Source organism: Cupressus sempervirens, chromosome 5, assembly GCF_028749045.1.
Source record: "Cupressus sempervirens isolate cs-2001-9-10 chromosome 5, ASM2874904v1, whole genome shotgun sequence".
Classification (NCBI taxonomy): domain Eukaryota; kingdom Viridiplantae; phylum Streptophyta; class Pinopsida; order Cupressales; family Cupressaceae; genus Cupressus; species Cupressus sempervirens.
In genome coordinates, this window is record NC_143122.1 from 657,214,819 (window position 1) to 657,358,997 (window position 144,179).

Here is a 144,179-nt window from a genome sequence, read left to right on the forward strand (position 1 = left end):
AAGACATATCTTGCACTATTATATCATCGAGATCTATGGCCAATGCATAATCTCTGTGAGTCAAGAAATGGTTAAGGTTTGAGTTGCAAATTAGAAGTTTCCTTTGTTTTGCTTGATCATAAGGGTCAGATAGTAACATTAGTCTAAGAAGGTGATAGTGTGGATATGATCTAACCTCGACTTTCACAAGGTTACGAAAGTTAGTAAAAAGTGCGAAGTGTAGGTTTAGAGGTACCAATGATTAGTAGATTGTAGTTTCATTAGTAGTAATGATTATTAAGGGAAGGTGATGGTGAGGTTGTGATCATGGGTGATTGAACGCAAGGCATACATAACACTAAGAAATGTTTGGTCCATATAACAAGACTTAATGGTTAACATAAGTTGATAAGGGGTCGTGATCAAATTGTGTCACTGTAAATAATTAATTATTATTACACTTTACTTAGGTTTACTTAGGTTAAATGCATTATTATTTATCATATAGACTCCTACAAGTATGCATAGTTATATGAGTTTTCTTGTTGACAACACAGGATTTTGCATATTCATCTAAGTTGTCATATAGAAAACATAGTTGTTTACACTCCAATTGAGAACATGGTGTCTATAAAATCTCTTTGCAAGATACACCTATGTAAGCTTATCCCCTCATTATCACACTAACTTCTATGCTCAATGGAGGACAATCCACACTTGGTGGACATGTTCTTAGTTGTAAAGCTTATCACTTTACTAACTCCTAGTCATTTTAGATGCCTTTATATATAGGAACTTCTAGTGTGTATTGTACATATGATATTCTCATTATTATTATTCTGATCATCTATTATTGGTTCATATTGTATTAGTGTTTGAGCTTCTTGATCTTAGTGTTATTTTTCTATAAGGAAAATTCTTACAAAAGTTGATGGCAACATAAGTAGTTATTTGAATGATGAATTTGATCTTTTTGATCTCCTCTAACAACTCTCATCTATCCTTGGGCTTGATAATTACGAAGGAGGTAATCCATTTTTGTTGTTTGATCCATTCATTTAGTCAAAGATTAAATAACCATCTCTCCTAACCTCTTAGATATTTGTTTGGTGTGGAAGTGATCCTCTCATGTGTGGAATTACTTAATAGCCAAATATTTTCAGCTTTACAGTAACTATTCTCTGAAGATTTTATTGTAGTGGTTGATTTCTTTACCCTATGAGAGAAGTCACCCAAGTTATGCTTGCACTATAAAGGAAAATATTCTACTCTATCTTACGGTTGGGTCTTCTCTATTTTCTCTAGTAGTACCTTAGCATGCTACTGTAAATTTCCTTTTTGCTTTGAGTTATATGACCTTCTACCTTATCTCTTTCAACCATCATTGTATTGTGTGAGTTTTTTTGCCTCTCTTCGATGTACTATGAATATCTATAATTTTGATTCTCTATATCTCTTTGGCATATAAAAAATAAGAAGTGAAGCATTCTCCTTGTGTCACTCATATGGTTGTTTGATCTTTGTGTAGCTTAAAGATTAAAGAAAAATTTGAATCTTTATATCTTTTGGATTGTCATAATAATAGCATTGTGCATGTATGGGCAGAGACTAGTCTAGACACACTATTTTGGTGCATCACCTCTTTAGAATAGATTAGGTAGTTTCTTTCATGTATTCCTTCTCCCTTTTCTCTTCAAGAATAGTTTAAGGGAATCGTAATAGTAGAGGAAATTGGGCTTCTCCAAAGAGTAAACCTCATAGTTCAAGTCCCATAGGTTGGAGGTTGTTTCCATGTTTCACAAGGTTGTCCTTATGTAAGACTTTAGACAAGGGTGCAAGCTTTTGTGACAGCTATGACTTATTACCCTTCTAGTTGATAGTGTAGTAGGAGAACCATAACTTACTATATCCTTTTTTTTCTCAAGCAATGCTTATACCTCCCTTTGTAATAGATTTTTGGCTATATTTTCCTCTACTTTGGACTTTAGTACTACTACATAACTCTAACCCTCCTCATCATTGAGGTCTATGAGAAATTCTTTACCACTATACAACAAGATGCTAAGAACCTTGGTTTGTGGCTCTTCTCCCTCCAACGAAAATTAGATTTTGAATGTCTTGCCTCCCTTCTTAAATGAGATGGAATTTTTCCTCCCATCATACACTAGTTCTCTATCAAATTGCCAAGGTCTACCAAATAGCAGATGCCAAGAATCATGAGTAGGATGTCACACAAAAAAGTTGTCCTTATAACCTACAATGGAGAATTCCACCCAAGTCTTCTTGTTGACTAGTATACTCTATCCTTTGTTGAGCCAATTCACCTTGTAGGGATTCACATGTGGTACCTTAGGTAGTTTAATCTTTTCCACTACCTCCTTTGATATTATGTTGTCAGTAGATCTAGAGTCTACTACCAGTTTACATACCTTCCCCAAGATCTTACATCTAATCCTAAATAGAGCTCTTCTATTTTTAGGCTCATCAAGAGAATTTTTTTTTAATCAACACCCTTCTAAACATAAGATTCTCTCCCTTTTTGAATCTATATGGTCCACTACATAATTGTTTCTATAGTTGTTCTCTTGAACATATGTTATCCTCTTGTTAGAGTTAGAAGAAGAAGGCTTTTCAAGACAACTATATGTTTGATGGCCTACTTGTCCATAGTTATATTACTTCATACTGGAAAAGTAAGAACTACTCCTACCTGATCCTCTATCTTGATTTGAGCCTTCTTGATTACCCCTACCTCTACTATAACCCCATCTAGGAGTTCATTGGTTTTCTTAGTGAGCTTACTCTCACCTTGATTCCTCTACTCATTACCTCTACCTTGGTAGTATCCTCCTTATCCTCTCTAATTTTTCCCCTTGCATTTTTTCTTTAAAGTTGGAATCCCCTTTCTTCTTGTTATTTTCCTCTACCTTTAGGGCTATTTTATGGCACCTTTGGATAGTGGTAGGTTCCCACAAACTAATCTCCTCTTCGATATTCCACTCTAAACCTCTTAGGTATCTAGCCACCTTTATTGGATCCTCTTATTTCTTTTTGTACCTAAGACACAATCTCAAAGACTCCCCTATATAAGTGGTCACATCTAAGAATATTTTCTTTAGTCCTTGCCCTCTTTTATGGAGTTGGATTTCAAAGTCTTCTAGTAGGAAGTTCTCCTTCAACTTAGTAACCATGGCATTCCAATTAGCTATAGGATTCTTTCACATGTTTATCCTCTCATTTTGTACATATTTCCACCATGTCAAGGCTAAGACTCTAATTCTTGACTTAGCCACTTTGACCTTTTGTGCCTCTGATATCCCTTTAGGCTCAAAATGGTTCTCCATACCATCTAACCAATCCAATATTACATCAATATCCATTTTTCCACTAAATAGTGCCAGACCTTCCAAATATTTCCCTCCTATGGATTTAATAACCTTCAAAAAGGGCTATTCATTTAATACAAGGTTAGGTTTAGGTACAACATCCTCTTCTACTACCTCCTCACCCTTTTCATGATCTTCTTCTTCCTTTATTTTTGTTGCATCAACAAATTATATCAAATTTATTCACCTCTTCCAAGGCTACTTCAATGAGGCTATTCTTCTTCTTCTTTTCATCAACTTCTTTGGCCAATTCTATATTAATCACCATATTGGACTCACCTACTGATTCTCCAATAGCTATAGACATATACCACATTTCCCAAGTCTTTAATTTTCTCTAATGCCACTGTGATGTGATAAAAAATCTTTCTTCTTCCCATGGCTCTCCTTTAGGGTCTCCTTAGGTCATACATTTGACCAAATAGGGCTTCCACACACCCTATCCTCTTTAGAACTCTAACCAAGTAGATCTTAACCTTTCAATTGGTACACATAAATCAATTAGAATAATCTTTCTTACTAACTCTCCCTAAATAGAAATAATCCCAAATGGGTGGTTAGTCATCTATGAATTTATTTGGACTCCCCACAAGACCCTCAACCAAAATCAATCATGAAACCCTAATCAAGTTCCAACTCTTAAATATAAAAACATCCAAATGCTTGGAATAGGGCTACAAAAATTAGCCCTCCAAATGTAGAAAAACCCAATTATCTTGCAAAACTTCTTAACAAGGACTCCAAAAAACCACCATTCCAAGCACACTTTTTAGAGACCTTATGGATTTTGAGGGTCTAGGGTTCCCAAATTGTCCATACTCTTTGGGTACAATTTTAGCCTTAAAATAAGGGTTTCAAGGGTTTGGCATGATGTCTAGTAGAAAGAGTATTTTTCCTTCCTTAAGACTTCCACCAAGGCTTCCCATTTGGTTTGGGGTTACTCCACAACACCTTCTAACATAATCCAATCTCAAGTTGAAGTATCATCAATTCTCGACCACTCCAATTCCAATTGCTCAGCTTTGTGATTCCTAACCAAGTTACCAGGACTTGCCAAGGGAATAACTTCAAATATACCTCCTAAGCTTTCTAAGGCCCCATCTCCATTTTACACAATGTACATGGAGTTATGTTCTAAATCCCAAAAGACCATTTAGATACTATGTTGGGAAGTGGCCTTATGACTACATTTTTGCAAGCAGCTTGATTCAAAATAAATAAACTAATAGGAAAGAAAATATTTATTTCAACCACTCTAAACCTTAAAAAATGAAGAACTAAAGCTATATAGAATCCTAAAACTATCTGCTCTAATAGCTTAACAACAAAAAGTTCCAAATCTTATCCATCTACATGCCAAATCCGCAAAACTCTTAATACTCTTAGAGAAAACTAGTTGCTTAGTTTGTACAATGAAAAAACCAACTTCATCAACCCTTTGAACAAGTTGAGAATGGCCTCATATAGGATTTCCACCTATTTTCCTAACCATTTTAGATAGTTATAACACCTTCTAGAAAAAGTTGCTCAATATGCAAGAAAAGTTGTCAATGTTGCCATTGACAATAATTGAGCAATGTTTACATCTTATGGAGTTAAATCCTAAAACTTGCTCCAAAAGTCATGAAACCTTTTCTAATGTCCAAGTAGGACTTAAGACACATATACATGGTCTTAAAACCTCTATTTGACAATTCTAACCTTCTAGGCCCCAAAACACCTAGTTTAGTTTAGTGAACAACTAGAAGCAATTTGACCTATATGAGTTGTCAAACCTAACACCTTACCTTCTTAGGACTACATGGTCCCTTTTATACACCTAGTGGTGTAGCTAGCACCACTACAAGCCAAAATCCTAAAGGGAGCCCTAGGTCTTTGTTATCCCACCTAAGTGCCCAAACACCAAATACTACTATAGCTATCAAAAATATGGACGTACAACATTTGAATGTAGATTAGAGACAAAACCCTAGTGGAGAAATCAAAGTAAGAAGAATTATGCACCTAACAATACATGTTTCAAATGTTACAAGTCTGTACATCAAAGAAAAAATTGTAAAACTCAAGTACATCCAAAAAAATAGACAAAGGACAATAGAAAAGGAATAGTGGACATTGAAAAAGTGAGGAATGAAATGAAGTAAAAATAGAAAAAGAAAATTGAAGATGGAAATAGTGGAGCTAATGGAGCTGAGGTCACCAATCCAATGGATAAAGTGATCATGTCATCTCTAACTAAGTAAAAGAGGTATGTATGGGATTGAATACCTAAATGATTTAGCATACATCAGTTCCTTACATAAATGTGTACCAAAAGTTCATATATGCATATATAAGATGCTTGAGAATAAAAGTTTGTAAAAGGTTGCCAAGTATTAGTAAATTGTCTATGTTGATCGACTATTGCAACATAGATTGATAACTCCAATAGAGACTAAAGGTTATGGAAGAGACAAAGCTATTTTACTAGGCAGCTTCCACTCAACAAAAGACACAACATTAATGGTAAACCTAATCAATTAAAAGATGAGGTATATAAAAAAATTTGAATAGATTACTTCATACCTTGCATCCATATTTTTGAGGAGCTCTGAGTGACTAAGAAATTAAATGATTAAGTGATTACAAGAAACTAATAGAGATTTCAAGCAGCAAATTGATCAAGAAGGTTGAACAAAGAGTGTGATTGAGTGTCGAGTATCCAAAGAAGGAAGAACATCAAACCCTAATTATGATCATCAAAGCTTCATTGACCACTAGAATGAGTGAAAAGATTAACAAAGTGTAATTGGTGATGAGTGATGCCTATCCTTCACATAAATTTTGTTCAATTCCAAAAATTATTGTTATAGGAGACTTAATCGGTGCTTTATCATTGATACCACCTAAAGTCATCATGATTCATGATGTCTAAAGTTGCTACATGTACAAAATTGGAGAAGTAGGAGACTATGAGATTAATAAAGCTTATAAGAAGTTGTGTGATGAAGGCACTTCGAAGGATGAGTTTTAACATTATTCAAAGGAAAATGTTAACTTGAGCCCTATAATTTATGAGAATTTCATTATAGAATGGAATAAAGTTGTCTTAAGAAGAGTTCATGGCATGAAGTACTTATTACAGGATAGACCAGTTGAAGTTATGAAGATGATAATGCACCAAGTTAAGGTCTATCCAACCCTAAATAGGAATAGAACCATTTGATGCTTGAGCTAAGGATAAATTGAGGCTAATACAGGAGACAAGTGGAATGAATGTGGTCTATCCATTACAAGAATTTCTAATCCACTTATAGAATTTTTAACAAGAGTCCTTTCTCACAAATTCTATCAATCAAGAATATTGAATAGTATGTCATGTATGGTTGTGGACCAATCATGGAAGATTGTGATGAAAGATCATGAGTATGATCTTGTTGAGATGTAAATGTTACAACTAGTAGAAATCCTACCATCTATAAGAAAGGAAATTAGTTCAATGTGCAACTAAGTACATTTTTTTATATCTAGAAGTATTTTCCTAGCATGAGAAATGTTGTATGGGAACAAGATAAACTCATAACAAGGCTAATCAATGATTTTATTACTCAATTGGGAGATAATTTTGATAATGAAATGAATATATATTTTGATGAATTCAAGTTGAGAATGAAATTTCTAGAGGAATTGGTCATCAAATGTTATAGTGACATATGTTTTCTTGTTGATGCAAACAACACATTTGTGCAAGTAGTAAAGTGAAGAAAGGCATGGCTATAAAGTTTTGGGTATGAAAAAAAGAGTGATAATGTTAGTGCAAACATTGATACATTATTAAAAGAAGAGATAGATGTTGAGGTAGAACCATTTGGGAGATATGAAGAAAAAAAGGAAAGGATAATAGTGAACATAAAGATAGCTTCCAAAGAGAAGAAAAGAAAGAATATGATTAAAGACCTAGAAGCCAAATTAGGCACCCTAGGTAAGGGTAAAGAACAATTGCAATTAACTCAAGGTCTTGGTGAAGAGGTAGAACATAACAATACTGACGATGAAAAAGAAGCAAAAGATGAAGAAGATGACAAGGGTAAAGCCCTAATTGTTGTCATACCACTGAGAAAGAAGACTCAAAGATCAAAGAAGAAGAAGGCAGCAACAAATCCACCAAAAATTAAGCCAAGGACCAAGAAAGCTACTATTGGTGAGTAGTTTGTGAAGCAAAAAGTAATAGAGACTACTGAGTCAAGTGAGCCTCAAACTAGGAGAAGGAGATGTATGTGAGAAATGTAGGCCTCTCTATTCACACACACTTCAACATGATCCTTATCTATAGAATCATCCTAGAATGAACATTGGATTGTTCATCCAAAATAATCAATTGGTTTATTTGTTGCCTCCAAACTAGAATGATTATGTTATTTCTCTTAGACTAATAAGTTAGCAACCAAACATCTAGAATTAAGGGTTTTGTATTGCAAAATGAGATGCAAAATTAATCTAGATTGTAGGAGTCGATGAAATCCAACTCCATAATCACCAAGATCACCTACATGCAAAATAACCTATCGAAGGGAAACCCAGAAGGAAGAGGTAGAGCTTGGAAAAACCCTAAACATACATGAGAGAGAAAATAATGCAAACAATGAAATTGTATTTACAATGATAGAGCCTGACTATAAAGGCCTAATGGAAGCTTGTAGAACAAGCTAAAAGGTGGTAGAAGATAAGGTTGACAACCAAGCACTCTTTCACAAAAAGGTGGAACATTGTAGAAGGGAACAAACTCCCATGTTGTCAATAACTCATCACTACATGTATTAAATACTAAATACTAAATGAATGCATTAGCCTAAGTAAGCTTAAGTAAATAGAATAAATAATTATTAATTAATTGATTATTTACTCTAACACTTCCCTCTTAAGTGCAACTTAGGGGAATGCCTTAATCTCACAAAACTAAGATGAAAATGTATAATGGGTCCCGGCAACAAGGCCATGTTAGGTACCCATGTACAATGCAAAGAGATGCAACCTCTAAAAATGGGGAAAGAGAGAAAAACACATGGCAAAAACTCTCCCCCAAAAGGAGGTAAGAACTTAGTGAAGAACTAAAGAAGCCTCCAACTAGGGAGATGTCCCCTAAAACAAGAACAAGGAGTGATAATGAAGACCATCACTGAAGCATGAAGAAGCTACAAAACTCTACCATCAAGAAGAAAACTATTGATCTGAAGAACCTCTAAGGAAGAAGAAGGCATGAACCAAGCATGTCTATATGGTAGATGATCCGTCTCACTGAAATGCATGGGTAGCCAGCCACTACAATCGCCTCATATATAGGGTCAACCATTGAATACATAGCTCACACTATCAAACCATCAAACCAAGGATGCATTAGAACAACAACATAACCCCCCCTTAATGCAAATGGGGTGAGATGATAGGCAACTGAAAAGGTGGGCCAAAAATCACCTACAAACTAACCAAGAACGATGAGAGAGGAAGAGGTACAAACACCTATAAAGACATGGTCACAACAACACTGCATGGGAAAACAAAAGGAATAAAGCCTAAAACAAAAAACAACTATCCCCCCCCCCCATGGTGCTTTATAAAAATAGTGCAAGTACAACTAACTCAAAAATAATGTTCACAAACCCAAAATGCAAAAGTGACACTTTAACTCAGTGCGTACACAAAAGTGCTTACAAATGATGTCTATAATGATCAAAAAAGGAAAAAAACTAACACAAAAGATAGGACAGCCCAAAACAAAAGAAACCATGCCAAGAAAATGATCCTCGAACTTGAAACAGCCAAGATATCCATCATAGAGCAAAAATGCCAAAAATATGATAGAAAGAGCATGGGCTAGAATCTAAGAAAAAAGACCACATTTTTGAAAAGGTGACAAAACTAGCTTTCTAAAAATATAATGTTTTCAAAAAATTGACATAGGATGCAGAAGATATGCATGTCAGAGTCAAAAATAGAACTTTGGACTTCAATAAAAAAATAGGGAACAAAACTGCATCAAAACCTAGAAATACCTATACTAATGTCTCCATCTCTGAACCATCTTTTCGGTGCTTCTTTCAAATTGGAAAAATACCTCCATATGCTCAAGTTATGGCCAAAAAATTGCAAGTAGGTCAAAAAGGACCTTGGAGAGTTGCCAGAGGATGATGCAAGATGACATCATGCTGATGTCAACTGAACATGGGCCTAAATTTGATAGCTCGGCGCCTACCGATGCAAAAAAAAAGGTTCCACATGGAAAAGGAGATGAAGTGGCAGGGGCCACGTGTCACACCCTAACAGTTACTAATGAGGCTGAAAATCCCCACTAGCACTGTATAACCGATTATTTACTGTTGTAGATGAAATGCCATGTGTTAGGAGATTAAATGACCATGTGGCACTAACTGGGCAAACAAGTGATGTAGGTGTTGATGGGCTAGTGGCAGACAAGCTGAAACAGTCAGCAGAGCAGAGGGAGAAGGCAGTGCTATCGGTGATAGGGGAGGCGTAGGCAGAGGTCAGGGCTAGGAGGAGTGCAAGTGGTGCAATCTATCATAGTAGGGTGTAGGTGGATCATAGGAAACCTCGTGGTGGCATGCTCTCCACAAATATTTTTAAAAAATGTTTTGTTCTACGTCTCTATAGTCCATATGGAGGGCCCGTAACTAAAAAAACATTTGCCTCCCAGAGCCCTATCTGCAAAATTGACAAATTTTATATGGATCCTAGCTGAAAAATGCCTTCTAAACCCAATGGCAGCATCTAATTGGGCCAAATGTGATTTGAAAAAATGCTCTTCTCCTAGATTGAAGAAAAATGTGCAAACAAAGTAGGGTTTGTATCTCTGAATTGTGACTTCAAAAAACCTTCAACAAAGCAGTAGCAGGGAGGCTCTAATACCATGTAGGAGTTGATAAAATCCAACTTTGTAGTCACCAAGATCACCTACATGCAAAATAACTTGTTGAAGGGAAACCAAGAAGGAAGAGGTAGAGCTTGGAAAAACCCTAAACGGACATGAGAGAGAAAATAATGCAAAACAATGAAATTGTATTTACAATAAGAATGTGTTGTGAGTTGTGAGATACAATGAGAGAGCCTAACTATAAATGCCTCATGTAAGCTTGTAGAACAAGTTGTAAAGTGGTAGAACATAAGGTTGACAACCAAGCACTCTTTCACAAAAAGGTGGAACATGCTAGAAGGGAAAAAACTCTCATGTTGTTGAAAACTCATCACTACATGCATTAAATACTAAATATTAAATAAATGTATTAGCCTAAGTAAGCTTAAGTAAATAGAATAAATAATTAATAATTAATTGATTGTTTACTCTAACATAGATGAGATGCAAGTATTAATCTATAAATGAGAAAGAACAATTCATCTATATGTATGCATATTAATCTATATGAAAGCAATATGGAAATGTAAGCTAAGAATGTGAGAATGCTTGAGTCAGCAATTTAGCATAAGTTTAATGGAAATCAATTGTTAACCTATGTGATGAGGAATTAAAGGCTTCTTAAATAGAATCCCAAAACTTGATCAATGGTTGAGACCAAATTGAATGAATGGTTTAGATTTGAAGAAGATTTAGTTAGAATGGAAAGTTTCCTTATGAAAAGGGAGTTAATTTATTTAATTCCTTTTCTGATTTTAGTCCACTCAAAGTTTCCATTTTTGAACTGAAGAGAAGATTTGGAGAATATATTTAATTTAACAAAATAGAATATGACCTCATAAATGGATATTCTAATCAATTGAATAATTAAATTCAACAATTAGAATGAGGATTAAATCACATATATTTAATTCTTCATGTATATTAGCTAAAGGGGTGAATTCAATTTAATTAAAGTACTAGGACTTATAACTAAACTAATTCAATTGAAAGGTTGATTTAGCCAATTCAATGAATATTTTTTAATTAATTAAAGTAAGTGGTTAATATAGATTAATGATTTTTTGCATTTGACACTTAGGTTGAGTAGAGATTATCATAATTAGAATTGTCTAGTAAAATAGGACTTAAAATTGATTAAATAGATGTAAATTGTTTTAACATGGCAATGTGCCAATTTTGGGGTATTACATTTGCCCCTCCATTGAATGAATGTGCAAGTAGTACATTGATTCAAAGAAGTTAGAACTATGAAGCATAGATCAAGGAATGAGATTGGTTCTGAAATTGATTATATAGAGACCAATTGATAAGCTTTTTAAGGTTATTTATAGAATGGAGTTTACCCTTAGGAAATCTAGATAGAAAACCTAAATACTAAAATTGATAAGCTTTTCAAGATTATTTCTAGAATGAAGCTTAACCTTAGGGAATCCAAATAGAACACCTAGATACCAAAATTGATAGAAGAAAGATTGTCAAACTTCACAAAATTGTTCCCAAAATGAGACTCAATTCTTAGGGGTCAAGGTTAGAATGTCATGATAACTATCCATTAGAAGATGACAAGATTAATCATGATTCATATAATTATCCCCAAAATGAGGCTTATTCCTAAAGAGTGAAGGTTAGACTATCTTGATACCTATCCATTGAATAATGATCGAAAGCATGAGCTTGGAATTATCTCGAGAATGAGGCTTAATTCTTAGCAAGAGTAGGATTATCTCCAAAATAAAGCTTAACTCTTAGCAAGAATTTGGAATTATCTCTAGAATGAACCTTAATCCCCTACAGTCCAAATAGAACACCTGAATACTAGTCCATGAAAGAGATAACAAGACCTATCATGAGTCATAGAGTCATCCCTAGAATGAGGCTTGATTCCCAGGAGTCAACTTAGACTATCTCGATACCTATCCATCAAATTATAACAAGAACTATTATAAGACTAATCAACAAATAAAAAGATGAGAAAATGAACTACAATGTTAGATAGAGGGGAAAAAGATGCCCCAAGTGATGAGATGGCCCTAGTAATTAGGACATGATGTTTAGATTAAGTTGAAACTAGTTTTGAAAGATTCAATGATATAATCATTCTACCGTATTTAGGAGCGCAATCAAAAGATGACATGGCAAAGTAGTCATGTAGAGTAGTATATTGAGAGATACTAAAGAAATCTAAGGTTTTGAAGAATATAGAAGATATTAGAAGACTTTGAAGAAAATTTGGAGTCAATTCAGAGTGATTTCGAGGTTCAAAAGACCAAGTTTGACCAAATTTGACTAGAGTTTATTGGAATTGACATTTTACAAAAAAATTGGAAAAAGTCAAGAAATGTGATTTGAAAGAATTTGCAAAGATTTGAAAAGTATTAGAAAAAGTAGACTGCACAAGCATTTAATCATGTCAGCCGTAAAATTTTAAAATGCAATTTTGAGTTGACTATGTGTACTAGATCTCGAATTTGATCCTAAAATGAGTTCAGAGCAGCCAAATTATCTAGCAGGTGATTTTCATGCCAATTGGAGCATTTTAAAAAAATAGGTCAAAACCTATATAAGGGCCCAAAGGGTCACCTTCAATTCATTTGTGCTTTTGTCTTGTGAAGAAGAGAGCTCTTAGGAGAAAGATGGTGGTTCTCATGCATACACATTAATTTGAGTGCTCCAGGTGACATAGTTGCCCAATAAACTACAAACCTCTAATGAGTCATCAATAATCTCGCTTTGCATTGAATTTTTTTATGTATTTTGAGTCATTTTAGCACTTTTTAGGGTTTTTTGCAATGTTGACATGTTAGCTCTCACATGAGGATTTTGTTCTTCACACGGCTCCAAATTACCTTTTGCACAAAGAAGTACCATCCTAGTACTTCACCTCACACTTTGGGTTTCTTCATGCAGAAGAGACCCAATTCTCACATGAGAAACCCTACATTTAGTTATTTTTATGCTGAGTGTTTTGAACTTTTTCGCATGAGAATGTGTTTCCTTGTGTGAAAAGGTGAAAACTTGCACAAGATGATAAAATCTCACATGAAAATCTGGTGTAATTTGCAAAAGTGAGTGTTTGAAATTTGATTTTTGGTTGATATTTTGCACTTTTATTCATCATTTTTTGCCTATATGAAACTAATTGTTTGCATTTTTTTTTCATGTTTGCAAGTTAGCTTTTCCAACATTGAGTTTAGCGTTAGAATTCTTTAGAATAACTGAGAGGGGGGGTGAATCAATTATTCAAGGTCCAAATGCCCTATTAATACCTTTTTACTTCTCTTAATGAATCCATACTTAAATCAATCATATAAGTAAGTTACAGTAAATCAGCATGCAAAGATAAAACACTCAAGATCAACACATGACACAATGATTTATGTGGAAACCCAATTTGGGAAAAACCACCAGTAACATGCTACTTGATTCTAACTCTTCTGAAGTGATGCCCTGTTAAAAGCCTGCCATGTTAAAGGCTTACAACACACTGTTAAATGTGACCTTGTTAGAGGATTTCACCAAACTGTTAGGAATGGGCCTGGTTAAAGGTCTTTAGAACATTCACTTGGAATGTCACCCTATTAAAGGATTTTTCTAATGGTTGTTAAACTAACCTAAGTCCATAGGATTTGGACTTACAGTTACAATTGCTAGAAAGTAACAATAATGATTTTTTGATCTGATATAACTTACAACATACTTTGCAAATTTTAGATCACACTTTCAGTTCAATCCTTATGCTTGGCTTTAATCTCTTTAGCTCTGACTTCTTGTCTTCCTCTCAAGCTTCGTCTCCTTGAGTCTTCTCACTCATTTTGCCAATGCAATCATCTTTGTGGTCATCTATACAAATAGAATTTTTGCGCTATCTTCTCCTAGGTGCATTCTTCAGCATTTCATGCTTTTATGCTTGACCACTATCTCTTTTCCTTCTATCCCCTCTCGCTCTCTCTTATTAACTTATGTCTTCTTATATAGAAGTTTGATTTGCCTTTACCGCTCAATTTTCCCTCTTCAATTTTAGGGTTTCAAAATTAATTAGGTAGGATACAATGTATCTACCCCATGATGCAGAGCCACACCTTGGAAAGCTTAGGAGGAATACTCACCTAACTGAGTTACTTCAAGGGGCACAACATCAATCAGCCGGATCGAACTTGAACCAAACTCAAGATTGGATTAATCAGAATATATAAATCTCCATAGTTTATCTTCACCCGTACACCAAGATCTTTAACCCGAAATGTCCTCAAAGAAAATATATTTGCACTTTTATAAGAGAGACCAAGATTGAGTTGCTGCCAAACTCCATAGTCGATTATCTATATCCTTTCTAAGGCAAAAACTAAAACTTTCTCTATTACCCAAATTTGAATACCTCTCTTACATAGCCAACCGACTTATTTAAAACTGACTCTTCTTTTCTAATAAAAGGATGAGAAATTTTTTTTCATCTTCTATCCAAGAAAAGGATAAGAATCTACAACTGCCTACTACCTATTATTGGAATCTGACAATCATGCAGTAGGCCACATTTTAAATATCCACATTTTTTTCGTCTTCTATCCAAGAAAAGGATAAGAATCGAAAACTGCCTACTACCTATTATTGGAATCTGACAATCATTATCTACGAATTAAAACTATTCTAATTTTAAAAACCTATACCTGGTCCTAGGTGGCTATATCTGGAGAGCTCATCGAACTGCTACTCTAGGTATGCCACCACATGTAATCCGTTTATTGAAAACATTAAATTTAAATATTGAAAACATAAAACATTTCTTATTTTATTTCTCGCTTTGCTACTGCAGCATACTCCCCTGTAGAATGAATCTCAAGTACTCTTGAGATGATGTGTTGTAGAAATGAATCTCATTCTTCTTTCAAACTTTCCAATTTCCTTGAACTAGGATGAGCATATCTACAAGAAAAACAAAAATAATATCCAACTTCTCCACCTTGTAGCTTTGATTCTTTAATGCTGTAAATGTCACAAAAAATTCTCCAACATGATTCACTATACATGAAATCTGCATCCCTGCATAAACATTATTAGAAGAAAACATATCATCAGCATTAAGATTATTTGAGTTTTCTTGTTGAATATGAGCTTCCTTATATACCGTGTAATGTGCATCATATCTATCTTCATCAATAGTAACCATAAACTTATCTACTTCTTGACTATCAACCAGTTTCACATCTTGAATCTTAAGAATCGTATTTATCTCTTCTTCCTTTATTAAACATTTGTCATCATCTTGATCTTTTGTAGTAATCTCACTTTCAAATATCTCTTTATTATTACAACTTTGCTCAAGAACAATAACAGTATTGCACTCTTTCCTTTCTTCTTCAAGCTGAGTTTCCGTACTACCACCATTCCTTTGCCATTCTCCCATGATGGCTGTAAACTCTTCCCATAAATCAGATTCTTCTTCAGAACTTGCTGCTACACAATCTTTATCTCCATCCTCATGCCATTGCTCTTGACATTTCACTACACCATGCATTTTGAAGGCTTCATTATTTTCCTCCAAACTCTCTTTCATAGGAGTACCTTTCAGCATTGTACTCATCTCTATTTTCAAAGGACACATTATTGTTCCAACCATAACTTTATCACACTCAAATCCCATAGGACTTTCATCTTTATTCTTCTCATCAACATTTACTTGCTGCATTGCTTCTTGCTGAAATTTATCTTCTTTCTGCTCTTCATGTTCTTTCCCTTCCAAAGGACAACTTATATCTATCATTGTTGAGATTTCTGTACCAACTTCACATACATCTGCACTCTTTATGGCTGCCTTCTTTGTAGTTTCATTTGCCTCTACCAAAACATCTTTCACTTCCTCTTTCACTTCATCATGCATTGGAAATGCTATCCTATCAAAAAGACCTATACTTCTTGATTCCTTCCATGTTGTATCATCCTTCAATGGAAATAAAAGCATCTTCTTCCCATTCTTGTTGACGGTATATGTGTTTTCTCTACAATCATATATGGTTGACCTGTCATATTGCCATGCTCTTCCCAAAATCAAGTGACAATCTTTTAAAGGCATAATATCACATTCAATGGTATCAAAATATGGTCCAATATTAAAAGAAACATATGACTTTTCAAAAACATCAATCCATTGTTCATCTCCTAACCCATATGCCCTGTAAGGTAAATCATGAGGTACTCTTGGAAGATTCAATTTCTCAACCATTTCTACTGAGATTATATTTTCAAAGGAACCATTGTCAACTATAACTTTGCATACCTTATTCTTGCACTTGCACTTTGTTTGGAATATAGAATGTCTTTGGCTATAGCTTTGTCTTTCTGCTTCTTCTTCTTCCATTATTCCTTAGCTAGGTTATTTTCTTCTTATCTAGTCTCTTGGACTTCTTCTCAGACTATTTCTCTCAATCTTTCACAATCACACAAACATATACACAACTACTTTTTCCCAAACCTTTTGCTGAGCTCTGATACCAAAAACGATGCAGAGCCACACCTTGGAAAGCTCAGGAGGAATACTCACTCAACTGAGTTACTTCAAGGGGCACGACATCAATCAGCCGGATCGAACTCAAACCAAACTCAAGATTGGATTAATCAGAATATATAAATCTCCATAGTTTATCTTCACCCACACACCAAGATCTTTAACCCAAAATGTCCTCAAAGAAAATATATTTGCACTTTTATAAGAGAGACCAAGATCGAATTACTGCCAAACTCCATAGTCGATTATCTATATCCTTTCTAAGGCAAAAACTAAAACTTTCTCTATTACCCAAATTCGAATACCTCTCTTACATAGCCAACCAGCTTATTTAAAAATGACTCTCCTTTTCTAATAAAAGGATGAGAAACATTTTTTCGTCTTCTATCCAAGAAAAGGATAAGAATCCGAAATTGCCTACTACCTATTATTGGAATCTGACAATCATGCAGTAGGCCACATTTTAAATATCCACATTTTTTTCGTCTTCTATCCAAGAAAAGGATAAGAATCCGAAACTGCCTACTACTTATTATTGGAATCTAACAATCATTATCTACGAATTAAAACTATTCTAATTTAAAAAACCTATACCTGGTCCTAGGTGGCTATATCTGGAGAGCTCATCGAACTGCTACTCTAGGTATGCCACCACATGTAGGATGTTTATTGAAAACATTAAATTTAAATATTGAAAACATAAAAAATTTCTTATTTTATTTCCTGCTCCGATACCTATGCTGCAGTAGTAGAGCGGGAAATAAAATAAGAAATGTTTTATGTTTTCAATATTTAAATTTAATGTTTTCAATAAACGTCTTACATGTGGTGGCATACCTAGAGTAGCAGTTCGATGAGCTCTCCAGATATAGCCACCTAGGACCAGGTATAGGTTTTTTAAATTAGAATAGTTTTAATTCATAGATAATGATTGTCAGATTCCAATAATAGGTAGTAGGCAGTTTCGGATTCTTATCCTTTTCTTGGATAGAAGACGAAAAAATGTTTCTCATCCTTTTATTAGAAAAGGAGAGTCAGTTTTAAATAAGCCGGTTGGCTGTGTAAGAGAGGTATTCAAATTTGGGTAATAGAGAAAGTTTCTGTTTTTGCCTTAGAAAGGATATAAATAATCAACTATGGAGTTTGGCAGCAATTCGATGTTGGTCTCTCTTATAAAAGTGCAAATATATTTTCTTTGAGGAGATTTCAGGTTAAAGATCTTGGTGTGCGGGTGAAGATAAACTATGGAGATTTATATATTCTGATTAATCCAATCTTGAGTTTGGTTCGAGTTTGATCCGGCTGATTGATGTTGTGCCCCTTGAAGTAACTCAGTTGAGTGAGTATTCCTCCTGAGCTTTCCAAGGTGTGGCTCTACATCACCCCATATCTTGTTTTCTTCTTGAAACTTCGCTAGTTGTATCTTAAAAATGTTCTACATGGTGTTCTGTGCCACCAACTCATCATTCTTATCTTCCTTTTAATTCATAGATTTCTATATAACAACCTTGTCGGCTTAGATCTGGCGAATCTTCAATTTCCTAAATAATGTAGCAACTCGGCATTATTGAGTTACTGGTGCTTGGCACCTCTATGTTACTCAGCACCTATACTAGCTCAGCACTTGAACTTGCTCGGCACTTGAACTTTCTCGGCACTTGAACTTACTCGGCACTTGAACTTACTCAGCACTTGAACTTACTCAACACTTGAACTTACTTGGCACCACTCAGCATCTAAAGTTTACTAGGCATTAACTAGAACTTGCTCGGCTCTTACTAGCTTGCCCAGCTCCTTCTCTCTAATGAACTTAGTTTGAGCTTTACAAAAGACTTAGTTGAAACCTTAAATCTTTGATATGTTTCAGTGTGCCCATTCTTTGTAGTATGTCATCAAATACATTCTTTCATCAATGGCTTAGCTGATCCTTGTACTTCATTTCAACATCATAACTTCAACCTTTCTCTAGGTATTTTAGTTACATCTTATTAATTGCCTCCACCTTGACAGTCAACTAATTGATAGTATTTGGATCACTAAAGCAATTGTCATCCCTACAAGTAGCAAGTTTGACATCAATGACAAAACAATGATTAAGGACATTCTTTACTAGTTCCATATTTTATTCCAGCAATCTCCCTCAACTTTTCTTATAATTATTTCAATCATTTCCAACATTTAGATCACATTATTTTCCTTACAAAGGCTCGATATGACAACTAGATAATGTCAACATGGCACACATCGATGCCCTTTATTGTTCATATCTTTATTTGACTCCCACATTTTTGGTGAATCATGGCCTATTGATAGCTTTGGTTGAGCATTTCCATTTGCAAATAAACACCTTCCACTTTCTCTAGGGAGAGATGACTATCACTCTAGAGGAAACTTATAGGATTTGACAAATCTTGTTCCATGGGCCATGGGTAGTATACAACATAGTGCCATAAATAGGCACAATAGTGCAGAAGACCATATTCTAGGAGGAGCTCATCATGGGAAAAGCCATTACATGGGATGAGCTAGTTCATACATATGGACCCACTCACAAGATAGCATAGTATTTGGCATATTCATCAACTACCTTCTAATGCCTGACAAAGGCCAGCACAGACCTGAGTGTGGGTGGGGTAGGATGTTGCAACAGATGCTAGATGAGCTAGTGCACTATGAATGGGGTCATTGCACTATGGAATGGATGCTTTACAATCAGAGGGAACCTTTGGGAAGAAAAATTCTCCTACTCCAACTTTATCTTTGCAGAGATTTAAAAGTTACAAATTAAATGGCTTGGATAAGAAACAATTTCTTGATACAACATGGAACAAATGGACATTTATGTATAGGGCACCATCAATTATGTGAGTGATGCAGATGTAGCTAAATTTTTTGGTGTCAAAGCCACCAATTAATATAAGGTTTCTAATCTCCACGAGGTTGACATTGTGATTGTAAGGGTTGTGGAGAGGGCACTTCTTCATTGTTTGCTTCATCACTGATTAACTTATACCATAGACCAATGGTTTTCATCTTTGCTATAGGCTCCTACCCCCTATGTGAGTGCTTATGTAGAAGCCAAAGCAGAAAAAATAAGTAAAAGTGTGTTGAATAAGGTTTCTAATCTTGACTTGGTCAACATTGTTGATTTAAGGGCTATGGACTAGGCAATTCTTCAATGTCCAATTATGGGTAGCATTGCATCCTGTTTAACTGTTACATGTACAGCCCTATGAGGAAATAAGTTGTTGGCTACTTCTTCTAGCCATGCACTTTCTTCTTTGCAAGTTTTTCTTAAATACAAATCTACATCCATCCCTAGTTTCAAGTGATTTGGTAATGCATCTATTTGCTGTAAAAAGCAATGCCCATTTCTTGTTTTAGTTTCTAATAGGTCATGCTCAACTCTATCATTTGGAGAGAAGGTTTTCATCATGGTAGTAGTGCATAAAACATCTCAAGGTAAAACTGAATGAGTACAAGAATATGGTTGACTTACCTCAGAAAAGCTTCACCCTTAAAGAAATTTAATAACATGTGAACTAGAAATACAGAAGTTGTGGGATGAAAAATAGATATTAAATAGTGTAAGAAAACTTGGAAACTATGCACATCAAGTAATATGAAAGGTAAACTTGACAACTATGCACAGCAAGTTATATGAAAGCTAAATTAGAAAACTCGGTAACTATGCACAACATGTTATATGAAAGGTAAATATGCATAGCCTGATGATTAGTAATCATCCATATCAAAGCTCGATACTTAAAATATCGGCAGTCATACTAAACCTGATCCCTGATTAGTATGTTGAACTATAGTAGATGTATTCAGCTCAATATGAATTAATAGATAATACAATAGAGATTCTCAATAGAATTGTATGCATATCTATATGTATGTATACCAATTATATATCTAATCGGATATATTTCAAGATTTTAGTTAATACATAGGTCAGGATGAGTTCAATTGATCATTGGACAATTGAGGAATCAATAGTCTAGAATTGGATGGATTGAGAAGAATGATAAAACTAGTCAGCCAACTTATCAAGATGATATACATAATTAATATGATAATAATGGAAATATTGTGTAAGGAGAAAAGACAATCAATATCTATGATTTGTTTATAACAAACAACAATAGTTCATATATTAAGGAAAGCATCCATGATTGTTACTGAAGGAAATATAATTAGTTGACCAAATTAGGAATTTTGATTAAGTTACATGAAGAACTATAATTTCTTGCATGAGACAAAATGGTTTGATGTGACTTCTACCATCATGCCTCCTCAAAACATATTAAAGAAAACTAAATTACTTCTCAAAGGATAGAAATCACATATATTCATATTTACACACCATAATCAAGCCCCTAAGGAGCCTTGTCACAGCCAAGAAGGGTCATATTGATCCACAATTATCAGGATAAAGAAATGCATGTGAATCTAGAATCAAACAGAGATAGTGTCACAACAAGATCATCACATAAACAAGATGGAAAATAATCAGACATGGTGATAATCATATTTGCAGACTCATAAAGAGATTTCTATAAATAGTGATTGCATCAATAACTCATAAATTCTCAAGTTATAACAAACTTCTCTTCAGATCAGCCATCATATTAGGATTACGGTTTGGATCAAAAGTTGTACTCATCCAATCCATATAGGATTGATTTACAAACATATCCAAATATCTATCTTACAAAATCAAATATTGCATTTGCAACTCATTCAATCTATAAGAGATGAATCAAAAGCATATCAAACTTCTTACCACCCTAAATTTGATTATGTTATTCTAAGAGCATTATTGATATTATTGAAATTGACATAACAGATATAATTTTTTATATAAATTTATCTCCATTATTTGAAGTAGTCCAGATATGAGGTTTATATATCTAATATTTGTTTGATCTAGATAACATCCACCAATAGTAAATAGTTAGCCTCTCATGTGGGAGTCTTGGTTTTGAGTCTCCTTGAACTTAACCCATAATAAGAATTAATTTCAACAGATAATAAAATAATGAATAAACTAGACTTCATCCCAAATTGGTCATATTATGACAAGTGAGGATATAAGACAAGTGTTGAAGTTCTTCAATTGTTTTACCTACCTACCTGTCTACCTAAAGTATAAAATAATTGAAAGGATGCATAGTTATGGCTACAGCAAGTTGGCAAGAAAGAAAGTGTATTAATATTTAATGATGTTGAAATTCTTCTTACAAAGGACATGAAGAGGAAGAATCATGAAACTTCATTGGGAGACACTTTAATAAACAACAAAGGGGTCAGATCACAAGGAGGTAATCATACCAAGGAGGAATGTTCAAATGACTGTTGGACTTCACATTCAATAATAGCCATATTATCTATCATTTTGAATCCATTTATAGAGTGTCACAATGTCCATATAAAGTGTCACAATGTATACATAGAATGTCATAATCTCTCTAACCTTACTTGTTTCTGAGCATTTCTTTTTAGCACTATGGACTGTAGAAGCTTCCCATGCTATTCACACTATAAAACTTACAAAATATAATGTTCAATCATAACTAAAAGTATTAAGTACTCACTTTTTCAATTCATAGGCCTTATCCACTAGAAAGTTCTGGTCATGTTCTCCCCACACAATCAAAATGTCCTACAAAACACCCAATCATCAATCCTTGAATACAACTTTGGATAAAAGGCATTTAGGTAGGAGAAAAAAAGACCATGAAAATTAAAACATCATGCATAAGAAACAAGTAAGTAGGAAATGCCTTCTCAAGAACAAGAAGATTTGGGGCAATTTCAATATATTGTTGAGCTCATTTTTCAATTATTTACAAATTATTGTAACTCTATTAATCCAATAGCAATACAATAAAAAAAAATAGTGGCATCACAATTTAGCAGACAAGTAGGGGATTTTCACATTATATTATTGAATTTTTTTGTCACTTTTTTTTGTACTGCTCATGAGTCATAACACGGGGACATGTAGCTAGTAGTATTTGACCAATTCTTGATAGTTTTCTTCTAGTCAATGTGTATTTACAAAACTCAGACAAAAGAATTAAAAATCTTTATGTAAGGTAAAATGTTTAGTTACCTTACACGAGACTAATTTATATGGGAGGGTAAAAGTAAGAACTCAATGAAAATAAAAGAAAGAGTAATCCTCCTACAATAGCAACTGTACCTTGTGAAATTTTGGATGCCAAAAAACTTCCCCTAATGATAGCAAGGCTAGTGCATATTGTGTGTCCTAGTGTTGTGCCAATAGCAACTCCAAGTGCATTCTTATAAATAGCGAACTAAAAGTATAAAAGGAAATTCCACAATAAGTCCAAAGTGTCCAATTCAACTTGGAATTATCCTCATGCATAAAAGTGCTAGTTCTTACAAATATGACAAGATAACAAAAAATTTATGGATCACATGGTTCTTATTTTGTAAGGACACAAAAGCTCCTAATGTAAAAATGATGCCACAATATTCACCTAAGGATCATAAAGCAACTATAAATATAACCCAGGCCTCCAAATGCTTTTGATAAGAAAATTAGGTTTTATAGGGATCATAAAACCCAAGAGTTAAAACACATCATAAGGTTGATAATAAGTAGTAAGAGCACAACCAATAAAAGAAGGCCAACCAAAGGGCCAGTTCAATAGCTAGACAAAAAGCCAAATATTGATAATAAGTAGATAAAGCCTAGCCAAAAAACAAAGACCAATCTAAAGACCAATACAATAGACTAAAAAATCAACTAGACAAAAAAAACTATAGTAATCTTTCATTCCAAAAGACAAGAAAAGAAAAACCATTGTTATTCCTTTATCTTTCTCTCCAACTCCTACATCATTTCAGTTGCTTCATAGGATTTGTTAATCTTGTCTTCCACCTAGTCCTACTTCTTCTAACTTTCCTACTCCATGTTGTTGAAGGTAATGTATGTAGTCACTTCCTCTTCCATCCTATCTCTTTCTCTATCCTTCCCCTCATTTTCATCTAGAAGACCCCTTTTTTTCAGCATTCTAGTAAGGGATGAGATATTATCATTGATAGAGGTCAAAATGGCAAGCAACTGATTTGCTAGATTATGGTTGTAATTTTCCAAATTGTGGATTCTCTTCTCAAATAAATTAAGTTGATCCCCCTGATCATTGAAATTCTCACAATCTGGCATCTTCCTCTTCTATTCTAGCTAGCCTATTTTTCTCTGAACTCCTCCAACTCATGGTAAAACCATTTGATTGACCTAAAATTGTCAATCATGCTTTTCCTAGCATTATTAAGAAAATTTATCCCAGTCTCCCTTGCATTATCCATTATGGCCACCATTTCTAGATCAATGAGATCCTCTAACTAGAGACGACCCTATTTTTCTTCTCAAATTTGTGGTTTCATTGCCTCTCTTACAATACCCATTTTGGAAGTTCTTACATTAAAGTTTCTCTAGTCCAAGTGCATATCCTTAATGACCACCTCTCCTCCCTCACCACTTTTCTTCTCCATATCTAGTTCCTAAGGATGAATAGGGGAAAGAGGAATAGTAGGAAGCTCTAGCCTAGAATCCACAATCCCCTTAACATCCTTCTCTTTTGACCTCCTCTATTTCTTAGCTACTAGCTCCATTGATTTAGTTGTCACCTCCTCTACACCCTCTTCATCAATTTTCATATCATCCCCTCCCACATTATACTCTTCATCTACCTATCCAAATGATTTCAACCCATGGCATCTAGGGCTCTTCCTACCTAAGGTTTTTATTGATGAAGGCAACTTCTTGTCTGAATCCTTGGCTTTTTTTGCAGGTGTAATGTTCTCTTGACCCTTTGAACTAATACTTTGGACATCCTCTAAATCAAATAAGAAACTAGAGCTTCATGTATCTATAGAAGCATCTACACCCTACAAGGGGGTTTTTCTTATGGTCTAAGCCTTGAAATGCTCATAAATTAGAAGTAATAACCCCTCATGTAGGGATAGATTCATTGAGGGTTTCTTATTATGCATAGAAATACTCTTACACATTGAAGTATATAAATAAAAAGGGAACAAAATCTTGACACCATAGCAAAAGTGATTGAGTAAAATGAAGTGATGTGTTCTTACCCTATCAAATCTAGTGTCCAAAGAAATATACTCTATAATGGCTCGTAAGACATACCTCCATAGCTTCTTGATAGAATCCATTTCACAGTAAGCTTCACACTTTACCAGTTCATTTCTCTCCTCCACATTCTTTGCAAATTCCTTCATAGCATTCACTGACATCTTCTTGTCCCTAAAAAACTTCATCACCTCTGCTAGAATTTTAGTTACTAAAGAAATAATTTCCTTAATGACTTGAAACAAAACCCCATCCACTTTCACCCTTCTGTCCATCCATGAATCCACCATACTGTTAGTGACTGCAGGGTCAAAACCATGAAGTTTTGAAATGTAGTTGGCTATACCACACTTCTCCATCTTTTGTCAAACTTTCATCCTGTGCTTCCATTTTTCTGCTTCACCAATAGGTTCCTTCCTAATAATTTCCCCCACCATCTCTAAGTTCTCAACACTCACAATTCTCATAAGCCCCAACTTCTGATAACCCTTCTCCAACCTCTAGAAACCCTAATGGCCACCTCTATGATAATCACCATAATTTCTATCTTTACCCCCAAAATAGTAAAGAAAGAGAGAAATTAACCCAAGAAATGTGTCAAGGTGACACCGATAACCTCATCTAACTACATTTTTCATAAAAACCATTAATATAATACTTAAATCCCAAATCTCATTAAATACCATTATGACAATTAGATATCCATTGTACCACCCTAGATTTTGTCTAGTTCAATTAGGCTTTCTGCCTCTTCTAGAATATTTTTGCCAAAATTCCAAATTATCCCCTTATCTTGCCTGACTGCTTTGTTGGAAAATTAGTCTACCACAAAGTTTGCCTCCCTATATTCATGAGTGATGTGGACACTTTTAAAATTATCAAGAAGGGAGTAGGTCTTATCAATAATATTTTCTATTGACCATGATGGTTGAGTCATCCCTTTAATACACCTTATGATATTATATGAATCCCCCTCCAACCATAATTTTTTAACTCCCATGTCCAAAGCTAATTTCATCATGTGGCATGCAGCACTAGCTTCTACATAATGGTTTGTCTAATATCCCAATGGATGAGAAAAAGTTGCCTCCCCTCCACTATATTTATTTCTACTAATACCTCCACAACCCAAAGGTCTAGGGTTTCCTTTGGCTACACCATCAAAATTTTCTTTAGCCATCGCTTCGAAGGTAGTAGCCATTTCACCTCCTATCTTTTAGCCCTCATATCCTTGTCTTTCTCCTTCTTCGTACCACCAGTTTCAAAATCTCCTCGTTTCTTACTTGATAATTTTTCTTCATGCTTCTATATATCTTGTTCATTAGAACAAAAGCAGGTTCCTCTCTTTCTCTAAAGATTCAATTGTTTCTTTCCTCCCATACTCCCCAAAAGAAATGAGGCAAATTCTAGGTACTTAAATCCTATAAATGAGTTCCTTTATAGAAACTATTCCATTGGAAAAAGAAAGCCAGTACATTTCTTGGCTTGCACCAACTTACCCTAAGATTCTTAGTTAAATTGTCTCAAACCTCCCTAGAATAAAAATAATGGATAGACAAATGATTTGTTGTTTCCATCTAATTTTTACATAGAATGCATCTATTAGGCATATAATTCCCTCTTTTAATTAAATTATCTTGGGTAACAATTTTTTCTAGTAAAGCCAACTAGACAAAGATATTGATCTTTTGGGTAAGATCAGGTATCCAAGCTTTAGCCTAGGGGATCTTCTCATTCAAGCTCCAAAGATAGTTATATCTTGATGCAACTAGCTAACAACCATTTGGTTTGTCTCCCCAAATAACCTCATCCCTCTTCTTGTTAAGAATCAAAGAGCTCAGCATTATCATAATTGGCTTGAGGTCATCTGAAATGAGAGACAAGTCTCTCCAACCCTGGTCAGTTCTATAATCAGAAACTTCCAAACCAAATTTCCTAATACAAACATTTGACTAGTTTTCAAAGATAGGATTATTTATAAGGGGGCCTTGAGTCAACCAATTATCATGCCAAAAAAAAATTTCCTCACAATTACCCACTTTCCACTTAATCTTAGCTTTGGCCAGATCCCTCGCCTTAAGGATTCCATTCCAAATAATCGATTCATTCAGGATGTCTTCATTATTGAGCAAGAATTGAATAGTAGGTCTTCTAATATACTTATTAACAAAAATATCTCTCCATTCCCCTATGCTACTAAAAATGTGCCATATCTATTTAGCTAGTAGAGCCTTATTAAGGTGCTTTAATTTCCTAATTCCCAGGCCCCTATAGCACTTTGGAAGATAGACATTATCCCAAGCCACAAGGGGATATCTATTTTAACCCTCAAGGCCATACCAGAAAAAATATATCTAGATCCTTTCCATTTTTCCAGAAAAATTAACTGGTATCCCAAAAAGACTCAGGGCATACATCAGGAGATTCTAAAGAGTGGATTTTACCAAAAGACATTTTTCTGCTTGAGTAAGAGAAGCCCCTTTCCACCCCACCAACTTCTTCCTAAACCTTCCAATGATCCCATTCCAGAAATAATCAGGGGGCTTTGAACCCATAGGGAGATTAAGATACGTGAAAGGGAGCTTTCCCACTACACACCCAAGAATTATCACTATTTTCCTTTGTCTTTCCTTTGGAGTATTAATGAAGAAGACAAAGCTTTTCTCCAAATTAATAAGATGTCCTAATCCTCTAATATACAAATCTAGAATTTCCTTCATCACTTTAGCCTCCTTAATAGAAGCCTCCCCTCCCATAATAGTATTATCCACAAAATACTAATGGAAAAAAGAGGCACTCCTCAAAGATGGTTTGATCCCTGTCACTCTCCCTTCTTATTTTCTCCTCTCAATCAATCATCCAATACATTCAGCCATGATAATGAAAAAAAAAGGAGAAATAGGATCCCCCTGTCTTAACCCTCTTGAAGGTTTAAAAAAATATGAGGGAGCCCCATTTACCAAGATTGCAAGGGAAGAAGTAGAAATAAGATGAGAAATAAGCTTACAAACTTTTTGATCAAATCCAAAAGCTTGAAGCACCAAATTGAGGAAAGTCCAGTCCACCCAATAATAGGCTTTGGAAAGATCTAGCTTAAGAAGCATACCTTCTCTTTTTCCTACCTCCATGAAATGAATCACTTCATGAACCATCATGATAGGATCTTATATCTGTCTTCTAGGGACAAAGCTTGTTTGTTACTGTGATATAATCAAAGGGATAATTTTGAGGATTCTTGACGTTAACAACTTTGAGATAATCTTGTAAAAAGTGTTTCAAAGACTAATAGGTCTAAATTTATCCAAAGAAACTACCCTAGGGACTTTAGGGATGAAGACCAGGAAAGTAGAATTTATCTCCTTAAGAATACTTCTTGGTCCAAAACATTCTTGGACAGCCTTCACCACATCTTCCATAACCACCTCCCAATAAATTTGAAAAAAGAAATTTGAAAAACCATTAGGTCTAGGGTATTTGTCAATAGGAAAAGAGAAAAAAGCTTCTTTAACTTGCTATGCTTTTAGGATCACTCTCAACATCTTGTTATGATGGGGTTGAATAATCTGTGGGAGATAAGAGATCATTTCATTCTGATCCACCTTCGATAGCAAAGCATCCTAGGATAGAAGAGATGAGAAATAAGAAACAACCTCAACATGAATATCATTCTCTCTTGTCAAAAGATCCTACCCTTTTCAAACCTAATAGTCTATTATTTTCTCTATGCATAAGAGTAGAGATATGAAAAAACCTAATATTTTGATCACCCTCTTTAAGCCAATTTATTCTAGATCTTTGCTTCTAGAACTTCTCCTCTTTGCTAATAATATTATGCAAATCTATCAAAATGGACATCTCAACATTACAATTCAAATCATTATACCCTTCTTGTTGAATGTTGTCCTAGATAGAAGTGAGCTTGATAGAAAACTCCTCTTCATCCTAAAAGATATGGCCAAAATTAGTCTTATTCCATACTTTAATTAGTCACTTCACATTACTCAACTTCTTGAAAACTTTAAACATAGTTATTCCTTCCACTTCCATTCCCCACTAATAGTATATCCTATGCAATAAATCTAAATGGGAGGTCCACATCTATTCAAATTGAAAAGAGAAGTTCCTCCTAGGTTCAAGAGAGACAATCGAGAGTGATATAGGGGAGTGATCTAAACCAACTCTTAGGAGCATGGACAACCTACAAGAGAAAGAATTCAGTCAGTCCAAAGAAATAAGAGCTCTATCCAATCAAACTTGGATAAAATCACTTCCAACTCTTTTGTTGGACCAAGTGTAAGTTCCACCTGATAGATCCACATCTAATAAAGCAAAGCTATTAATGAAATTGGAGAGGTGATCCATCTTGCTTTCCATATCTAAAGCCAAACCTCCCAATTTATCCTCATACATAAGAGGAGTATTGAAGTCTCCCATAATAATACCTTTATTTAATTTACTAGTCTGGACCATATCACAACTCTTAGTCCAATAATTCTTCCTTTCCCTTTTAGAGTTAGGAGCATAGACATTCAAAAGGAACCAATTTTCATTGGAGTGTAGATGAAACACTTTACAAAAGAGAATATTACCATCATTAAATAGAGTAGTAAATCTAAACTATTTAATATTAAAAAGAGTAAGCAAACCTCATGACACACCTTCAGACTCCACTACCACACCTACCATATTACTACTAAAGGACATCTTACCTAGAATCTCCTTCTTCATTTTTGTCTCCTAAATCATCAAAATATCAAGTCTCTAATCTCTAATCATATTCCTAAGAATTTCCTACTTATGGACCCCATTGAGGCCCCTTATATTCCAAGAAATTGTCTTCATTTCAAATTAGAAGTACATTCCAAAATATTTCTTTGGCTCCATTCCAAATATTATTACTTCAAGATTCATGAGGACATGAATACACAAATGACAAATAGAAGCCTAGAGATAAAATCCAGTGAGTCCAAAAATCAAATTTGGCTAATTCTTGCAATACTATTGTACTTGAAGATCCAAAAAGAGAATTTCATAAGAATATTTCAAAATCCATATAAATACAGGACAAAATACTTTTATGATTATCATAACAAGTGTCACATAGAAACTATTTCCTTTTGTTGTAATACATTTAAAAATAGTTAATTTGATTATGCTATGTGTTTAGAAAAGCTAGGTCTTCTAAGACTATATATGTTGAGATTAAAATGTTACAATGATTATTATCAAATTGCCCAAATCTATATTAAATAATATCTACAATAACAATAAGACATAAATAACCATCAATAAACTAGATTTCAATGTAATATAATGAATATGAGTTAGAAGTATTAATAATATTAGATAAAATTTATTAGTTTAAGAGAATATGACAATCTACAAGCTTGTTATCATTCTACTATATGGACTATAGATCTAAGATAAATCATATCAATAGTGTAGGCTAAACTCCCCACAAATGACACAAGAAAAATTGGAAACAAATTCAACTATGCAAAACATGCTTTTCTTTACTAGATTTTTTGTCATTTTACAAAAATGGAGATGAAGATCATGAAGAAAAATTGCTATTTTTTTTGTAAAAATCCATTGTGTTTTGCACAATCCAAAAATGGTATGGCAGGGCATTCTATTAAGAGCTTAGGCACACCCATATCAACTATTAGTTTAATACTTATAGTATAAATGAAATGCGTTCAATACAATAGTTTAAGTCATGGGTTTTCATGTTGGAGACCTAGGTTCAAACCCTTATGTGACACCTACATTGTCTAATTTATTATTTGTTGTTACAATTGAATAAATTGGGTTTATTACCTCATCCACTTCTAGGAGTGGAAAACCCTAGGGTAGGTGCAAGTATCATGAGGATTTGATGGAAGTGATAACCTTTATTTGTGGCATCTAATCCAAAAGAACTACCTGCATCTCACTAATGTCTTTTACTCCAATTCTCATTTCAAGGCATGTAGCTGATTAATATGAGAATCAAACTATAAAAAAAAGTCTTCAAAACACAAACATTTTTGTTAACTCGTTTGTGACCTATTATTGAGATAATAATTTATAAATAAAGGAGGAAATGACAAATGATCTAACACTCTCAATGCTTCGAACTATGGAAGCTCACTTTTACTGTTAAAGGATCATTTTGTTAATGTTGAGGCCCCTAAGATGTAATGTTTAAAAATGTTTTAATAGTACAACAGAGTTATTTAAATTGAATTAAAAATGCCTTCAAAGAGGAAAACAAATATTTAGCCATCAGCTTATCAAGCAAGCAGAGCAAAAGTACAGCTACTATATAGTGTAAATAGCTAGCAACATGTGAAATAATTCTAAAGATTTTTTATCTAGATCATCAGAAAACATAATGATAAGAGTAAATCCAAGGGACAACTTACTACAATTGTGGCTATTTGGCTACGATCTCCCCACTCAGCCAAAAATGTCAAAATAAATGCCTACACCAAACATATTAAAATTGTAGCTATCACAAAAGGCAAACTAGTAGAACCCATGAAAGCACGTAAACATTGATAATGATCACATGAGCCAATAAAGCTTATTAACTACATATGTAGAAATTTTACAAAATTTGAAAAAGGTTGGATTGTAGAGATGATATTAAGTTACAAAAAATTGATGATATTATTTGAAGGTCATCCCATTGGGATTGGGAATCTAAAAGTTTCAAACATTATCTATAGAATGTGAAACCTCCAAGAAAATTGGTGTGCAAAACCTTGATAAAAAAACACCTAACTGTTGTCTTTCCTGGGATAGTTTCAAGCTTTTCTTCCACCTAGCACATTTATTGAAAAAGAGAATAAGCAAGAAAAAACTTGTGTTTACACAACATAGAATAGGAAGAGATAAATACAAAATAGGAAACTTCTAAAAATGTGGAGTATATAAATCACATCAACAGAAACTAAGGGAAAAAGACATTTAAAATAATCCAAAGTGCTATGGCAACTTAATTTCTTAGAAAATCTATTCAAAATGATCCTCTAACCAATTGATATCAAGAGTTCATAGTCTAGTAAAGAAAGAGAAAACACTAACATACCTCCTACATCTCTTTTTTTGTGAATTCTTTGAATCTGACCTCTAGGCAATATAAAGTAAATGCAAGCCAAAAAAAGCATATAAAATTGCAAAGAGACATCACTTGATAAAAATCATAATATAATGCCATATGTTAGCTAGTCGACCATGACAACCACATACAAGATCATGACAACCACATACAAAATAATAAAGTCTCCATATATAACAAGATGTAAATTTTGGTAGATGGGGTCTTCTACATTTTGAGAAAGAATGTGAATCCAGCAATTATCCTTCTTAATTTCTTTAAGATTATAAATTAGTCAAAAAGCGTAGTCACAAAAGCATTCTAACCAATTTCTAACTCTGGTTTCATTTTTGACATTTGATTGAAAATCTTTCCTCTATGATTATATTTGTGATCCTCTAACACCCACTACATTCAAACAGAAAATGATGAGTACCACATGACATAGGTGTCTTAAGCTTTCTGAAGGAAATATCAAATAAGTAAGGAACACAGAATATGCAATCAAACAAATAATAGAGAACTAAGTATCACAGATCTCTAGATGTGGTGAGGTTTTAATTTAGAGCACTAAGAAATTTTGATATGATAAAATATTTAAAAAGCTTTATGCAAAAAGAAAGTCAAATAGTATCTCATCAGAATAGTATGTACACTTCCCTACCTATAGTAGCAATATTTTTGTACTTCCTTTAGATCAAATTTGGAACTATTCGCCCTAATCTAGTTGATAGCACCTTCATTCATAGCATCATACAAATTAAAGCAATTTAGTATTTTCTCAAGCTTGACCCCATATGAATGAGACAAAGATCTCTTTACCAAAATCACTTTCATTAAGAACACTATATTCCAAAATTGAAGCCAGAAATATAAAATGCTAGAGTAATTGTCTTACTTATAGTCATAACAATAAGTGCACTAAGAGCACCAAACAAGATAATGGACTTTGGATGACACATTACCATGAGTGCAGCAATAATGAAAGTCTCATATCCAACCTTATAGGGAAAAAAATATGTAATCAACATACTATAAGTATTAAAAGTCATACTGCAAGAAGCAATTATGGTGCAATGATCCTAGTGAATTCAATTTAAAAGAAAAATGTTCAAAAATAGAATACTACCTCACTAATAATTATCATAGACAAACTTGCAAAAAAACCATCAAGAACATCCAGTCTAGGGGATTCCAAAGCACCATTAATTATATCTAGCTTCTCCATAATCGAACCCTTTTGCATAAAGTCTATGTCCAACTACAAAGTATCCATGACAAATCACATTCAAAGGAAAGAGAAAAAAAAATGGTTTCAATATATTATCAACTAATATATGAAGGTAAGAGCTTTGAGGGAAGCCGCTTGTAGGCTATTTCATGCCCCCTTGGCATGGTAAATATATCATCCTTCTTAAAGTTAGTGACTAGGAGAGAAGTAAGGAATTAGGACATATGTATTATGAATCAATAATTGTTCCTTAATTTGATTTAAAAGCATAGTGACATATGATTACTCATTGGGAATTAGAATTTTCTACTACGGAATGTCACAAAATGACATTCCAAAGTGCAATCAAAACCCTAATAGGGAATTCAGAGAAAATTAAGGTCAGTCCTAGTTGGGGACATTACATAAGGAGAGGATACTAGAGCACACATAAATATTTACTCATAGTTCCAAACATTCATATATGATAGAAGATAGGAAAAAATTATATTCTATAGACTATTGCTATATAATTCTTATGAAACTTGGAAGAAATCCCTCACAATTTTGATTTAGAAACTGAAGGTCTTCCCTCTTCTCTAACAATAATATAAACTAACAAACCTTAATTTTGTGTAAATGTCCCTAAAACGCTTTACAATTCAGGAAAGTGGCGGTGGCTAAAGGAAAACAAATTATATTTGGTTTCCTAGTGCTTTTGGCCAAGATAGAATCTTCTTTGTTATTGTTACTGGATAGTTTGTAATAATGCAAATGATTAAATTTTCATATTGGATAGATCAATCCCATAATCACTGAGAAGACTTTGTAGATTCATTGGAAGTTGTTAGAATCATGATATGGAAAAAGGTGAATTAGGAAACATGCAATTGAAAGGAAAACATATTTTGGTTTACCAAGAACCAACTTACCTTCTTCCTGTTGTATTAGATCATATCTATCATACATAAGTTGATTGAATGTTTTCATTTGCCCAAAAAATTGTTACAAAATCTAGTATTCAAATCAAGTACAAAATTTGATGAATGAAATCTATCTCACCAAGCCACCAAAGGCCAACAAGGCTGAATAGACAAACATATCCAAAAAAAATTTGCACATGAAAGCTTGATACTTAGAATATCAATAGTGATACTAAACCTAAACCCTAATTGGTATGTTGAACTATAGAAAATGTCTTTCATTTGGAGAGAAGGTTTCTATCATGGCAGCAAGACATAAAACATCTCAAGGTAATACTGACAACAAAAAAGATAATCAAAATCTAATATATCATTTAAGAGATTCAAGTGTATAAGTTTGGTTGTATGAGCGATTGATACTCTTCTTCTAGAACTTGTTGTGTATACCAATAATTGATGCTCTTCCTCCAAAACTTGTTGAAACTTAACCTTGATATTATTATTTTATATTGAACTTGAATGCAGAATATTTATGATGCATATTTTGTCAGTATACTGCATAAATACTAAATCTATTCCAATTGTCATTCATTAGTATTGTATTCCAATTCTAGTTCAGTGTTGATCTTATCTCACAAGACCAATCATCTCAGAGGGAGTCAAGAAGGATGTTAGGAGGTGTGATGTTGTGAAGAAAAAGTCTTGAAAGGCTTTGGAATGTTGCAACAAATCTCTGAACAACAAAATATGGCAAATCTAAGCATAGTTAGAATATGGCACCAATCCCCACTACTTCAATTACATCTTGGCATAATCAGATTTGGTTTTTGATGCCTCGATAGTGCTCCCTATAACTTAGATGGAAGTAATTAACTATACACATAAGTTCTAATGTCTAATTTTATATTAGTTAAATAAGTGTCAGTTTTTTATAAAATTACTTTATGTCCACTTAGAAATGGATGCCCTTGGATTAGGGAAAGGGATTTGTACATGAAAGACAATTTTATTATTTGAAAAAAAATTTGGTGTAACATCAATTATTTCATAATTTCAAATTGGCTTTTTCTCCCATCAAAGAAATAAAAGGATATTTGGGGTCTCATTCACTCACATGTTAAAGAGTACAAATAACAATATGTTGTTGGATTAAACTTGCAATTTCTTCTTTGATTATTTTGAGAATGAAAACCCTCATTGAATCACTAACTTCAAATCTAGAAATCAATCCCTGTGGTTTGAAGTGGTTCCACACATTTTTAGAGTGCTTTTCATCTTGTTGATTCGCTTAAATTTCTTATGCGACTTAGCAAATTTTGGAGCTGGTAGTACCATTCTTACCAATCTTTACTTTTTGCACTAGGACTAAGAACTCAGACAATAAGAGGTATTTGGACTCTGGAGTAATACACTAAGAGGTTTGTGAAATTCAAGAATGGGATTGGGGTTTTTTAAAATTTCTTAATTAGTAATTGACATCAAAAAATTTGAGATCAATCAAGCATTAGGAAGATTTTATGGTTCATCTTGTTTGAAACATTGAGGAATTTCTAGTTTAATTCAATAAAATTGTCTACAAGCCAATCATAGTATTTAGTAATTCTATTATTCCTTTCACTATTTATTTTTAGTAATTATTATTAATGCAAATAAAACCAGTTGGCACTACTATAGCAAGTTGGGCACACATATATTAAGATCTACATGGATCCATCAATATAATTCCTCATCTACTCAAGTGTTGGACTTTAGATATACAAATTCTTATTACCCAGTAATGGGTCTCCAAGGGTTAAACCTTTAGTGGAGCAAAGAGATAGAGGATAATGAAAGTAATATGGGGAAAAGTTGAATTAAGATTCACTTTAATGGAGTTGCATAAGGTTATCCAAGTTGTAGTGGAATGGGATGTGCAATTGTAGATGCATTTTTGCAGTTTATTTGAGAGGATTTTTGTCCAAGGACAAATGTAGGCATTTAGTCTTTGTCTTGTGCATGGGTTTTTCTGCTAACACAAGACCAATCAAAGTGGAAAGAGTGATAGAACTCTACATAGAACTAGAAGGGCATTTGAATTTCCAAAAGTGGTAGGATTAAGCTAAGGTTAGGTTTGATTTTTGCATGATAGAATAGCTAGAGGCGCACTGAAGGACCAACAAAGGGGATGAAACCATTCATAGTTTTTGGCTTCAAGGAGCCAATTTGGAAGCTGGTTGAGGAAGAAAGAGTAGCATGGATGAGCTACTACATTACATCACTTAGTGGGAGAAGGACCAGTGAAGGATAGAGGAAGAACAGAGGAGAAAGTTGAAAGTGAGACTATAAAACGTTACAGAAAGGACTAATAACTAATGCAGTGCCGCCTCCTATTTTAGGCAAAAGTAAGAATAAGGTTGAAATAGTGGGAGATGTAATGTTCAATGAGTCAAGGGAGGCTATGCTTAGTTTCTAGGATCACCATGAATAAGATGCAACATATGAAGGAATAGGCAAAACCAAGGCATTTAGGCCTTTGTTGTTAAAAATGTAGAAACTCTATGAAATAGTTCTTTTGAAGTAATGTAATATTAAAAACATAGCACTTATAAAAATTTAAAATATGTGCATATGATTTATAATTGAAAACAAAAGCTACACAATAAAAAACTTTTAAATTAGTGCATTCAAGACACTTTATTACTACTAAAACAATACCAAATAACATAGATAATGAAAAAATTCTATAAAAACAAAATATTTATTGCATACATATATGTAACATTCAAGTTATATGGATATGTGTGTTCAATTTATGTTCTTATTTATCTTGTTTAATATGTGGGGCTATGACTATTATAGTGTCATAATAGATATACCATTGTAACATTGTGACATGGCACATAGACTATCAAATAAATGGATCTTTTAAAACCCATGGATAAGCAGGCTCATCACATGTAGTTAGTGTGTTAATATCAATAGCTTGTTTAAACAAGTAACAACTTTTTTATAGAAAAATATCTACCAAAAATTAAATATTGCTTCAATTATGAAAGGAGTTAACTATTTGCCTAAACCACTGGACAAGGATTAAACAAAATTGTGGTAATTATTTTGAAAATGAAGAAATTGCTATTTGTGTAAATCTCTAGAAAAGGATAAACATAATTGCAATATTTCAATATTTAAATTTGAGAAGAGAAATTTCTACAATTAAATTTTGAACCAATAGTTTGCTATATTTAGATTAACCTAGATATTGCTATATTCAAATTAGAAATGATTTTTCTATATGAAAAATGAAAATAATATCTTATGCATAAAATGAATTCAAATTGAAATAGATGATTTTAAACATATTAGTGATGATCCTACTAATGTAATAGATGATACTTAACAATAGCATTGATGTTTATGTTGTTCATAACTTTAAATATCATTCTTTGTGAGCCACTTCATGGTATTGATTTGAAGTCTATATAGTAATTTTATCTCTATAAGATTCTCTCCACACCATTAGAGATATGAAGCATGCGGACTTTGAAGAAAGATCAAAATAATCTTGCTCTATTTGAGCCTGATTTTACACATGGAAGTGTTAGTTTAGTTTATTCATAAAACAATGAAATAATTTTATGAATGCCTATATTGGATGCAGAACCTAAAGCATCTGTTGCATAGAAAGAACCTTCCAGTTGTCAAAAAAAGATTTAACTATAGCCAAAAGGCATCTAAGCATTTTTTTAGGGTCTCATCAATAATTCATGAAACATCCAAGATTATCTTGTCAAGAGAGACACTAATTCAAACCTTATTACAATTTTCAACTTTCAACATATCCAAAAGGGTTAAAACTAAAATGATATGACAAGCACTTGTTAACGAGATTTCTTAAAGATTGGTTTATGATAGACAATGGAATGCATTTGAGTAGATATTTAAGAAGTCAAAAAAGGTTAGTTGGTATAAAGCCCCTTTGACCTTACCATTCTAATGATCCTTCCATCTAAATTGATAGCCATAAGAATGACCACATAATCAGCATATTCTTTCTTTGATGAGTTACATTGGATTTGTTTTCAAACAAAAAACTAACATGGTTAACAAATGTTGGGATGATTGGTTCACAATCTTGTACGGTGCCTACAAGACAAAGGTTGTCTAGTTCAATTTCTTTTTTAGTTGCTCATATAAACCTTCTATGGTATTCCTTGTAGTCTAGTGAGGGACTCTATGTTCAAGCCAATTCAAAATTTAATGCCAAGCTCATACTATTATATATTGATCCTAAAATACTTTCAAGGAACCAATTGTCTTAAATGCACAGACTTGAGAACAAAATGTACAAACCTTGAGAAACACACACTTTGATCAATCTTTCAACTCTAAAAACTAGTGTTAAAACTACCACTATGATGCATCACTGAATACAAAGTTGACATCTATTTTGAGAGTTGTTATCTTAAATCTTGTTGTTGATATCTTGGAGTGGTAATGTTCATTGCCTTTCAATGTAGAGACTTAAGAAACAAATGCCCTAGCTTTTTCTTCCTTATACATTACACTTAAAAAATCTATCTACACCTTCCGACATCAATTTATTATTCTTTTGTTTTTTTTTTTGTAACCCTTCCAGATTTATAAAAATAACAAAAACCTAAAAAAATATGTTTTCTTTTAAAAAAATGAAAATAATTACAATACTATATTTTATATATACATAAAGATCAAGTTGTAATATAGTCTAATTCTATTAAGGGAGTCCAACAAAAACAAAAATCCATTCAACCACATCAACTATGTGTTGAGTGGCAACTAAGGGGTCATTCAATGTTACCACTAGAATCCATCATTACTAATTTCATTTGCTACATTAGTACAAGAAGTAATTTCTTGTGGTGGTGAGATTGGATCCTCCTCCATCAAAGCCTCATTATCATCATCCATCATCATGTGGTCCTCATTTGCAATGATATTATCACAACCTGCCTTCTGATCTAATGAAAACTCTTGCACACATGTGGGAAATTAGGAAGGCATCCATGGAACCACTGCAAGGTGATTATCTATAGGTTTGCTTGATAATACCTTCATGTTTGATGTAGGATTAGATTGTCTTGCAAGATGAAAGAGGTCAAGCAGGTTTCTCTTCCCTTGAATCTTCCACGCTACTATAAACACAGAAAATTTTAGTGTCACCTCATACAATTAAAGCTACATTTTATTTTGAGATTTTTATAGCTAAAACAACTGAATCAATTGAATCCATTTTAGAATAGAAGATACATACAAACCACTATAGGGTATTTATCATATACATCCATTACTAAGAATTCCCATTAATAAAAACCTAGAACATACAATGGATAATGAATTAATCAGTACTCTTATGGTTTTAAAAGTAATTCGTGTTGAATTTGATTGGAAGATTAGGCAAGCTAGCTACTGGAAGAATTGGAAAAATTGGAGGATTGACTTTCTTGTGCAAGGCCCTTGATAGTAGATTATTGCCACTAGTTTAGTTGGGTAGCCAAATGGCCAGGTGGTTAGGAACTCCAACTATAGCTCCCTCAGCACTATAGTTGGGGGGTGATTCCCATTCTCCTTTGCCATAGTAGGGGGTAGGGGGAGAAGATTGGTTAGTGCCTTAAATGGAGGAAGGTTCCAACTCCAATAGAATGTGGGTTCTCATTGCATGAGAAGAGTTTCTTACCATCGTCCTTCCATCTCCCCCTACTCTAGTGCAAACTCAAGTAGGTTATTCAATATTTTTTGCTTCAGAATGCATGCATAGGTTGAATGGGAAGTCTGTAGCCATATGATAAAGGTTCTATAGCTCTAGCTCCTTCAGGCACTCTATCAAACAATAAAATCAAAAATGATTTTTCATTTTAAAGTTAAGCTCGTGTTGCTTAGATTTTTTTATAAAAAGAAAAAATTCCATCTACAATCCAACCAACCTAAACCTGTTTATTGATGGTCAAAATTTTTGGTAGAAAAATAAGGTCAAATATAGTAGTGACAGTGGGATTAAATGCCAGCTAGAGTAGATGGGGGGATGACTCCAACATATTAGGCACATTTCATGAGTCATCCTTTCCCATGATTCATAGACCCAAAAGGGATGGCTATACCTATATAGCTAGTGTGAGCACCACATCCACCACTATAGTAGCCATAGTAGGAGATAACCAGATAGTAAAAATGGCATATACCTATTCCTCATTAGTAGATGTGGTTAGATCCAAATGCTAGTGGCAATGGGACAAGACATAGATGTCCTTGCGATGAGATGGGATCTCTAGGAGTGATCAAAGGGGACACACAAAGGCCATGTAAAAAGGTCAAGTGGTTATTTAGGTAGTAAAGAGAACATAGCAAGAGATGAGAAGATGTAGGACCAATAAATTATGGGGCCATAGGATGGTGATATCCTAGCATAGACCTATGATGCCCTAAGGAGATCTAGAGATCGAGTGAGGACAACATAGCGATAGTTGGGGGAGATGCATATATAGCTTACAGTGCGAGATACACATTTATCAGAGTGAGATTGAGAGATCTACAAGCTATGAGAGTAGATGGAGCGACATCAGGATGAGGCTCATCTTTAGTTATCTAGAGCAGTTTACTATTCTACATAATACATTGCAATAGTACCAAATGACGTAGAGCAGGTGCCCCAATTTTTCCAATATGCTAGAGAGTTAGGAGGTGCATGGCATTCAGTGAGACTAGATATGCCTCCTCCACCTCCTCCTTTTCCAACTAGAGGTGAGGGAGAAGGATAGAGGTAGCTTACTTTTTTTTTATTTTGCTCTAGCTATGTATTGATTGGTGTGCCTACACCATTTTGTATCATATTGAGATCAATAGTGCTTGAGTAGTGTGCAGTTTTGTAGCAATGTACACAATTGACTTCAGACATATATATGAGATTTTTGATTCATGTATCTTCACATGTGTCATCTTTATTTCTTTATAGTTTTTTGTACATGAGATGTTAATGTTGTGATTATGAATGCAAATTTGATATAATTAATGAATGTAGTGTAGATGAGATAAATCGTGATAGAATGTATATGAAATACAAAATGTGAATGAACTAACATCTCATATAGTGTTTCATTTTGTTGATAGTGATAGGTATCTCATGAAGATCAATAGGATGAACCAAATAAGTGAACACTTGTGTAGTTGTGAAGAAATGAGATACTTTGAAGAAACCAACAATCACTCATTAAAAAGAATGCAAGTAAATTAGTGATCAAACCATGTGCTTATGCAATGCAGCCCTAAACTAGATGCAACCCTAAGCCTTGTTTCTAAACTCATAAAATTATCATTGTTGAGCATTTAGCTAAAACACAAATGTTGTAAAATTCCCACTGATATTGCAACCATGGAAATATGAATACGACACATGTTCCAGTTTTGCCAAGATTAAATATAAGAATTTTAGGCATAAGAAGCCAAAATGACTAGAACATTTATCCCTTTTGATATAGCAAGCAAACATAAGCATTAGAGCATAAACACTAGGATGACCAAAATGTTTCTTGTGTGCAGACACACCATACACACAAGAGATCCTTTTTATGCTAAGTAATCAGTAAGTATTCTATCCTCAATGACCCTTGTGTTTGTAACGTAAGATAGAAGTATGCTAAGTATACTCACAATGACCTGTATGTTGACTTAGTAGAATGAGTATCATTATTTATTATAGCATGGAGAATTCACTTAAACAAGCAAGGAAAAAACCAACCTCACTGTGTTATCCATGTAAAAGGAGTCAAGGTACACACAGCCATCTAATACAAGATAGAGGCTCTTATAGTGTACACCCCTTTTATATGGACACTTTAGACCATTGGAACTAAACCAAAAAATAGAAGGAAAATAAAGATCATGCCCCTATTCCTCATTTCTCTAGTCAATAGAGACATCATCGAGTTGCTCAAAGTGACATGATAAAGAAAAAAATCCAAACAAGCAAAGAAAAGCTCAACATATCCCAAACAAGTTCAACATTTTTAGTTTAGTTTTTGTGTAATAGGATTGATGTCAAGTGTCAATGTTCAGAACATATGTAAGAGAAGTCTCTTCAGTAGGGTGATGATAATAGATAGACACAATTAGAACAACTCGTGATTGAAGTCAAAGAGGAATCTTTAGTAAGAAGAACCTTAGTAGGAAATTGAGTGATTGTAGATATACATAGTTAGGACAACTAGTGACTGACACAAGAGATCTTCTATTAGAGGAATTTCAATAGTGACATAAGAAATAGTAGAAAGATGCAATTAGAACAACTAATAAATGACACTTAAAAGATTTTCCATGAGAGGAATCTCAAAAGTGACACTAGTGACACTAGGCAAACATAGTTAAAACAACTGGTAATTGACACTTAAGAGATTCCTATGACACCATAGGGGATGCCCATGAGTTATGACAAGATTCAATCCATGGATGCAAGAGTGAAAGTAGGAAACTAAAGCAAGAAAGCAACTACACAAGATCCAGAAGGTGCGCTATGAGATGTAACATTTGAAACAAGAAACACCTATAAATAGCAAGTTTTCACCTTCTTGGCAGAGATTCTCTTTTTTATTGTTTTTTTCGTTGCTAATATGATGCATGTTTGCTAGGTTTTCATCAATGGAACTTTTTTTTTTTCAATTTTTTTGTATTTTTCTCTTTTTGATTTTTTTTTGAATTTTTTGAATGTTTTTAGTATTACCAAGGTGCCTATTGCTAGGTTTTCACCAAGGGAATGATTTTTTCAATACTTTTAAGTATATATAGAGAGCTTTTGAAATCAAATCATTTGTAGAACCACTTCAGATAGAGAGTTTTGATGGGATCCTTGAGCACCTTTCCCTTGGCTATAGAAAGTTGGTAAGCACTAGATCCAAACACTATAGTAACTATATATGGACCAAGCCAATTGGGTTCAAACTTCCCTTTCTATATCTGTAGTTGTTAATTCTTAGGTTTTTCTCTCAGACCAAGATCATCGAGTTGGAAGTCATGTGGCTTAACTTTCTTATTATAGCTTCTAGACACAAACTAATGATAAGCTCAAAGATGATTGTGTGCCACTTTTTGATGTTCATCTAACAATTATAGCTCTTGAAGTTGAGATATTCTATAGTCATCATTAGTAATAAGGCCCTTCATGGAGATTCTCAAAGTAGGAATCTCAACCTCCATTGGAAGCATAGCATCTACTCTATATACCAAAGCAAAGGGTGTTGCACCTGTTGGAGTTCTGATACTAGTTCTATAAGCCCATAAAGTTGGATTAATCTAAAGGTGTCCATCCCTTCTAGATTTGTTAACTGTGTGATGTAAGATCTTAAGGATAACCTTTTTGGATGCCTTTGCTTGACCATTACCCTAGGGGTACTAAATAGATGACCAATGTTGCATGATTTTGAACTTTTTGCATAACTCCTTGAGATCCTTGTTTTTAAACTATCCTCCATTGTCAATAATGATGGAGGAAGGTACATCATACCTGCATATGATGTAATTCATAATGAAAAGAGCTATAGTTTTTCCATTTTCTAGAGAGACAGACTACCTCTACAAATTTAGTAAAGTAGTCTATAGCTATAATGATGAACTTATGTCCATTTAAAGAGGATAGGTGAATTTGACCCACAAGATCAAAGGCCCATTGTTGGAATGGCCATAGCATTATAGATAGAATTAGCTCCTTGGTTGGAGCATGAATTATTTTTCCATGGAGCTAGCATTTTTTTATAGGACTTAGTGTATTTGATTGTCTCTTGCTCCATATTCAGCCAATAGTAACAAGCTCTAATAAGTTTATGAGCTAGTGTCAAGCTATTAGAGTGAGATCCAAAAAGTTAATTCATGTTTGGACTCATCAAGTTCTAGCCACCTAATGAGTGTTCCATTGAGATCTGTCCTAAACAAGTTGTCAACAATAATAACATATTGTAAAGCATTACAGATAAGGTGACATTTTTCATTTTGGGTTAGATCATCCAAAATTGTTTAGTCACACAGATAAGAGTATATATGGTGGTAGCAGGATGATTCATATCCTACAATAGAATAGATAATTTGAGATTTAAGGGAATTATAGGTAGGGTAGAGTAGCATTTCCACCAGGAACTTTTGTCAAAGATCATTCTCTGGCATCTATAACATGCAAGTAAGAGTAGCCTAGTAGCCATTGCATTAGTCACTTTGTTGTCGACCTAAGGAACTTGTTGGAAAGTGATATGAGAAAAGTATTTCTTCAAGTCATCCACCATGCATTTATAAGGGAACAATTTCTGATCCTTTGTCTCATACACATCATTGACCTGGTTGATTATGAGCTATGAATCACCAAAGATTTTTAATTCATCCACTCTCCATTCAACTATAATCTTTATGCCATTAATTAGGGCTTTGTATTCTACAATATTATTTGTACCAAGAAGTGAAATCTTGTACACCTTAGGTGGTGAATAGCTCTGTGGTGTTATGAATAAGAGCCTAGCACTGGATCCCTGTTGTCTAAAGGAACCATCAAAGAACATCAAGTTTGGTGTGTTAGCATGAGAATTGATTCATCAAGAAAGTCAATATTTAGCAAAAGAAGACTCTGTATTGGTGCTTCTTCTAATTGATCAATAATTGCCTCTCCTTTGATAGCCTTTCTCTCAACTTATTGAATGTCAAACTCGCTTAATATCATGACCCACTTAGCTACCATCCTATTAGAATTGCCTTGCTGAGTAAGTATTTTAGTGGATCAATTTTAGCAATTAGTCATGAAGTATGAGTGAGCATGTAGTGTCTCAAATTTTGGAAAGCAAAGATGACTGCCAAGCAAGCTTTCTTAATGATACTATAATTCATTTCATAAGAAATTAGTCTATGACACAGATAGTAGATAGCTCTTTACTTATTATCATTATCCTCCTAGGCAAGTAAGATACCAAGAGATGACCCTATTGCTGAGATGTACAAAATAAGAGGTTTCTTGTAAATAGGAGGCATTAGAATTAGTGGATTAGAAAGGTATTATTTTATCTATGTTACGTTCTAATCACAATCTTACCTCCATTTATATTTCACACCTTTATGTAGAGTCTTAGTAAAAGGTTGTGATCTATCCACAAGTTGTGAGATGAATCTCCAAATCGATTAAAGTCTTCCTTGTAAGCCCCTCATCTAATTGATATTGTAAGGTGGAGGCATGTCCATGATTGCTTGAACTTTCTCTAGATCAACCTCAATTTCTTTTGTAAAGATAATGTAGCAAAGTAGATTACCTGAAGTCACACAAAATGCACATTTCTCAAGGTTAGGTCTTAGACTAAATTTCTCCATAGGATCTTGGATGGCTCCCAAATCTTGAAGGTGAGTATTTTGTTTTGTGCTCTTAACTAAAGTATCATTGACATAATCTTCCATTTTCTTGTGCATTAGATCATGGAAAATTTTAGTAACTGCCCTTTCATACATGGCACTGGTATTTTTTAGATTGAATGACATCACATTCCAACAGAAGGTTCCCCATCCACAAGTGAAAATAGTCTTTTCCTGATCTTTTGGTGCAATTTTGATTTGATTATAACTAGAAAAACCATCCATGAGTGGGTACATTTCATATAGATAGCTATCATATCCACTATCATATCAATGTTGGATAGTGGAAAATCATTCTTTGGATATGCTAAGTTCAGATCCTAGGAATCTATACAAACTCTGATAGATTTGTCATGGTTGGAGACTAGAACAATGTTCAATATCCATTCACCCTAATCAATAACACATATGAAACTAGCTTCAAGAATCTTTTCTAATTCAGCTTTAACAACTAATGCAACATGACGTTGCATTTTCTGAAAAGTTTCTATTTGACTAGTTTAACTCCTGGTTCAATAGATAAATGATGCATTATGAGATCAAGATCTAAGCCTAGCATGTTAGAGTATTGTTGTGGTGTTCACAACACACACCCCATTCCTCACTAGGAATGGGGACCCCCTACTTTTTTTGACTCCTAGACTCATAGTTCGGGAGTCAAGAGAAGAAGAGTTTTATTAGACCTTAGAATTTTAGAGTCAAATATTCAAAAAAATCACAAAAATAAACAAAAAAATTGAAAAACACAAAAAAATAAAAATAAAAAATTCAAGAATGCACCACCAAGGGCAACGTGCACACCCCCAAAGGCCCCATGTGCGCATGCCCAAAAGTCGTGCACGCACCGCCAAAGGGGAGCACGTGCACCATATGCACAACCAAAGGGGAGTGCGCATGCCACCAAGGGCCGCGTAAAGTGCACGTGCGGCTGAGTGCTGCATGCATCGAAGGGGCACATGTGCACCACCAAATGTCATATGCATGCCACAAGCAGCACACACACCATCAAGCATTGCACATAGTGCCAAGAAGACCCCGCACACGCTCCCAAGGCACCGTGCGTGCTTACCAAGCCACCTTTTCACCTCCAATTTTGTCTGAGTAGCCATAAGAGGGATCGTTTAAGTATAAGTCTACATATATTTAATTCCTTATACTTAAGATACTACTAGTGCACTAGGAGCACATTTTGATGGCAAGTTTAACACTGACACATGCCTAGTGAAGAGGCAACTTCTATTTTTAGTGTCTCCATGCACTTCTACTTTGACTGATGGCTTCCTCCTACTTTCTCTCTCATGCTTTCATTTTTTTTGACATGTAAAGGGCTCATGCATCCAAATAATGAGTAAAATATGGATGGAGTCCCTCTAAGCACAAGTTAGATGGTTAGTTTGTATATATTTAGTTTTTTTTTATTATTAAAAAGCATTTTATTACATGTAAGATAGCTCTCACTCTCAACCCAAATTGAGGAGATGATTTCTTATAAATACCCCATTGTAAAATGTAACAAGGGCCACCGTTATTATGCAATAAAGTTATGCTTTTGGTACTAGCATTCAGAGTGTAGTTATTCTTGCCTGAATGTGTCATTATTTTGTGGATTTTATTCATGAGATTGTGATTGAGCCAAAGATTTATTGCATTCTTTATAGTTGTGTGATCTTTTAGTTCTTGTGTTTGCTATAGATATATGAATTTTGTTGACGTAACGAGCTTGAGAAGAGATCACCCGGTTGTGTCTACATAGCTTTTTGTCTCGCATGAGCACACTTTCTGTGGCCTTGCGATTTGATGAAGAGTGAAATATCATTTGATTTGTTAAAGATTCTCACCGACGATTGCATTAGTGGATTCTAGGAAGCACTGCTCCTATTTTTATTGGTTTCCTACCAATTTCTTTGAAGGTTTAACTTGTAGTGTGTCGTGTTCTATAGCTTATGTCCATTTAGGAATTTCAATTTCAAAGTCATTTGATTCAATGTTATTTGCTTTCAGTTTCATTATTTTCTTTGCTAACCCCCCTGTTAGAGTAGGACCTCATAGTAGCTGCATTGTTAGAGTTGCATTCATTGAAAAATAGAAAAATACAAAAATATTTTTCTTTTGGTGTGATATTTTGAGACAACAAACAAGTTTTACTTCAATTTCAAGATAAAAGGGTTTTAGAACTAGAAAAGGCCTCCTCATGAACACTCACATTTATCTTCTACTGAGAAAATTTTGGTACATCACAAGACAAACACTAAACCTTGGAGCGGATCCTTAAAAAGATTTTCTTTTCAAGAGAGAAATCACACTATGAATTCCTACCATTGACCTCGTGCAAAATGAATGCCCAACAAGTATGACCATGAAAAATTTATCTTTTTCTCTTGGAAGAAGGCAATGAATTCCTCTTTTTCTTCTAGAGATAATGATTTTGTAAGATGTATCATGTGAGGTTGTTCTTCTATTCCCAAGTTGATTGGTTGTGTCACTTCTATCAACATTGACGATCTTTCCTAAAAATGACTAGGAAGTGCATCAAATATCTCATCTGTAGGCACCTTAAAGAGCTTTTCACCTTTTGAAATGTCTTTTATTTTATTATTTTAGGTTTTGATACTGCTAGAATGTGGTTTTCACCATTGGACCTTCTATTTCTTTTCCTTTTTATTATGTGACTTAGATATTTGATGTCACCTTTAATCATGTTGATGCTTTGTTCACTGGTGGTTGACATTACAAGTTCAATAGCATTGAGGTAGTAGGGAAGAGCAAATTCATTCTATAATGTGGGGAGTTCACTAGATACATTGGAATTCCAATCTATGAGCTCAAGATAGGTGAGTGAAAGAGATGTGGTGGGTTTGATGGCATTCACAATATAATCATCAAATGCTTGGAAAAAAGATTAGAGACCTACAGTGATTTCTTCTGCAATTGTGTTCGAATACCTTTGAGTTCTAACATCATTAATCAAAGACTTGATGAAACTAGTTGGATGAGACTCAATTAACCTAACCCTAGATAATTAACCTACTTTGAGCTAATTTTCATAAACATGAACTTGATCTATATCTTTCTTTGTAGTTGCTTCAAAGAGAGACTCAAACTTATATTCTTAAGAATTTTTGTTGCATGGAGACAGATTATAAAATTCACCAATAGTAATAGGGACCCATTCTCCTTAATCATCCTTTTAAAAATTCATTCAATGAGTAAAGCATGATTGTACTCTCCTTTTTCTTGTTGGATATAGGGAGAATCAATAGTGTTGTAAGAAGAATCACTATCACCATCAATAGTGCTAACACGTAGTACAAATTAGTCTAGTTCTACGAAGAATTTAGTAAGATCAACATGGATTGGATAAGGATAAGGATCCTCATTCTCACCATCATCCTTATGGTAATATGACTCAACTTGTGACTCTTGTTCAGATGAAATATCAAGTTCTAGTATAAATTTGTTAATCCCTAGATGGAAGGGAATCTTCTTGAATCCTAAACCAGATGTATCTTGAGACATTCTAGCTATTTCTTTGACATGATCAACTAGACCATTCCCTTTGTAGCCAAAGTCTTTCATAAGTTTAAGACCTGGACCATATTTTTCTGCAGTAATTTCATGAGACTGTTATATAAGGTCAATTGAAGTTTCCTCTTTGTATATCCATGCAGCAATGGCTCTATTTTCATCTTCCTTCTCAAGAGGTATAGTAGCTTTAACAAAGGCACCATTGTACTTAGTTTGAAGTGACAAAAAAAAAGGTCTCTTCACTTTAGATGGTCTCCCATAATGACGAGGAGACTCAAGAAGAGATGTCAAAGATAGAACTACTTCTATGTGGTATTCACCCATCCTGATTTCTTTCAACTTGAGTGATTGCTTGATTTGTTTCAACTTATCATAATGACGGTTTGTAGATTCCCTATTAGTAGGTACAAAGCTTTTTGTAGATTTTAGCATGTTACAGGTGTAACTAGTATTGATAGGTATGCTGACTTCAAAGCCATGAAATGGAAACTTGATGCATTGATGGTAAGTTAAAGGCATAGCTTGCATTTTATGTATCCATGGTCTCCCTAGCAAGATGTTGTATGCTAGTGGATTGTCAAGGACTTGACAAGTGACATCCCTTTATATAGGACCAACTTGGAGAGGCAACATAATAAACCTAAATATTTTCACTTAGCTTCATCATATGCCTTGATATTTATCTTGCATCGAGTATCAATGGACTCTTCAGAATAACCCATTTTTCTAAGCAGAATAGTAGAGACAATGTTTAAAGCAGCTCCATTATCTACAAACACACAACAAACACATTTTTGGTGTACCATGAATTTAATGTGTAAAACTTAGCTATGTGGATGACTTAGTGAATTGTCATCCTCCTCAGAGGACATATAGTAAGGTGAGGTCAGGTGACCTACCATATATTGTAACCTATCAAGATCAAGATCTTGAGGCACATTTTCCTTAGTGAGGACTTTGTCGAGAATCTCTATGAGCAGGTGATATTTTGAGCAATTCAAAGATCATTATTGGAGTATTTGTTCATTCTAATTGATAGAGGATATTGTACCTAGTAGCTATAGTAGATATTGTAACTTTTGAACATTTTCTAAATGGACTAGCAAGAAGTTTGTCCTTGTGTTGTTCTAACTCAAGAGAAAGAGGCTTAGGACCTTTAAGGAACACCTTGGCATGAGAATGCATAAAAACATTGGCAAAAGATTATGATGGTTTTTTGTCAGATATAGAAGATGTAACACCTCTCAAGAAAAATGGTGTCTTAGGTTTAGTGTTGTCTTCTTTTCCCTTGATGGTGATAATGTCACAATACTCAAAATCCATAGTTTCAACCATGTTGATCACATCATCATCATTAGAGTATGCATAGTTGACCTTATTATGAGGTTTATATTTTAGGTTTTCTCCTTTTTCATAAGATGGGGATGGTTCCTTGAAAGCCTTGTGATTTGAGTTCTTGTTATGTCCATCCACAACAATATCACCATCGTCAATTAAGTCTTGAACTTTGTAACATAGGTTGATTCAATTGCTGGTTTTGTGACCTTTGTTCTGATACTATTCACAAAATGCGATTCATTCCACCATGAAGGTCATGGTTGTGGATCATAAGGATAAGAGCTATCCAATGGAGAAATGAGCTTTTTTTGTAGCAAGGTCTTATAGACCACATCCAAAGGTTCACCAAGAGGTGTATATTCTCATTTTTTACCTATAACCCAAGATGAGTTCTTTAATTTGTTTCCAAATGTCTTGTTTTTAGAAGTAGTTCTATCAATATTTTTACATGCTTAGAGATTGTATGTAAGATTGAAAGCTTCCTTAGCAGGTTTAGGAGTAATGTTGTCAATGACTCTATCATGCGCAACCTCTTAGTTTTAGTTCACATACTTGGTCTTATCTTTGCTAGAAGTTGATCCTTGTTTAGTGTCCTTTGAAGGGTTATTTTTCACATTTTGACCATAAATTCTTCAATTTGGATAGCTTGTGTAATCATGTCTTCAAAGGTGCATGGACCTTGAAGTGTAACTTTATACCCAAAGTCAAGTAAAAGATTATCTATAAAGATGCCAAGTTTTTCCATTTCAAGGATCTTTTATTAATTTTGGTGTAAAGTTGTTGCCATCTCTAAAAGAATGTGAGGAAAGGTTTTGCAAAATTTTGTTAAAGGTTACACAAGTCTTGTATGTTAACTAGATGTTGTAGGTTGTGGAAGTACTATTGAACGAACAGAATAGCAATCTCATCTAATGTTTTGATACCAATAGGCAATCGTGAAAATCATTTTATGGCTTGACCACCTAGGCTTCATGGGAATATATGCATGAGATATGTCTGATTATGAATAAATTCCATAAACAAGGCACTGAATTCCCATAAATGGTCTTGGGGATCAAAAGTTCTAAGGTATTTAACACACTTGGATAACTCAACTCCTTTTAGAAAAAGAGGCATGTTTATATCTTGATCAAAAGGAAATGGACAAAGAGTGTCTAAGGTGTATATTTTTGTAGGTTTTTCCTTATCATGCATCATTTGGGCTAATTGTTCTTGCATGATCTTTAGTTGTTTTTGCAACTTAGACCTTTTAGTTTCCTCTTCATGTGTAATGATTGTTTCAACATTAAAGTGATGAGGTAGCTTGGCTCCCTCTTGAAAAAGTTTGAGAAAGTATTTCTCTTTATCTTTGTTAGGAAATATTTCCATAACTTTTTGGAAGTGTTTATCTTTATGAAATCTTTTGATGTCTTTGCAAAGTATCTCTTCATTTTTCTCATTCTCATCAACAATGGGTTCTTTATGTCTTTCATTCCTTTGGTGATCTTGTTCTCTACTATGTTCTCCATTTTCTTGGTCTTGATCAACCATTTTAGGAATGTGATAAGTTTCAGTGTATGTTGGTTGAAAAGGTCACCTAAATAAGAATTTAGCTTTGTTGTTTAGAGATGTATGACCTTTTCTAGTTTTAGGATCCTCTTGATACAAAGGATTCCTAGTTTGCTATAAGTTTATGGAAAATGTTCTTTGAGCACGAGGGGGTCTAACCGGTGAAGGAGATCATGAAGACTCTTTACTAGATGTATTGGATATAGATTGTGTATAATATGAGAAGAGGCCTCTACCATGATTATTTCACCTAGCTCTACTGCATCCAATTCTATGGGGATGAAACATGTTTCCACTCCTTGTTGCAATAGTCATAGACAATGAAAAAAAGAAAAATCCTAGACAAGGGCCACACTAGAACATAGCCTCAAAGTGAGATAAGAATGTTGTATACTTAGGTATGATTCATCTGAGTAATGGCTAGAACAACCAAGAGTTATGACTATCATGACAAAAAATATGATGAGCACAAAAGGATAGAATTAGATAACTATGTGAGGAGACTAGTTCATGCATAGAACATAAGTTTTCAACTAAGCAAGAAGCCATTGTTTGACAGTGTTTGTAGACATAGATCAGACTTGGAGCATAGATAACTTTGACATAATATTTGATAGTTTTAGGAAAAGGTCATGCATTAGGATTCATAGAGAACCATATGAGAAATCATAATGAACTAGACAAAGTTTCAAAATAGTAAATTTTGACCAATTTTTCGATCAAGGACTTGCACAAAACCATGTCAGTATTTGATGGTTTGACTAAAAGATAGAATTTTGGCATTAGTATATAGTGTTTGGTGAAATCTTTCATTCAAATTCATAGCCAATCACACGAAGAACTTTAAAGAACCCTATGAGTAAGTGTTGACAGGGAGTTTTCTCATGCTAAAATTAATATAATTGGGCACGAGAAAAGGGATAGATCGATAATTTTTTATTGAACTCGAAGTGATTTTCAATATTTTTGATAGTTTTGAATAGAAAACTAACTATGTTTACAAGTTTCAAGTAAATATCAACATAGTTTTTAGGTTTTGGACATCATTTTGGTATTCAAGTAGACAATTGTTTTCAAACACAAGAAGCAAGTAGTAGTCATAAACAATCCAACTGAGGACAAAGTAACTCAGAGGGACAAGGGAGTCTTGACCTTTCATTTATTTGAAATATTTTGACAAGTTAAAAGAATCAAAAAAGACACAATTTAACCCTATAACCAAAAATGGTAGAGGAAGAAAAACATTTGTCTCACAACTTATCTACATGCATTCACCTCACATAGTTGTGTCACCCCACTAGAGGGTGCCTATGTTTTTGGTGTATTCTAATGACTCAATAATGTATACACTAAATAAGCAGATTTGTGTTAGGGACAAGTCCATATACCACCTTCTAACATCTAGGTACATGCCTATGGTGAGTATATATAGGAGAGATTCTTCCCCCTCCTTGTACAAATATTATGCCCCCTTTTAGAGGTGAACCTACTAGCAACTAACTAAGATTTTTTTACTTGGCTTCCATTCATATTAACCCCTAGTGACTTCATGAATGAAGTTGAGGATAGCAGCCCACACCACCATCTGTAAGTGCACACACTTGAATAGCAAGACTAGGGCTAGCACAAGCTAATGTAGTATACAAAGCCTCATGTTGATATGCAATATCATAATGAAGAAGAGGAAATTAATATGGCTTTGGAGTCTTTCTCTCAACAAAGATTCTTTATTATAGTGAGTTGGAATCTCTAGAGAATGAATGTGCTCACTTGGGTCATTCTTAGAGGTTGGATCACTCTAGTAGGCCCTCTAAAGGTTGACTCAGACTAGTGGTTCAAATCTAAGGGTCCAAGTTTCTGATTTCCCAAAAAGGGAAAGAGCATACTCCTCTACCTTATCACCTTACCCAAACATGCAGAACTTGTTCATCACCAAGTTAGATTATCAATCGCAACTTGCCCTATCCCAAGACTTTTATCCCCTAAAAGAAAATCATCATATCTTCATCAACTTTTTTGTGAGAACCACTAACTTTCTTGCCTCACTTAAGCATTGTCTTCCAAAGGTGTCTAGCTTCCTGATTTACTCTTGGGCATCTCTTCCAAGTAGCAAAGAGCATACTCCCCTATTCCTTTGTCTAGAGCCCTATAAAGTTGACAAGCCCTATTAAACTATGTGTAAGAAAGTAGTAAAGAATATATGATTTTTTAATGGGTTTGAATATATTCTTTGACATGTGTATCTTTGACAAAACATCTTGCAATCAAACTATCAGTATTGTTTTAAGGGTTTGTAATAAGGTGTCTTCAACAAACATATTGCAAAACACTATTAAGCTATTGAAAAGAAAAAACTAAAAAATGAAAATGCTTTAGAAACAACCATTAGTTAAATCATGATGATAAAAATAGAATCTAAAAATTACAGTTTTCATTTATTGATGCTGAAAATGGTGTGTACTATGCGAGAAACTGCACAATTATACACTTTTGCATGCAAGGAAGTGTATTATAGGGAGTTAAATCTTAGTTTCTTCATGTGAGAATCAGACTTTTTGTATGAGAAATAGAGGTATTGTATTGATGATAGTGACAATACATTAAAAAAATGCATTAAAAAGAATAGATGAGGCTAGAAACTTGATTTCTCAACCCCACGATTGGTGCTAGAAATATATGCAAGAAATGTGAGCCTTTGTATTCACACACACTTAAACATTATCCTTATTTGGAGAATCATCCAGAATGAACATTGGATTGTTCATCCAAAATAATCAACAAGTCGATCTATTGCCTCCTAATTGGATTGATTATGTTATTGCTTTCAGACCAAGAAGCTAGCAAGCATACATCTAGAATGAAGGGTTTTGTATAGCTAAATGAGATGCAATATTAATCTAGATGAGATGCAAGTATTAATCTACAAATGAGAAAGAACAATTAATCTATATGTATGCATATTAATCAATATGAAAGCAATATGGAAATTTAAGTTAAGAATGTGAGAATGCTTGAGTCAGCAATTCAGCATAAGTTTGATGTAAATCAATTGTTAACCTCTATAATAAGGAAATGAAGGCTTCTTAAATAAAATCCTAGAACTTGATCAACGGTTGAGATCAAATTGAATAGACGGCTGAGATTTGAAGAAGATTCAGTTAGAATGGAAAGTTTCCTTATGAAAAGGGAGTTAACTAATTTTCTTTTGAGTGGAATAAAGAGTTAAGTAATTTAATTCCTTTTCTGATTTTAGTTCACTCAAAGGTTCCATTTCTGAATTGAAGAGAAGATTTGGAGAATATATTTAATTTAATAAAATAGAATATGACCCCATAAATGGATATTCCAATCAATTAAATAATTAAATTCAATAATTAGAATAAAGATATTTAATTAAATCAAATATATTTAATTCCTCATGTATATTAGCTAAAGGGGTGAAATTAATTTAATTAAATTACTAGGACTTATAATCAAATTAATTCAATTAAAAGGTTAATTTTGCCAATTCAATGAATATTCAAGAATTAATTAAAGTAAATGACTAATACAAATTTATGATTTTCTACATTTCACACATAGGTCAAGTAGAGATTATTAGAATTATAATTTCCTAGTAAAATAGGACTTAGAATTGATTAAATAAACCAAAATTAGTTTAGCATGTCAATGTGCCAATATTGAGGTATTACAAGAGACTGCTCATAGGGCCACCTCAAAGAAAGAAAAATTCAATTGGTGAGGTATGCTTATATCTAAAAAGATCAATAGGGTTATCTAGCTTTATATTTGTAAAGCATGATAAATTAGAGGATTCTAATAGAGATAAGGTAGAAGAGGCTATGGTACAAAAGATTGTAAATAGTGAAATAGAGGATATGATACCTCTAGATCTTTACGAAATATGAAAGAAAAGGTGGTAGTAGGTAGAGAAACTAGAAACATAGATCAGAACTAACACATTAGTCAGAATCATGCATGATTTGTCACAAGATCAAATTAGTACATTTTTGGAGAAATACAAGAGCAAATTTATTCTTAAGTACAAGTTGTTTTTACTATTGCAAAACAAAGAGGAATCTATAAAAAAGAAAAATAAGTTGTTTTGGAAAAGCACTATGAATATTGATGATGAACATAGTAGTGGAGAAAGCTCAGGTGTGCCAAGTCTACAAGGTAGTATGTCTCCTATCCATGTTGACTCCCTAGACACTCCAGAAGTGAAGTGGTCAAGATTACCAATAAAGAAAAAGATGATGAAGATGAATATGATAGGACAATTTCAGCACCTCATATTGAGGGAAATAATGAATCAACTAAGGTTGAACCAAGTCTTACTATTGTTGACTTAGGCATGGATGTGCAAGTAAGACCAAGTGGTGACACCCCCTCACCTACTCCTAAGGCATTATCGAGTAGCATCACCCTTTCATTGAAAAGGAAGAGAAAAGAAATAAAGGATATTTCACCAAATAGTGAAGTTAGTCTGGATGAAAATGTTGAGATGCCACAATTTGATCTAACAAATCTCACCTTTTAGCAAAATTTTTTGCTACATGAAACTTTGAAGAAGAAAAAGAGATAAGAAGAGCTTAGAAGAGAGCTAAAGTAGCAAAAAAAAAACACTACAAGATGTAAAAGATATTTTTGTTGATGCTTTTGACATACAGAATCTAGATGAAGAGACACCAATCATTGATCAACTTGTACATATAATTGATCAAGTTAGTGCAAAAAATTTTGAATCCAATGACAAGTTAATGGATTGGTTAGCTAGAAGAGTTGAGACCAAGGTCATGGACAAAGTGTTCATAACTATAGTTCAGCAGAAATTATTATTATTATAGGAAAAAGAAAAGGTAATGATGGATATTATTTAGAGGGTATAATAGGCATACACAATTTTATCGAATTGGCCAAGATTTACAAATATTATTCAAACATAAGTAGCTAAGACTTAGGCTGAGATAAAGGCATCCAATAGTATTATCTCATAGTCAATAGGATCTATCATAGATCATTACAATAGCCTACTAAATTCTCAAGGTAAATTGGTTAATCTTTAGGTAGTTGACAGCACCGTGAGATCCAAATTGATCTCAATCCAGGCAACGTTGATACCTCATTTGGAGTTCATGTAGAGAGAACTAAAAACATCCCAGGATATTATCACAAAAGATCACAAATTATCAATGGCTAAGAGTCTAATAGATTTAGCTACAGGATTATAATTGTAGAATCAAATTTTGGAGGTAGCAAGAACCATATGGAATCATACGTTAGTCATCATTACCAGATTTCACAAGGAATTCATTGAAACATATGGATTTCTTCAACTCTTTCAACCCCAATAGTGGTGACATCAAGTATTCAAAAAAAAGGGGGAAATGGGAAATGAAATGGATATAGAAGGAGCATCATGTACAAGTAATGCATAAAGGTTGTAATAAAAAAAATTATTCATTTTTCACAAAGTTATAAGACTTAAGGGGAGAGCTCATTTTGAGGAAAGCTCATTTTTGTATTGATATGACAAAGTAAATATATGAAAATGTGTTTTTTCACTAATGTCAAAGAGGGAGATTGTTGGTATCTCTAATCATTGTTTTCTATTAGTGTCAATAACTTAGTCATTTACAAGGTATTCAGATGGTCACCATTGTGACCAAGGTACTCCACATAGTTTTACTGATGTACATAAGATAGTATGTACCAAGAAATTGTATAGAAATTGAGTAAATATGGTCATAAAGAAATTCTCTATATGGACCAAGCTCATTCACGGACTGAGCAAGTCATCAGCAATTGAGTGAAATTCCAAGTATATAAGTAGCAAGTAATATAGTATGTGCTGAGAATAGTACATGTTGAGCATCAATAAATAAATAAAGGTTGACCAAAAAAAATGTCAAGCACTAGTAACAGTAGAGGCTAAGCAATATAGATTTTACATAAAAATCAAGAATGGAATAGAGTTTCAGGAAAAACAACTACTAGGCTAACTTGGAAGGATTATTTAAGTTTTGAAGAGGTTGTTATAGAACATTTAATACTTGCTGAGGTTGTTACAGAACATATACATAACATGGATTGCATATCCCCATGTGTGTGTTCAACTATTAGGATGAAGAGGCAAAACATGGAACCATCTAGAAGACTATTCATGGAATCTTTATATAGTGATGATCTTAACCTAGATCAAGGGGTATCAAGTGCATGTGTGTGAATATTAGAGAGGAGAAGATTAGAAGTCATTCATGAGTTTTGTTATCATCGAATAGAACAAGTGACATATTCATAAGTAGTAAAAGTGGAATGGAAAGTCAAGAGTATTAGATTAGAGGAGAGGATCAGTTAGCAAGGAGAAGACTCAAAATCAACTTGTAGAGAAAAATGAGAGTTAGGTACTGAGTCAATTTTTAAAAAGTTGAATTAGGGTAAATCTCTTAACAAATTGGTCTCAATAGATCTTTTTAAATCTCCTAGCATAGTCCTTACTTAGTTGTAAGTTTCAAATCCTCTAACAAGGTGAAACTAACAATTTCTTAAGTCTATAACTAGACAAACTCCTCACAAAGTAGATCATATGTTATGGTCAAACATTGTAACCTTAACTAGTTAAATTTATTAATATAATAGTGAATATTTGTGGGTGTCATACCCACCTTAGTTTTACCTTCACCTTGAAGGGTTTCTAGGTAACAAATACTTTGTTATGTGTTATTACTTTCATGCATGTGATTGAATTGATTTATAGGTTACAACAATTTTACACTTATTGTATTACATGCATGAGTTATTAATAGGTGTGGATGAATTAAGAAAAAGGTATAAATTGTTATAGATTCTAATTCATCCCCCCCCCCTCGCTAGTATCTAATTTACTCCTCCATAAATGAACAATATCCTCATCATTATCTTCCTTTGCAACTATAAGCCTTCTCCTTGGCTTCTTCAATGTTTTGTTCAACTTGACCTTGTCTAAAATGTCTTTTCTCTTTGTTGCACTCTTGCCTTGAGATATTTTTGTAACGTTTACTACTCATTTCTTTTGTGGTTCAATAACTATAGTAGTAGTTTCCTTGGTTCTCTACATAGTCACTCTTTGAGTTTTAGGGGTAGGATTTGACTCTTTGCCTTTACTAGTATGTGGCTTGTCTACAACTATCTATTTACCTTTTCCTTCAGCGTCTTCATCTTTATGACCTTTTACTTCATTATTTTTTTCATTTTCATCTCCTTTATATTCCTCTTCACCACTAGATAGACATTCACCTTTTCCTTATGTGATTTCCAGTGGTGCCTCCTACTAGGCACCTTCACCTAGAACTCTTTCCAAATTCTTTAGCATCCCATTCCTATTCCTATCCCACTTAGGAACCTTAGTTTCCACAATAATTTTAACTTTATCTATTTCATATGTCTTGAATGTCTTGGAATCCTTACCTATGGGTTCATCTAGCAATGTTGTGAAAGTTGTAACTACTTCATCAATATTAATCTCATAATGTAATGGCTTCATCCATGCAATCCTAGGTATGACAACTTTGATATAAGTCCTATCTATATCTACCAAAAGCCAAATGTTCTCATAGTATTTTTCAACTAATGAATTTGGTATTCTAGACCTATTCTTCATTCTCTTCTTGAATTTATCAAAGTAACCATCCAAAATAGTCTCAAATTCATCTCCCAATTGACTAATAAACTCACTGATTTGTTGGGTAACCGACTTCTTCTTACTTCATGTGATGTTACCTTTAGCAGGAAAATATTTTTTCACATAAAAGAATATGCAAACAAAGACTTGAACTTACAAATTGTAGTTTTTACCTTTCTCATACTTTTAAAATTTTCATCCAACTGTTGTAGTTGTAGGTTGACCAAGTCATAGGAATGATCTTTCTTCACATTTTTCCATGCAACATCAACTGTAACATAGGGAACACTATCTAGCTAGATTGATTGTTAAAATTTGTGAGCAATAACTCTCACAACAAAATTTGACTCAGCATCCTTTATTGTAGAAATTTTCATACCATGCTTGTTGAACACATCCATTGTGTTAGCTTCAATTAAATCTTTCCTCTGACATTGAATGGTCTTCACTTTATCCATCATAGGGTAAATAGCCACTCAGTGAATTTTATTTGTGATCTACACCAGTCCACCCTCTATCCACAACTTCATTTTATGCACTCAAATTAGAACAACCTTTAACCATTCAATTTTGAAAATCTTTGGAAAATCTAGGGCACAAGTGAGTTTGGCCTCGACAATGTGCTTGTTCTCTTCTTTTAGATTCCCATCAAAGTGTTGTCTCTCATATGCATTCCACAACTCAAAATCTACTATTTAACTAATATTTTGTATATAACATGACCTAACATCATGAATCATTATACCCCTGGGTGGGTGACTGGTCAACCTAATACCTTAATAACAAAGGATTGGACATCCTTTCATAGTGATTCCATGGTCAGATAGCATCATATGTTTTACTTAAAATAGTATACTGACTTTATTTAATTTGTCAACTCAAGAGTATGAACTTTAGAGGATTGTTAGAAATAGGGATTGCTAAGAGGGGGGTGAATCAATAATCTACAAACTTTAGTCACCAACTAGATGTTCTTTCTTACTTGAAACCACACATAATTAAGTAATAAAGTAATGTTGAACAGTAACAGTAACCATGCACAAAGATAACTCATAACACCATTTTTTTTTAACTAGGGAGACCTTGGCCAAGGGATAACCCTAGTAGGGATGATACCCACTAGATAGTATATTGATATATAAGTTACTTGTTAGAGGATGGACCCTGTTAGGAGTCAATGAGAAAATTTAGTATAAGGAGTCCCTATTATGAGACTTTGAATCCCTATTAGGAGATTCCAATCCTATTAGCAGTTGTGCCAACCCTATTAAGAGTTGTAGTATAGTAGATGCAAGATGAGCCCACTACCAAAACAAGTAATCAAACTTCTAGAATATAGATTGTTTCTCGATTTGATCTCAGATCTCAAAATAGCTTCACAAACTTTACTTACATCACTTTCACTATAAGTTTGCATATCATAATACTCACACAACTTACATCACAAAATATTACTTCTTATCACAAGATTTCATTTTCATAAATACCATGCCTACACAAATTGCTACTAGGTCACTTAAGACCATAATACACTTTTCCAACTTAGATTAAACATCTAAGATGTTATCCCTAATTGGACAAGTAATTATTTTGTAAACAAAATAATTACTTTCCTTTAATTCCTCTATCATATTTCATTGAAATATGAATATCTCTTTTTTGTATAGTCTATACTGACTTTTGAGGTTATACACATCATCATCAATATGTATACTATCTCCATCTAACTTTTCTAATCATAATTTGATGTTAGCAACAAGTTACAAACAAAACAATACACTTTTGTATACCAAATTCATACTTACAATTTTTCGAGTACCAAAAGCTAAGTATCTTTATTTTTAAGGTTTCTTGTAAGTATGTACATCATGTGTTGTCATAAATGACAATAATTACATATCTTCATTAGCCAATTGTCAATGAGGATGACTACAAAGTCTATGCTCTAATTTTCCTTCAAGTCTTTACAACTAAAGTGAAGGAAATGTTGAAGGAATTCTATGCTAGCAACTGAAACAACAACTTTCAAAGCTTTAAAGTATTGTTGCAACAGTAAACCTATCTATTAAACTATGTTGCAAGAACAACTCACTGATTCTATTATCAATGGCTACAAGAGCAATAGAATTCTAACTTGCAAAGAAATAAATAAGGAAATGAAATATATTCTAATGAAATAGTTCACTCACCAAGTGGGCCCACTTTGATGAGTGAACAGAAAAGACAATCAAGATAAAGGAAATAAACTTGAACTACTCATTCTATTCATTTATGGTGAAAGAATTACATTTGACTAAAAACTACATCACACTGTACTATAAACAAAATCAACTTGTCATATTCTTCTTCAAAAACCATGCTTAAAGCTACAGCAAATGTTATTTAAAGGAAACTGCAACTATTTCCTAACTCTACGATCACTCCATTAATGAGGATCAATTACAAACTCATAAAGTTTGAAACAAAATCAATATTAATCAAGATTAAATCCTCTAGGAATGTAGCAAGTTGTGGAAGCTACATTCGTCCATTTTTCTAATAGAAAGCATGCAATGACTTGCTCCACTCATGATGGTTCAGCAATCTAGTTGGCTCTAACTTTAACACTAAGGTTTTAACCCTTGAATATCCATAGAAAGTATCTAAAAATCATTTAATGCACACATAACTTGCACATACATATATTTATTTCATCATTAATATTAGAAAAAGTGTAAAGTTCAAATTACCACTCTTGCAAATCCTATGGCTACAAAAGGAAAACTACAGAAGACATAGCATGAATGAGGAAAGATTTATTAGCATGCAACATCCCTTCATTATACCATTTTTTTTCCATAGATTCAAGCAAATATAGCATATTTAAACTATCCATATGTCTACTTCATGTGTCTTAACATATACATAGCATATACATAAAAAGATAAGTTTATCTACTTAAAGCCATAAATTCATGATTGTTGTCACAAGATAACTACTTAAAATAATGGGCTTTTAGAGGCCCATCATTGATTCCCCCCAACTGAGCTATTTCTAGTCCCCAATAACCATGAAGTATCTAATTCTGGCTCAAACTCTCCAATCACTCGTTGTCCTCTCTCCTGGCTCATTCTTAACATAGTCAAAGCACCCATAATTTTCCTTATGCCTTCTCCATCATCAAACTTCTACTATCATATCATGATCCTATGCATTGTCATTTACTGCTACTAGTGGTGACAATAGAATAGGGGGTTCATAATTTAATGGAAGCCAACATTTGCATTATTTCCCTCCCAAATCAATATACCATGGAATTCTAATAGTAGCAAGAGCTATTTTTTAAGGAGAGTGGGGTTCTCTTATCTTTAGGTCATGTAGCATCTGTGTCCACCTTGTCTTGAAGATACAATAGCTATCTCAACATCTCGAGAGGAGTGTTGTTCCCAATCTACAAAGGCTTGTTCTCTCACTGAGCATACTTTACTAGCTCTAGCAAGATTGCCTATAATAAAAATTCAATCCAAAAATGTTCATCTAGAGTGTTGAGCTTTTGGTCTCATGAGTAGAGGAACTATCATTTCATTGTTCCTATAAGGTGCAACTTGATGTTCCCTACTTATCTCATTCTACATCTAAGAGATCACTGGTCTCAACTACACATCCCCTATATACAAGAGTGAGTTTCCACTCTATGTCATTAAGCACTGCCAAATTATGGAGATATAATTAACACAATAAATTATACAATAACATTGGAATAGATTGGAATGCATCATAAAACTCATGTGTAGGTGAAATGGAGGGATTAATCCCTTCCACGATTCTAGTCAATTTAAAATTCACAAGCTGCTCTTTGAGGAACAATGCATACACTAGTGATGGTGTTCTGCATTCCATTAATTCATAAATCAATCCTATAACTTGTTCAATCCTCCTTTTTAAACTTCATTCTAGTTTGAACTCTATTTCAATTGATAGCTCTATTCATTAATAACATGTCTCAATTTTTCTTTTTCCAACTTCCATTAGCTCTTTCCTATAACAACTATTGAAACAAATTGATTCATGTGGACAAAGGTTTAGAAGATTGGGAGGTGGAAATGGTTCTTGGTTAAAAATGTCTATCAATTTAGAGGTCAAATGAGAAATTTTATTGACACTTTGTGTTGTGGAAATTCTCCTACACTTATGACAATTGTTGTCACCATATTGTATTCCTTACTAGATTTAATTGTTGTTGTGGCCAATATACCTAGTCCATCCTGATTGAGCTTTTCCATTACTTCCTCGGTAATTTCATCCTTGAATTTGGGATAGTCCTCAAAATGAAGGTCTTCTAGATTCTCACCAATATCCTGCATAACAAGGCTTTCCTTAAATTTCTTAGATGCTTCAAGCTCGTCAGACTCCTTATCACTATCAAAAAGTACATAGTTAACATTAAGGTCAACTTTAGGTTGTGGACTCTAGTTACTACACTCATTATTAGTGGCTATATTTTGTTGTAATTTTTCCTCTAGAGAGGACTCCTTCTTCACCTTAGAAGATTCTAGGTTAAACATTAGAATAGAGGCTTTAGTAATCTTATTTCCTTTAGAAATCCTTGCACTTTTCCTCGTAGGAGGTGTAGATAGGCATGAAGGATTATTTCATTTCCTCTTGCTTGCAAACATTTCTATAGTAGGTGCTTTAGGAGGTTTCTCTAAAGCTTCCTCTTCTTGTGAGTGTAGGGTTTCATTAACATTACTTTCATCATCATGTTGTTGTTCTAATTTCTCTTCTTTAGCTCTCATGGCTTTAACTTTTCCTTCCTTAATAGTAGACCTAGTCTTAATAGATAATGGGGTCTTGGTGGCACTAGCAACTTCTCTATTTTTGTTTTTCTTTTTGCTAGAGATGGAAGCATAAAATTTATAGATTCTCTTCTTAGTTGGTCTAGAGATGGAGGGAGAGGCTTTAGGAACATTTTTAGTCCTAAGAATAACCTTACAAAAACTAGTAGATGACCTTTCCCTTCATCCAACCCCTTGGCCTCTAGTGCCGACCAACCTAGGATCTACCTCTTTTAACTACAAAAACTCTTCCCATGTCCCAATGGATTATTTGTTCAATTTTCTTTCCACAACTAATTTTATCAAGAAGTGATGGGAGATAGACTAATACTTTCTTGATTATACTAAAGAATCTTGCTTCTTAACAATGTTAAACAAGAAATTGGGAAAATTTACCTATCGATAGTCATGTCACTAAATGAGCCAAAATCTTGAAATGTAGGGTATGCAGGTATTTTTAATGACCTTCACATGTGAAGTATTGAATGATAAATGTTTTTGATTGGACAAACTTTAAAATAAATGATAATTTGGAGGTACCCTATTTCTTTTCAATGTCCAACGAAGGGTCAAGATGCATACTAAACTATGCCCTAGTCATTTGTAGGTCAAAATCTTTTGCCTAATTTTCTTCTTCCTAGGGTAACCTAGTGACTTTGGCTACCACATCTTCTGTAAATTCAATTCTAATTCCCTTAACCATTGCAAATCCATCCTTCAAGGTGCTAAAAATTTGAAGAGAAACCTCCTCATCAAATCACTTGAGACTAAGGTAATAATCTAACCATCCTCTTCTCCAAGAAATCTCATGACTGGCCACATCACCCAACAAAAATCTGTGAGAAAATAGTTCATACATCTAGAGACCTCCACCCATTGTTACTCATAGTATAATTTTAAGAAAATTGTACCATTTTCTAGAGTTCAACAATTGTAAGTTAACAGAATTTGCAATATTATGGTACTAGACAAAGAAAATAGCATACTGTCAGTTTGTTCTTCATAAAGATTTTTAATGCATGCAATCTCATGATATCCTTCCTTACATCTAATCTCATAATTTTTCACTCATGTCACCCCAAAAATGTTGCCAATTATCATTAAAAGTTAAGCTCAACTTTAATGTCCTTAACTCCCTTAATGATGCAATCACAGAAGGACAAGTCATCAATATGTGATGATAGTCATCTCATAAGATAATAGATTTTAAAGTTTACATGCAATTAGAAATTTTGAAACATGAATATCCCCCCAACTAAGTATAGGCATGGGTCACACCAAGATAGGATATATGCAAGAGTAATAAAGTTAAACAATATGAATTTCTAATAAAGAGTGAATAAAATAAAATATATTTAAGAGTATGTGGCATGTACTTGGTAGGCATTGTAGGAAAGTGTGCTGAAAAAAATCATCAGAAATGATGGAGTGATGGGATGGGATGGAAGGATGGAAGAGAGAGAGAGAGAGAGAGAGAGAGAGAGAGAGAGAGAGAGAGAGAGAGAGATGAAATGTAAGGTGGATAAAGTACTTTCAAGAAGAAAGTGTTTATTATGAAAATATTGAATGGAATCAAAACTTGGAAATAGTCATGGTAGGGACCTAGATTGCTCATCTACAGGAATGAGTATATCTTCACTATGCTAAAAGTGATTTAGGAACTCCTCGTGACTTACTAGTTTGTTGTAGATCTTGAGGCGATGCCCACTGACAAGTCACTTGAATCAAATAGGATCAATAGTAGACAACTGGACTGCTCCATTTGGAAACACAAAAATTTTATACAGTCATAACCAACAAGTTTGAAACTTTCCTAAATTGTGTTGATAGTTGGAATCATAAAGAATGGACCAATCTCCTATAGCAAACATTTTATCATTGATAAACTTATCATGCCATTGTTTTTGTTGATGCTAGATGATTTTGATGTTGTTCAATGCAGATTTGTGCATTCATCAAGACCATTTAAACTTGAGATTTGGTCTTGTTGTGCAATAAAGAGCTCTATACTAAGCTCCAAAGTAGTTCTTAATGTTTTATATTCAAACTCTATAGGAATTACATCTAACCTACAATAGACGAGCTCAAAAAGAATAAAACCCATTGTATATTTCCAACTGGTTCTATAAACCCAAAGAGCTTTAGGAAGGTGTATGGCCCAATCCTTTCTATCAAGTGCTACTATTTTTTGTGAGAATGGCTTCCATATCTCTATTGGTAACTTCTACTTGGCCATGAGCTTGTGGGTGGTAAGGTGATGATTTACCATGTTGAATAGTATATTCTTCCATGAGAGTAGCTATTAGATTAGATGTAAACTGAGCTCCTTGATCAGATGTCAACTCTCTGGGAACTCCAAACTATGTAAAGATGGATTCATACATGAACTTTGCAACATTATTATCCTGTGGGTGTTTCATAGTTTTGGCCTTTGCCCACTTAGTTACATAATTAGTGCAAACTAAGATATAGGATTTACCTTATGAAGAGGGTTCAATAAGACCTACAAAGTCAATCCCCCATTTATCAAAGGATGCAACAACTACTTGAGGTTGCAAGGGCATTTCATATAATTTAGTGGGTCTTCCCATACATTGATACTTATCACATCTCTTGGTGTATCTAGTTGCATCCTTGTGTAAACTTGGCCAATAGTACCCAGTTGTCAATATTTTAAAGGTTGTCCTTTTGGCTACAAAATGACCTCCATAGGGCTCATCATGGCATGCCCTCAAGATATGTTTCATCTTCTTATATACACTATCCCATTACATGATCAAGTCCAATATAAAACATGAATCTAGAAAATCTAGAATTGTTAAAGCTCTTTTCATAGAGTAACTTCCTTTCTTTTCTGTAGAAGTGAGCTGATATCTTTCCTATGGTTAGGTAATTTGCAATATCTACATACCATTGATTTTGGTGTTGTGATGTGGAGCCTAATTAGACTTAGAGTTTTATTCGATGTAGTTTCCCTCTAGATTATTTCTACAAGGATTTGGGGTTATTTCTCCCAAGATGGGGTCAAGAGGCAGCACCCCTATAGGGTCCTTGAGCAATGCCCCAAGTGCACCAAAAATGCTCTTCTATTGTAAATGGTGTCAACTACTATTTTTATATTATTCTAACCCTAATTTTGTAAGCAGCAAAAATATTATATAAAATAGGCTTAGGGTTAGGGATTTTCATAATGTATGATGCAAAATTTGGTTCTTGTAGCAGTGTTAATCCTAACAAGTGGTATCAGAGCTAGATGGTCATTGTTTTTTTTTGCCAGACTCTCACCATTTTTTTTTACTAGACCATCATCCTTTTTTTTAGAGATCCTCTATAGGAAGGTCTCACAGTTGAGTGGAAGTCTCATAGTTGAGTGGGAACAAAGGAAAATGAGGGTAAGCTGAGGGTTTACAAGTTTAATGGGTAGAACTTTCAATTATGAAAAATGCAAATTGAGGACTATCCTTATCAGAAAGATTTATGGAAGTTGTTGGAAGGAAAAGCTAAAAACAAGGAACTATGACAAATGAGGAATGGGAAGTTTTAGACAAAAAGGCACTTGGAAGCATTTGATTATGCTTGGTACCATCAGTAACATTTAACATTACAAAAGAAAAGACAATGAAAGAGTTGATGGAAACCCTAGCAAAACTGTATGAAAAGCCCTCCACTTCAAATAAGGTATTTCTCATGAAGTGTTTATTTAATATGAAGATGGCATAAGGTAGATCTATTGCAGATCATTTAAATGAGTTTAATATTGTTACTAGTTAGTTATCTTTTGTGGCTATTAATTTTGATAAAGAAATTAGGGCTCTCTTGATTTTGTGTTATTTCCTTGAAAGTTAGAATGGCTTGGTAATGGTTGTGAGTAATTCTATTTTTGGATCTAATACCTTAAAATATGATGATGTGATCAATGTTATTTTCAATGAAGAAATTTGTAGGAAAACCCCAAGTGGATCTACATGAATGCACAAAGTAGAGGCAGAATGACTAAGAGAGGGAATAATTCCAAAAATCATGGGAAATCAAGAGGAAAGTCAAAGGGGAAGAGGTCTCAATATAGAGGACTAAGAGATTGCCAGTACTATGGTAAACCAGGGCATAAGAAGAAAGATTGTTGGACTCAAAAAAATAGTGAAGGAGATAATGCTTTATTCTAAGTTAATGGGTGTTGCACACATTGCATAATATTTTTATATTATTTTATTTTATGTTATTATGTAATGTTGTATGTAGGAGCACCTAGATAGATGTGCAACATGTAAAGATCCCCATGGGATATACTTAATGAGTTGTATTGTAACATTGTGATAATATTTTATGTAATTATTTAATATTGGAGAAAAGAATTTAAATTCCAGTATTAAATGTGGGGTCAATGGATTAGGTAGCACATGGTTTATATAATACCACTTGATAGTTTTGTGGGACTTGCTACTATATAAGCAGCCACAAGGGTAGTTGTTGTGTCAATGTGAGAAGACAGAAGGCAAAAAGGAAAGAGTTGAGCAGGACAAGGGCCAAGGGAGCATTTGTGAAGGTTGGAAGCATGGCATGGGATGTGTTGATTCATGCCTGTTCACATGGATTTCTCAGTTGTGGCTATGGCTTTGAAGGCTTCCATGATCGTATTGTAATGTTGTTTTTGTTGAATAATACATGGTGATGGATGCTTTTGGAGGCTAGGTTTCTCCCTCAATGAGGGTTTCCCAGGGTATATCTTGTGTCACATTTTGTGGGTATGTTGTCTATTCTCTTGCATGTGGATTTTAATTGCATATTCATTTCAGATCTATTATGGGTTATGTGGAAATAGTTATATTCTTTCTTGCAAGTTTTCTTACAAGTGGTATCAAAGCTATGGTTTTCTTATTGTAACCCTAGATTGAATCCAATTGGAAATGTATTCTTACATATGCAAAATTGTCCACCAAGCCATCTAGAATATTGAGAGTGTTTAACATATTTTAGTATGATCACACTCTTAAACTCATCCATAAATGCATGACAACTAACTTTATCTATAACTAGATCACGCCTTCTTCCAATCTTCCCATCCTTCAATGGATATTCAATAGTTTTGAATCTTTTTACTTCAACTAATTGTTGTCCAAAAGTAGTCAAAGCATTTTCATGAAAAAATTCATCTAACAAAGAAAGATTGCCACACATATCACATGTACTAGAAAGACATGCATTGAAAAGAAAGTATTGATCATTAGGTGGCTTACAAAAAAAACCTGATATGAAATCTTTTATAGTTTGAGGTGATATTTTTATACCGCATTCTTGCAACATATCTTTACTATGCATGGTACCATGTATAGATCGAATACATCATAATGGTAACGAAATTGAATATGATTTTTACAACAACATGTGATTCTTTCCTCGGTAATCCTTACATACCATGGTTTACACTTTTCAAAAGATCTTTGACTAATGGTAATATTTAATACCTTACCATCTACAAATTTTTTAAACAATTCACTTTGAGTCATGTCTAAAAGGTGTTTAGGATGTGGATCATGTATTTTTGACCTAATTCTCAATTTAAGAACATCTCTTGAATTAGGTGATACTCTTGTATTATCATGCCAAAAAAATTCAATCAAACTTTTGACTTCACTAGTAAGTTTCATATCATATCTCGGGAGTCTACCACTAGAAGTCCATAAAGTATTTGTTGGATCACATTCAAAGTTAACCCTTCTCTTTACAGCTCTTTCTAAAGTCTTACGATTCATATTAAGATATCCACTTATGTTGCTAATCAATCTTTTGTCAGATGTTGATTTGTTAACTAAAGCTATTGTTATTGCTCGTCCTGCTGCATTCTTATCTTTAGATTGACTTCTCTTTCCCATAACATCAAAGGCACTAGCAATAGTGGATACAACTTCTTTTAAAGACTCATTTTTACTCTTGGGTTTTCCATACATTCCCAACCTTCTCATTACTTTTCGCATTTTAAACATTTTAATTATTTGCAACATTAGTTGACATCGAAACCCAAATTTCTTATTATAAAAAAATGCCTATACAGTCTATTTGCATGTGTACTAATTTGTATCCATGAAACCAATCCCTCAAGATTATCTAACACATCATTAGGAATATGAAAATTATGTTCAGACACTTTACTATCATCCTGACATGTTTGTTCAGTAGTTGGTGTTTCTATGTCTACATTCATGCAATTTTTATTTTCAGACACTTTATTATTTTCACTGTTATTTGGGATTTGAATATCATTTTCAAATTTTCTTGGTATTTCTTTTGAGGTAGGCATTTTAATTGGAGTGTTTTGTGCATGATCGTTTGACAATTGCTTCTCATGAAAGAAATCTAAATCGTTTAAATTGTAACCTGCTTCTAAAAAATCACCAATTTCATCACAAGAGAAAATTTGATGGTTTGGAGACACATTTGTACTGAATGCATGATTAGAATGTGCACTTGAATTTTCTTGTATTGGGTTCTCTTCTTTGACCTCTTCATCCATCATGGTATTCTTAATGTCTTTCTCCTTTGAAACATTGTTCAAGTCTCTAATTCTCTGTCTTCTCTCTCATTGATGTTGTGCTTCATTCTCTTTATTTGTTGCAGTCTCCTCATCTGTTAGAACTTTTTCTTTCTTCTTTCTCCATTGTTTTGATCTCATGTTTGCACCAATTTTGAATTTGAATTACTAGCTTGCAAATTGTATAAGAGGACAAGAAAATAGAATAAGCATGACAAAATTCGTTTCTGCAGATCGAAACTATTATTCAATCATTTCAATCATTGAAATTTGGTCGATAGGGCAACTTTTGGGGCCCAACAGGTACATTAGAAATGGGTACCCGATTGCTTAAAAATTGGGCACTCGATTCTTTAAAAATTGGGTACCCATTTATAAATTGGGTACCCGATTTTAAAAAGAATTGGGTACCTGATTTTTAAATAGTCAGGTACAACAGTTTAAAGCAATCGGGCACCCGATTTTTGAATTACAAATTAGGTGCCCGATTCTTGAGACATGAGCAGGAATTTGGTATGGCTCTTGACTTTTGCATGGGGTTTTATCTTTGGGAAAAGGCATGGCATAGGCTTGGTCCCACCAAGCCATGCTTTTATGATCCTTTTTTTTTCTAAGGCATTTAATCGACAATTTCTAGTATTGTCATAATTCGTTTATAGTCATTCCCATTAAATTTTTTGATGAGACAAAAACTCATTATAGGTCTTACTGTTCTAATTTTAAAAATGTAAATTTTATAGCATTATTAGTTTATTTTCTATTTTTCCATTATTTATTAATCAAAACTATCTCCTAAACATTGAAAAGTGACATTCACTAAAACTTTAATAACTTTTTTATTTTATAATTTTTCTTAAATTAATTTATATGTCATCAATCTACGTACAATTCTTTTAATATTTAAAAAAAATTGAAAGAAGTGAGATTTTGATCAAATTATGTGGTCCATACAAGAGAGGTTTTAAAATTTACCTTTATAGCCAATTAATAATTAATAATAAAAAAATTATTCAATAAAAAATTAAGGAAAAATATTGTCATCAATCTTAGGTGTATTAGGTAACCCTCTTTAAAAGGATTTGTGAAAATTTATTTATTTGTGTCAAATTATGGTGTCCGTACACGAGCATGGTATGGTCTTCAAACAGGCATTTTGAAAATGTGGTTTTTAAAGATCCATACCAAAAAAAAATCTATCATATGGGTATACAAATAAATTACATATTCAAAAACTAGATTCTGAACACTAAAAATTTTATTTCCAGAGTTTTTTATATTCAATCTTTAAATACCTCAAATTTTGACATCAATTGACAAAAAATTTCAAAAACAAGAAAAACACTTCCACTTTTTGGCCAAAAGTGAGACCCAACTTCTTGCACTAACCCTGTTATGATGGGATATTGGTAGACTTTGGACATGTCAAATTGTTGGACAAAAGGATTTTTTGAATGTTTCATTTAAATGGGGGTTTTAGGGTGTAGCTTGTAGAAATGACCTCCTAAGTAAAAATAGACCTCACCATTGGATTTGGATCGACATTTTCATAAATTTTGATATATAATATACCCTAGTTTGGACATGTTTAGAGGAAATGAAAGATCTTTTTTAGTTTTAAACTATGATGGCCGTCAAATTTAATCTCGTTGAAATTTTTGTCACAAAAAAAGTCACAGTGAAAATGGTAAAAATACTATCTTAGTAAAATAGTCATAACTTTCTCTCAGGTTATCAAATTTTAGACTTCTTATAGGGATTCAAAAGCTAATTGATAGCACTACAAGTTGATGCACATATGGTTCTATGATTTTGAATTTTTTTTTAAGTTTTAAGAGCCCAAAACTTAGACGTTGTTTATTTTTTAGCATAGATTAAGGTATAACTTGGGCATACTGAGCCAAATTTTGGACTTTGAGTAGTCAACAAAAAGCTCTTTCAAAGCTCTATGCATTGGTTTAGATTTGGTGTAGGTTTGGCATGATTTATTTAGTGATATATTGATCTGAATAGTTTATAGTATATATTGACTATGGTAACATTGTGAGTTTATGACATTGTATATTTTTTGAGATTTAAGATTTGATGTCATTGTATACTTAGTTCATATTTCAGATTGGTCTCATATTGATATGATTATCAGTGTTTTGTTTGGATATATATGATGACTTGTTGGGTACAAGTTGTGCATTATTGTAAGCAACCTATACTTATAGGTTGCATTTATGACTTGGATATGGGTTGTCTTTGTCCATTAATCTTTCATTATTGATGCATATTCAAGTTGGTGGCTTAGATTTGGGTTGTCTATACTCTAAGTCACATGATTTGCTGATTTTTCTTCATATAAAAAGATGAGATGTTGCTACCAGGTACAATCATGGTGGAGAATTGTGGTTGACTATTTCATGCTAATAGATTGGACATATTGAGAGACAATTGCTTGGTTCATAGATGTGATCATGGTATCATGGATTTTGGCATGACATAATTGGATATACAATTACATCCTTGATGTTCATTGACTTGGATTCATGATTTGGTTATGGTGGTATATCTTCTTGGTTGAGGATCATGGTTCTTTATTTTATTTTGAGGAGCTCATGATGTGCACTTTGAGTTCTTTGATGGTTTGATGCCTTGGTTGATTCTCATGGTTAGAGGATGGTTTTTCATCATGACATCATGGATAGCTTGGATACATGGTTTAGTGGGAGCTTGTGATAGTGATGAGGTGAAAGTGCAGGATTAGTTCCTTGTTTGGTTTGTGTCTTGTTGGGTTTGGAGATCTTGGTTTCACTTGGTACTGACACTTTGGTTGTGTGAGTGTAAACCTTGAGGATCTTTGTGTAGGAGATAGATTGTATGATTCCATGGGTGACTTGGTACCATGGTTGAGTGGGAGTACTTGGCATTAATATATTTATTGAGTGTTTGTAGATGTTGGAGATTTGTCTTAGATCCTATTGTTGCAAAAGTGTCTAGGACATTTGCATGGTGCACTTTTTATCTCCATGGTGTGTGAAGATGGTTAGATCTTGAGGACTCATGGGGTTCTTGGTTATCTTTATGGTGTGTGGAGATGGTTCTTCATGGTATGTGGAGATGGTTTTCTTCATGGTGTGTGGAGATGGTTACATCTTGAGGACTAATATAGTTCTTGGTAAAGGTGTGGTTTATGCTTTTATTTGACATGTTATTGTTGGTGTTAGAATGGTTTCATTATTATGTCATGGCATACTCTTGATATGCATTTAGAGTTGTGACATTTTATAGTATGTTCATATGGAGCATGTTATCTCTTTGGTTGAGATGGTTAGAACATGTTGTCATGTTTATGTTCTTGAGGCCATGGTTGGAACTTTGACAATGATCTTGGTTTACTTTCTTGGTATTGAGTACATTGATCATAAGTTGGATACTTCATGATATTGCTATGTTGTATTTGGAGTTGGCATGGATTGATTAGTTGTGGATGCTCATGAATACTTAGAGATAGTGGTGGTGTTGATTTCTCTTGGATTAGAGAAGTATTTGTTGGAAAAATTGATGGTTTCAACAAGAAGTTCAAGGGGCAGTCACCTGATATGGACTTGAGAGGAGATTGTTCATAGATGAGTCTTGGTTGGAGACTTGGATATCTTGATGTGCATTCTCATTCTCCACTCTTGGTCTACTCGACAATTTTCTACTTGAGAGGTATAGCCCATTGTTTCTCTTAGGTGTATTATGTTTATGCTTGTCTTTCATGGATGTAGATCTTGAGCTATGGTACATCAATTAGTTTTGGAGGGTTCATTTGAGAGATGGTTTTGCATCAGTTATCTCCATTTTCATATGTTGTTATGTTGGTTGAATTTAGAAAATAGTTTTATATTGGTCATATTGATTGGATTAGGAATGATTATTCCTTGGTTTAGGAATGGTTTATGTGTTTGACCTTCTTGTGAGAGGCTTACATCCATGATTAGTTATATGGTATGGTTTGGGTGTTGTTGAGGCTTCTTGTTGAGGTTTTATGGAGTAGATCATACTTGCACATTTTACATCTAGAGGTGTGTGTAGAAGAGCATGATACAAGTTATTATTTTTATGGCTTCTCTTTAGTCTTAATTATCTTCCTAGATATTTGGTTTTTCCTACATTGGATTTGAGATTGGTTTGAGATTGTGATCATTGTTTTGTATTTATGTATGTCATGTGAGAGATGACATGGCTATTCCTTTATCTCTTTCCTTTGCTAGTTGTGGAGAACATGGGAGAGCATTGGATACTTATTATGAGAGTTGTTCTTATAGCTTATTGGTTTATGTATTGTGGATGTCCTTGAGACTACATGGATTCACTTCTTTGAGATGTTGTGAGTAGATTGGTTATAGATTTGACATTATCTTTTGTAGTGGGAGCTTCTTGAAGTATATGTAGTAGGTATTGCTCTTGATGCTTGTAATTGCAAGTTATATATTGGATATGTTGATGATGTGAGATTCACTTGGTATAACTTTGGAGGTATGGATTGTTGGATGGATTTGGCACTTGCTATAAGTGTTATTTCAACTATGGACATTTTTTGACAACTATAGATTTATGTGATTACCTTTAGATTAGGTTTTTGTACTTGGCATTTTAGTTGGTACAAGATTTTATGATCTTCTAATGTGACAAGTTGGGTGGCTTTCTCTTTGGATGACTTCTATGTATGTCCAATAGTAGTGGCATAATAGGAGGTGGCTTCATTCATGTTTGAGATGTTTGATACTTTGATTTTGTTGTAGGTACCAGGATGGAGCACATAATGTACTTTGATCCATAATGGTGGATGTGTTGGGAGGGATTGTTCCCTTATTTATTTATGTGGCTACAAATTGACCCTATGTAATGTATACAAGTGGGAGATTGTTGAGATAATGGGTGTTGCACACATTGCAGAATATTGTTAAAAATTGTATTATTTTATTTTATTATGTAATGTTGTATCTAGGAGCACCTAGATGGTCGTGTAACATGTAAAGATTCCCATGGGATATACTTGATGAGTTGTATTGTAACATTGAGTTAGGATAAAACCACGGACAGAAATAAAAACTACATGCAAATATAACCAATAAAAGAAAATAATAGATCACACATAAATGAACACAAGGCACCATGATTTAGCATGGTTCACCCAATTCCTGGGCTACATCCACTATAATGCAAGTCTAATATTATTACAATCTAGTGATTACAACCTAATTACAATCTGTAATCCCTTACAACTCAATACCGCTGTAAAAAGCAATTTTGCATCACAACATAATAACAAAATACCTAACCCTAAACCCTTTTATACAAGTATTTTATGTCATTTTAGGGTTATAATTAATAATTACATGTCAGCCCAAAATCTTGATAAAATAGGGCCCAAATTTCTTTTTTTAATTATGGAGTATGTACAGTACTTTCCTAAGCAGTCACCACAATCTAACAATCTCCCAATTGGGGACTGATCAAGCTCCACACTAAATAATAATCTCCCACTTGGAGGCTGATCCTGTAGCAATATCACTACCACATGGGGCTCCCACTCGATCAAACCACCCTAGACTCTGCTATTCTTTTATTCATGTTCAGTCTAGAAGACCAAATGAAGTTGATGAGGTGTTCAACTTCTCCCTTATTACAACCTTTGTCAACATATCTGTTGGATTGTCATTTGTATGTATCTTCTCTAGCTTTAACTGTCCATCCTCCAAAATTGACCGAATGAAATGGTACCACAACTATATGTTTTTGGTCTTAGAATGAAAAGTTGAATTCTTTACAAGATGAATGGCACTTTGACTATCTATGAAGAAATAATTATCCTTTAGAGGATATCCCAATTCTTCCAAGAAGAACTGAAGCCATATCATCTCCTTGGTTGCCTTTGTAGTAGCAATATACTCTACCTCTATAGTGGATAGAGAATTAATCTTCTATAACCTAGAAACCCAACTCACAGCTCCCCCACCAATAGTAAAGACATAACCTATAGTACTCTGTCTGGTATCAATATCCCTTGCCAAATCTGAGTTAACATAACCCTATAAATTAGTAGTAGAGCCCCCAAAGTGTAAACACTTATTGGATGTGCCTCTCAGATATCTGAAAATCCATTTGACTACATTCCAATGCTCAATTCCTAGATGACTCCTATACTTGCTAATGACTCCCATTGCATGTGCAATATCTAGCCTAGTGCATACCATAGCATACATCAAGCTTCCTATAGCTAAAGCATAGGGTACCTTGGACATCTTATCCTCCTCTTCATGTGTCATAGGACACATCTCCTTAGTCAATTTCAAATGACCAGGTAAAGGTGTGCTGACAGCTTTAGCATTCTCTATAGAGAAACGTTGCAACACCTTCTCAACATAATCAGCCTGAGATAGCATCAATGTTTTATTCTTCCTATCTCTGCAAATCTTCATACCAAGAGTTTTTTTTGCTACCCCCAAATCCTTCATAGCAAATGCATGTGCTAATTGGTGTTTCAGCCCCTTAATATGATCCATGTTAGACCCAGCTACAAGCATATCATCAACATATAAACATAACATAATGTAGCTATCATCATCCAACCTCTTAAAATAAACATAGAAATCTGAATGACACCTATTATATCCATGTTCATGCATAAAACTATCAAATTTCAAATACCATTGCCGAGGTGCTTGCTTCAAGCCATATAAACTTTTTTTCAATTTGCACACTAAGTTCTCCTTACCTTTGACCTCAAAACCCCATGGCTGAGCCATATATATTTCTTCATCCAAATCACCATGAAGGAAGGCTATTTTAACATCCAGTTGCTCTAAATGCAAATCTTTAGTAGCCACAAGACTCAAAACAGTACGGATAGAAGTTATTTTAACAACAGGAAAAAATATCTCATCAAAATCAATTCCCTTTTCCTGTGCAAATCTTTCTACAACTAACCTGGCCTTAAATCTTTTCTTACCTCCTTCCTCTTCTTTCAACCTGTAAACCCACTTATTTTATAAAGATTTTTTACCTATAGAAACTTGCACAAATCCCATATCTTATTCTTCAGTAAAGAGTCTATTTCATCTTTCATTGCAGACTCCCACTGAATCTTAGTATCCACCTGCACAGCTTCATCATAACTTTCAGGTTCACCAGCATCAGTAAGTAAAATAGAATACAAAGAGGGAGAAAATCTTTGTGGAGGTCTAATTTGCCTCGTTAACCATCTAACATTCACTAGTGTGTGTGGTATTTGTTGTTGCGGTTGTTGCACATCATGAGGAATGGCTAAAACATCAACTTTTGGAGTATCATCCAGCACTACATAATCATCTTCTTTCTTCTCATGTTGCTGTAACAAATCTTTGTACAACACTTTCTCATTGAATATGGCATCTCGGCTTCTTACAATTTTATGATTTTCAAAATCCCAAAGCCTATAACCAAATTCATCAATGCCATATCCAACAAAGACACATTTCATTGATTTAGCTTCTAGCTTGGTTCTATTTTCAGAGTCTATATGAGCAAAAGCTTCACAATCAAAGGTCTTGAGAAAAGAATAACTCACCTTCTTACCAGTCCATGCCTCCTCTAGAATAACACAGCCCAAAGGAGTAGAGGGACCTCTATTAATCAAATATGCGGTAGTATTGACAGCCTCTACCCACATGTTTAAGGGCAACCTAGCATGCAACCTCATGCTCCTTGTGCGCTCCATTATAGTCATGTTCATGCATTAAGCCACTCCATTTTCCTGTGGAGTCTTTGGAATAGTTTTATGTCTACGAATAACATTAGTGGAGCAATAATCTTCAAATTCATGAGTGTAATACTCACCACCATTATCAGATCTAAGACATTTTAATTTCTTACCAGTCTCATTTTCAACCAAGCATTTCTATTTCTTAAAAATTTGAAATACATCAGATTTCTATTTAAGGAAATAAATCCATACTTTTCTAGTTGTGTCATCAATAAATGTAACATAATAATGAGAGCCACCAAGGGAAGATACCTAAGCTAGTCCCCATACATCTTTATTCACAAGCTCTAATTTCTCCTTTTTTTTTTTCTTTCCAATCTTTACAAAACTCACTCTCTTTTATTTTTCATACACACAACTTTCATAGAAATCCATATTAACACATTTCAGACCTGGTAAAAATTTTTTTGAATGAAGTACTTTCATACCTTTCTCACTCATGTGCCCAAGTTTGTTGTGCCATAGCACTATATCAGAATCTATAGTAGCTATTTGTTCTCCCTGCTCAACTGTAGCAATTGTTCCTGAACTTTTATTTTTCTCTGAAACAATCAAAGTAGAAGGAACAATATGACCTATACAAAGATATAAGGTGCTTACTTTCACACCTTTTGCTACTACAAGGGAACCTTTTGAAACCTTCCAATTTTTATCATTAAAAGTAACTACACAACCCTCATCACCGAGTTGCCTTGTTGAAATTAAATTCCTACTCATCCTTGGAACATGTCTTACGTCATGTAGTAGCCAATGATTCCCATTCTGCGACTTAATCTTAATTTTTTCCTTTCCAACAATCTGACAGGGTCCATTATCCCCCAAATAAACAACCCCAAAATCCCCTTGGACATAATCAATGAAATAACCTCTATGAGGTGTAGCATGAAATGAAGCACCAAAATCTAAAACCCATGAATCATCAACACTTTCTAAAGACAAAATCAAAGCATCCTCTTTAGATTTTTTACTTACCACATTTGCCTCCTTGTCTCCATCTAATTTATCTCTTTCATTTTTCTTTTGATTCTAGCAATCTTTCTTTTTATGACCTAGTTTCCCACAGTACCAACAGTTGTTCGATCCTCTCAATTGAGACCTCTTTCCCTTTGACTTTCCTCTTGATTTCTCACAATTTCTAAAGTTATTTCCTCTCTCAATCGTTCTACCCTTGCTTTGTGCATTCAAAGAACTTCTTGATGTAGATCCACCAAAGGATTTTCTATGAGTTTTCTCACTTAAAATAACACTGATCACATCATCATATTTTAGGGTACTAGATCCAGGAATAGAATTACTCACTGCCATTACCAAGCCATTCCAGATTTCAGACAAAGAACACAAAATCAAGAGAGCCCTAATTTTTTCATCAAAATTGATACCCATAGAAGATTACTAACTAGTAATAGTATTAAACTCATTTAAATGATCTGCAACAGATCCACCTTCTACCATTTTCATATTAAATAAACGCTTAATAAGAAATACCTTGTTTGAAGTGGAGGGCTTTTCATATAGTGTCACTAGGGTTTTCATCAATTCTTTTGTCGTCTTTACTTTTGTAATATTAAATGCCACTGATGGTGCTAGGCATAATTGAATGCTTCCAAGAGCCTTTTTGTCTAAAAGATCTCATTCATCATTTGACATAGTTTTCTAATTCTTGGCTTTGCCTTTCAATGGCTTCCATAAATCTTTCTAATACAGATAGTCTTCCATTTGCATCTTCCATAATTGGAAGTTCTGCCCATTAAACCTATCAACCCTTAGCTTACCCTCATCTACCATCACTCCCACTCAATTGTGAGACTCCCACTTGACTGTGAGACTTTCCTACAAAGGATAACTGAAAGACGGCCTCATTGATACCACTTGTTAGGATAAAACCATGAACAAAAATAAAAACTACATGCAAATATAACCAATAATAAAAAATAATAGATCATACAGAAATAAACACAAGGCACCAAGATTTAATGTGGTTCACCCAATCCCTAGGCTACATCTACCAAATTGCAAGTCCAATATTATTACAATCCAGTGATTACAACCTGATTACAATCTGTTATCCCTTACAACTCAATACCGCCACAAGAAGCAAGTTTGCATCACAACATAATAATAAAATACCTAACCCTAAACCCTTTTATACAAGTATTTTATGCCATTTTAGGGTTATAATTAATAATTACATGTTAGCCCAAAATCTCGATAAAATAGGGCCCAATTTTTTTTAAAAAAATTATGGAGTATGTACAGTACTTTCTTGATCAGTCACCACAATCTAACAGGACTTGCTACTATATAAGTAGCCACAATGGTATTTTTTGTGTGAATATGAGAAGATAGAAGGCAAAAATGGAAGAGTTAAGCAAGACAAGGCTTGACAGGTTAGCCAAAGGAGCATTTGTGAAGGTTGGAAGCATGGCATAGGATGTGTGGGTTCATGATTATTCACATGGATTGCTTGATTGTGGCTATGGCTTTGACGGCTTCCCTGGTTGTATTGCAATGGTGTTTTTTTTTGAAAAATACATGGTGATGGATGCTTTTGGAGGCTAGGTTTTTCTCTCAATGAGGGTTTCGTAGGGTATATCTTGTGTCACATTTTGTGGGTATGTTGTCTATTATCTTGCATGTGGATTTTAATTGCATATTTATTTCAGAACTATTATGGGTTATGTGGAAATGGTTATATTCTTTCTTACAAGTTTCCTTACACTTTATTCACTATAGAGGCAAAGTATGTTGCTACAAAAATAGCCAAGGAGATTATATGGATTTAGTTCTTCCTAGAAGAATTGGGACACCCTCAAAGTGATAATTATTTGTTTACTGATAGTCAAAGTTTCATTCATCTTGCAAAGAATTCAACTCTCCATTCAAAGACAAAACACATTCAGTTGTGGTACCATTTCATTTAGTTAGTTTTTGGATGATGGATAGTTAAAGTTGGACAAGATACTGATAGATAACAATCTAGTGGATATGTTTACAAAGGTAGTGAAAAGGGAGAACCCGAACTCCTTTTTAGCTTTAGTTGGCCTTCTATATTGAGGAGAATAAAAGAATAGCAAAGTCTAGGGTGGTTTGATCTAGTGGGAGCCTCATGGAGTAAGGTGATCAGTCTCCAAGTGGGAAATTGTTGTCTAGTGTAGATCTTGATTAGCCTACAAGTGGGAGATTGTTAGTTTGTGGTGATTGATCAAGGAAGTACTGTGCATACTTCATAGTTCCTAAAAATAATTGGATGTTATTTTATCAAGATTTTGAGCCAACATGTAATTATTAATTATAACCTTAAAGTAGTAAAAAATCTTGTATAAGAGGAGATTAGGGTTAGCGGCTTTCATAGTGTATGATGCAAAGATTGTGTCTTACATGGTATTGAGCTATAAGGGATTACAGATAGTAATTAGGTCATAATCACTACATTATAATAATATTGGACTTATTGTTTGGTGGACATAGCCCAAGGTTTGGGTGAACCACGTTAAATCTTGGTATCTTGTGCTCCCTTCTCTTTGATTTATTATTTTCTAATGTTGGTTATATTTGCATGTAATTTTTATTTTTGTCTATGGTTTAAGCCTAACAAGTTTAAAGAAGTTCTCACCACAGTAGAAGTTTTAAGAGGACCTAATTTGGGACTACTTTTCCACATCCATACGGATGCCTCAAACTATGATATAGGTGTAACACTAGGTCAAAAGGTAGACTCAATTGAACATGCTATTTAGTTCATCAGTAAAAATTTGCAAGGTATAGATTTTAACTACATAGTTACTGAAAAAGAGATACTTGCAATTATTTATGTACTGAATAAATTTAGGTACTACATTAATGGATATGAAATACTTGTTCATATTGATCACTCTACTATAAAGTATCTAATGAATACACCTGCAATATTAGGAAGATTGGCTCCCTAGTTATTACTTATGTAGGAATTTGATATCACCATAATAGATAAACCCCAACAAGGCCAATGTGGTACTTGATTTTTTTCTCTCGGTTGTATCTCCATCATAATCTTGTAGCCATTGATGATAGTTTTGTAGATGAACACATTTTTCTGTTGTCATCCCAAATGTTAGGATTAAACTCAGACAAAAATAATAGTTACATACAAATACAACCAATACTAGAAAATAATAGATTGCACATAAGAGAACACAAGACACCAAGATTTATTGTGGTTCACCCAATCCCTAGGCTACATCCACCAATAGAAAATTCACTATTATTATTATCCAGTCTTTACAACTTGATTACAATCAGTAATGCCTTACAACTCAATACCGCCACAACAAACAATTTTTGCATCACACATTATGAAAATCCCTAACCCTAAGCCCTTTTTATACGAGCTTTTTGTCACTTACAAAATTAGGGCTAGAATAATAGAAAAATAGTAGCCAATGCATTTTACAATATAAGGGTATTTTTGGTGCACCTAGGGTGCTACCCCCAGAAACCCCCATAAGGGCATCACCCCTTGAGCCCAACTTGTACTATGACAAGAAATGCACTTGGGGTGCCACCCCAGGACCTTGTCTCACCATAGAAATAATATACAAGGAAACCACACTGAATAGACCTCTAAGTCTGATTAGGCTCCACATCACAACAATCTCCCACTTGGAGACTAATTAGACTCCACAACAATAACCTCCCACTTGGAGACTAATCATAGCACTACTAAACTTATAACTCCCATTGGAATATCAAACCACTGTGGACTCTGATGTTCTTTTATTTTGTTCAGTCAAGAAGACCAACCAAAACTAAAGAGGAATTTAGATTCTCCCTTTTCAATACCTTTGTAAACATATCTACTAGATTGTCATTTGTATGTATCTTCTCCATCTTTAACTGTCCATCATCCAAAACTAACCGAATGAAATGGTACCAAAATTGTATGTTTTTTTATCTTTGAATGTAGAGCTAAATTCTTTGCAAGATGAATGACACTTTGAATATCTATAAACAAATAATTATCCTTCTGAGGGTGTTCCAATTCTTCTAGGAAGAACTAAAGCCATATCATCTCCTTGGTTTCCACTATAGAAGCAGCATACTTTTACTTTGTAGTGGATAAAGCATTAACATTCTATAACCTAGAAACTAAGCTCGTGGTTGCCCCACCAATAGTAAATACATAACCTTTAGTACTCCACCTAGTATCAATATCCCCTGCCAAATCTAGGTCATCATGTCCTAGTAAATTAGTAGTAGAGCCCTCAAAATGTAAACACTTACTAAATGTTCCTCTCAAAAATTTGAGAATCCATTTAACTGCATTCTAATGCTCAATTTCTAGATGATTCATATACCAACTAACAACTCCCACTACATGTGCAATATCTAGCATTGTACATACCATAGCATACATCAAGCTTCCAACAACTAAATCATAAGGTATCATGGACATCTTATCCTCCTCTTCTTGTGTCCTTGGACACAACTCCTTAGTCAACTTCAAATGACCAGGTAAAAGTGTGCTGACAACGTTAGCATTCTCTATAGAGAAATGTTACAACACCTTCTCAATATAATCAGCCTAAGATAATGTCAATTTCATGTTCCTATCTCTATGAATCTTTATACCAATTATTTGTTTTGTTGTCCCAAATCATTCATAGAAAATGCATGTTCTAATTGGCATTTCAGCCACTTAATGTGATCCATGTTAGACCTAGCTACAAGCATATCATCAACATATAAACATAAAATAATGTAGCTATCACCATCCAACCTCTTAAACTAAACACAATGATTTGAGTGACACCTACTATATCCATGCTCATGCATAAACCTGTCAAATTTCAGATACCATTACCAAGGTGCTTTCTTCAAATCATATAAATATTTCTTCAATTTGCACACTAAGTTCTCCTTACCTTTGACCTCAAATCCTTGTGGCTATGCCATATATATCTCTTCATCCAAATCACCATGAAGGAAGGTTGTTTTAATATCAAGCTGCTCCAAATGCAAATTTTTAGTAGCCACAATACTTAAAATAATGCAAATAGAAATCATTTTAATAATGAAAAAAAATATGTCCTCAAAATCAATGCATTTTTTCTATGCAAATCCTTTTACAACTAGCTTGGCTTTAAATCTTTTCTTACCTCCTTCCTCTTCTTTCAACCTGTAAACCCACTTATTTTGTAAATCCCTTTTACCTATAGGTAATTTTCATAAATTCCATGTCTTATTTTTCAGCAAAGAGTCCATTTCTTCTTTCATTGTAGACTCCCACTAAATTTTAGTATCCACCTACATAGCTTCATCATAACATTCAGGTTCACCAACATCAATAAGTAAAATAGAATACAAAAAAGGGAAAAATCTTTTTGGAGGTCTACTTAGCCTTGTTGACCATCTAACATTCACTAATGTGTGTGGTATTCATTGTTGCAATTGTTGCACATCATGAGAAACTGTTGGAATATCATCTTTTGGAGTATAATTCAACACTACATAATCATTTTCTTTCTTCTCATCTTTCTGCAATAGATATTTATACAACACTTTCTTGTCGAATATGACATCCCTGCTTCTCATAATTTTATGATTTGCAAAATTCCAAAGAATATAACCAAATTCATTAATGCCATATCTAGAAAATACACATTTATTTGACTTAACTTCCAACTTGGTTCTATTTTCAAAATCTATATGAGCAAATGCTTCACAACCAAAGGTTTTGAGAAAAGAATAACTCAACTTCTTACCAGTCCATGCGTCTTCTGGAATACCATAGCCTAAAGAAGTAGAGTGACCTCTATTAATCAAATATACAATAGTATTAGTAGCCTTTGCCCACATGTTTAAGAGAAACCCTACATGCAACCCCATGCTTCATGTACGCTCCATTATAGACCTGTTTATGTGTTCAAGCACTCCATTTTCCTATGGAATCCTTGGAATAATTTTCTATCTATGAATATCATTAGTGGAACAATAATCTTCAAATTCATGATTACAATCACCATCATTATTAGATCTGAGACATTTTAATTTCTTACCAGTCTTATTTTCAACCAAGCGTTTCCATTTCTTAAAAGTTTTAAAAACATCACATTTTTGTCTAAGAAAATAAACCCATACTTTTCTAGTTACATCATCAATAAATGTAAAATAATAATGAGAGCCACTAAGGGAAGAAACTTGAGCTGGTCCCCATACATCTATACGCACAAGCTCTAATTTCTCACTTTTCTTTTCCTTCCCACTCTTCACAAAAATCACTCTCTTTTGTTTTTCGTACACACAACTTTCACAAAAATCCATATTAACACATTTTAAACCTAGAAAAACTTTCTTTGAATGAAGTACTTTCATACCTTTCTCACTCATGTGCCCAAGTCTATTGTGCCACAACATTGTATCAGAATTCATAGCAACTATTTGTTCTCCCTAGTCAACTATAACAATTGTTCCTAAACATTCATTTTTCTCTAAAATAATCAAAGTAGAAGGAACAATATGACTTGTACAAAGATATAAGGTGTGTACTTTCACACCTTTTGCTACTATAAGGGAACCTTTTGAAACCTTCCAATTTTTATCATTAAAGTAACTACACAACCCTCATCACCAAGTTGCCCTACTAAAATTAAATTCCTACTCAGCCTTGGAACACATCTTACCTCATGTAGTAGCCAATGATTCCTATTTTGCAACTTAATCTTAACTTTTCCCTTTCCAATAATCTAGTAGGATTCATTATCCCCCAAATAAACAAGCCCAAAATCCCCTTAGACATAATCAATAAAAGAACCTCTATGAGGTGTAGCATGAAATGAAGCACTAGGATCTAAAACCCATGAATCATCAACACTTTCTAAGAGACAAAAGCAAAGCATCCTCTTTGGCTTTGTTACTTACCACATTTGCCTCTTTGTTCCCTTTCAATTTATCTCCTCCATCAGTCTTTTGAGTCTAGCAATCTTTCTTCTTATGCCCTAGTTTCCCGTAGTACCAACATCTCTCGATCCTTTGGATTGAAACTTCTTTCCCTTTGACTTTCCTCTTGATTTCCCACAATTTTTGAAATTATTTCCTCTCAGTCATCTTGCCTCTACTTTGTGCATTCAAAGCATTGGTTGATGTAGATCCACCTGAGGTTTTCCTACGATTTTCCTCACTCAAAACAACATCGATCACATCATCATATTTTAGGGTATTAGATCCAAAAACAAAATTACTCATAGTCATTTCATCTTTCAAACAAAGAACACAAAGTCAAGAGAGGTGTAATTTTCTTCATCAAAATTAATACCCACATAAGATAACTGACTAGTAACAGTATTAAACTCATTTAAATGATCTACAATAGACCCACCTTTTGCTATTTTTATATCAAATAAATACTTCATGAGAATTACCTTATTTGAAGTGGAGGGCTTTTCATACAATTTCAGAAGGGTTTCCATCAGCTCTTCTGTCATCTTCTCTTTTGTAATGTTGAATTTCATTGATGGTGCTAGGCATAACTAAATTTTTCCAAGTGTCTTTCTATCTAAAATATCTCAATCCTCATTTTTCATAGTTCCCTAGTTCTTAGTATTTCCTTCCAATAGCTTCCACAAATTCTTCTGATAGAGATAGTCCTCCATTTGCATCTTCCATAATTGAAAGTATTGCCCATTAAACTTTTCAATCCTTAGCTTACCCTCATCTATCATCACTCCCACTCAATTGTGAGACTCCCACTCAACTATGAGGCTTTCTTGAAAAGGATAAGTAAAAAAACAAGCTCACTATGATACCACTTGTTAGGCTTAAACCACAAATAGAAATAACAATTACGTGCAAATATAACCAATATCATAAAATAATACTACTGCAAGAAACATTTTTTGCAATACACACTATGAAAACCCCTAACCCTAAGCTCCTTTTATACAAGAATTTTTACCACTTTAAGGTTATAATTAATAATTACATGTTGGCCCAAAATCCTGATAAAATAGGGCCCAAATTTTTTTAAGAATCATGAAGTATGTATAGTACTTCCCTAATTAGTCACCACAAACTAACAAAGCTGCAAGAAAGATATAGCACATGCAAAGTCCTAGGAAAATTTAGAATCTTTTTTTAACAAGTTATAAAGGGATGTTATAAGATAACTAAAATTCTTGATGAATCTTCTATAATATCCAACATGTCCTAGAAAACTTTGAGCATCCTTTTGCTTCTCTAGCGTAGGCAAGGTACTAATGACTTCAATCTTGGTAGGATCTACTTGGATGCCTTTGGATGAAATGAAATGATCTAGTACTACTCCTTCCATCATTATAAAACATTTTTCACTATTTAGGGTAAGGTTATGGTCTTGTTATCTCTTGAGTATTGTCTCTAAGTTGGCTTTTGCCTCCTCAAAATTAGTCTCATAAACAATAAAATCATCCATGTAGATCTCCATACAATGAGCATATATATGTGAAAGATACTTATGACAACTCATTGTAATGTGGTTGGGGCATTACACATGACAAAGGGTAAGACTCAATAGGGAAAAGTACCCCATGGGCATGTGAAAGTTGTTTTTTCTTGATCCTCTAGAGCTATTTGTATCTGGTTGTAACCACTTAAACCATTCAGAAAAGAGAAATATTTCTTGCTAGCTAGGTTGTCAAGAACTTGGTCTTTAAATGGTAAGGGAAAGTGGTCTCTCTTAGTGGTTGAATTGAGCTCCCTATAATCTACACAAACTCTCTATTTTCCTCCCTCCTTTGGCAGAATAACCAGAGGTGAAACCCATTGGTTATTAGAGATGGGATAAATAAAACCAACACTTAATAATTTAAATAGTTCATTCTTAACTATATATTTTAAAATAGGTTTAACTCTTCTCTGAGACTCTTGAATAGGTTTAAAATTAGGACTAATGTAAACAATATGAGTACAAAGCATAGGGTCTAGTTCTTTCATGTTCATGTAGTCCCAGGAATTTTTTTTTAATTCTCCTATAGTAACTAAAACATAATTTTTTGATGGGAAGGTGATAAGGCATTGTTTATGTTTAGCTCCTTTTCTAGACCATCCTTCATCTTAATAACCTTATCTGTCATGAATAATTGGGCAAGAGGAGAAGAATCCATCTCATGAGGTAATAAGGAGTGAATGAATTGGGAAGATTTTGAATGCTAGGGTGTGTTCAAATATGGTAATATAGTTCCTAGGACACATTCTGATTGAGGACACACTTGAGGTACTACTCCATATTCATTAATGATAATGGACGAAATGATTTTATCGTCTTCTCGAGAGGCTACAAATGATTCTTCACCTATCATCATTAGCTAATGGATAGAATTTAGCTCTAGATCTTCATCACCCAAGTCTGGCCAAATTACTTGGTCATCTAACAATAGTGGCTGAGCAAGGGAGTATAAAGTCAAGTTCGTAGTATGGATACCATTGGATATTGTCATCTTACCAAACTAGCAAGCTATATAGGCATCTATAGTGGCCAACCATGGTCATCCTAAAATTAAAGAATGTCCACCCATGTTAGCCATTGGGGAAAGGACAAAAAAGTTTGCTAGATACTCCCAAGAATTTAAGGTGACTATGAAATCTTCTATTATCCCATCTAGTTTGATAGTAGAACTATCAACAAGATGAAGTATGGTTGGTATTTCTCTAAGACCAGTGATATGCAATTGAGATAATACCTCCTTTGTCATGACATTTGACATTTATAGATGCTCCTAAGTCAACTAAAGCATTTTGAACTTGCATCCCATGAATGGTGATAGTAACCACAAGACTCCCAGGGTTAGAATATTTTGGTACACTTAATTTTTTCAAAATTAAATCAGATAATTGTCCTAAAACATGAATAGTTTTTGGATCCTTCTTCTTTCTTCTTGGTTGTTTGATACATGCTTCCTTGATAGCTTTAGTATAGGCAAGGACTTCCTTGATAGCATCTAGCAATAGTATTTGTATTGTCATTTGCTTGAGTCAATTGAGAAAATTAGTTACTGCATAGTTTTCTATAGGCTGGCCCTGTTCCATCAACCTATGAGGAAATGGAGGTTCTTTGGCTATCAGAGAGGTCTGTTGGTTCAACACATATGCTTGTTTAGTTAGGGAATCTTCAACTTTAGTTATTATAAGATTTTTGGGTGAAGCAAGAGTAATGCCTAAAATTAAGTGGATATCATTCAAAGAAATGGTGTAGCTTTGTTGTGCTAGTTGTTTAGTATTGTTAGGATTGGGATTAGGCTAAATTGGTAATTAAGTCTTCTAGGGAGGAGCATTAGTGGCTGCAAGAGGAGGTAGTAAAGCTTGCTACTAAGGTGGTGGCATTAGAGCTTGTTGACTAGGTTGGGTATTCCAATTTTGGTTTTGTTACCAACCTTGCTAGAGTTGTTGCCAACCCTACTCAGGTTGTTGCCAACCCTACTGAGGTTGTTGCAAACCTTGTTGAGGTTGTTGCCAACCTTGCTAAGGTTGTTGGCAATTATTATTTCCCCTAAAACTAGTATTTTTCCATTGATTGTTACTATTATAAATTTGAAGAGGATCTTGTGGCATACCTTTGTAGTTGAATGATTCTTTCTTTATTTTCTGGTCAAATTAAAGAAAATTGAAAAATTTGTTTGGTAGAATCATCATTCTTATTGGTAGAATCATCCATTATCTTCATTGAGCAACATATAGTACCTCTCCATTTTCATCAATGGCTTTAAAATTAGTAAGCATTGGTTGTGTTTCTAGGCTTGCAATAGACTTGAATCTATAGTGCCTTTTATTTTCCCTACAATGTGGATAGAATTTAGCTAACATGCCATCAATTTCATCCTTCTTCCTTCTTTCTTTCATGGTATCCAACTAAGTGGCTACATCATTAATGATGTCTTGTTTGAAATTAGACAATAAATTAGATAGCTTCATCTTTCATACTCGTGAATTGCCATTAGACTTATGTGGTAGGTCTCTAAGTCCCCTACCTTTCTTCATAGTGGCTTTGGAATAATTCAAACATATACTCTATATATTAGTCTAGTTTTTTTGAGTGATATCTCCTCTTGCCATTAAATCTAGAGCTTAAATACTTTCATCATTCACTCCTCTTTGAAAAAGGTGTTTCTTTAATTCTTCATTCAATTGATGTTGTCTATTAAGCTACGAGTTGAACATGAATTGTGAAACATAGCCTTCCAAGGTTTCATCATCCTTTTGGGACATTTTGAAAATGTCATCCCTCTTCAAATCTTGACCCCTATAGTATTTTATGTACTTTGTGAGAAATAAATTGCTCATTGTAGGCCAATCTGCTACAACATCAGCACCTAACCCTATGAACCATCTCAGAGAAGATTACTTTAAGGTGGATGGGGAAAATTTTAGCTTGTGAGCATTAGTTGTATAGTCATAACTTCTGCAAAGGATATCAAACTCAAAGAGGAAGGTTTCAGGGTCTTCAGTAATTAGGCCATAGAACTTAGGAAGTGTAATAGAAGATATGTTTTTCAAATTTTTATTACCGTGTTGAGGAGGGATAGGAAAGGGAAATGTAGGCTGAGGCTGAGCCATTCTTGGAAGAGGACTTGGCAGTGGTAGTTGATAGATGACAAGGGCAAGTAGATTATCTTGGTATTTAGGTTCAACAAAGATATCATTGCACAAGGACTCATCAAAGGATGAGGGTATTCGTTCTTGAGTAGTAGTGAATGAATTTTCAAAAGGTTCTTCTTCTTCATTCTCACTATGAGGATCTTCAGGCTCAAGATTAAAAAATGTCTTCATGAATATTATGGGGAAGAAATCTCCCAAGGAGGTCTCTTCTTCTATACATTCAAAATAATGCAGAATTTAAATTGACATAATGACTTTAGGGTTGAACTAGATTGACACCTCCCTAGCAACGGCACCAAAAATGACTAGTCAACCTAATACCTTAACAAAAAAGGACTAGACATCTTTTCATAGTGATTCCATGGTTAGAAAAACATCATGTGTTTTACTTAAAATAGTACACTAACTCCATTTAATTTGTCCACCTGGAAGTGCAAACTTGAGAGGATGACTGCAAATTTTATGCTCTAATTCTCCTTCAAGTCATTGCAACTAAAGTGAAGGGAATGCTAAAGGAATTATATGCTAACAATTAAAACAACAATTGAACTCAAAGCTTTATAGAAATGTTTCAATAGTAAGCCTATATATTCACCTATGTTGTAGGAACGGTTCATTGACTCTATTATCAATGGCTATAGGAGAAACATAATTCTACCTTGTAAGGAAATAAACAAGGAAATGAAATATATTCTAATGAAATAGTTCACTCACCAAGTGGGCCCCCTTGGATGAGTGAGCAGAAAAGACAATCAAGATAAATGAAATAAACTTGAAATACTCATTCTATTCATTCATGGTGAAAGAATTACACTTGACTAAAAACTATATCATAGTTTGCTACTATGAAAAATAACTTGTCCTATTCTTCTTCAAAAATTGCACTTAAAGCTACAATAAATTTTATTTAAAGGAAAAGTAATTCCTAACTCTACAATTACTCCATTAATGAGCATCAATTATAGACTCATAAAGTTTGAAAAAAAATCAACATTAATCAAAATAAATCCTCCAAGAATGTAGCAAGTTTTGGAAGCTACATTTGTGCATTGTTCCAACAAAAAGCATATAATGACTTACTCCACTTGTGATGGTTTAGTAATCTGGTTGGCTCTAACTTTAATTTTGAGGTGTTGACCCTTGAATATCTATGACAAGTGCTTGAAAAACATTCAATGCACACAAAACTTCCACATACATATATTTATTTCATCATCAATAATAGAAAAAGGTGTGAAGTTCAAATTAGCACTCTTGCAAATCCTATGGCTACATGAGGAAAAATACCCAAGACATAGCATGAATGAGGAAAAATTCATCCACATGCAACATCACTTCATTATACCATTTTTTTCCATAGATTCAAGAAAATATAGCATATTTAAACTATTCATACTTCTACTTCATGTCTTAACATAAATAGCATATACATAAAAACATAATTTTATCTGCTTAAAACCATAAAGTCATGATTGTTGTTACAACATAACTACTTTTAAAAAAAGATAAAAAGATCTTAAAAGAATGGCCTTTTAGAGGCCCATCAGTTGGATTGATGATAGGGTACTAGATGCATCACCCTTCATCGTAATCTAAGGATTTCCTTAAACTTTAAGAGTTTTACAGCTTCATTACAAATCAATTGCACATCAGTAACCTTTGATTATTTTCCCTTCTCAACATTCAAACTTGATGCCATTTTTGCATTTTAGGTTTTCAAAATTGAACTCTTCTTCACTTGATGATAACACAACGTTCACATCACTCCCAATCATCAATAGTGTACTATAAGATCTTTTCACAAATCACTTAGCTTGGTTCTAGAATCACTCTAACTCTTCTACTTTAAAATCATGAATGCAAGGCATTCAAAATGATTGATAAAATTCATTATATAGCTCAAAACTTTAATTTTAGGGCCTCATAAATGTCCCATATGTACATAGTGGGTACATTAAATTTGTCTTGGCTTTCACTACAAAACTTGGCAAGCATACTTCATTCAATCTTCAACTCAGCCACTATACCAACTCAATCAATACTAACAATCTCACTCAAACGCTTGACACTTTCATCCTCCAATATTCATACTCAAAAATTTATAACTTATCAACTCAACATCCATGCACTACTCTATTCAAACCTTAAATTTTCCCTTATGCATCAAAAAATATGCTAATTTGGGCTTTTTCACTTTCAATATTAAGAACTAATGTATGATTTAGAAAACTTAAAATATAGTTCCATACATATCTCTTCATTTAGTTTGCAGTGGGGGAATCACCTGATCTATTTTATTGGGTGATCATAACTTCACCATTTGTACTGCTTTATCCTTCTTTTTTCTTTTTCTAGGATTGACTCATCTGGGTTCTCACTATTTCAGCATTGACCATTATATTTTCATTGTTCTCTTCATTATTTGATACTAGTACTCAATTCATGTAGTCTCTGCTTAGGTGAGTGACCTAAAGATTAAAACATATTGGACCAAAATTCCTCCAATTTCTTAATCTTCCTCTGAGATGTATCATTTCACAATTTTTTGCAATGTGTCCATACTTTCTACATAGCTAACAATTTACCCAAGTATTATAATCCTAATTTATAGTATTTGCTTGCCTAGTTGCTTTGCCTTGACCTTTAGGTGTCCAATTGTGTCTTATGACCATACTTCTGACATGTGTAATATTAACCTTCAAATCTATATGTATATTGTGTCTTACTAGTCTTTGATCTACATTCATGTGCTTATTGTCCATTCTTGTTATAATTGAAACAATTACCATTGAATTTGGGCTTAGGATTTGACTTACTAGTTTTGCTCTTGCAAATATTTTTTTGTATGCTCTGGCTTCCCATGGTGATAGCATGTAGGTTTCTTGTTCTTAACATTCCTTTTTCCTCCATTCTTTGATGATTCTCCTTGCTTAATAGATGATATGAACTCAATATATCCTATCCCAGTAGTGTCATGAGGTATTGTTGAGATAAAAGCTTGCACCATAGCCTGAGGGAATACTTCTCAAGCAACCTTTTGTAACATGGAAATAATCTCAAAATTGTGGGGCTTTGCAATCAGAGATTAAATCTCTAGAGAAGGCTGGTTTCCTCATAATTTGGATGCATCTAACTAAGACTTAGAAGGAAAAGGGATAAGGAAACATAAATTTAAATTGTTGAATGGAAAAGCAGTGATGCACCAAATAGATTGTTGATCTACTTCTTTCCAAAAACTATACTAAAATCCAATAGACTTCACAAGACATACCATTATCTATATTCTTTCAATCTTAACACCATAGAAAAGCCAAGAAATAACATAACCATGCAAGGAATACATAGATTCACTTAACAGATTAGTTAATTATAATGAACATATACATAAGGTGCTATGGCTAGAAATACATCTAGGAAAAGAGGCATACAAGGTTGCAAAATTTAATTGGATGAGAATGGATGAGACAATAGTAGTTTCTATTGAATAAGAGGAAAAAGCTTTTTTAGAGGATAAATTTGCAAAAGATCAAAAAAGAGAGATCTTGAGAACAACAACAAAACTTGCCTTTATAGGGTGCAAGCATAACTCAGATACAACCTTGAGTTCAAACTACAACAACAATAGAGTTGAGGATATAGAGTACAATAAATGAATATCAAAGTGAAATCTGGCCTTGAAATCAACTTGTTGTAGTGAAGTGATAAGAAGGCCAAAGAAAGAATTTGGTAGTTGAAAAGATCATCATTATTACAAAACCATTAAATAGGCATGGAGGGGAATCATCATTGGCGTTACAAATCCCAAAGAGCCACTTTGCATTAAATGAATAGTTCTGGTAATGTGTCATGGCTGTAACAAATCCATCCATGTTGCTAACAGTAAATGCAGGATGGGATAACATGCAATGTTAACCTACCAAGAAAATCACAGAGTTGACCCATGTGGGATAAATTAAATTTTCCTAAAAATGATGACGTAGTTGTAGATCTCTTTATTTGAATTGGATGGCTTAGATGCTACAAGAAAATCCCCAACACATGATTAACATAGCCCTTGATCAATATTTTCTTTATATCAAATAGATGGCTAGAATGAAGCAAGGAATCTCCCAAAGATGCATCTAAATCTAACAGTCATCACATCTTCGCAAAACACCCAAGAAATGGTGTGAAAATATCAGCACAATTAGATCAAAAGCATCTAATAAGACAAAGATCTACCACTTGGCACTAGTTCATTTATTGGCACATTTCCCATTGCACAGTTGAAGAGGCAGCATGCAATTTCATGATTTTGTGGAAGCAAGAAAAGTCACTCCTCAAAATAGAAAAAATGGTTAACATGAGATGTTAACCCTTGTAGATGCACGTGTTAACCTACAACTAGGCACATGAAGAAACCAAGCTCACTTGGCCAGAGAAAAAATTGAACCAGCTCAACCAATGAAAGAACCAAGCCAACTCAACTTATGAAGAGACCAAGTTAACATGAAATGTTAACACCAAGCAAATCACATGTTAACCCACATCAAATAAATTAGCCCATAGAAGATCTCTTAGATCGGTTATCAATGATGGGAAAAATGGGGGGTAGAAATGGCCAATAGTATTCTTTGTGCTCTTAGTTGTTCATCAAGTTGTCTCATAGCCTCTCCAGATTTATTCATTCTTTCCATGATTTTTTTTAAACTTTCAACTCAACTTTTAGTTAATTGTTCTCAGATCTTAGATTTAAAATTTTTTTCACATTCCTAGTAATCTCATGATTGGCACTTAATAACTGATTGACCATGTCAAATAGATTGTGAGTTAGCCTATGTACTTTGTTGATCCTCACATCTAGGCTTGTAGTCATTTGCTTGTTGTCTTCATTAGCCATTACCTTGTCTTCTCCAACCTTTTTCTTCTGTTTAGTCACTTCACATAGCCTTACTAATTATATTTTGTGTTCTATTTTTAGTTCTCTCATGTCTTCATTTAGGATATTTTCTTCTCTAATAAATCTTCTATTATTGCATCAGTTTCACTGGATCTTCCTTCATCACATAAGTCTTCAATTTTTTCTTCCTCATATTGTGTGTCATTTTTCTAGTATCCCATCTCCTTCCTTATCTTCAAGGATTAATTCAGTTCCTCCTTTGTAGCCTTGACTTTTTGAAATATAGACTATCAATCAATCTTTTGATTCTCAATCATCTTTTCCAACTTGTAGTCTTTCATCCATCTCCAAGATCTTTGACTTTCAAGTGATTAGACTTCTACTTAGAGAACTTGGCTCTAATACCAATTGTTGGAAATCTAATAGATAAAGTAAGATGCTAAGGGGGAGCAGGGGGGGGGGGGGGGGGGGGGGGGGGGGCGGGGGCTAAATCGGTATCTATTAAACCTTCACCACTTCAAACATGAATCAAATTCATACTTGATTCACCACATGTCTTAACCTTCATCTTAACCATGTAACATCACATATCAACATGTAATATCAAATATAATACCTAATAACATGAATAAAATATATAAGAAATAGATCAACACATGACACCAAATATGGTAATGTTGAAACCCTCTAAGGTGAAGGTAAAATTGTGACAGGGATAAGACCCACAAAATCTTCACTACTACAACAATAAAGTGTGTCTATTAGAGCTATAAAGTTTGATCTCTTTTGATAATCTACCTTATGAGGGGTCTATCATGTTAAGATCTTAAAAGACTATTATGCCTACCTTGATTAAAGGATTTTTACATCATAATAAAGTGAGTATTCTATTAGGATATTTAGAATAGGCATGTTAGGAGCATTATGTTAAGAGATTCACTTTATACAATGGTTAGAATGTAATTAGTACCATGATCCTTCAATTTGTACTTGATTACTAATGATAGATCTTCTCTTTAAATTTTCAATCACATCAATGTGACATATATACTTTATCTCTTCTCCACACTACTTGACCTCCTTATTCCCTCAACCTCTAATGCACCTTCAACTATGTAATCATCTCTCTTATAAGTTCAACAAAAATGAAATTAGGTCTTAAACCCTTCTTCAATAGCCTTTCGATGAAGCTTCTAGATCTTGATCAATGATTGCGATTCATTCTTTTTGTTGCTTGACCTTTATATTTTTCTAATTGGTTAAACACACAACATAGGGATTAATGATCCATAATTACAGGCATAATTACCTCTATGATTAACTCCTCAATCATATAAACACCCTTCCAACTTGGCAAAAGGGTTTACCTAAAAGTTTGTCTTATTCCAAATTTGAATACATCTAACTATGTTACCTAGATCATGTAGCTTCTAGCACTCAGCTCTACTTGTTTTATCATGTTGTCCCTTGACATAAAATTTACTCAACTATAAATGAATCTTCCTTCTAGATTTATTGGTGCATGTTTCTTCTTGAATCACTTGGAAACTATTGAAATGTTTAGCAACACTTATATAGACACAATAACTACAACTACCTCAACACATACTGAACTCCTTCACTTCTTCTTTACTTGATAGCTTGACCTATATAGTGGCTTGGTCATGGTGCTGGCCGACCAACATTACCTAGTAAATGACTAAGTGTTTTGTACTAACTGACAATACTATGATTGTCTTTAGGGTCAATAGAGTGAATCATGATTCATGTATGTGGTATGGGTGTTTTATTTAATGTTGATCTCTTATTGATGGTTTTTTGATATGTGTGACCTATTTATTTAATGTCTATAACTTTCTTACATGATTTCATGCTATAGGTAATTTTTATTTTTCAATCTGGATTTTTATGGAATGGGACCTTATTGTATTTTTTATTATTATGGATAACTTCTAATTGAGTTTTAATATTATTTCTATTTTTTCAATCTTGTTTTACCTGTAGGAGTTGATGAAATCCAACTCCACAGCTCGCCAAGATCACCTACATGCAAATAACCTGTTGAAGGGAAACCAAGAAGGAAGAGGTGGAGCTTGGAAAAACCCTAAATGGACTTGAGAGAGAACATATTGCAAAACAAGAAAATTGTATTAACAATGAAGAATGGAATGATAGATACAATGAGAGAGCCCAAATATAAAGGCCTCATGGAAGCTTGTAGAACAAGTTGGAAAGTGGTAGAAGATAAGGTTGACAACTAAGCATCCACAAAAAGGTGGAACATGCTAGAAGGGAACAAACTCTTGTGTTGTCAACAACTCATCACTACAACTATTAACTACTAAATATTAAATAAATGCATTAACCTAAGTAAGCTTAAGTAAATAGAATAAATAATTAATTATTAATTATTTACTGTAACACCCCCCCTTAAGTGCAACTTAGGGGAATGCCTTAAGCTCACAAAACTAAGATGAAATGTAGAATGGGTATCAACAAAAAGGCCATGTTAGGTACCCATGTACAATGCAAAGAGATGCAACCTCTAAAAATGGGGAAAGAGAGAAAACCACATGGGAAAAGCCCTCCCCAAAAAAGAGGTAAGAAACTAGTGAAGGACTAAAGAAGCCTCCAACTAGAGGAATGTCCCCTAAAATGATAGGAATAAGAGAGATCATGAAGAGCATCACTGAAGCATGAAGAAGTCGCAAACTCTGTCATCTAAAAGCAACTATTGATCTAAAGAACTTCCATGGAAGAAGAAGGTATGAACCAAGCATGTCTATATGGTAGATGATCCATCTCACCGAAATGCATAAGTAGCTAGCCACTACAATCGCCTCATATATAGGATCAACCACTGAATACATAGCTCACACTATCAAACCATCAAACCAAGGATGCATTAGAACAACAGCATAACCCCACCTTAATACATACAGGGTGAGATGATAGGAAACTAAGAAGGTGGGCCAAAATCCTTTGCAAATAGAACCAAGAATGGAAAGAGAGGGAAAGAGGTACAAACACCTATAAAGACATGGTCACACTGACTCTGCATGGGGCTAATGTCATGGAAGGGACACTCACTTGACAAAGGGAGAGGGCCTAAAACAACAACAACTATCCCCCCATGGTTCTTTATAAAAATAGTGCAAGTACAACTGTCTCAAAACAATGTTCATGAACCCGAAATGTGAGAGTGGCACTTTATCTCAGTGCATGTACATAAAAGTGCTTACAAATGATGTCTACAATGATTATAAAAGGAAACAAGCTTATACAAAAGGTAGTACAGCCCAAACAAAAGATTCCATGCCAGGAAAATGATCCTCAAACCTAGAACACCCAAGATATCCACCATAGAAAAAAAAATGCCAAAACACATGATAGAAGGAGCATAGGCCAAAATCTAAATGAAATGACAGCATTTCTGAAAAGATGACAAAACTAGCTTTTCGAAAATATAATGTTTTCAAAATACATACATGGGACACAAAAGATATGCATGTTGGAGTCAAAAATAGAATATTGGACTTCAAATAAAAAAAGGCAACAAAACTACATCAAAACCTAAAAATACCTACAACAATGTCTCCCTCTTAGAACTAGTTTTCTGGCGCTTCTTTCAAATTGGAAAAATACCTTCGTATGCTCAAGATATGCCCAAAAAATTGTATGTAGGTCCAAAATGACCTTGGAGATTTGTAAGAGGGTTGATGATGTAGTGCTAATGTCATGTTGACATCAGCATTTTAGGGCAAAAAATTTGATAGCCCAAGGGCTATCATAGCAAAAAAAGGAGCCATGTGGCAAGTCCACATGGCAACCGCATGGCAAAGGCATGATGTGGCAGGGTCCATGTGGCAAAGTGCCATGTGGTACCCATGCCACATGTCACATCCATGTAATGCCAAGTGTGGCTGACTGTGAAGAAAATCTGTCAATATGACTACTGAGTAAGCAAGTGGAGCTCAGGTCTGACAAGGTGGTGAAGAGGTGAAAATTGCCAACAAAGGTTTCAAAAGGTAGGGGTGCCACCTAGTTGCAATGGCTAGTGGGTGGCCCAGCAACAATGACCAGGCTGTAGTGCTACTAGGGTAGCGTTGCTGGCTACAACTTCTCGTAGGCTACATGCTAGTGGGGTTGCGATGGCATGGCAGTGGCCACCTAGTGATGTAGCGGCGGCCCTCCAAATTTTGATTTTGATTTTGATTTTTTTACTCTCTTTGTTCGTACAGTTGCCTATAAGGGGCCTAAAAAGATTTCTTGAACACCTTGTAGCCAAAAACAACAAATTTTATATGGATCTTGATTGTAAACAACCTTTTGGATCCAATGGAAGTATCTATTTGAGCCCAAAGTGCTCCAAATAAATGCTCTTCCTTTGGATTGAAGAAAAATGCACAAACAAACTAGGGTTTGTGTCTCCGAATCGGGGCTTCAAAAAACATTCAACAAAGTAGCAGGAGGGAGGCCTTGATACCATGTAGGAGTTGATGAAATCCAACTCCACAGCTTGCCAAGATCACCTGCATGCAAATAACCTATCGAAGGGAAACCAAGAAGGAAGAAGTGGAGCTTGGAAAAACCCTAAATAGACTTGAGAGAGAACATATTGCAAAACAAAAAAATTGTATTTACAATGAAAGATGGAATGACAGATACAATGAGAGAGCCCAAATATAAAGGCCTCATGGAAGCTTGTAGAGCAAGCTAGAAAGTGGTAGAAGATAAGGTTGACAGCTAAGCATCCACAAAAAAGTGGAACATGGTAGAAGGGAACAAACTCCCATGTTGTCAACAACTCATCACTAAAACTATTAACTACTAAATATTAAATAAATGCATTAACCTAAGTAAGCTTAAGTAAATAAAATAATTAATTATTTACTCTAACATTAATATCCAATGATATATCTTGGATATAATTAAGTATAGTGTGTGCTTTGACAAAAGATGGAAGTGAGATTGGTGAGAGAGAAAATGAAGATCTACAAGAAATTTTTTTGGAAGGGCAGTTCAATTTAAATGAAGAGTATTATATTATGGCTATGGAAGAGAAGAAAAGGTGCTAACTAAGGGTTTAGTCTTTGTATCTTATGTGGTGTATAATATTAATGGTTGATTTTCTAAGTAAGGGTTTTGGTCTCAAGACATCTTTTGCGTTCAAAATTGATAAAATTAATTACAAGATTAGAAGGTCAAAAGATGATGTAGGAGCATCCAATCTTGCATCAACTAAAAATATTTCTTATTTTTTATTCTAGTTTATTGCTTATGAAGTATTTGTTTCTACTATTAGTGTCGTGTTATACATAGTTAATATGTTGATGATGGCCTATCCTTGATCCTTCTCATAAGAGCGCAATCTGTGAATATTTGTTTCTCAAGTTATCAACCATTCTTTGTGGTCATTGTTTTGGCATGTTTCCTTCTCGCAAGGCATGTTGTTTCTTTTGGTGTGGTTTCATATGTTACTATGACATGATTCGGAGTTAGGAGCCACCTCCTAAGACATGTGTGGATCCTTCTTCAAGTGTGCATCGCCTTATGTTTTATTTAGCATTGGTTTTTTTTTATTCTTCCTAGGTTGGACCTATAATGTAATTAAATGCCTAATTAGCTAACTTGTGGCTTAGCTAGCTATATAAGAAGCTTGGTTAGAGGTAGTTGGATAGTAGCAAAAAGAGTAGAGGATGATATGAGATGTTGAAAAGCAGGATAAAATGCGAATTTGGATTTCTAACATTGTAGTTCATTGTATATGGTAAAACCCATAAGGCCTCATAGTCAGGCATGCTAGCAAAATTCTTTTAATTATTACATCAATGTGGCTACCAAATTACCAAGCCTTGTGTTTAAATGTGTTTCTTATTAATTACACTCAAGTAAAAGTCTGGAATCTTGCCTTTTGTACATTATTTTGGATATTGCTTCTATGTGTAACTCTAAGTGGGGTTGTTCATAAGCTTATTGTTTAATTTTTCTCACCCTCCCTACATCAGGTGGTATCAAAGCAAGTTCTTCTTAAGGATTGGATTGTGGGGAACCTTATCATATTTTTTGTAGGGTGGTAGATCTAAGATCTAACCTATAACTTAGAGGAGGTTATGATCTTGCAGGAACTATCGTCAAGATTGTTTGTGGTAGAGGAAATGTTGATAATGCTATAATAGATGTGTTGAGGAAAATTGTAACCAGAATCGAAGTTATGGAGAGAGCCCAAAGAAGAGGAGTATATCTTGAAGATGTTAGTGACAAGGAAGAAGTAACACCTATCCCTAATCCAAAACTTGAAGTTGAGCAAGATGAAGAAAGGCTTTTGAGGGTTTTTTCTAGAGAAAATGCTAGACCTGCTATTGAAGTTGCTTGCTATGATGGAAAACTTGAGACTAATGTGGTATTGGATTGGGTCTCTAAAATGGAAAAGTATTTTGAGTATGAAGGTACTCCTAACAATAATAAGATTAAGATGGTAGGTACAAAGCTAAAAAGTCATCCATCTGTTTGGTGGGATAATATGCAAGCTAATAGATAGAAGAGAGGAAGATAAAAGATCAAGACATGGATGAAAATGCTTGGAAAGATGAAAAAGAATCTTCTCCCTATAGATTACTAGGTTAGATTGCTAAGAAAGATGCAAAATATAAGGTAGAAGGATATGAGTGTGAAGGAATGTACTAAGGAATTCTACAAATTAGATATCAGATATGGACTTGTGGATGATGATGAGGAAAAGGTGGCTAGATACCTAAATGGCCTGAGAATATCAATTCAAGATGAGATCAGTTATGTTAAGATGGATAGTGTGGAGGAATCATATCAATATTCTTTGAAAGATGAAGAAAGATTGACAAAGAAACATGATCAAAGACAAAAAGAAGGAGGTGGTAGATTTCAAATAAATAAAGGCAGAACTTATGGAGAAAGTGGTAAATCTAATAACATTGTGCAAGATAAAGGGTGGAAGGATGAACCTTATGGTAAAAGAGGTAACTACTTAAGACGAAACTATATTAATTACTCTAGAAATATCAATAATGGAAAAGGGAAAGAAAGACCTTGGTTTAAAGGTACTTGTTACAAATGTGGAGAAGGTCATAGAGATTTTGAATGTACTAATTCTAGAAAGAAGGTTGGAGATAATAGAAGAAATACTTTGGCTTGTAAAGAAGTTGATGAAACATCTAATGAACCTAAGAAGGGTGAGATCTTAATGGTAAGAAGATTCTTGTGAAATGAAGAAAATAGTGAAGAACCTATCTTGAGAAGAAGTTTATTCAAGATCAGATGTAAGATAGCTAGAAAATGTTGCAAGGTAATCATTGATAGTAAAAGTTCTAATAAGTTGTCATCTAAAGAATTGGTTAACAAATTACAGTTGTAGAGATTGAGACATCCTAAGCCTTACCGTGTTTCTTGGATCTAGAAGGAACATAAACTACTTGTAAGTGAACAATGCCATGTCAAATTTAAAATTGGGAATTATCATGATGAAGTCTTGTGTGATATTATGCATATGGATTATTTTCATATTCTTTTCAGTAGACCTTGGTAGTATGATAGACAAGCTTTTCATGATGGTAGATTGAATCAATATACTATCTAGGTGAATGGAAAGAAACAAATATTGTTGCCTTTGGTAGAAAAGTTGAGTGAAAATCACTATACTACGGTCAAAGTATGTTTAGTTGAGGGTAATAAATTTGCAACAAATGAAAGAACATAATGTTTGCTATACTTTTATTCCAAGGAAACCTAAGAAATGAGATGAATTAGAACATGCATCTGAAATTGAAGCTTTGCTAATAGAAGTTCATGACATCATTTTTGATAATGTAAATGATGGTTTTCCTCCTATGACAAGTATAAGTCATTGTATGGATTTGATACCTGAAGCTAGTTTACCTAATAAAGCACCACATAGGTTAACACCTGATGAGAAGATTGAGTTGAATAGACAAGTGCATGAATTATTGGAGAAAGGATTGATCAGAGAAAGTTTGAGTCCATGTGATGTACTTGTAGTATTGGCACCTAAGAAGAATGGGGAATGAAGGATGTGCATTGATTCTAGAGCTATAAACAAGATAACAATGAAATACAAGTTTCCTTTGCCTAGGATGGATGAGATAATGGATAGTTTGAGTGGAGCAAGATATTTTGCAAAGACTGATTTGAAAAGTGGATATCACCATATTAGAATTAGAGAAGGAGATGAATGGAAGATTTCTTTTAAGACTAATGAAGGTTTGTATGAATGGTTGGTTATGCACTTTGGTGTAACTAATGCACCTAGCACTTTCATGAGACTGGTGAATGAAGTTTTGAAAAGTTTCTTGGGTTAGTGTTTGATATTATACCTTGATAACATTTTGATATTAAGTAAAAGTAAGAAAGAGCACCTTAAACATATTAGACAAGTATTGGAAAGATTGAAAGAGGAAAATATGTTGATTAACATGAAGAAATGTTCATTTATAAAAGGGGAGATTATGTACCTTGGTTTTGTAATTTTAGCTAATGGTTTGAAGATGGACCCTAAAAAGGTGAGAGTAATTTTGGATTGGCCTACACCTGAGATTGTTGGAGAGGTAAGATCACTTCATGGATTGGCAAGTTTCTATAGGAATTTTATCAGGAATTTTAGTTGTGTTTGTAATGCTATGACAAAGAGTATGAGAGGAGATAAAGGCGATTTCAAGTGGATACATGGAGTGCAGAAGAGTTTTGAAACACTAAAAAAAATGATTACATATATGCCTACCCTTGATTTGTCTTATTTCAGTAAGGTTTTTCAAATTGAATGTGATGCTAGTGGAACTCCAATTGGAGCTATTTTGAGTCAAGAAGGAAGGCATGTTGCTTTCTTTAGTGAGAAGTTGAATGATGCTAAGAGAAAATATATAGTTTATGATTAGGAATTCTATGCTATTGTTCAAGATTTGAATAAATGGAGACATTAATTGATTCCTAAAGATTTTTTATTGTACACTTACCATAAAGCTTCACAGTATTTGGGAAGTCAGAATAAGTTGGATCAAAGACATATGAAGTGGTTGAATTCTTGCAAAGTTTTTCCTTTTCATTGAAACACAAGAATGGGTAGTTAAACAAAGTTGTTGATGCATTAAGAAGAAGAAATTTGTTTACAAAGATGAGAGTTGAGGTACTTGGCTTTGACAACTTGGAGTGTTTGTATGAGACTAATATGGATTTTGTAGAACCTTGAGAATTTTGTAATGAATAAATAGTGAGTGATAAGTGAACTGATTTTTCCATTCAAGGGGATATGTTGTTAAGAGGAATTCAATTATGTATACCTAGAGGATCTATGAGAGAGAACATAATAAATGAGAAACAAGTAGTTGGCTTGTTGGACATTTTAAGATTGATAAGGCTATTAAAATAATTTCTAAGAGATACTTTTGGCCGCAAATTTACATGGATGTATAATGAATGGTTAGAAGTGCATAATTTGTCGAATCGCAAAAGAAACTAGTTAGAATATGGGATTATATTCTCCTTTACCTATACCTAATAGACCTTGGGAAGATGTAAGCATGGATTTTTTTCTTGGATTGCCTAGAACTCAGAGAGGTAATGATTCTATTTTTGTAGTGGTTGACAGATTTTCAAAAATGACAGATTTTATGCCTTGTAAGAAGACCTCTGATGCATTGCATGTAGCTAAGTTATTTTTCAAGGAAATAGTGAGATTGCATGGTTTACTTAAGACTAGTGTTTCAGATAGAGACTAAATTTATTGGTTATTCATGGAGGACACTATGGAAAAAGATAAATATAGAGTTGACATTTAGTTCTACATTTGACCCTTAGATAGATGGACAAACTAAAGTAGTGAAAGGAAGTTTGGGTAATTTACTAAGATGTTTCATTGAATATAAGCCTACTAATTGGGATTTAGTTTTGGCACAAGCAAAGTTTGCATGCAATAATTATGTGAATAGAAGCACTAAGAGGACACCATTTGAGATTGTTGTTGGATTTCATCCTAAAGGAACCACAGAGTTGATAGAATTGCCTATTGAGACAAGGAGTGTTGAAGTTGAGGACTTTTTAGTTTTCTTAAAGTCATTAAATGAGGAAGTTAGAATAAATTTGGAAGACAATAGGGTAAAAGTAAAATGTTGTCACCTTTCAAGTAGACTTATGAGAACGACTAAATTTGAGTATTTCTATCCAAAAATAAAATTTGTTCAAATCTATTATCTAGATAAATTCATTCTAGCTAAGTTTTTATGGTCTCACACTTTTCCAATTGAAAATGTCTATTAAATGCATCTTTTATACTAGTTTGTATCCAATTACTAAAGAAATAAAATTATTTCAGAAAACTAATGTTTCAATAACTCTTACTATTTTTTATGATATTTTTCGTAACATCTAAACACCATTTTATAGAGCTCAAAGTCAAGAATATTCTCATATAGAGCTTATATAGTGTTTTAATTAGATATAGTATATATTGTAATTAAAAAAATCTACAAGCATGTATTTTAACACTGAAAAAGATGTTGATTTTGAGAAAGAAAAAAATATTAAATCATATCAAAAAAAATTAAAACTTATATGATGTTCTAGAGGAGAGGGTCCTCTTCTAAAATGTATAATTTTTCTTTTGGTTAGAATAGATTTGTTTTGAAGAATGTGGTGGGAGATGAAAACTATTGATTTCAGGTGAGGTGAAATTTGAATCATTATAAAAGAGAAAATATATGTCTAATGTAAATTTTTATTTTTGATTGTTCTAGCTATATATGCTATCTATAATATAGCCTAAGTTCAAATGGAAATAAGTTTATTTCCATATAGCCTTGTGGTGGGAACTAAAACCCCTAATTTTCAACATTTTTCAACAACTAAAAAACTATCTATAAAAATTAGGAAAATATATCAATTCTTATTCCAAATAATTATTAGAAATTATAATCCTAAGCTACTTTCATTTCTACACATTTTATTAGTTTACTTGATTTTCAAATTCTAAATAATAATACCACTTTTATGTCATTGAAGGTGAACAATTATACTTTTGTTAGCTTTTTCCTTTACAAAAAGGTGACACATGTTTGTGCTTGTACCCAATAATCATAAGTATAATCAGAGAGCTAATAAAAGGAAGAGACACAAGTCTTTTGAAGTTAATGATGAGGTTATGACTCATTTGAAAAAGAAAATATTTCCTATTGGTACCTACAATGAGCTAAAAATGAAGAAGTTTGGACCTTATAGGGTTTTGAAGAAGTTTAATAATGGAAATGCTTATGAAGTGGAATTGCTAGAGGATATAAATATGTCACCTATATCCAACATTGTAGATATATTTGAGTAATATGAATCAAAAGATGAAAATGATAGTAACTTGGATTATCCTAGAAAGAAGAAAGAAGACATTGAAAAGATTCTGAATGGCAGAGTAAGAAAGAGTACCAGAGGAAAGGATTACACAGAATACCTAGTTCAATGGAAAGACAAACCTATTGAAGATAGTTCATGGATTACACAAGATGAGTTGGATCTTTATACTTAGATCAAAATATGAGAAATGACTGATGTGGACATCAGTTCTTTATTAATCTCAGGTGCTTGATGCAAGATCATCTTGGGTCTTTGATAAATCTTGCATCAACCAAAAATTATTTCTTGTTTTATGTTCTAGTATATTGTTCATGACGTATCTGTTGTTTTTGTTGGTGTCATGTTATACGCAATTAATATGTTGATAAGGACCTATCCCTGATCCTCCTCCTAAGAGCACAAGATTTGATCATTTGTATTTCTCGATTTATGAATTGTTCTTTGTGGTCTCTAGTTTGGCGTGTTTCCTTCTAGCGAGGTGTGTTGTTTCTTTTGGTGTGATTTCTTATGTTGCCATGATGTGATGTGAAGTTAGGAGCCAACTCTTAAGATATGTGTGGATCCACCTTCAAGCGTGCATGACCTTATGTTTCATTTAGCATTGGTTTTGGTTTACTCTTCTTAGGTTGGATCTATAATGTAATTAAATGCCTAACTAGCTGACTTGTGGCTTATTTGGCTATATAACAAGCTTGGTTAGAGATAGTTGGATAGTATCTCTGTAGAGTAGAGGATGATATGAGAAGTTAAGAAGTAGGATAAGATGCAAATTTGAATTTCTAACATTGTAATTCACTGTATATGGCCAAAACCAGAAAGGCCTTATAGTCGGACATGTTGATAGACTTCTTTTAATTATTACATCAGTGTGGCTGCCAAATTGTCGAGCCTTGTGTTTAAATGTATTTTTTATTAATTACACCTAAGTATAAGTATGGAATCTTTCCTTTTGTACATTTTTTTGGATGTTGCTTTCGTGTGTAACTCTGAGTAGGGTTGTTTGTAAGCTTATTGTTTAAGTTTTCTCACCCTCCCTATGTTAGAAGAGGAGAAAGTAGAATCAAATAAAGGAAATCATTGAGATGAAATTGATGATATTTTCTTGAATCTTTTTTTTATGTCTAATAGTGAACTTGGTAAATAGGTAAGACTAGTGAATGTGAGGTTGCAATCAAGAAGGATAAGATTTCAATTCTTTGATGATCTATATTAATATTAATATGTTATGTTAAAAAATTATATGATTGATATGAATGTAAATTGTATTGAATTTATAAATTCAACATTTTCTTTTTGTTTCAACTTCTCATTATAAGCTACTTAAATGTTTGATGCCTCGTAATTCTTCTTCTTGATGAACTTTTTCTTATTAAGATAAATTGTTCTCATTAAATTTTATTTATATAATTTTCAATAAAAACAATAATTAAACTATTATAATTTTAAATCTATTAGATTATATAGAAGACTAATTATTTACTAATAAAGAAGTTACCATGTAAGATATATTTAATCATCCATCATTTGGTTCCATCCACATTATTAAAGTTTAATAACCAGAAATCTACATGTGTTATTTTTTTTAGATTTTTCAATTGGTTATCATCCTCTCCTTACTTCTTGCCTTTAGATAGGAGAAACTATTATCATCTTGAGTGGAAATCCTAATAGAAGAAAAAATCTAAAACAATAAAATTAAAGTGTACAGAGCTACTGAATTCTTTAATATTATTTAGAATTAATTAAGTTTGGAATATTGAAGACATGAGACTTAATTGCACAAATGAAAGTGTAGAGAGATACTAAATTCTTTAATTTTATTTAGAATTAATTAAGTTTAAAACACTGAGACATGGGACTTAATTGTACATCTTAAGGAGGATTTTTGGTAAAGAGAAGGTTGATAACATTTTAGAAGTGAATGATAATGTTGTTTGGTTTATTTATTTAGTTCAATATTTCTTATATATAGTAAGTAATTTATGATTTTTTTCTAACATAAATGACATGTATAAGTCTAAATCTATAAGCTCGTTACTAAAACTATGAAATCTTTACTAAAGCTATAGATTCTTTACTATGTATTATTATTTTTGTCTTATGTTGATATGTTCAAATTAAAAGCTTGACATTTTATAAACTATATTATTTTAACTCTCTTTTATAAAATACATTAGACATTCTTTGTGCCATCTACCTTTACCCCTTCCTCTTACCACACACAAAATTGAATGAGAAATAAAAGGACATTAAAATATTATATTGACCTTATGATGTAATAACTTTATTACCTTTTAACATAATGTTATTATATCAATTAAATAATTATAGTTATATATTATTATAAATTTGTTATTTAATATAACAAATAATATTTTTATAGGTAATCGATTGAAGTCTAGATTATTATTTATTTGTTTATTATTATTCTTAAGATTAATTATTATTATATGTTAACCTCATGTTGATACAAACCTAGGACCTCCTTAATGAGAGGTTCACAATTTATTGTTGTGTTGTAGGCTCTTGTCTTTATTAAAAATTATTATGTAGTAGTCATATATATGATTTATTTTTTTACGATGTAGTACTCTATTATAAAATATATTAAATTTATAATATAGGGAGTGAATAAAATATGAAGGATAGGAAATCCAAAAAATAATTCCAACTTGATATGGACACATAATTTATGCGGTTAGAATACACATTTATTTATTTGTCAATTTTATAAATTCAATAGTTTCTTTTTATTAAGTAAAATAGTCTTATATAGTAGAATTGTACAAATTTTGAACTAATCAAGTCATTAATTTATATTGACTAGTAGTTCACAAAAAAAAACATTTATTATGAATGGTCCACTTAGTACTCATTACACCTACATAAAGATTTAAGACTTTCTAGGACATCACTCCCTATAGTACCATTCAACTCATGTACTTCCTATAAACTTTTCCTTAAGATCAAACTTATTTAACTTGGTATTCCACTTAGTACTTTCAACAAATATTGTACCTTATGAACTATTCATTATAGAACTCACTAACTCATTTATTTTCAAGTGATTGGTTCGTAATACATCAACTTATTATTTATTTTTAAAAATTCAATATTATAAATTTTGAATAAAAATTACTCCCTAACTTGATTTTTAAAAACTAATAATGAAATAAACAAAATTCAAAATGGAGAAAAAGATTTATAGTTCATAATCTATAGCTATAATCATTTGTACTATAACTATCTATACTATAAAGCAAGCATTTAGATTTACAAAAGAGGGCAACTTGCTTAATCTTTACCATCACATGTTTCTTCACAATTGTATTATGTCCCACATAATGTCATATTTGTAAGTGTTGAGGGAGGTGGATTTGTAATCAGAGATGAAATAATACCCTCTTTTTTTTTTTTCATGAAATGGTCATAGCAACTTAACTTCACACTTCTTAATCTCTTAAACAACAATCAATTAATGAAAATTTCTAGTGATTTTTAGGTGATTTAATAACTCAAAGTCATTTTCTAAGATTTTGAGTGTCAACAAAGTGGGCATATCATCTACATCTTCATTGAATTGTCTAAAAAATATCATATCAAAATTAGATGAAAATATTTTTTTTAAATATATTATTGATCACCTTGTTTATCATCATTTTAGACAGAAATAATTAGGGGAAGGAACCAATATCTAAGTGTGTTCCAATGGCTTTGATAGAAATCCTTGATGTAATACTCATACTTCTGGATTTAATGTCTAATATTCATTTACAAAATTACACAATAGTCATGACTTGTTATGTGACAATGACTACCTATAATTAAGTGAAATATGTCCCTTAGTTCTAAAATGCAACCAACCATGTGATGTCACATTAGCTGCACAAGTATGTTTCCCTTTTGCACAACTATTGGTCTCAAATTTTTTTTCAGGATATTTTGAAAACCATGGCACAAGTCATACTAATGTGGCATCATATTTTATGATGTAGCTATGAAATCTTAGTTGTAAGTGAAGAGCTTGTCAAGTAAGTTGTAAGAAATTAGGAGTGATTTGAAGTTCCCACATAGGGTTTTGAGAAGTGTGATGTTAGGGTGTTCAGTTATTGCCCATCCTCTTCCTTCATTGATAAAATGTTTGAGTAATGTAGTTTCCTTTAGGGAAAGGGACCTAGTTACCACCCATATTCTAATTATCATTCCCCCCTTACTTATCCAATCCCCCAATTACTAACTCTAAAGAAACCCAAAACATTATAATTGTAAGTCCATTAATAAATATTATATGTACCAATAGCCCCCATACTTGTACCTTCAATAGCTAAGATCTGTTGACTTTAATTAGAGGAGATTTGCAACTTTATTAGTATCTACTAACTTGAAACTCCTAGAATATATAGTCCACCGATATAACTGAGAGCGGGGTGAATCATTTATCCAACTAATATCACAATTATCAGCTTTATTAAACTTTAATCATATTAGCAATATAATTAGAAACCACAAGAAGATAGTCATGCATAATAACACCAGATATCTTAATTGGGGAAACCCTTAATCAGAGGGAAAACCTCAGTGGGAATGGTACCCACGAGATTATATACTAATATTAATATTCCTTGTTAGAGGATGGACCCTGTTAGGAGTTTATAACAACATTCAGTACATATCAGTCTCTGTTAAGTGACTTTGAATCCTTGTTAAGAGATTCCAACCCTATTATGAGTTGTGCCAACCTTGTTAGGCATTGTGCCAACCTTGTTAGGCATTGTGCCAACCCTATTAGGAGTTGTGGAAGATAGCTAGACCCACTACCCAAACAACTTTAAGGACAAGACCAATGAACCCACTATCCTAATGATCTTTGATTATTCCTTGCAAAATAGTAGAAATGAATTGTAATTTCTTCCTCTTTCTCTGCCCTATCAACTAGACTTCTGCTCCTTCTAATCTTGTAACCAAATAAAAAAAATCGCATTCAATAATCCCTTGGACCTCTTACTCGCATTCAGTAAATACTCCCTTTTCGCACTTTGCACTCAATACAATACTTGATACAATTTATAAACAAGGAAAACATCTTTCCTTTATACCATATCTTCAAAATAATTCCTTAAGTCAACGTTAAGGCTTTCCCAATTAATTATAATAAGATAATTAATTTTACAATTACAATAGCACTATCAGCTCAAAGTATATACAAAACTTCACACATATGACTTCAAGACCTGCACACTTGCTGACGTCACCATCATAGTGTCCTCTGTCACTAGCTGACCGCGCATCACCAGATCATATCATTGTCAAAGGGTATAATGCAAATATTAGAAATGACTTCTCAATTACTCTTTCTCTGTACTACTTTCTATAAATCAAGTACAATTTCTGTATGTTTTTGACTTAGACTCTGCGCATGTAACCTCGTCATCGAGACACTATACTGACCATGTCCATGAATGTGCATCGCCAGACACTCAAAACCTTGTCCGTACAACTAAGATCTATGTCTGCTATTCTAGCAGTCTTCATAAACTTACTACTATGTTAACATTAATGACAAACACAGTCATGAATGCTACATATCAACAATCTCCAATGCTTAGGATACTCCCCCAATGTAGTATCATTAGCATTCATGCTAACAAAAACTACTAGGGCAAATGTTTGTAAGTAATAGTAAATATGGTTATTAGAGGAATATGTATAAGTCCATAGAGGAATATTTATTTTACTATTTGTGCTTTACGTGATTGTAGTGTATGATTATTAGATCATCTTTAGGTAGGTATCAACCAACACTTCTAAATGATCTTTTTTTTTTTTTGATTCGTGTGTAAATAATGAATCCCACAATGTTTGTCTTGACTAACTAGAGAGCACAACAATAGTTATAAGAAATTAAGTCTCCTACAAAAATATTGAAAACAAAAATTGTTAGAATCCTATGCATCATTTTGAATTATGGAGTACAAAAAGTTATCCACATCAATTGTTGATTCCATTCCCCTAGCTTTCAAAAGTTCCTTGTCTATGGCCCAGTGGGAACTCGTACTTTTGAAAAATGTATGATGTCTCTTTTGTATAGTAGTTAAGAACCTCTCCTAAGAAATATAAAATTGTCCAATATTGCTAAAAGTTGATCCTCGCTCAAAATAGTACAAGAGAATCTCATATTACTTTAAACCATACATCGGCCTATATACAAATTACTACACATACACGAAACTACCAGAGCATTTGTGGGTAAGTATTGGTGAAGACGATTACTAGAGGAATATGTATTTCCACTAGTTGTGCAATTTCTTTAGATAATTTAGTGTATAGTTATCAAACCATCTTTAGGTAGGTATCAAACAACACTTCTAAAAGTTTTTATTTTTATTTTTTTAACTCAAGTAAATTGCGATTCCGACAATGTTTGTCTTGACTAATTAGAAGTCAAAACGATAGCCATAAGCAATTAAATCTCATATGAAATGATTGAAAACAAAAACAATCAAAATCTTATGCACCATTTAGAAATATAATGTACAAAAGATTATCAACAAGAATTGTTGGTACCATTCTCCTAATGTTCAAAAGTTCCTCGTGTATTTCTAGCCTAATGAGACATAATTCGTACTCTTGAAAAATACATGTATGCCTCTTTTGAAGAATAATTAAGAATCTCTCATAAGAAATATAGAATTGTCCCACACTCAATTCTCCCTCAAAAGCGCACAAAATAATCTCATATCACTTTAAACTATATATAGACATATCTACATAGTACCACATACCATAACTTCTTTAAAAAAATCAATATTTTTTCCTTCCTCCCTTTCCTAGGTTCACCAAAATGGAAGTGAAAAACTAACTTCTTTCCTTACTCCCTTTCGTAGGTTCACTAAAATGGGAAGTACCCAGATAACCTTGGCACTTGTGCCTATAAAGAGATAGAAGATAGAAGCAACATCTCTCGTATAAGAAGTTTGCCGGCAATTTGGTATAATTCGCTAGCATTTTAGTTCTGTGATTTTGCGATTTGTTGGGCATGGAATAGACCGGTCCAAGAGGTAGCTTGTCGTTTGTCAGTAGAGTCCAGAGATAGTTACCGAACGGGGGGCCTCTAGTTTGTAGTCTGGATCCATGTCTAGTCCATGGTGTAAGTCTCTGATTACTCCACGTACTCCACACTGTTCATTACCCAATTATATGGGGTGATGGCTTCGCGTTTTACGTTTGCTGCAGCCTAGGATTGTGAAAGCTCTAGTCCACACCCGTGGGATTCGGGTCTGCTATACGAAATAAAGCATTACTCCATTCATTCGTTGCCTTCATCACATACCCATTTGCCTAATTGCCTCGTTACTTGTTTCAGCTTATAGTTCAGAAATTGTTGGGCCTTTAAGGAATGCTTCAGTTTCAAGAGCGCTGATTGAACTGGACAATTAGTAAGGTAAGGTAAGGAACGATTTTTGTTTCTGTATGAAGAATTCGTTTTAAGCAAGCAAAATGGTTGCCGTGAGTGTGAATTTGAAACAACATTGCGTATCTATTTGGGGAAACCTTTAAATTCTGATCTAGTCATTTTCCTCCAAATGGGTTGTGTACTGTGATCTGCAAGGTTGATTTGAAAGATTTATGCAGAGTTTAGTACTTTAGTTTTTTCAAATCTGATAAAAATTGTTTGTTCTTGAAGCGAAACATGATTACAGCCAAGGACCTGTACAATGTACTCAGCGCGGTGGTACCACTTTATGTGGCGATGATTTTGGCATATGGGTCTGTGAAGTGGTGGAAGATTTTTAGTCCCGATCAGTGCTCCGGGATAAACCGCTTTGTGGCCATTTTTGCAGTCCCGCTGCTTTCTTTTCATTTTATCTCCACCAACAATATATATGCCATGAATTACAGATTCATAGCCGCAGATTCCTTGCAGAAGGTTATTATATTGGCTGTTCTTGGCACTTGGACGCAGTTTGGGAGGAGTGGTAGCTTGGAGTGGATGATTACATTGTTTTCGCTGTCTACCCTGCCTAATACTTTGGTGATGGGGATTCCTCTGCTTAAGGGCATGTATGGGGAGTCCTCTGGGAGTTTAATGGTTCAGGTGGTGGTTATGCAGAGCGTTATCTGGTATACCCTCATGCTCATCTTGTTTGAGTACAGGGGGGCTAAAATGCTTATAATGGAACAGTTTCCTGATACGGCCGCTGAAATTATTTCGTTGAGGGTGGACTCGGATATTGTTTCTTTGGATGGGAGAGAGCCTCTTCAGACTGAAGCTGAGATAGGGGAAGATGGGAAGCTTCATGTGACCGTCCGCAGATCCACTTCTTCCAGGTCTGTTTTCTCGCCATTTAGAAACACTTCGGTAGTTCCAATCATACACCATATTGACAGGTTAACCTGACATATATAGGCCTTCAATAAAGTATAAGTAGGAATGCATCCCCCCAATTGGCTTAAAAGGCCAACTGTTGCACCGGAAAGTCTTTTATGTCCTCTTACCTTACAGGAAATCTCCTAAGTAAACGCGTTTTGGTAGCTCGGAGACCAGACCCTTAAAATAAATGTCTCTTACTGTTGGAAGTACAATCCACTCCCTTGACTGCAAGGGTCGGTAATTTTCAGTGGTAGAACAGTCCCTAGCTCACTATGGCTATGGGGCCACCGGAATGCACAATTCTAGAGGATATTTTTTGTAAAAGCCTTGTAGGATATTTTGTAAGCTGCATATAGAAAAAATAAATCCTATGGGGCAGTGTATTCTAGTGGCCCCATAGATGCCGTCCCCTAGCTCCCTAGCTCGGCAGCCCCTATGCAGCGACGAAAAGCATTGAACATATTTAGAGGAAACATTTAGTTTACTTTCTAAAAAGTTCTAAAATGTTATACAATGCAAACGGTTTTTGTGGCTGGGTAGCCACTACCCCCTAGTTGGGGTATATACCCAGGTCTTGGATTTGAGATTTATAGAACAAACCTCATTGCAGACTGTAAGGGTTGGTTGTTTTGAGAGGTACAACAGACATATAGAAGACAGCGAAAAATTTAAGATCTACGTGACTAAACATAGTCTATGGGACAGCCTCTGGACTTCAACAGATCAAATTTTTCCCCATACAAAATGATTTAAATTCTTGCTGATAAATAACTCTAAGATTTGAGTTCTTGTAGAACAATCACACTGTGGTCTGCTAAGTAGTAGCTATCCAGCCATGAAAACTGTTTTTGTTATTTAATCTTTTTTATAACTTTTCAAAAATAATATCTCTTAAATATGACAAACGCTTTTCATGCCTGCATAGCCGTTGCCATCTGCAAAGGCCAGTAGTTTGAAGTGATAGAGCAGGCATATAAGTGATTCTTAGATTGGAGTTCTTGTAGAACAATCTATACCTCAGACTGTAGGGATTGGTAGGTTTTGGAGGTAGATCAGTCCTAGCCCAGTTATATATAGAGATGTCTTGGTAGTGGGCTGGTATGTTTTTGTAGTTAGTTTGTCCTAGCCTAGTTATTTAGAGGGGTTTAAGGTTTGAGTTCTTGTAAATGTGATGTCAGAGTCATTTTAGGAATCTTATAGTAAAGTGTGGCTCAAATGCAGATGTGACAAAACAAATCATTTTGTAAATGTAAAAGAACAATAGTTTAGTCGTAAAGCAGCTCTGAAGTCTGCAACAACAAAAGTACTTGGTCCATATAAATTTAACACATAAGTTGAAAGGATGTCTAAATGAATAACAAATTTGATCATGGAGCGCATGAAATAGACAGAATTCAGGGAACCTTTCCCAACATGGAAGCCATGATTTAGTACAATCGGAATATTTCCAATTATGAAAACCATGAATTAGTACACTTGGAACCTTACCAACCATGGAAACCATGAATTAGTACACTGGAACCTTCCCCCTTGCAATTCCATGGGTTAAGTACATCATTTGGTGCAAGTGAATGCTGAGCAAGAAAACTCAAGCTACAAATTATGTTCGTACCAATCCATTTGTGGATAAGACATAAGTCAGTGTGAATGATCGTAAAATTGTAAATCTCAGATATGATATTTAATTGGGTGTACTGTTTGTGTAGAAGTTTTTGTATCAATATTTGGGATCACATTCTGTGATCTATCATTAGGATGAACATAAAAGAGAGCAACATTTCGGATCACATTTTGTAATCAATCATCAGAACGAATATAAAAGAGAGCATAAGGAATAATCCTTTTCTTATGATCTCTTTCATATTTATCGTGAGAATGGATCACAAAATGTGATCCATCATGTTGCTGCAAAAACTTATAATTGAATCCAGAAATAACAAGCTCAAATATCTCATAAATTTTCTTATTCTTAATGATATTTAATTTTTGTACACACCCTTCTATTGACAATTTTACTAGTAGTTCCTACATACCAATTTCCCAGTAGTCTCATTGCATTGGTATTTTTGGGTACAGATCACAGGGGTTAGGGTCTCTTCCTTCTCTCACTCCGAGGCCTTCGAATCTGACAGGTGCGGAGATCTATTCTCTTCAGTCCTCCCGCAATCCTACCCCGAGAGGATCCAGCTTCAACCATTCTGATTTCTACTCAATGCTATCTGGAAATCACCGAGGAGCAGCCAATCTCAGTCCCAGGCAGTCCAATTTCCAGTCGGCAGATATGTATTCCATGAATTCGTCCAGAGGGCCGACTCCCAGAACTTCCAATTTTGATGAAGAAGTACCCAAGGACGTCAAGGGATCGAATCACGGGCGTTTTGGGTCTCATGGGTATCCTGCAAGTTCCATGTCTCAGTATGGGCTAAGGTCACAGGGAAGTCTTGGTAGAAGTACAAGCGGTGGAATTGAATCATACCCTGCTCCTAACCCTGGCATTCTGTCCCCAAACGATAGCAGGACAGCCAAAAAGGATGGAATCAATCGGTCGCCAAATCAAAACCCCGGGGATCCTAACAAGGAGCTGCATATGTTTGTTTGGAGCTCCAGCGCTTCACCTGTTTCAGATGCAAACCAGCTTGGAGTCCCTCCAGATAACAACATTGTAAAAAATGATCCCAAATCCCAAACTCCAGATCATCATGTCACTGAAGGGAAAGGTAAGAGTTTATCTTCTTTTTAGTTAAGTGGCAACAACTATTCATTAGTCACATTGCTCATTTAGCTTTCATACTATTGGCAGTATTTTTATCTTTTAGTTTGTAACATCATTGAAAAAACAGTGTCCTCACACTGTTCCATGAGATTCGTTTATTTTTCAGCCTTTTCTCGTGGTTTTCCCTTCAGTTCTTCAGCATTGGTGGGAAAGTCTATCAATGCAGAGAAATGTTATTTTGGTAGGAAAGCTTAAACATCAAATACTAAGGTTTGATTCTTTAATTAAAAATGTTAAATAGTCACATACAAAGGCTTGTTTCCTTAATTAAAGATGTTAAATAGTCAAAACTAGCTTACATTTTTTAGCTTAATTTTTCCCTCTATGTATGATGTTTAAAGATAGCTGCAAAAGTGTACATAAATTGTTGTCAAGGAATGGTCCCCAGGCCTTTTTTATGGTCAGAATTTCCCAATATGGTAGTTTTCTTTATTGAATGAAGTTGTGAAGGCCACAGCCGATGGACATTATGAAATTATCATCTCCAAAGGAATCTGAACACAATTAATGGCGAACAAATACAATATACAATGGTTGATTGTAATCTTTCTCCAAACATTCAGTTTAAAGATATGTTCAACTTCACTTTTATAGTCTGAAAAAGAAAAGTTTGAGCGGATTTCAAATTTGGAAGTGAAAAAGTAAAAGATATTCTAATGGTTCTTTATGTGGAGCAGGCTTGCAACAAGAACCAAGTGAACCATATGAAGAATTTGGTCGTGGGCATTCCAGTCCAACAAAGAAGGCGATTGGGGAGGATGTGGAAATGGCGGGTTCTAATCCCAAATTAGATCCAGGCTGTTCTGTAGACTTCAATGACAAAAACCACATTGAATCATCAAGACATAAAACAAACATGCCTCCTGCTAGTGTCATGACCAGGCTTATCCTTATCATGGTATGGAGAAAACTTATTAGAAATCCCAACACCTATTCTAGCGTATTAGGCCTTGTATGGTCACTTGTGGCTTTCAGGTACTTTACTTTTTTCGTTCTTCGAGTTCCAATCCATTTTTTGCACTGACTAACTTTTCCCATAGTAGAAAATCATATTAATAAACTCTTCAATGTTTTCCTTTTGTTTTCTATATGAACTAACACTGTCAATATTGGACATTGTCACTTGAAGGTGGAACATTAAAATGCCAAAATTGGTGTACGGTTCAATAGCCATATTATCTGATGCTGGTCTCGGCATGGCCATGTTTAGCTTGGGTATAATTTCTTCTTATCTCTTTATTTAATTGAGAGGATTTTTTTTTTTAGCAATTTTGATATGTCGAATATATGACTTATCAATCTGTTTCTATTTAATGTTAAAGAAAACATAAATTCTTCATATATCATTAAACTTCATTAAAAGATCAAGAATTGCAATATTGCTATTATGATTGGGCTGTATAGCTTTGAAGTCAAAGAATTTGATTTGAAAATTACATAGTTAAATCTTAAATCTTAATGTGCTGTAGAAAATATCTCCTACTTATCTGAACACCATTTCAAACTGACAGTTGGATCAAGAATAGTATGATCTTTCACCGTTTCAAACTGACAGTCGGATAAAATAACAAACAGGATTGTTCATGGCGCTACAACCGCGAATCATAGCATGTGGAAAATCCGTTGCTACCTTTGCAATGACTGTTAGATTTCTTACTGGACCTGCTGTAATGGCAGCTGCATCCATTGCTATTGGTCTTAGGGGAACATTGCTACACGTTGCCATTGTTCAGGTATTTTTTTATCAGTTGAGTCTAATTATCTTGAAAAAATTACATAATATAGAAGAATTTTAATATCCGATCGAAGTAGATCATACATGTTTTCAATTAAAATTCTTCAATGTATATTTGTACAAATTTATTCTAGAAGATTTGGAGAAAGTATACAATACAATTCATAAATAACAATGCACTCACAACTCAATTGATAGATAACAAACCACTGTATATACTTGCAATACGATTCATAGATAAGAAACCAGTGAATATATTCATGGAGAACAACCCATTGTAGTGCGCCATTGCCTTTTTAAGCTGATCTGCAGTGAACATATTTTTGACTTGAAAACATAGGTGACATTTAGGTTGGGTGCTTTCCGTCAGACCAATTTCTCTTATTAACCCAAATCTATGAAAACAGAATTTCAAGGCCCATAGATCTATCTTATGCTTCTGAATTCAACTCTGTGAATAATTTTACATCAATGTTTCAGATCACATTCTAAAATTGAATGCAGAAACACAAAATTTAATAGTTTCATATGAATTGTAGAAATAATCTTCTTCTTACCATAGATCTTATTTAGAGAAAAATGTATTTATCTGCTCTATTTCAGGCGGCACTTCCTCAGGGCATTGTTCCATTTGTTTTCGCCAAAGAGTACAATATACATCCTGAAATACTAAGCACAGCGTAAGTTACATTTAAAACCCATATTTTTCCTTGCTGATTAGGCTTTCATAAATGTGAACAAAGCATCTGATCAAATCTCCATTACTTATCCATGATTTCAGAGTGATATTTGGCATGTTGATTGCATTACCAATAACTTTGATCTACTATATTCTTCTCGGCCTATGACAAACTCAGGTATTTTACATTCTCCATAGTTTCAATTCTCAGACCCAGCTAATAAATTTTCCATTCATGGACATTAATCTGTTGTTGATAATTTTCTCTTTCGGCAACGTTTTGGGTCATACTATATGATTCATAGTATCAACGTTATGTGTTATAGTACATGATTCCTCATTTTCAATTCCTTTGCTCTTTTGCATGTAGTAAACTGAAACGTTGATACTAGAAACTTTTCCACAATCAATGTCAATAAAAAATTATCAACTAATATGGATTTTGAAAATCTCATGTACTTAATTAATCTGTTGTCTTGTACCATTGCAGCACTTATTTATATGGATACAGAGCAGCATTCAATCGGTCAAAAAGCTTGGGAAGAACATCGAGATAATACTGAATCCAGAATTTCAATCCACAAACATGTTCTTTTGATCGGTGTACTGCGGGCAAAATATGACAATAATAACTCCAAGTTTGTCCTGTTACAGCATTACCATACTCGGGGCTCAGTTTTTGAACTGACCTACTACTTGTACTATAGATTACCAAATATTATATGGGAAATTCAGTTCTTTTGGAAACAAATTTTTGTATAGTGCTCTCGTATTAAAATGTGTTAATAAAAGTAGTGGCAATCAATTTATCTGTGGACAGTACGCCATTAAAATTCCCAGTTTCTAAATATCTTCATCATCAACAGAAGAATTTTCCGTATAGGTATAAAAAGAACACGGCGTTCATTAAAGGAGATCTAATAATTCTACTTATGCTGTAGATTTATTTCAGAGAGTTTGAATTGCATGTACACCATTTCAGAACAGTTCAAGTACAGTAAATTTTTTATCCAGTGCAACAGTTCCCTGTCTAAATTTGTTCAAACTTCTAACCAGTGTAAACGAAAAGCACACCTCGTAAACTTAAAAGTTTTACACGTGCACTCCACCTTGCACGTGCGGCCGAAATAATTACTGTCGCGGATGCGATGGCCACTTGCAAGCGTAATTATCCAGTGCAGCTGCCAAATTTTGTGCCGACGAGAGCGGAAGTACGCACACAAAAATGCATAGCTGCCTAAGAACGCGTATAAAATTCAAATAATATTTTGCTTAGGGAAAAGCTTCACTATTGTCTTTAAATAATATAATTAATTAATTTATAATCAGTTTTTTTTTTCTACTAATATGTACATTATAGAATTTGTTATAATTTCAATAGTTAAAAGTGGTCATTTCAAAGTGTTATTCTAAATATATTTTCTATTGTTCTAAGGGGAAGAGATCTAGTTGCCGAGGGCTTCAATGACCAATACATGTCTGTTATAGATCCCCTCAATTACCCTTTTTAAAAAAACCCTAAAAAATGATATCACATGTACTAATAGCCAATCACATGTGTACTAATAGTTGATCATAATGGGCTCAAGCAAACGTTTTAAAATGACACGTTTAGACCTTGCACTCTACGAGTTTTACAAAACGCTCTGTAAATGCAAAAAAGCCAAAAGGTTAGCTTTATGATCTTTAGTCACCTACAAAGGTTCATTGAAAAAATCATCAAATTTAGAGGTACAAATTAGAAGTTCTACGTGTGCAAAGTTAAAAATCGTCAAATTTTGAGGTACAAATCAAGAGTTCTAGGTGTGCAAAGTTAGCTTAGGCAGCTACTAGGTCTCTTCCCCTATTACATGTTAGCTTTGGCAACCCCAGAAAAATTGTATTAATCCTATACTTATTTACAAATACCCCAATAATTGTATGTTATTGGTATCAATAAAGTTTCGCAATCGATCTAGTTATTCACCTTTTTTCCCAAAAAATGAAGGGTTATTGGCCCATCAGATAATTTTTAATTGGCTTTTGATTAGCAAAATCCAAGAGAAAAGAAAGTAAATAATTTTTTGATTCTACTAGCCATTTGTGTATATATATGGTGACAATAATATGAGTCTACTTTGCACTCCTTGTATGAGGCACCTAACTATGCTACAAACAAGATGCACATATCATACCACTATGGTATTTGAGCTTATGGCATTTCTTTCAAGAACACAAGTTACATTACGTTAGGCTAATTTAGATTTTTCCAATGAATGATAAATGAAGCATGAATGGTAATTGAAGTTTTATAGAATTTGAGGCAAATGTGTTTTTGTCAAAAGATGTTTGAATTTCGCAAATCAAGAATCACAATTTAATCATCATATTCATTATTACTAATATTAATAACTAAAATTAAAATTAGTATTTATCAATATCTCTTTAATTGGTGGATAATATTCGATAGTACTATACCTTAATTTTACTCCTTATTTAATGGGTAGTGTTTCATAATAGTGGACCTTAATTTTATTGTATCTTCTTAATTTTATTTTTATTGTATCTCCTTATTAAGTGAATAATGTTTGATAATAATGTACTTAAATTTTATCTACCTATATATGTAGTGGACTTTGTTTGATAGGTGTGTACCTTAATTCTATTCTTCAGTATTTCATAGTAATGTAACTTAATTTATGGTATCATCTCATTTGGTGGATAATGTCATATAACAATACATCTTGATTTTATTTCTCATATAATCTCATGGTAGTACATCATAATAAATATCCTAGCTCCTTATTTAATGTATAGTATTTGATACTAGCACTTCCAAATTTAATGGATAATGTTTGATATTAGCATATCTTACTTATATTGTTTAATGTAATAATGTTATAAAATTATATTAAGTAAATAGAGATGTGAAAAATGTATACATGTGTTCTATCATTATTGTGGTTCATCAAATTTATTATATGAATATATTTATTGTCTAAGTGTCCTAATAAAATAATATGACCACTAAAAATATATTACTAATATAACATCACTAATTTATTACTTTCTAAATTAAATAAATATACTTTATTTAATTATTCAATATAGAAAACTTTATATATACAATTATTATCACAACTATTACTACTATATAATCAAACTTTCTTCTCGTATATTTCGAAAGATCCACGTATTTATGGTTAGATAGAATTATGTCAAAAGAAAAAATGCATGTCAACAATATAGGGAGTCCTTTTTCCAAACCACTTTCCTTAAAAGTGGATTTATATCCAAACTTTGTCTTATTGATGAAATTATTATACAAGCATTTCATTTTTTGCTTTTTGGATCACATAGATTAAGGCAATTAAGGGTTTGTTCTCACCACCACTGTACCATGTTTATATAGAAATTGGCCACCAATGCCCTTACACATTAGTAAGGTTTTCTATTTGTACTACACATATATTAAGACAATTAAAGATTTATTCTCACCACCACCATACCATGTTTATATAGAAATTGGCTACCAAAATCCTTATAGATTAGTAAGGTTTTCTATTTGCACTACATATTTTCATGATTTTTCCTTTTTAAACAAAGTTTCTTCCAATCTACTATGAAATTAATTTATTATAAAGAGGTATAAAGATATGATTTTTAAATGTCAAATTTTGATATACATATTTAGTATTTAATTAATTCTTTAATATTTTTTATTAGAAGTTATATAGAAAGGTAGTGATAGATATAATATAATGGAATAATATTGGTTTCTAGTTGCATAATTAATTATTTCACGTTCTATATTCTAAAATTGCATTTCTCTATTCAAAAGGCTTATTAACATAGATAAAGAAATTTGTAATAAGATCGTTATATTCAACCATGTGTCTTGGTTCTTATAGTTCCCCTACTCCATCATGTAAATTATTTTAACTCTTAAATTAATTCATGACAATAAATGTGTACATATCTACACACATGCATACATATATGTGTGTATACATACATACATATGTGTATGCATACACATACAATATATATATGTATATATGAGGAAATATAAACTTTAGAATAAAAGAACAAATTTTCTCTTTACAAAGTAATATTTAAAAGATTTAAACATATATTTCCCAACAATGACTATTCACTAACTTAGACTTTGATGATATTCTTAATATTTATCCTAATAGAAAAAAGTTTATATTTTTGATGAAATAGATTATAGATTACTTTATAGATATGAGGGTTCGAAAGTCATTCACCTTAACATTTCTCAAGATTAAATTAAATTTTCATGAAAATTTCAACATGCCACCAACAATGAGAGCTTAAAGATATTGTTTAAAGTTTTGAACATTGAAACAATAGAGGTAAAGCATTAGCCCCTCTTTTAGTTATTGAAAACGCCAATAAAGGTGATGAAAATATATACATAAACCCAAGTATATAAATTGTATGTGTCACTATATAATTAATTTAATATAAACATAACTCATAAAATAGATACATTTTTTCAGTTTTATAAATGTATCAATTATGGGTGTTGGTACATTATGAAGGTTAAGTACCTCTATCTTTTTATTCTTGTAATCAAGATTCAAACCTTGTTAAATTGTCATTGTTGTGTATTTGTATATAAGACGAGGTCTTTTATTTATGACTTCATTGAATCATAAATCTAATAAAAAATGCTCATGCACAACCCCATAACAACTTTATGATAATAATAAAAAATTAAAACCTCTCATGTACAACACCATAACAACTTTATAACAATAAAATTTTAAAAACTCCCATACATAAGACCATAATAACTATTAACCTGTAAATAGTATCTAAACCTTTTGTCTACACATATAGAGAAGGGTGCCCATAGCCACTATGGAACTAGCATTATGCACCCTAAGCTCCTACACGATACATTAAATTTTGATGATCTTACTAACTCAAGCTTACAGATAATATTCTATTTGTTAAGTAGTTACAAGAAACACAAGAGAATTAGTAATATAAGGGTAACAAAAATGCTCTTCTTCAAGTGATGTTGGATATATGTTCTCTATTGACATATTCACTATTTCAAACCCTACAAAATTTGTAAAAGTGATTGAACGGTTATGCACAAATAGCTTTTAATTGTGTATCGGGTGTTTTGAGTAGAGACTACTAAGGATGTCACATAGAAGATGGAAACCAATACTAAAGTAGGTACTTCAAGTGTGCCTTTAACTATAGTAGTAGTGGTAGAAACTTCCACTCCTCCTACTCAAATAGCAATGGTAGCTCCAACTCAATTTGATAAAGAAGATGAGGCAAAGAACCTTATATCTTCTCTAAGCAAACTTCTTGAAAAGAAGAAATCAGTCAAGTCACTTGAGAAGACTTTGACCATAGTTTTGGACAAGATGGAGAAGGTAGTAAGCCCTATTGACACTCCAACAAACATTCAACAATGCACAACAATTTTGTGCAAGGCTTTTGATGATGAGTTTTCTAAACTCGTGAATGTGGCTACCATTCAAGCACAGACTGAGCACAATGATAAACTTCTAAACACCATGTGCACTAACATGAGGAATGATATAGAAACTCTAAAAATATGATATCAATAAAGTAGTAATGGCTTATGCACACAAAGTGGTATACTAGCAAAAACATAAATAAATGTGCTTTAATCAAACTTTTTACTCTTTTACAACATTGTGGAGGTGGATTATGAAGATCAAACCAATGAAAATTGTGCGAAAATCTATTGTAATATTGAAAATTGGATTTACCTCTAAATGTATTCAATAAGTACTATTTTGTATGGAGAATAACCATGTCCCAATAAATTTTCCTTGTCCGTTTAACTAATAACTCTTTAACGATAAACAAATGATTTTAATGACACTACAAGATTGAAAAACCAGAATAATAGGACACAACTAAGCTTCTGACATAATACACCATTAACCAATTTTTGAAATTGTGAAAACAATATAGATTTTTACGAAAAAATCAACATGAATTCTTCATGATCTATATGGTTTATCGTACAAAACAACCAGAGCTTTACCAAAAATAATTGCTACATTGTCACAAATCTGAATTATCTTATAGGGGAAACGAACCAAATGCCATCCATGTATGCAATGTTGTCACGTTAACCATTAACTTTCCCCTCAATTACCGCCCAAAAAAACCTTGGTACTTGCACACAAACATGCCAAAACAAATCACCATGAACACTAATAGTCGTTTGCCATTTTTCATTTTTTAGTTTTCTTGACTATTGATTGGTCCATTGTGCAAAATGTACTATAACAACTATTGGGGGTCTTAGTGGGGGTATTGGGCGAACTTTTTAAAATGACACTCGTATACCACCTTGCACTCTACGAGTTCTACAAAGAGCTCCGTAAATGTGGGAAAGTTGAAAGGTTAGCTTTAAGCTCTTCACTCACCTACGAAGGTTCACCAAAAAAACCGACAACTTTCGACACACGGAGTAGAAACTGTAGATGCACGAAATTAGCCTAAATGACTACTGGATCGTTTCCAAGGAGCTTAGCTCACGCCGAAATAACATCCTTAAATGCCAAATAAATTTTTGACGGTGGCACTCCCTCTGGATACCCAGGCACGTGTAGGTTGTGTGGAGCAAGAGAAGGGGATTCTGAGGGATGGGAGAATGGAGCCCATGAAAGCATGGGTGGGTTTTTGCAAGTTGCGAATGGACGCATGAATCGATTAGACAAGGTGAATGGGGATGTCTGTACCAGAGCCAACATGAGGAGAGAGATTCCACGCACCCTTTCTCGTGTAACGTGGGGAACCACGTGCATTGTGCTTGTCCAGGAATCACCATATTCCACAGACAGACTGTAAAAGCCCACAACTTACAATGTTATCAGGGTCACTAAACTACACGGAATGAGCCGCCTGCCAAGAAAACTCGTTTGCCAGCTTATCCAAATGACTCTCACTGCTTTCTACCTTCCCTAGATTTCGTTTTTACTTCGACAGCTCGAATATTTAGACAGGAAACCTCGTTTCAAAATGATGAATAAGTGGAATTGCCAATAGTAACCGTTAGGACAGAATGGAAATGGATTTTACTTTTTTTTAATAATTTACTAAAATACATGTCTATTATTAATGGAGTATTGCTAACAGGTTAAAATGTAGGATAGAATGGTCTAGTGGGTTTGTGTTTCTAATAATCAATCTTAAATTATATCTTCTCAAGCTTTGGATATGCACACAACTCTATTATATTATATAATACTCTTGTATCATGAGAATGATTTTTGTGTGTGCTAGGATAGAATAGTGTGAGCTTATCATGATTCTAACTCTAATGTGATTTGAACATGTCATCTCTACCTCAACATTGAGGAAATGTTTGAATCTAAACATTGCCACTTGTTGCCTAGTCATGCTTTGGTAAAGTAGCTTCTTAAATACATGCACTCAAATTATTGCCATTAGATAAAAATAAGCATTATTAAAAAGTAAATCATGCTTCGTGTTATAATCCATGAAAATAGAAATAGAAATGGGTCTTTATAATTCATAATATCTGACAATCTATTTTTGTACCTATAAATGACTTATAATAATGCAAGACTACATTGTACTCATTTCAAGAGGCACTTAACTATGAAACAAACGATGCATGTATACCTTACTTCTTACATGTCTTGAACTTGTGAACTTAATTTCAAGAGTATAAGTTCTCTGCCACTAGAGCAACCTAGGTGTACAGAACATGTTTGAAGGAAGGTTTGAGTCTAAATAGTCCCACCTGTTGTCTAATTACACTTTGGTAAAGTATCTTAACCCATAAAGTTGCTTAAAAAATTCATTTCATGGAAATCCATAACATTAAGATGTAATCTATATTTAGTCTTGTAATCTATGGTAATAGAAGTGGAAATGTTTTTTTTTTTATTTAAAATTTTTAATTTAGGACATTCAACAATCTATTTTTTTGGCTATAACACGGCTTATGGTAATATGGAGCTACCTTGTACTCCTAGTAAGATGCACTCGATTATGTTATGAACAAGGTGTAAATACCTTAACTTCTTTGTAATTTGAACTCGTCACTTCTATATCAAGAATATAAGTTCTCTACATTTAAACCAAATTGAGAGAGTAAAATGGGTTTGAATCTAAATGTTGACACTAGTTACTTAGTTGCACTTTGGTCAAGTAACTTATCCCATTAATTTGCCTAAAAATATTTCATTGCATAAAAATTAATAATAAGTAATTCATAAATGTAGTGTTGTCATAGTGAAAATTATATGCACAGTTTTTGTGGGTTGTGTTTTATTTTCATTATACTTTGTCTTGTATTTCTTGCATGAGGCATTTAGTTATGTTTCAAACAAGGATTATAGTGATATGAGTCTATCTTGTATTTCTTGTAAGAGGCACTTAGTGGTGTTTCAAGAAAGGTAGACAAGGTTTGAGTTTAAACACTACTATTGACTATACTTTGGTAAAGTAGCTTATCCCATGATTTCAATTTAACAATTTCCATTACATGGATATCTCTATAATTAAGAAGTAACCCATATATTTTATGTTATGATGGCTAAAGTATATGCATACTTTTTGGGGGGTTTTGTCTTATTTTCATTACAAGTATTATAATGTTGTATGATTTGATTTTGATATATTATAATTTTTGCTTTTCTATAATTATTTTCTAATTATTTTCATCATGATTTCAAATAATATCATTTATAATTTTAGATTAGATATTTGAGAATGGGCTTGATTGAGGTTGCTTTCATAGAAAATGATTTGCCTTCATTTAATTAAAAAAAAAAAAAAAACTCTTATCTTGTAATCATTTCACTTGTCATCATGAGTCAACCTAATATATAATTCTTAATTTATGGATTTGCTAGTTTCATTTAAAGATGCACATTTATTCATTTGAGAATCAAAGAATGTCATCTAGAATTATCATGAAGAAACCTAGTATCTTATTAATAAAATATTTATAACAACATTTTTGTAGCTATTATTAAGCTGATAGGCTTAACTCCTTGAGAAACTTTGGCCAGATTGTCTGGATTTCCAGATAGTCTTACGTCAATAAATGAATTTCCGATACCAAAAGACTGTGTTCTTAGTTGTCTAGGATATATATCTATATCTATATCTGTGTGTCTGTGTGTGTGTGTGTGTGTGTGTGTGTGTGTGTGTGTGTGTGTGTGTGTGTGTGTGTGTGTGTGCGCGTGTGCCCCCACGTGCGTGTGTTGGGAGTCATATGTAACACCTCGCTAGGGAACCCAAGAGAAATTAAACTATACAAATGCTAATTTTGCTAGAATTTTTTTATAGAGATAAAAACATACAAGAGATAATAATGCGGAAGTAATAACTAAGATACACATCACATACATACATACGAAAAGAAATAATAGTCACATTCCTCAAGGGTTCCATAACATTGAATCACATTTTAAGTTTTATGAAGTTTAAGTTTAATATTTAAACAAGTCCATGCCATAGGATTAACCACATGTATCAAAATCTCACAAAAGAATATACCAACACAAAAAGGATGCATACTCATCCAGTGCACATGTCACAAGGAATGAGATGCCAAAAGAATATACATCATGATAATAATATTATCTCGTAGGATTTCAACAAGTGAAACAAAAAATATCAAAGTAAGAATATGCAACACAATCATTGAGTAGAAAAAATGGAACAATTGCATCAATTAGTATATCCAACATCGGTGTCCAACCGTCAAATCTCAATGACAAGGAATCACTACCTCCCAACCTCGTGGAACCTAAGTAGCTCCACTCCCAACATGCTAAGGAGATAATCTCAAGTCCCAAATGGATAGCAATCCAAAAGTCACAACAAGAATCTAAGTCTCAAGATCTAGAATAGCATTATATATCAAGGGTACTAAGTACACGCAATAACATCTAATCCAAGAGGCAATAAGACACGTAGGAAACCTAATGTGCATAAGGGAAAGTGTCATCACATAAGTCAATCTCTAAGGTTACCCTAGCTTTCTCTCAAGGCCCTGATCCCCTAGTGACTCTATGTGACATCAATATCCTTTCATGTAGACAAGGTATATTGATGAAGCAAGGTTGCAACCAAACACCCTCTCTACTCCCATCCTAGTCTATACTAGAACTTGAGGCATGGGCAAGGTATCAAACTGATGTCTTGTTAATTCATTTAAAACCCCATTAATGATCATGTGATCACTTATTAATGCTACTTAGAATGAGTTACCTAGGTAACCTCTTTAGGGATATGACCCCCATTGGAAACCACTTCCCAACATACACATAGATAAGCTACCTTAAGCTCATAGGAATGCATCTCATAAAGAAAATCACCATATAAAAATCTCAATTCTATAGAAGCAACTGGATTCACAAATAAACCACATACTTAAATACCTTCAATAGGTTGTATTAAGAATCACAACACGAGCTTACAAAAGAATTGGTCATCATCGCAAAATATAGAATGATCATTTTGGCATGTATCACTTTAATGAAATAACTTGCACAACAGAAGAAATAATATAAAATATTATATAAATACTTGATAATAATTGAGAGTAATAGGCCACTTTGAGGGGGCAACCTACAAATATCTCCAATGAGAACACACTTCACAATATGATTTTGAAATAAGACTCACAACCACCTATATATACCTAATTATGCTTAGGCTAAATAGACACAACCCTATATAACACCTAGGCCGACCTACCTACCTAAATAATAATATAATAATGATAACATGACTTAATTAAGGATTAAGTGTCATGTCCCCTTTTCAAATAATAAAAAAATAATAATCTTTGCTAAGACAGGCAGGCCCAAGAAAGTGAAGTTTCGGAAAAAGGGAGTTAATCTTTGGAAATCGTTGGACTAATAAATGATAATTATTATTAAAATATGTTTCATTAACCTCTCTTGGACGTGCGTTACAGTTATGCCCTTTTTAAAGAGGTTTGGAGGCATTTTGGGGGGATTCCAGACTTGATTTTCGCTCATTCTTTGTTATTCTTCAGAGGCTGCCAAACCTGTGGAGAAGGAGACCCAAGAATGGGAGTTTGCAGGTTTCCAGGGAGACCCAAGAACGGGAGTTTGCAGGTTTCCAGGAAGGCTAAGGACGAGAGTTTGAAGCCATTCCATGTGCATGCTCATACAAAGTTTGTCTTTGTGCTGAACAGTGTAGATTTGTGGGTTTTTGGGTGTGTTTTTTGCATGAGTTTGGTGTTTTCAGTTGAGCATTTCATATCAGTTTTGGTTGCTGCTGTATTTCAGACTTTAAGCTGTTAAAATAGAGCTGAATATATGTATTGGGATGTGATTAATCTTCTGAGATAGTTTATGGGTGTTTTTGTGGTCTTTCCGGGCATTTTGTGTTAATTTCGAGAGCCCGATGAGCATTGTTTTTGTCCTCCATTTGGGAGCTATTGTGTGCATGTTATATAGATATGGAAATGACATTTTATAGGCTGTTATGCTGCTCAAATTTCTGTAAAAATGTCTACTTTCAGATTTATTAATAACAGGTGAAGCTGTGAAGCTTTTTGGCACTATTTTCGACATACCCGATTTGGGGTTTCTTAAGAAATTTGGTGGATCTTTGTGATAGCAGTTGTTTGATCTTAAAGATCTGATTAAGGTTGGAAATATCATGAAAAATCAGAAAAGGGACATTTCAGTGGTATCAGAGCCATGATCTTGCCAGCCTGAAGGTTTGTAGAAGTTTGCAGGTCAGTTTTGACAACTACCCAGATCTTGCATTTCAGTTTTGAGAACTACCCAAATCTTGCATGTCATAATTAATGATTGCATGTTGCTTCTAATCAGCTGCATGTCAAAATTTATGGTTGCATGCTACTTCTAATCATTTTCATGTTAGTTCTTGGTGAATTTGGTGGTTATAGAAGTTTGCATTTCAGTTTTGACAAGTACCCAGATCTTGCATGTCAGTTTTGACAACTACCCAGATCTTGCATGTCATAATTTGGTGGTTGCATGTTGCTTCTAATCAGTTGCATGTCCAACTATATGGTTTCATGCTACTTCTAATCATTTGCATGTTAGTTCTTGGTGTTTGAAGAAGTTATATCCTATTGGGATTACACTCTACTTTATCCAGAATGGACAGGTATAGTACAGAGTCTCAGAGGGAACGATCTTGGACAATTGATAGCCAGAGTCAAAATAGTAGAAAGGATGGTTATTTAGACATTCGAGATAAACTTATGAAAATAAGCCATGACATGTCTAAACAGTTGGTTGAGCACCACCGTATAATGAATGACATGTTATCTGACCCAGCTAAGGTGGATAAGTTGACTGGATTTCTATTTGGCAGATTTTCTCACAGGACAGATGACACAATTCCCAAGAACTTGCATGAGGAGTTTGAGAAACTAGCTGATAGCCAGGTAGTGGTCTCAGATTCTACTTTGCCACAGGAGGTGGTGGGAAAGGATATTACACAGATTGATAGTAACAGTCAACTTGATACTCAAATTGAGGCAATTGTTTACAGGTTGTCAAAGGGTGATGCCACAGGTATTCAGGATGGTATAGTTACAACAGGCAGTCACTACAGTGTAGTGGGTTCAGATGATGATTATGAGGATGTTGTTGTGCAGGATGGTGAGATACCTGGTAGAGATGAGTAGACATTGAGCATTCATGAATTTGCTGAGAAAGAGTACCAGGCGCAGTTAGATGCTTCATCACATGAGGTTGAGGCAGGTAGTACTTCACATGATTTATCCCGCCAGTTGAAGGTGAGTGAAGATAGTATTGTGACTTCATTACCTCGTCATGACAGGTATGTGGAGTTAGTTGGTATTGGTCATATTACTCAGGTGAGGAGTTTGCTTGAGTTACCAGTTGATTCTAGTTTACGGATATGGACTCGAGATTGTTATATTGGTGTTTGGGATTCAGTTGACTGGAGATCTTTAACACTTTTTGGTAGCAGTGTTTGTTTGGGTGCTATCATGGATTTGATTAGCAGATTACACGGTGTTGTCTTTTCTTGTGCCAGTATCTTGTCTGATGTTGGTATTAGTTTTTATACACCGGTGTTGGGCTTTGTTCATATATCCAGTCGACCATACTTGCTGGAATGTGTTGATGATCTTTCATATTTGGCAGTGTGTACAGATGAGTCCCAGGATCATATTGGCATTGATGACATCCAGGAGGATGTAGTGGGCAATTTTGAAGACTTAGTTTCTTTGGGTACAGAGGAGTTGGACAGCAGTGCTACAGTTTTTGATACTCTGTATGTTGATATGAGCTTTAGAGTTGATTCACAGGACATGGATGGTAATACTCTAGAGACTAGTAACTTTGAGGATACTCCTTTAGACAGTGCAGCAAAGGAGGTTTGTAGGAGACAGTCAAGCCAATGCCATCATGTGTCTAATCAATTGAGAGTTAGTGACTGAGACATTGCTATCACTTGCCAACATTTTGATGCTGCTCGTCAATTATTAGCAGTTTATGGATGGGGTTCTCCTACTAGTGATGAGCAGGAAGGAAGTTATCTTTCCTTGACAGAGATCCACTCTTTATGGGAGGCTATTCAAATTTTGAGACAGAATTATATGCAGTTGGTAGCTGATAGAGATTATCTTATGGAGTGGGGTAGTACAGCATATGATGCATTGTTGGCCAAGGAAGATGAGGTGAGTGAGCTTACTGAGCAGCTTGAGGTGACTTTTGAGATTCTTGAGAGTACACAGTTGGCTTTCAAGGAGTCACAGTTTCATTTGGCTAAGGTGACCATGGAGTTAGAGCGACTACAGTCTTTATCTGATTCTATACAGTCACAAGCTATGGTGTTTGGTGATTCGAGGATGTCCATGACTGAGATTGTCAGAGACAATGGAGATGGGGATGCATCCATCCTTGATACTAACATTGGCATATCAGGTTCATTCCCACTAGAGTCAGGTTTAGTTGAGTTGGGTATTGTAGCAGATTATTGTATGCCTGACAGGGTGGTGGCCTCTAGTACTGAAGGCACAGAGACTAGAGATGTATCAAAGGTCATGTGTGATGTTGGTGAGTCGACAGTTGGCATGGTTCCTGCTAGTAATACTACTCCCTTGGTGATATCTTTGGAGGTAGTAGTCAGTTCCAACATGGTTGATGATCAATTGCAGTTAGTTTCATCTAGATTACAGTCTGAGCCACTGACTGAGATTGGCGCATTCTATCGGCATTACACTGTGAGGTACGCTCATCAATTTACCTTTGATGACCATGTTGATGAGATTATGATACAGAGATGTACTTTGGTTCCTAGTGCTTATCATCAATTATGGAATAGTTTGATGCCTCGAGATGAGAGTTATGATGGGCCCGACATGGCGACAGGTTTTGTAGTTGATAGCTTGATAATACATGACTTAGAGCAAGAGTTTTGGAGTGATGCTTCAGCAAGTGTTGTTATTGATTCTACTCCTTTGGCTATGACATCTCCTGACTTAGCTAGTGATCAGTCACAGTGGGTTGTATCACTTGTTCATGGTGAGCTGTTGACTGAGGTTGGTTTTTTTAATCAACATTATATTGCAAGGTATGTACATCAGTTAACAATTGATCCTTATGCTGAGGAGTTGATGGCAGAAAAATTTGGTTTGGGTTCCATTTCTTGTTGTTTATCTTGTGATGGCTTTTCACCATCAGGGGTGCATGGGAGTTATGGTTATGAGATAGTGGCCAATGATCTACAGAGTTGTGTTGACTGCAGGAGTTGTACAGTGTGTGGATTCTCCATACTTGGTATAGTTTCATTTGAGAGCATTCACCATTGTTGCAGAGTTGGATTGTACATTCCATATAGGCCAGTGGAATGCATTGATGGTATTTACTATGTTGGTAGTCCACTTTACTTGGGTTTTGATATTCTAAGAGTTTGTGTCTCATGGGTTTTTTACTGTGGTAATGGTGATTTTGGAGTTTGGTTGAGCTATAATTGCCAGTTTGATTATGGATTCCTCTTGGTCATATTGCAGAGGATCTTGCAGGAGTCTGTGTTAATTGGTAGTAGTATAGTTCATGACTACATTTGGGATCCAGGAGGATTGATTGGTTTATTGTTCAGCCATTGCTTGAGGACAAGCAATGTTTGGGAGGGGAGGACTTGTCATGTCCCCTTTTCAAATAATAAAAAAAAAATAATCTTTGCTAAGACAGGCAGGCCCAAGAAAGTGAAGTTTCAGAAAAAGGGAGTTAATCTTTGGAAACCGTTGGACTAATAAATGATAATTATTATTAAAATATGTTTCATTAACCTCTCTTGGACATGAGTTACAGTTATGCCCTTTTTAAAGAGGTTTGGAGGCATTTTGGGGGGATTCCAAACTTGATTTTTGCTCATTCTTTGTTATTCTTCAGAGGCTGCCAAACCTGTGGAGAAGGAGACCCAAGAACGGGAGTTTGCAGGTTTCCAGGGAGACCCAAGAACGGGAGTTTGCAGGTTTCCAGGAAGGCTAAGGACGGGAGTTTGAAGCCATTCCATGTGCATGCTCATACAGAGTTTGCCTTTGTGCTGAACAATGTAGATTTGTGGGTTTTTGGGTGTGTTTTTTGCATGAGTTTGGTGTTTTCAGTTGAGCATTTCATATCAGTTTTGGTTGCTGCTGTATTTCAGACTTTAAGCTGTTAAAATAGAGCTGAATATATGTATTGGGATGTGATTAATCTTCTGAGATAGTTTATGGGTGTTTTTGTGGTCTTTCCGGGCATTTTGTGTTAATTTCGGGAGCCCGATGAGCATTGTTTTTGTCCTCCATTTGGGAGCTATTGTGTGCATGTTATACAGATCTAGAAATGACATTTTATAGGCTGTTATGCTGCTCAAATTTCTGTAAAAATGTCTACTTTCAGATTTATTAATAACAGGTGAAGCTGTGAAGCTTTTTGGCACTATTTTCGACATACCCGATTTGGGGTTTCTTAAGAAATTTGGTGGATCTTTGTGATAGCAGTTGTTTGATCTTAAAGATCTGATTAAGGTTGGAAATATCATGAAAAATCAGAAAAGGGACATTTCATTAAGATAGCCACAAGTTGACTATTCTTAACCCTATATACACTAATATTAAGGGAATAGCATGCCCCCTCTCTTGAAAGAAGCATTGTCCTCAATTATAACCAAGTTTAGATTCTTTTGAATGAACACCTCATCCTCCCATGTGGCCTCTTCAACTAGTATGTTCTTCCATTGGATGAGATATTAGGTGAGGGTTATATTCCTCAACTTCTTTGTGTGTATTTGAAGAATGCAGTCTGGTTCCAAAAATATTCTTCCTTCTTCATCAAGCTTTGGTAGTATTTTTTGAGTAGGAATATTTTTCCCAATTACCTTCTTCAAACAAGAAACATGAAAAACTGGATGTATCTTTGTTATTGGTGGCAATTCAAGCTTGTAGGCAACACTACGAATCTTTTGCATGATTTGGTATGGTCCATAATATCTTGGAAATTACTTATTATTCTTTTTTTTTTTGCTTCATTGAGAATTTTTCATAAGGCTACAATCTCAAGAAGACCCAATCCCCAACTTCAAAATTTCTTTCACTACAATGTTCGTCTGCTTGTTGTTTCATTTGATTTTTTGCCATATCTAAATTCCCCTTCAGTCTTGAAAGTACTTGTTGTTGATGAAGTAAGTGGTCCTCTCCTGCATGAACTCTTGGTGACACCTTTAATGATGATGTGATGGAAGAAGGATGATATGATGTGATGGAAGAAGGATGATATCCATAAAGTGCCAAAAATGGAGACATTTTTGATGAGCTATGAAAATAAGTATTGTACCACCATTTTGCAAGAGGTAGCCAATCTACCCATTGAGATTGTTTCTTGGAAGTGAAACAACATAGATATCCTTCCAAGAATTTATTAATAACTTCAATTTTCCCATTTGATTGAGGATGGTATGAAGAACTATGAGCCAACTGAGTACCCAAACATGAGAATAAATCTTTCCAAAAGTGACTACTAAAGATAGGATCACGATCACTAACAATAACCTTAGGTTACCATGTAGCTTGTGGATATTCTCCAAGAATTTTTTTCCACTATACTTGATGTAAAAGGATGTGATAATGCAATGAAATGTGCATATTTCTAGAAATAGGAATTATCGAGAGAGGGGTGGGGTGGGGTGGGGTTGAATCAGTAATTTACAAAATTTAGTCACTAACTAGATATTATTTATTACTTTGAACCATACATAAGAAAGTAAACAAGTAATGCTGAATGGTAACAATAACCATGCACAAAGATATCTCACAACACCAACTTTTTGTTAATTAGGGAAACCTTGGCCAAGGGAAAACCCCAGTGGGTATGATACCCACTAGATAATATACTGATATATATGTTCCTTGTTAGAGGATGGACCCTATTAGGAGTCAATGAGAAAATTCAGTATAGAGAGTCCTTGTTAGAAGACTTTGAATCCCTATTAGGAGATTCCAACCCTATTAGGAGTTGTCTAGTACAGTAGATGCAAGATGAGCTCACTACCCAAACATGCACTTCCAATTACAAGAAGAACTCACTGCCTAAACAAGTAATCAGTCCTCTAGTATATAGGTGTTGTAACTTATTTCTTGACTAATCTTCTGATCTTCAACTCAATCTCGGATCACAAAATGGCTTCTCAAAACCTCACATATATCACTTCACAAAAGTTCACATATTAATACAAAATGCACACTTACACAATTCCACACATCTTATCACAAGATGTCCTTTGCATAAATACCATGCCTTTTCACAAATTTTTGCTAGGTCAGCTAAGACCATAATATACTTTTCCAACTTAGAGTAAACATCTAGGATGTTGGCCCTAATTGGTCAAGTAATTATTTTGTAAACAAAATAATTCCTTTCCTTTAATTCTGTTGTTCTATTTTACTAGTAAAATGCAAATATCTCATTTATGTGCAATCTATATTGACTTCTGAAGTCATAATACATCATCATCAACATGTATACTATCTCCATATAACTTCGCTAATCATAATATGATGTCAATAACAAGTTACATACAAAAAAATACACTGTTGTAGACCAATTTCATACTTAGACAATTTTTTGAGTACCAAAAGCTAAGTATCTTTATTTCTGAAGTTTTTGGTAGACCAATTTTATACTTAGACAATATTTTGAGTATCAAAAGCTAAGTATCTTTATTTCTGAGGTTTCCTACAAGCATGTACATAATGTGTTTCCATAAATGACATCAATTACATATCTTCATTAGCCAATTGTCAACATATACTTAGTGATTTACAAACTTTAGTCACCAACTAGATATTATTTATTACTTTGAACCATACATAAGAAAGTAAACAAGCAATGTTGAACAGTAACAGTAACCATGCACAAAGATATCTCACAACACCAACTTTTTGTTAATTAGGGAAACCTTGGCCAAGGGAAAACCCCAGTGGGTATGATACCCACCAGATAATATACTGATATATATGTTCCTTGTTAGAGGATGGACCCTATTAGGAGTTAATGAGAAAATTTAGTATAGAGAGTCCTTGTTAGAAGACTTTGAATCCCTATTAGGAGATTCCAACCCTATTAGGAGTTGTCTAGTACAGTAGATGCAAGATGAGCTCACTGCACAAACATGCACTTCCAATTACAAGAAGAGCTCACTGCCTGAACAAGTAATCAGTCCTCTGGTATATAGGTGTTGTAACTTATTTCTTGACTAAACTTCTGATCTTCAACTCAATCTCAGATCACAAAATAGCTTCTCAAAACCTCACATATATCAATCCACAAAAGTTCACATATCAATACAAAATGCACACTTACACAATTCCACACATCTTATCACAAGATGTCCTTTGCATAAATACCATGCTTTTTCACAAATTGTTCCTAGGTCGGCTAAGACCATAATATACTTTTCCAACTTAGAGTAAACATCTAGGCTGTCGGCCCTAATTGGTCAAGTAATTATTTTGTAAACAAAATAATTCCTTTCCTTTAATTTTGTTGTTCTATTTTACTAGTAAAATGTAAATATCTCATTTCTATACTGATTTCTGAAGTCGTAATACATCATCATCAACATGTATACTATCTCCATATAACTTCACTAATCATAATATGATGTCAATAACAAGTTACATACAAAGCAATACACTGTTGTAGACCAATTTCATACTTAGACAATTTTTTGAGTATCAAAAGCTAAGTATCTTTATTTCCAAGGTTTTTGGTAGACCAATTTTATACTTAGACAATATTTTGAGTATCAAAAGCTAAGTATCTTTATTTTTTAGGTTTCCTACAAGCATCTACATAATGTTTTTTCATAAATGACATCAATTACATATCTTCATTAGCCAATTGTCAACATATACTTAGTGAGGCGATCAACTACTACCATGATGATATTATGACCTTTAGATTTGGGAAGCCATGTGATGAAGTCCATGGATACCTCTTCCCAAAATTGGCTAGGAATAGATGAAGGGTACAAGAGACCTAGTGTCTTAATTGTTTCCCCTTTATTTTTTTGACAAACCAAACATTCAACCACAAATTTTTGAACATCACCTTATAGCCCTTCCCAAAAAAAATCTTGCTTGACTAGATGACATGTCTTCAAAAATTCTAAATGACCACCAATTGCAGACTCATGTAGTTCTCTAAGAATCTTGTGTTTAAGAGTGGAATTCTTGCAAAGATACAAGTGCTCTTTATACCAAAGAATATCCCCCTTTAAACAAAACTTATCTAAACTACTAGAGTCATTTTTTATTTGTTGGATGAGATTACTTGTTGCAACATCATTTTGCTTCTTTGCTTTGGCTTCTACCACCCAATTTTCTTGTAAAACTAAAAAGGCACACAATAAGGCTTCATCTTTTTCATTGTTTCTGGAAAGTGCATCAGCCACAATATTTTCCTTCCCTTTCTTGTATACAACTTCAAAGTCATATCCCAAAATCTTAGTGACCCATTTTTGTTGCTCTTTTGAAGATAGTCTTTGTTCCAAAAAATATTTTAGGCTATCATGATCTATCTTAACCTTGAAGTGTCAATCCATTAAATAAGGCCTCAATTTTTTAACTGCATGAAGGATTGCTAGCATTTCCTTCTCATAGCTAGGTTTGAGTTGATTTTTACCTTTTAAGTGACAACTCTCAAAAGTAATTGGTCGACCTTCTTCCATGAAAATTGCTTCTATCCCATTTCTAGAAGCATCACATTCCATAATTAATTCTTTGGTGAAGTCTAGAGTGACAAGCATTGGAGTTGTACACATAGCCCTCTTCAATTGCTCAAATGCTACATTAGCAGATTTATTCAAATGAAAATAATCCTTCTTCAATAGAGTGGTGAGGGGTTCTGCTATATGGCCATAATTCTTCACAAATCTTTTATAGTACCCTATAAATCCCAAGAGACCCCTCAACTTCTTAATGGTTTTTGGAATAGGCCATTCCATGATAGCCTTAATTTTGTTAGGGTCCACCTTTACTCCTTCAAGTGAAACTATGTGTCCCAAATACTCCACCTCCTTAAGACCAAAAGAACACTTGGATGGCTTAGAATAGAGTTGATGATCTTCGAGTAATTATAATGCTTGATCTACATGTTGCAAATGTTCTTCCTAAGTCTTGCTATAAATTAATATATCATCAAAAACACTAACACTAACTTTCTCAAGAACTTTTAAAAAGTGGAATTCATCAAACTTTGGAATGTATATGGTGTGTTGGTAAGACCGAATCACATCACTAAAAATTCATAATGACCCTCATGAGTTCTAAATGATGTCTTACAAATATCTTCATCCTTAACTTGAATTTGGTGATAACTCAATCTAAGATCTAACTTGGTAAAATACATAGCTTCATTTAATTCATCTAGAAGATCATTGATGACTGGAATAGGAAACTTATCTTTAATGGTGTACTTGTTGAGTACTATATAATCTGGACACATCCACCAAGTTTCATCTTTCTTAATCACCATCACAATAGGTCAGGAGTAAGCACTTTGGCTCTGCCTAATATTTCTTGCCTCTAGCATTCCCTCAACAATTTTTACTATCTCACTTTTTTGTATGTGTGGGTACCTATAAGGCCTGATGTTTGGTGGCTAGCTTCCTAGAACTAGTTGTATGGCATGGTCATGATCTCTCTTAGAAGGAAGTCCTTTAGGCATATCTCTAAGAATCACTAAGTGACGATAAATTAATGCTTGTAAATTTGGATGAGTAAGAGAATTATATTGAGAGACTTCTAATGAACATAGCAGGGCCACAAATCCATCCACTCCTTTCTTAAGAAACTTTTGCATTTGATGAGAGCTTACCATCTGTGGAGATTTTTCCTTCAACCCTCTTAGCTCCAATACCTTCCCTTTTGATTGAAATCACATGAATAGTTCCTGGAAGTTCATCTCAGTTATTCCCAATTTAGTAAGCCATTGTACTCCCAAAACAATATACATCGCATGCATGGATATCACATACATTGGGGTATCAAGTTGATAATCTCCCATGGATAATTTGATGCTATGGAACTTCCCTAAATAACTAATTGTTCCCCCATCTACAATCAAAACCTAAAACTTTGGGGTTCGCTATATAAAATAATTTAGAAAAGTTGCCAACTTTTTGCTTATGAAATTATGAGTACTACTTGAGTTGATCAACACTGTTACTTTCTACTTTTTTTAGAAACCCACTACCTTGAGAGTTTGTGGTGTGTTGAAACATGAAGGTGCATGACAAGAAATGATTGGTTGAGAATTGTTTGATTCCTCAATTGACTCCATATCCTCCTCTAATATGGGCTCATCCTCTTCTTCCTCACTTGGACCTTCAATATAGAACAATTTCTTTTCACTACATGTATGTCCTCGACTATATTTGCTATCACAATTGAAACACGACCATTTTTCTCTTTCCTCTTCAATTTTTTGTGGAGTCAACCTAGTAGGTTGAGGAAGATAAGGTGTTGAATAACCATTTCTCTTGTCACATTAGCCCTTTTCTTTCTAGGAATCAAGAACTTCTCCTCTACCCTGCATGCCAATATAAAAGACTCATTTACTGAGCTAGGACTAAACATGTGTACCTCATGTTGAGTGTGATCCTTGAGACCACCTAAGAATAAATCATTAAAGTTCTCCTCTGTAATTGTATGAACTCTTAAGGATAGATTTTGGAACTTTTGAATATAATCCTTAACTGATCTTGTTTGTTGAAGCTTAGCAAGTTGGCTAAAGAAGTTTTCTATCACACTATTTCTATATTGCACTTGGAGTTCTTCTGTAAAAATTGACCATGATACAATGAGACCCATTTTCCTCCTATGAGTACAAAGCCAATGATACCCAAATAATTGATTTGGTTCTATATATAAGGAAGTTGTCGTGACCTTTTGTCCATATGGGGTTTGATGTACCTCAAAAAAATTCTCCATTTGATTTATCCATGTTAGAGGATCCTTGCCATCAAATTTTCTCATATCCATCTTTGGAAAAAAATTCCTAGATCCGGTAGGAGTATTAAAATTTGTGTCATTATTAGTTGACTTCACCTTGATTGCTTGAGAACTCCTTCCTTGTTTCATTCATATAGGCACTTAACATGCTTTTTATATTTGATGTATCTCCCCATAGGTCACACATATCCATCTTGACATCTCCCTTGAACTTACTTATTTCCTCATTGGGATTACTATCCTCTGTTGTTTCTCAATCTTGATCAGAGGATTTTCTTGGTGTGGTAGCATTATTTTTGCCTCTATTTGGAGGCCCTGTCATGATGGAAACCAACATTTTTGAAATGAATCACACAAATGAAATGTAAATTCTCTAATTTTTTAATTTATTTTTAATTGTAACTTACGAGGGCCAAGATACCCTTACTTAGAAAAAAATCCAAAAAATTAGCTAATTTTCTACCTTGAGAGAAAATTTTCCTAATTTTTTAATAACTTGCTTATTTTTGCTTCAATTTCTCCAAGCTTTGAAATTTAGGATCCTCT

At 33.8% G+C, this 144,179-nt stretch overlaps 1 protein-coding gene and 1 pseudogene across 2 annotated transcripts; one reads left to right on the forward strand and one right to left on the reverse strand.

Moving 5' to 3' along the window:
- Window positions 1-22,908: 22,908 nt before the first annotated feature.
- On the reverse strand, window positions 22,909-64,341 carry LOC149557594 (GDT1-like protein 4; annotated as a pseudogene).
- A 50,166-nt stretch (window positions 64,342-114,507) lies between these two features.
- LOC149557595 (putative auxin efflux carrier component 1b) lies at window positions 114,508-121,856 on the forward strand. 2 transcript variants are annotated; one of them, XM_089832234.1, is made up of 9 exons: window positions 114,508-114,993; window positions 115,232-115,875; window positions 117,995-118,635; window positions 119,369-119,666; window positions 119,821-119,906; window positions 120,267-120,424; window positions 121,030-121,106; window positions 121,208-121,283; window positions 121,596-121,856. In XM_089832234.1, exons 2-8 carry the CDS (start codon window positions 115,238-115,240, stop codon window positions 121,272-121,274), a joined length of 1,965 nt encoding a protein of 654 aa, XP_089688360.1. In that variant the 5' UTR covers window positions 114,508-114,993; window positions 115,232-115,237; the 3' UTR covers window positions 121,275-121,283; window positions 121,596-121,856. The 2 variants fall into 2 exon arrangements, with proteins under 2 accessions (XP_089688360.1, XP_089688359.1); XM_089832233.1 differs by having other exon boundaries at window positions 114,545-114,988.
- Window positions 121,857-144,179: the final 22,323 nt, after the last annotated feature.

Coding starts and splice junctions, on each gene's coding strand:
- LOC149557595 (XM_089832234.1), top strand. CDS start 115,238: ATGATTACAGCCAAGGACCTGTACAATGTACTCAGCGCGGTGGTACCA. Junction 119,907..120,266: donor CATGGCCATGTTTAGCTTGG/GTATAATTTCTT, acceptor AATAACAAACAG/GATTGTTCATGGCGCTACAA. Junction 121,107..121,207: donor CCTGAAATACTAAGCACAGC/GTAAGTTACATT, acceptor CCATGATTTCAG/AGTGATATTTGGCATGTTGA.